General features: G+C 42.8%; 2 protein-coding genes and 1 non-coding gene across 5 annotated transcripts; 2 read left to right on the plus strand and 1 right to left on the minus strand.

The window, feature by feature from the left end:
* Positions 1 to 20,903: 20,903 nt before the first annotated feature.
* On the plus strand, positions 20,904 to 30,046 carry A4GNT (alpha-1,4-N-acetylglucosaminyltransferase). Its single transcript, XM_020869298.2, has 2 exons — positions 20,904 to 21,335; positions 24,703 to 30,046. Exons 1-2 carry the CDS (start codon positions 20,925 to 20,927, stop codon positions 25,315 to 25,317), a joined length of 1,026 nt encoding a protein of 341 aa, XP_020724957.2. The 5' UTR covers positions 20,904 to 20,924; the 3' UTR covers positions 25,318 to 30,046.
* Positions 30,047 to 34,026: 3,980 nt separating this feature from the next.
* DZIP1L (DAZ interacting zinc finger protein 1 like) lies at positions 34,027 to 94,239 on the plus strand. Of its 3 annotated transcripts, XM_070466695.1 has the most exons (17): positions 34,027 to 34,181; positions 37,655 to 37,730; positions 55,492 to 56,073; positions 58,110 to 58,194; positions 61,574 to 61,695; positions 62,343 to 62,504; positions 66,699 to 66,827; positions 75,074 to 75,136; positions 76,496 to 76,636; positions 79,050 to 79,080; positions 80,444 to 80,497; positions 83,192 to 83,325; positions 85,249 to 85,441; positions 88,360 to 88,576; positions 88,986 to 89,173; positions 90,236 to 90,375; positions 91,927 to 94,239. In XM_070466695.1, exons 3-17 carry the CDS (start codon positions 55,573 to 55,575, stop codon positions 92,086 to 92,088), a joined length of 2,322 nt encoding a protein of 773 aa, XP_070322796.1. In that variant the 5' UTR covers positions 34,027 to 34,181; positions 37,655 to 37,730; positions 55,492 to 55,572; the 3' UTR covers positions 92,089 to 94,239. The 3 variants fall into 3 exon arrangements, with proteins under 3 accessions (XP_070322796.1, XP_070322797.1, XP_070322798.1); XM_070466696.1 differs by lacking the exon at positions 76,496 to 76,636; XM_070466697.1 differs by lacking the exons at positions 88,986 to 89,173; positions 91,927 to 94,239 and having other exon boundaries at positions 90,236 to 90,354.
* TRNAG-CCC (transfer RNA glycine (anticodon CCC)) lies at positions 52,361 to 52,433 on the minus strand. The gene has a single exon. It is a non-coding gene; the product is annotated as a tRNA-Gly (tRNA).
* Positions 94,240 to 137,371: the final 43,132 nt, after the last annotated feature.

The raw sequence follows: 137,371 nt of genomic DNA on the forward strand, positions 1-137,371 counted from the left end.
GCTTGCTCTTTTTTCTCCTTTTTTGCCCCCTCCTCTTTTCTCTTTCATTTCCTCCAAGAATATGTTCCATCCAGTCACAACTTTTTTGCCTGTTTCTTAACTCTTTATTTCCATCAATTTATTCTAAGGACAGGTTTCACCATCATTCTTCCAGCTGTTTTGTGCTGCCAGTGCAGCTTCTCCAAAGGCTTGTGGGGAAATCAGAAAAGGGAGTACTTCTTCAATGCCTACCACAGATTAAAAAAAAAAAGCCAGTAGAATTTAACAAGTACAGTTATGGGAACAGAAGAATCAGACCGGTGGAACAGAAAGGAAAACTCAAAGACAGGTGTGCACATATATATATGGGGACATACATATGGTGACTTGCTGCATGACAGCGCTATCACCACCCAATGGAGAAAGCACATCTATACTGTAGATGATGTTAGAGAAACTAGTTCATTACATGGAGAAAAAAGAACAATCAATCTTTATATCCTACCATGTATAAATGTATGTTCCAAGTGGATGAATAAACTTAATGTGAACTATGACATAAAGAAAAAAAAATTTTTAATGTGGGAAAACATCTTTGTCACTTAGGAGTGTGGAAGGTTTTCTTTAATAGGATTCCCCAAAAGCAAATCATTCAACAAACTATAACTGCTGTATTTATTGTGTCAAGATGAGAATATCTGTTAAGTAGAGGACATCAAAGACAAATTAATCCAGATGACATTTTGGGAAAAGAGTATTACAGTGTTTAAAACAACACAAAGCTAATATCTAGATTCTACAAGGGATTTGTAGATTTATAAGAAGAAGGCAGAGCAAAAACAAATGACAGACAAACCAGCAAAGCATATGGAAAAGCAATTTATAGAAGAGGAAAACAAATAGCTAACATATGTGAAGAGGTACTCAAACTGACTAGTTATCAGAGAAGTGCAATTTACAGCAATGGTGAGATACCTCACAGAATGCTGGTGCACTGATGACAATCTAACAATTGCTTTCCAGCCTAGAACTGGCATGATGGGCATGTGAATGGCACACTAGTAGAATGGATATGGTAACAAAGATAGAGGCCATATATCATCCAATAGTATAGACTCCCACTTACCAAGATTGATCCAACTTGTCAGCAATAGAGATCACCACCGAGTCCTTAGTTTGGCATTATTTCTTGAGACCAGCTGGCTACTTGGTGCCCAGTTGGTTGACTATACCAGGCTCCTTCCATTGGAAGCACTAATGCTTCATTGTCATAGGAATGAATAGTCCAGGTATGAGTTTGCCTTTCCTGTAGGCTTCAGCTACTACACTATTTGGAGTTATGTACTGTGTGATCCACAGACATGGGATCTCATATAGCATAGCATTTGAACAGGGGACTCACTCTGCAATTATGGAGGTGCAGGAGTGGCTCCAGTATCATGGGATCTACTGGTTGTATCATATTTTGCACCATCCAGGGATGATTTTCTGAAAAGAAATTCTTAAAGGTGCAGCTGAAGTTCTAGCTTGGAGAAAACACTATGAGAGAATTGAATACTATCCTTCAGTACACAGCATATTCATGTCAATTCAGAGACTTGTGTATGATGCTCTGTTCCTAATAGGAAGAGTAGATGGATCTGGGAATCAAGGGCTGTAAATAGGAGTGGGCCCACTGATCACCACTCCAAATGACCTTATTAGAGGATATTGTGCTTCTGGTCCTGTAAATCTGGACTCTTCAGTGTTATAGGTTCTGGTCCCCAATAAAGCAGATTCTTGCCAGGTGATACAGCTAGTGTCTCATTGAATTAAAATTGCTGCAAGGGCACATTGGACTTCTCGTATCCAGGGACCAGCAAGTAAAGGGAACAGTTACACTGGTGAAGGTAATTGACTCTAATCAGAAGGAGGAGGTCAGGCTACTTTTACATAACGGTACCGGGGAGGAATATGTACTGAACTCAGGAGATTCAGTTTCGGGCTTCCTGGAATTCCCTGACCCCATGATAAATTAACAGGCATGTGCAGCATCCCTGACCTGAGGAAGAGTATGACTATGAAAGGTTCAGGGACTTCAGGGAAATAAGTTGCACAACCAGCTAAATTATGATGAGGTGATCTCTGAGGGCGAAGGCAATGGACATTAGAGGAGGGAGAGGATGAGTTGCAGTCCTGAGATCAACTTCAACTACAGTGACAGGGCCCGTAGTTCACTGCTCTAACCTGCTTCTTGTTAGTTTCCCCTCAGTAAGAGAGGTCCGTGAGAACCATTGAAACACTGCTCCCCAAAACTATCTGGAAAAGTAAAGGTGTGCATCTCAAGGGGTGCACCGTGGCAGTCGTGAGACTGTGCCTCATGGCTTTCCAACTGGAGGGAGCATAAGTGACCAACAGCCCCAGCTACTGCACTATGTGAAATACATCATTGCGTTGTGCTGAGGCCACTCTTTCCACAGGCTTTTCCCAGAAGTCACTGAATGTGGCAAGAATACTGAGGTAGACTCATTCCCGGGAGACACAAGACTCGTCTAGTGGCTGACTTTGGTTTGAAGACTCTGATGACTTTGCTGAGCCTTCCTTAAACAAGGACAGCCTTGGGCAAGACAGCCTAGGACACTTCCACTCCAGCTTCTCTCAGACTTGCCCTGTGATTTGACAGCTCTCCCAGCTGTACACATCTTGCTTCCTATTCTCATGCTGGCATTTCTCCTAATAAAATCCTTGCACAGTTAACCTCATCTCATCTCAGTCTCATCTCATCTGGTGGCCTGCTTCTGAATCAACTTGGGATTTGCCCCTGCTCCCAATAGGGTGGTGATGGTCCCTGAGCAGAGGAGAAGCACTGCCTCACACCTGCTTCTGGCCCTACTCTCTCCATCTCCTGCCCTACCTCTTACCAAGGTGAGAGCTGCCAGCGCACCCTGAGGAGAGATGTGACTCTTGTTCACATCAAATCTCCTGTTCACATCAAGGACAGGGAAGCCTGGCGTGCATGGGGTCACAAAGAGTTGGGCACAACATAGCAACTGAACAACAACACACAGATTGTATAGGGATGCCTCCAAAGAATACCCCTTCAAGAATACCCCTGCAATTGGTGACTGTTTCACCTAAATTCATAGAGACAGAGAAAGTTAAGCAAAATGAAAAGACAGAGGAACTGGTCTCAATTGAATGAACAAGAGAAAACCCCTGGAAAAATAATGAAACAGAAATAAACAATTTATAAGATAAAGAAACCAAAGCACTAGTAATAAGAAATCCAACTGAATTATGGAAAAGAACAGATGGAAACAGTGAGAATTTTAATAAGGAACCAGAAAACATAAAAAGGAATGAATTAGGACTGAAGAATACAATAGCTGAAGTGAAAAGCACACTAGAAGGAATGAATAGCTGACTAAGTGATATCGAAGAACACACAAATGATTTGGAAACCTTCCAAATCTGGTTGGAAATCATCCAACCAGAATAGCAAAAAAACAAAACAAAAAAACACAAAAAACCCCAAACAAATAAAAATAACTGTTTAAGAGGTCTCTAGAATAATATCAACTATACCAACACTTGCATTGTAGAGGTCCTAGAAGGAAAAGAGAGAGAGAGAAGAGGGTCAAAAATGTGTTTGAGGAAATTATGGCTGTAAACTTCTCAAATTCAAAGAAGGAAACAGCTATCCAGGTATCATAGGAAGCACAGAGGGTCCCAAACAAGATGAATCCAAACAGAACCATACCAATAAAGTCATAATTAAAATGGCAAAAGTTAGACAGAAATCTAAAGGCAGCAGGAAAAAAACAGAGTCATATAAAAGGGGATCCCCAGAAGGCTATCAACTGATTTCTATGCAGAAACTTCACAAGTAGAAGGAAGTGGCATGATATATTCAAAGTGCTGAAAGGGAAAAACCTGCAACCTATGATACCCTACCCAGGAAGATTATCATGAGAATGGAAGGAGAGACAATTTCTCAGACAAGCCCAAAGGAAAACAGTTCATCAGTACTAAATCTACCCTAACATAAATGTTAAATGGTCTTCTCTAAGTGGAAAAGAAGTAAGAAGTAGTAGGAAAGGGGAAAATCCCAGTAGAAAAGGGTAATACATAGTTAGGATTGAGGCTCAACCACTTAAAAGAGCCAGTGTGAAGATCAAAAGACAAAAAATTGTTAAAGTAGCTATAACTACAATAAGCAGTTAAGGGATAAACACAAAGATGTAAAACATGACATCAAAAACACAAAATGGGAAGGGGAGTAAAAAAGGTAGATCTTATAGAATGTGTTTGACCTTAAATGACTATAGTTAAAGCAAACAGATATAGTTATAGGCCAACATATATGGACCCTATGGTAATTACAAATTAAAAAGGTATAATAGATACAGAGCAACTTAAAGGAGAGAAACACAAGTATACTACTAAAGAAAATCATCAAACCACAAGGGAAGAAACAAACAAATGAAAAAGACATGAAGCATAGAACTACAAAAACAATCAGAAAACAAGTAATAAAATGGTAATAAGTATATACTTACCAATAATTATTTAAATGTCAATGGACTCAATGCTCCAATCAAAAGATAGAGAATGGCTAATTGGATAAGAAAGTAAGAATCTTCTATATACTGCCGTCAAAAGACACATTTCAGAGCTAAAGACACACACAGACGAAAATGAGGGGCTGGAAAAAGATATTTCATGCAAACAGAAATGACAAGAAGACAGGGGTAGGAATACTCACATCAGATAAAGTAGATTTTAAAACAAAAGCTATAGCAAAAGATAAAGGAGGGCATTATATAATGATAAAGGGGTCAATATAAGAAGAGGCTATTACACTCATTGACATATATGTACTTAATAGAGGAGCACCTTAATATGTAAAGCAAATACTAACAGACATAAAGGTAGAAATTAATAATAACACAATAACTGTAGGGGACTCTGATAGCCCACTTACATCAATGGACAGATCATCTAGAAAGAAAATCAATAGGGACTTCCCTGGAGTTCCAGTGGTTAACACTCTGTGCTTCCAATGCCAGGGGCATGAGTTTGATTCCTGGTTGGGGATCTCACATGCCATGCAGGATGGCCAAAAAATTTAAAAAAAAAAAAAAAAGAAAAACAAAAAGAAAATCAATAAAGCAACAGCCTTAAATGACACAACAGACCAGTTGGGCTTAATAGAAAAGATGAGTTAAGCTAATAGCTGATTTTTTGAAAAGATAAACAAAATTGATAAACTTTTAGTCAGACTTATCAAGAAGAAGAGAGAGGACCAAAATAAATAAAATAAGATATGAAAGAACAAAAATAACAACCATTTCCACAGAGAGACAAAAAAATCATAAGAGAATTCTATGAACAGTTATATGGCAACACATTGGACAACCTAGAAGAAATGGATAATTTCTAGAAAAATACAACCTGCCAAAAAGAAGTACAATTTGAACAGACTGACCATTAGTAGTGAAACTCAGTTTGTAGTAAAAAAGAACTCACAGCAAACCAAAGTCCAGAACTGGATGTCTTCACAGGTAAATTCTACCAAACATAAAGAGAATAGCTAATATCTATTCTCCCCAAGCTATTCCTAAAAAATAGAAGAGACAGAACACACTGAAATTCATTCTGTAAGGCCACCATAACCCTGTACCAAAGATACGACAAAAATAGAGAAAATTAGAGGCCAATATTCTTGATGAATATAGATGCAAAAATCCTCAAAAAATATTAGCAAATCAAGTCCAACAATACATAAAAAGAGGATCAATTTCAGGGATGGCTCAACATTTGCAAATCAATCAATGTGATAACCACATTAGCAAAGGAAGGATAAAAATCACATGATTATCTCAGTAGATGCAGGAAAAGCTTTTGACAAAACTCAACATCATTCTGTGATAAGAACTCTCATCTCAGTTGGCAAAGAGGGAACATATCTCAACATAATAAAGGCCACTTATGACAAATCCACAGCTAATATCATACTCAATGATGAAAAACTGAAAGCCTTTCTTTTGAAATCTAGAATGAAGCAAGAATTCCTGTTCTTGCCATTTCTATTTAATGTAGTACTGGAAGCCATGGACACAGGAATCAGGTAAGAAAAAGAAATAAAAGGCATCCAAATTGGAAGAGAAGTAAAACTTTCACTTTGCAGATGACATGATACTGTATATAGAAAGTATCCAACAAAAAGCTATCAGAACTAATAAGTGATTTTAGTAAAGCTTCAGGATATTAGATTAACATACAAAAATCTGTTGATTTTTCTATACACTAATAATGAACTATCAGAAAAAGAAAGCGAAAAACCAATCTTGTTTAAAATCAGATTCAGTTCAGTTCAGTTCAATCACTCAGTTGTGTTCAACTCTTTGCGACCCCCACGGACTGCAGCACACCAGGCCTCCCTGTCCATCACCAACTCCCGGAGCTTACTCAAACTCATGTCCATTGAGTCAGTGATGCCATCCAACCATTTTATCCTCTGTCTTCCCCTTCTCCTCCAGCCCTCAATCTTTCCCAGCATCAGGGTCTTTTCAAATGAGTCAGCTCTGTGTATCAGGTGGCCAAAGTACTGGAGTTTCAGCTTCAACATCAGTCCTTCCAATGAATATTCAGGACTGATTTCCTTTAGGATGGACTGGTTGGATCTCCTTGTAGTCCAAGGGACTCTCCAGAACACAGTTCAAAAGCATCAATTCATTGGCACTCAGCTTTCTTTAGAGTCCAACTCTCACATCCATATGTGACTGCTGGAAAAACCATAGCTTTGACTAGATGGACCTCTGTAGGCAAAGTAATGTCTATGCTGTCTAGGTTGGTTACAACTTTTCTTTCTAGGAACTAGAGTCTTTTAATTTCATGGCTGCAGTCACCATCTGCAGTGATTTTGGAGGCCCCCCCCCAAAAATAAAGTCTGCCCCTGTTTCCACTGTTTCTCCATCTATCTGCCACGAATTGATGGGACTGGATGCCATGATCTTTAAAAAAAATATCTAGGAATAAACTTAACCAAGGAGGTGAAAGATCTATACTCTGAAAACTGTAAAACAGTGATGAAGGAAATCAAAGATAATAGGATGAAATAGAAAGGTATCTTGTGCTCCTGGAATGGAAGAATTAATATTGTGAAAATGTCCATACTACCCAAAGCAATCTACAGATTTAAGATGATCTCTATCAAAAGAAGAAAATTTTCATAGAACTAGAACAAATAATCCTAAAATTTATATGAAACCACAAAAGACCCTGAATTGCTTTTGAGAAAAAAGGACAAACCTGGTGGTATCATACTCCCTGATTTCAGACTATACTACAAAGCTACATTAATCAAAACATCATTGTACTGGCACAAAAACAGATTAAATGGAATAGAATAGAGAGCTCAGAAATCAACCTACACATCCATGTTCAATTAATCTACAATAACAGAGGCGAGAATATACAAAGGAGAAAGGACTGTCTCCTCAATAAGTCATGCTGGGAAAACTGGACAGCTACACATGAAAGAATGTGATTAGAACATTTCTTCACACCACATACAAAAACAAACTCAAACTGCATTAAAAATCTAAATGTAAAACCTGAAACCACAAAACTCCTGGAAGAAAACATAGGCAGAACACTCTTTGACATAAATTGTAGCAATATTATTCTGGATCTGTCTCCAAAGGCAAAAGAAATAAAAGCAAAAATAAATAAATGGGACCAATCAAACTTAAAAGCTTTTGTATAACAAAGAAAACCACCAAGAAAAAAAAAGACAACATACTAAATGGGGGAAAATATTTGAAAATATTTTAATCAATAAGGGGTTAACATCCAAAATATATGAACAGTTCATACAACTCAACACCAGAAAGCAAATACCATACAAATGGTGCTTATAAAATGGCCAGAATACCTGAATAGGCAGTTTTCCAAAGAGGATATACAGATTTTTAACAGGCAAATATGCTAAATATCATTAATAATTTTAAAGCAATGCATATCAAAACCGCATCTATCACTTCATGCCTTTCAGAATGTCTAACATCAGAAAGTCTACAAATAACAAATGTTGGCAAGGATGTGAAAAAAAAAAGCAATCCAAGCACACTGCTGGTGGGACTGTAAATTGGTATAGCCATTGTGGAAAATAGTATGGCAGTTCCTCATAAATAAAAATAGAGCTATCATGCAATCCAGCAAGTTTACTCCTGGGTATATACATCTAAAAAAACCTAAAACACAAATTCAAAGAGCTACAAGCATCTCAATGCCCATAGCAGCATTATTTACAATAGCTAAGATATAGAAGTAATACATATCCATCAATAGATGAATAGATAAAGAAGATGTGATGTATCTATATGTGTATATATATATAATACATATATATACATTATATTATATATTATAAATAATATACATTATATATAATGTATAATATATATAGTATTATTGCATTGTGTACATATAGTATTATTACATTGTGTACATATACATATACACAATGTAATATTACTCATCCATTAGAAAGAAGGAAATTCTGCCACATTTGCAGTAATGTGAATGGAACTAGAGAATATTATGCTTAGTGTAATGTCAGAGAAAGAAAAATGCTGTAAGATATTGTTTATATGTGGAATCTGAAAAATAAAGCAAATGAATGTATATAACAAAACAGACTCACAAATACAGAGAACAAAGTAGTGGTCACCAGCGAGATGGTGGAAGGGAGGAGGGGCAAGATATGGGTAGGGTACTAAAGAGATACAGGATTTCCAGGTGGCGATAGTGGTAAAGAATCTGCCTGCTAAGGCAGGAGACATGTGGGTTCAATCTCTAAGTTGGGAAGATCCCCTGGAGGAGGGCATGGCAACCCACCACGGTATTCTTGTCTGGAGAAGACCATGGAATAGGGTTGCAAAGAGTTGGACAAGACTGAAGCAATTTAGCATGCATGCACATTAAAAGGTGGAAATTACTATGTATAAAATTGATAAGCAACAAGGATATATTATACAGCAGAGGGAAATATATCTATTATTTGTAATAACTTTAAATGGAGTATAATCTATAAAAATGTTGTACACCTGAAACTAAAGTAATATTGTAAATCAACTATGCTGCAATTTTTTTTTCATTTATTTTTATTAGTTGGAAGCTAATTAATTTACAATATTGTAGTGGTTTTTGCCATACATTGACATGAATTAGCCATGGATTTACACGTGTTCCCCATCCTGATTCCCCCTCCTGCCTCCCTCCCCATCCCATCCCTCTGGGTCTTCCCAGTGCACCAGCCCTGAGCACTTGTCTCATGCAGCCAACCTGGGCTGGTGGTCTGTTTCACCATTGATAGTATACTTGTTTCAATGCTATTCTCTCAGAACATCCCACCCTTGCCTTCTCCCACAGAGTCCCAAAGTCTGTTCTGTATATCTGTGTCTCTTTTTCTGTTTTGCATATTGGGTTATCATTACCATCTTTTAAAATTCCATATATATGCGTTAGTATACTGTATTGGTCTTTATCTTTCTGGCTTACTTCACTCTGTATAATGGGCTCCAGTTTCATTCATCTCATTAGAACTGATTCAAATGAATTCTTTTTAATGGCTGACTAATATTCCATTATGTATATGTACCATAGCTTCCTTATCCATTCATCTGCTTGTGGGCATCTAGATAGCTTCCATGTCCTGGCTATTATAAACAGTGCTGTGATGAACATTGGGGTACACTTGTCTCTTTTAGATCTAGTTTCCTCGGTGTGTATGCCCAGGAGTGGGATTGCTGGGTCATATGGCAGTTCTATTTCCAGTTTTTTAAGAAATCTCCACACTCTTCTCCATAGCGGCTGTACTAGTTTGCATTCCCACCAACAGTGTAAGAGGGTTCCCTTTTCTCCACACCCTCTCCAGCATTTATTGCTTGTAGACTTTTGGATAGCAGCCATCCTGACTGGCATATAATGGTACCTTGTTGTGGTTTTGATTTGCATTTCTCTGATAATGAGTGATGTTGAGCATCTTTTCATGTGTTTTTTTGCCATCTGAATGTCTTCCTTGGAGAAATGCCTGTTTAGTTCTTTGGCCCATTTTTTGATTGGGTCCTTTATTTTTCTGGAATTGAGCTGCAGGAGCTGCTTGTATATTTTTGAGATTAATTCTTTGTCAGTTGCTTCATTTGCTACTATTTTCTCCCATTCTGAGGGCTGTCTTTTCACCTTGCTTATCGTTTCCTTTGTTGTGCAAAAGCTTTTAAGTTTCATTAGGTCCCATTTGTTTATTTTTGCTTTTATTTCCAATATTCTGGAAGGTGGGCCATAGAGGATCCTGCTGTGATTTATGTCGGAGAGTGTTTTGCCTATGTTCTCCTCTAGGAGTTTGATAGTTTCTGGTCTTACATTTAGATCTTTAATCCATTTTGAGTTTATTTTTGTGTATGGTGTTAGAAAGTGTTCTAGTTTCATTCTTTTACAGGTGGTTGACCAGTTTTCCCAGCACCACTTGTTAAAGAGGTTGTCTTTTTTCCATTGTATATCCTTGCCTCCTTTGTTGAAGATAAGGTGACCATAGGTTCGTGGATTTATCTCTGGGCTTTCTATTCTGTTCCATTGATCTATATTTCTGTCTTTGTGCAAGTACCATACTGTCTTGATGACTGTGGCTTTGTAGTATAGTCTGAAGTCAGGCAGGTTGATTCCTCCAGTTCCATTCTTCTTTCTCAAGATTGCTTTGGCTATTCGAGGTTTTTTATATTTCCATACAAACTGTGAAATTATTTGTTCTAGTTCTGTGAAGAATACCGTTGGTAGCTTGATAGGGATTGCACTGAATCTATAGATTGCTTTGGGTAGTATAGCCATTTTGACAATATTGATTCTTCCAATCCATGAACACGGTATATTTCTCCATCTGTTTGTGTCCATTTTGATTTCTTTCATCAATGATTTATAGTTTTCTATGTATAAGTCTTTTGTTTCTTTAGGTAGATATACTCCTAAGTATTTTATTCTTTTTGTTGCAATGGTGAATGGTATTGTTTCCTTAATTTCTCTTTCTGTTTTCTCATTGTTAGCGTATAGGAATGCAAGGGATTTCTGTGTGTTAATTTTATATCCTGCAACATTACTGTATTCATTGATTAGCTGTAGTAATTTTCTGGCAGAGTCTTTAGGGTTTCCTATGTAGAGGATCATGTCGTCTGCAAACAGTGAGGGTTTTACTTCTTTTCCAATCTGGATACCTTTTATTTCTTTTTCTGCTCTGATTGCTGTGGCCAACACTTCCAAAGTCTGTTGAATAGTAGTGGTGAGAGTGGGCACACATGTCTTGTTCCTAACTTTAAGGGAGATGCTTTCAATTTTTCACCATTGAGGATAATGTTTGCTGAGGGTTTGTCATATATAGCTTTTTTATGTTGAGGTATGTTCCTTCTATTCCTGCTTTCTGGAGAGTTTTTATCATAAATGGATGTTGAATTTTGTCAAAGGCTTTTTTTTGCATCTATTGAGATAATCATATGGTTTTTATCTTTCAATTTGTTAATGTGGTGTATTACATTGATTGACTTGTGGATATTAAAGAATCCTTGCATTCCTGGGATAAAGCCCACTTGGTCATGATGTATGATCTTTTTAATATGTTGTTGAATTCTGTTTGCTAGAATTTTGTTAAGGATTTTTGCATCTATGTTCATCAGTGATATTGGTCTGTAGTTTTCTTTTTTTGTGGCATCCTTGTCTGGTTTTGGAATTAGGGTGATGGTGGCCTCATAGAATGAGTTTGGAAGTTTGCCGCCTTCTGCAATTTTCTGGAAGAGTTTGAGTAAGATAGGTGTTAGCTCTTCTTTAAATTTTTGGTAGAATTCAGCTGTGAAGCCATCTGGTCCTGGGCTTTTGTTTGCTGGAAGTTTTCTGATTACAGTTTTGATTTCCGTGCTTGTGATGGGTCTGTTAAGATCTTTCTGGTTAAGATCTTCTTTCTTTCTGGTTCAGTTTTGGAAAGTTATACTTTTCTAGGAATTTGTCCATTTCTTCCAAGTTGTCCATTTTATTGGCATAGAGCTGCTGGTAGTAGTCTCTTATGATCCTTTGTATTTCATAGTTGTCTGTTGTGATCTCTCCATTTTCATTTCTAATTTTGTTGATTTGGTTCTTCTCCCTTTGTTTCTTGATGAGTCTGGCTAACAGCTTGTCAATTTTATTTACCTTTTCAAAAAACCAACTTTTAGCTTTGTTGATTTTTGCTATGGTCTCTTTTGTTTCTTTTGCATTTATTTCTGCCCTAATTTTTAAGATTTCTTTCCTTCTACTAACCCTGGGGTTCTTCATTTCTTCCTTCTCTAGTTGCTTTAGGTGTAGAGTTAGGTTATTTATTTGACTGAAACAATTTAGCATGCATGCACATTAAAAGGTGGAAATTACTATGTATAAAATTGATAAGCAACAAGGATATATGATACAGCAGAGGGAAATATATCTATTATTTGTAATAACTTTAAATGGAGTGTAATCTATAAAAATGTTGTACACCTGAAACTAAAGTAATATTGTAGATCAATTATACTTCAATTTAAAAAAGAATATTAAAAAAAAGAATGAGTCCCTGATTTCTGACTTGGATGGTGGGTGCCTGGTGACTGTCAGGCACGAGATGAGGGAGACCAGGGATTTCCATTTAAAAAGAGAAGTTGTAAAAAGGGCAGATTGTGGGGTGTGTGGAAAGACAAAAGGAAGGGAAGGCAGAGAAAGAGAAGTTGTAAACAGGGGGCAGACTGTGGGGTGTGTGGAAGGACAAAAGGAACGGAAGGCAGAGAAGTCTCAGGTGGTACAGGTTTCTGTTGCAGGTAAATTTGCCCTTTCCACACTGGAGGCTTGGTGTCAGCCCTCCAAACCTTAAGAGTAGCTCCAACTGCAAAAACATATTCTCAGAAAAATATATGGATGGAGATCAGAGAGCAGTAGCTTACTGTGAGGTTTCTGTCTTAGTCAGCTTGAGTTGCTATACAAAATACTGCCAACTGGTGATTTCTTCAACAGAAACTTTCTGCTCACAGTTCTGGAGGCTGGGAAGTCCAAGATCAAGGTACAGAATGGATTCCTGGTGAGGACCCTCTTTGAAGTTTGTAGACTGCTGCCTTCTTGCTGTATCCTCACATGCCTTTCCTTGTGTGTGCTTGTAGAGAGAGGGAACTCTCTGTCTTCCTCTCCTTATAATGATCCCACCTTTATGATCTCATCTAAACCTGATGACTTCTGAAAGGTCCTACCTCCAAATATCATCACATTGGGCTTAGGGCTTCAACATATGAATTTTGGTGGTGGGGGAGTTTATCCTTCACAAATATTCAGTCCATAAGAGTTTCTTTCAGTGAGAATGGTAAGAGTTCACTCTCAAGGCCACAGTCTTTATAAAGTGACACAGTCCCTGTGTCATGTGGACTCTTTGTATATATGGCTCCAAGATGTCCCCAATTCCTTACAGGAAGAAGAAATTAAGCATTGACTTATAGAGCTTAATGGGGTTTCCCTGGTGGCTCAGTGATAATGAATCCACCTGCCAATGCAGGAGACACAGTTTCGATCCTTGGGTGGGGAAGATCCCCTGGAGAAGGAAATGGCAACCCTTTCTAGTATTCTTGCCTGGGAAAGCCCATGGACAGAGGAGCCTAGTGGGCTACAGTCCAAGGGGTTGCAAAAGAGTCAGACATGACTTAGGGACTAAGCAACAACAAATAGAACTTAACAGCAAAGCCCCTTTGAACCACCTACCAGGATCAGGCTGGTTCCACTGACTTTTGTGGGCTTCTTGCAGATCCTGCTCTCTAGCCTGGAAGAGTGGCGTCTGTGGCACAGCTGATTTATGGAGGGCAATTATTTCCCCTTGTATCCCTGCCCTTATTCCCCACCCTTTCTTTTATCTGCAAGTAAATTTTAAAAGGGGGGAAATTACATGTGTGAATAGAGTAATTTCCAGGATAAGCCCAGGAGCATATTCTTGGTAGCTATATAAGGTTTTGTCAACAGGAGCATGTTTGACTAGTATGGCTGTGTGGAGGAAAAAAAAAACATTATCTCCAGAAACACGAGGTTAGAAGCATTTTTCTTGGAAATGCAGAATAGTTTAAATTATTGCCATGGGAAAAGGAGATTTTACTCTGGCACAAACTCACTGATTTTTAGTAACAAAATTTTTTTTCAAGATTTGATGTTGATAATGTCACTCCTCAGTGTGTGCCAAGGGTTAGGCTGTGGATTCTTTCTCAGTCTGCAGCAGCGATCTGCTCTCCAGTCATGGAAAACCAACACACCAGCCTCTGTTTCAGCTTCAAAACAGTGGTGAAAGGAATTGGCAAGGTTGATAAGATATCACTCTGTGTATTGGTTTTACCTTGCTAATAGCAAAATGCTCTAACAAGTTTATCAGTCCCAGTGGTCTGACACATATGTTAAAAACAGGAACTGGGGTTCCAACGGCTCCAAAGAAAACAGGACACGTATTGTTGGCTTGAATATTTCCTTCTTGCAGTAAATCGGAGTTCAAAGAAACTACAGAATTGAGAGGTAGGCTTTCCATGTGTAATTGCACTCGACAAACATTTATTGTTTAAAAATTCCTTTAATGTTTCCTTCTTGACACAGTGGATCTTTTACAACAGAGGTAGTTCAGATCCAAACACCAAACTATTTCCAATTGAGGTTATCAGAGGTTATCTGTAGGGCCAACAAGTGAGGGAAAGCTAGGCTCTTCTTTGATTTTATTCCCTGTACTCCCTTGTCTTTGCACTAGCTTCAAGCATCCAAAGAACAGTCTTATAAGACAGAAAGAACATGGATTCAGAGTTTCTACGCATCCTGTTAACTTATTGCAGGCAAATTCTTTACCGTCTGAGCTATCTTGGAAGCTCCGAGAATACTGGAGTGGGTAGCCATTCCCTTCTCCAGGGTGTCTTCCCAACCCGGGGTTTGAACCCAGATTTCCTGCATTGTTGGCAGATTCTGTACCCTCTGAGCCACCAGGGAAGCCCCATTTGAGGCTACACCAATCCACATTTCCTAAGGTCTAAACACTTGGCAACAATTACCCAGGTTCCATAATCCACTGGATTGACCAAATCTGGCTTACACTGCAGTGTAGGAAGTAAGAACTTTCTTACAGGAGGCCAAAACTCTAGGAAAGGAGACAAAATAGACCTGGATGCATATGTGATTGTCACCAGTACATTCAGACCCAACCATTGCGTAAAGATAAAGAACTCTGGGACCATCTCTACTCAGATATCTGTATTGAGGCTCCCAAGGATTGTTTGGCTGGTTGGAGAAGACCTGAGATTGGAGGGTGAAGATATCTGCAGGAATTTTAAACAGAATTAATGTCAGAGAGGGTCAAAGAGTAGGAACATTCCTTACGTGATGGGTAGAAGAAGCTGTGGATAAGTGGAATCCAGGGTAAAGGTACCGATGGAAGCCGTGGCTTCAGCATCTAGGGTCTCCTGAAGCCCATCCTTGAGCCTCTAAGGGTCTGTGGAGTTCAGGATAGGAGCTGCTGCTGTGGCAGCTACCTGCACAGACAGAAAGTTAGTGTGGTACAGGGCAGAGAAGGCAGACATGGGAGCAGACAGAAGGGAAGGCAGTTCTGCTCTGAACATGAGAGGGAAGGCTGGAAGAATCTGGGGATGTTCCTGGTAGAGCAGCTCAGATGACAGGAGACCTCCTTGGAAAGACTCTACAAGGACATCAGGCTGTGATCCTAAAAAGACCCCAGGCACCAGAGGCTGACTGCTGGCCTCTGCACCCATTTCAACAATTCTCACACAGGGCTGAGAATTTCCTTCTTAACTGTTCACTGGAAAGTACGAAGATTTCGTTCATCTGAAAACAGTAACAACTTAATGTTTATCATCAGGGAATCCATGCCATCTACAGTACTAGTGTTCTCTTTTTCTCCTCTTAGCCTTGGTGGAAAAGGGGAATCACTTCTTTGGCTTTTAGAGCCTTCTGTCTTCACAATGAGCCTGAGATCAGCACTGTACAGAGGAGCAGAGGCTCTGGGCAGCTTGGGGATTTGCCCTGGCCCCCTTGACCTGTAGTGGGTAGAGGCATGATTCCAAGCTCAGTGCTCTTTCCATTATACCCTTTACTTGGTCCCTGGTCAGACAGGTCCTGTGTTTTGTGCTTAAGGTTTCCCTGCATCAGGGCAGGAATACAGATGCAGATGTAGAGAATGGACTTGTGGATACAGGTTGGAGAAGGAGAGGGTGGGATGAATTGAGAGAGTAGCTTTGGCATATACACACTCAGTTCAGTTCAGTTCAGTCGCTCAGTTGTGTCTTACTCTTTATGACCCCATGAACCGCAGCACGCCAGGCCTCCCTGTCCATCACCAACTGCTGGAGTCCACCCAAACCCATGTCCATTGAGTTGGTGATGCCATTCAACCATCTCATCCTCTGTTGTCCCCTTCTCCTCCCACCCTTAATCTTTCCCAGCATTAAGGTCTTTTCAAATGAGTCAACTCTTCGCATCAGGTGGCCAAAGTATTGGAGTTTCAGCTTCAACATCAGTCCTTCCAATGAATATTCAGGACTTATCTCCTTTAGGATGGACTGGCTGGATCTCCTTGCAGTCCAAGGGACTCTCAAGAGTCTTCTCCAACAGCACACTTCAAAAGCATCAATTCTTCAGCACTCAGCTTTCTTTATAGTCCAACTCTCACAGCCATACATGACTACTGTATGGATAGCCTTGACTAGACGGAGCTTTGTTGACAAAGTGATGTCTCTGCTTTTTAATATGCTGTCTCGGTTGGTCAAAACTTTCCTTCCAAGGAGTAAGTGTCTTTTAATTTCATGGCTGCACTGCCATGAGTAAAATAGCTAGCTAGTGGGAAGCTGTTGTATAGCACAAGGGGACTCAGCTCAACGCTCTGTGATGACCTAGAGTTGGGGAAGGAGGCTCAAGAGGAAGGGGATATATGTATACTTGTAGCTGATTCATGTTGCTGTAGAGCAGAAACCAATACAACATTGTAAAACTATTATCCTCCAATTAAAAATTTTAAAAATATATCAAATGTGAGCCTAATAGATGGGGAGAAATACTAGACTTGTAAAGGTGTAATGAATTGATGTTTACACTTTTCCAATATTAAATAAAATTCCTTGAGTGAGAAAAAAAGATTTAACTGCATTACTCATTCTCACTTTCATCCCTGTGACTGTGACAAAGATCACCAACTACTTTCCTGCTCTCTACCTCGACCACTTGTGTGATGGTGTTGGCTATCTTGCAAACAGCTAGAAGGCTCCAGGATCCATGATCCTCCTGAAATGTGGGCACTAGGAATGCACCACTCCCACTAATGGAGTCCTTTCTTTACCCCAGAGTGAGGACCAGGAGCTCTGCCTCCTCCACCCCTCCATGAGGAAGGAACAACCCATCTATACAGGGCTTGGGGACTTTGGAAAGATTCCAAGGACCCTGACCCTGGAACTGACAAGGTCCAAAGAAAAAATTCAGTTTCAAAAAGAAGAGGTGTGTGCGGAGACCCAAAGAGCTGCTCCTGGGGAGCCTCGGACACATAGTGGGTTGAATAAAAGTTCATTCAGGTTTTTCTGTATGATGTTATGGAAAAACCCAAATGAACTTTTCAGCCAACCAAACAGAAAACAAGATGCCATTGATGAGTGGGACAGCTTTCCTTCCCTTGTCAGGATCCAAAGTCTGTTCAGGAGGGAGACTCTCCGTCCATACTGGAGCATCCAGTGGATACCTCTTCACGGCCGAGAGAAAGTTCTGGATGAAGATAGAGCAGAGGATGGCTCAAAAGAGGATTACTACACACACCTGTTAGGCTTCCCAGGTGGTGCTAGTGGTAAAGAACCCACCTGCCAATGTAGGTAGACATAAGAGATGTGGGTTCAATCCCTGAGTTGGGAAGATCCCCTGGAGGAGGGCATTGCAACCCACTCCAGAATTCCTACCTGGAGAATCCCCATGGACAGAGGAGCCTGGTGGGCTATAGTCCATAGGGTCACAAAAAGTCAGATGTGACTGAACTTAGCACGCATGAAATTACACCTGTCAGGAGTGATGGGGAGCAGACCACAGGAGAGTCACACTGTCTGGGGAAATGTGGGGATTACCATATCAGTGGAGGGTGGTGACAATGACCTCATGAAACTGAGAGGAAGCCCAGGACCTCTGCGCACAGGGACCCTTCTCTTTGTGACCCCATGGACTGCAGCCTGCCAGGCTTCTCTGTCCATGGGAATTCTCCAGGCAAAAATACTGGAGTGGGTTGCCATGCCCTACTCCAGGGGCTCCTCCCAATCCAGGGATCAAACCCATGTCTCCTGCATTGCAGGCAGATTCTTTACCATCTGAGCCACCAGGGAAGCCCCTCCTGAAGCCACCATGACTGAAATCAGGGAATCAATTCTAGTTCCAGATCACCAGGCCTTGGACTACTGGGGTTTGCACATGTGAGCTCAGTCACTCAATCATGACTCTTTGCAACCCCATGGACTGTAGCCCACCAGGCTCCTCTGTCCTTGGGATTCTTCAGGCAAGAATACTGGAGTGGGTTATCATTTCCTCCTCCGGGGGATTTTCCTGACTCAGGGATCACACCCTCATTTCTTGCATCTCCTGCATTGGCAGGCAAATTCTTAACCACTGAGCCTTGTGGGGAGCCCTTGAGGTTTGTACACTACTTACCTATTTGTGGAGGTGGATTTTCTTTTCCTTCAACAAAACCTTTTGTTTGCAAAGCTTGGACAAACAGGGTTGTGTGTTGAAGAAATTTCCCATGTCTCTGCCCATGATTTTGACTGAGGCCAAACTACTTGGGTGCACACTTTGTCGGCTCCAAGATTATACTATGGATTCAGTTTTCCCCAGGTGAAATTGTTGCCTTATAACACCCTGTCAGGCCCACCAACAGGTAGGATTAGTGTGTGGGTCACATGAAAAATTGTGTGAACCCCTTAATCTGCAAGTCTCTGTGTTTGAGGCAACTTAGTAAATAAAGGGAGGAGCTTCCTGGGAAGTTCTGGTGTTTAGCATTAATCTTCTGCCAATGATTTACTTCCCTTGGCACTGTTGAATTGAAGATTATCAGGTCATTTATCAGAAAGTGCAGCAGGAAAAAATTTGTCATTGCTGCTAAGACCACAGGTATTGGTCAACTACAAGTTTCTGGCTAGAAGGTAAGCTCTGATTCATTGGATTTGTATTTTCTGAAAGAGTTACATGTAAAGTAAAAAACTGACCACTAATGAATGAGATGTCTGCTCTCCTGGTGTTGGCTGGAGTTAGAGCTTATGTTGAAGGAGAGGGAGGTGCTGCAGGTATCTGCTCAGAGCCCAGGTTTTGGGGACAGGTAGACCCAAGTCAAAATCATGGCTCTGCTAACTGTGTAGTCTTGGCAAGTGATTTAACCTTCAGTTTGCCTCTTCTTAATTCTATTAGTTTTTCGGTAAGTTGTCTTGGATTTTCTCTGTAGACAATCATATTTTCTACAACTAGTGATACTTTTGTCTCTTCCTTTCTAATATTCATAATGGAAATTCTTTTCTCTTGTTTCATTTCATTGGTTAGACTTAGCAGAATGATGGGGACAGTAACAGTGATAATGGACATCCATACTACATTCCTGGTCTTAACGGGCAGGTTTCAATGCTTCATATTGAAGCATTCATGATCATTGCTATATGTTCTGGTAGACACTCAGCTTAAGAAAGTTTCCTTGTGCTTTTAAAAAATCATGAATGGATGTCAAATTTTATGTTGTCAGCATCTATTGAGCTAAAATGATCATACAGTTTTTCTTTTTTAATCTGTCAAAATAATGCATTTCATTAATAGTTTTCCTACTAATTAATGATTTTGCTATTGCAAATCATCCTTAAATTCCTCAGGTAAAACCTAATCAATGCATCTTTTGAACATTGCAGGATTTGATTGGATCATATTTTATTCAGAATTTTAAAAATCAACGCTTATAATTACTAAAGAAATGCAAGTAAAAACCACAAAGACATATCACCTCACACCTGTCAGAATGGCTAGTATCAAAAAGTCTGTAAATAACAAATGTTGGTGAGGAGGTACAGAATAGAGAATTCTCATACAGGGTCCGTTGGAATGTAAATTGGTACAGCCTCTATGGAAAACAGTATGCAGATTCCTCAAAAAACTCAAAATAGAATTACCGTATGATCTAACAATTCCATTTCTTGGTATATATCCAAAGAAAACAAAACCATGAATTTGAAAAGACACATGTACCCCAATGTACATAGCAGTACTATTTACAACAGGCAAAATATGGAAGCAACCCAAGTGCCCATCAATAGATGAATGGATAAAGATAATGGGATTATTACTCAGCCATAAAAATAATGAAATTCTGCCATTTGCAGCAATGTGGATGGACCTAGAGAATATTATGCTTAGTGAAACAAATCAGACAAAGACAAATACTGTATGATATCACTAACATGGGGAATGTAAAAAGTAATATAAATGAATGCACATGCAACATGAAAACGGACCCAAAGAGAGAAAACAAACTAGTGGTGACCAAAGAGTAGAGGGAAACTATCGGGGGCAAACAGGGGGAGGGAATTAACAAATATAAACTACACTAGATATAAAATTGATAAGCAACAAGGATATATTGTCTAGCAAGGGAATTATAGCCATTACTTTGTAATAACTTTTATTGGACTATAATCTTTCAAAATACTGAATCACTAAGCTGTACACCTGAAAGTAATCTGATATTATAAATCAACCTTACTTCAATTAAAAAACCAAGCTTGAAAGTGATATTCATATATTATCTTCTTGTGTACTATATCTTATCATGTGTTATGAATATAACTTTTAATGGATAGTGTTGATTTTAGGGAACAGGCCAGGAGAGAGGGGTGGACATGCTGACGAAGCTCCAGTTCTCCTTGTCGGTCACCCTGCTGTTTGCCTGTGGCTTCCTCTACCAGTTCACCCTGAAACCCAGCTGCCTCATCTGCTACCTACCTTCCTACAAGTCCCAGAAGGGGCTGGAAGCCCTCCTAGGCCGTGGGCGCAGCATCGTGTTCCTAGAGACCTCGGAGAGAATGGAGCCAACCCCACTGGTCTCCTGTGCTGTGGAGTCAGCTGCAAAGGTTTACCCCGAGCAGCCTGTGCTGTTACTTATGAAAGGGCTCAATAATTCCATGCAGCTCCCCCCGAACTCCACTTCCCCAGCCCTTTCCCTCCTCTCAGCAATTGACAATGTTTTCCTCTTCCCTTTGGATATGAAAAGCCTGTTTGAAGACACACCGTTGTTTTCGTGGTACACTCAAGTAAGTGTTTAGAGAACCTCAGAATCCCAGTGTTGGGAAGGACCATAGAAATTGGATCCGACCTACTCATTTTATAGATGGATACATTGATGATAGATGGGTGGGGAAGATCCCCTGGAGAAGGGAATGGCAACCAACTCCAGAACTCTTGCTTGGAAAATTTCATGGATGGAGGGGACTCATAGGCTACAGTCCATGGGGTCGCAAAGAGTTGGACACGACTAAGAAACTTCCCTTTTGCTTTTCACTTACACTGAGGATCGGGGCTCAGAGATAGGCTGAGATAGGGTATCAAAGATAGGCTAGAACCCAGATCTTTTGACTCTTGCCTGGTCTTCTTTTTATGGTGTTGAGTCCCAATTCACGGAAACAAGAGAGACTTGATTTAAGCTTACCTCTACCCTGCTGCCTTTTGCTTTCAATTTATTTCTTAGGATTTCTTGAGACTACTCTTAATTGAATGAATTTCTGTATCTTTTCTAGGTGTATAGACCACTCATTTTTCACTGACAGTTTTAAACCCATCTATGTTAAACTTTTTATGCACCCAAGGGGGGGAACTTAGGCAATATTGAACTTGAAAATGATTTAAATAGATAATTCATGAAAGATCAGGTGGGTGCAGCTATATAGGATTGTGTAATATTGAGAGATGATCAAGAAACTCCTGGGGCTCTTTGGAATTTTGTAATTTTGTGCCAAATCTCCCTCTACCTTTCCCTTTAAAGGACATTTATGGTGGCATTTAGGGCCCATGGTAATCCAGGATAATCTCCTCGGCTCAAGGTCCTTAAATTTGTCACATTGGCAAAGACCCTTTTCCTAAAGGAGGTAATTGTAGTTTTTAGGAATTAGGACCATTGAGTGGCTGTGATCCAATCTACTACAGTATTTGTATGAAAAAAGAGAAAGCTTCTGTCCCACACCCTCTCTCAGTCACCTAGGGATTGGGTGGGGTGTCCTGGATGGGGGATACGCTTGCACCTTGGGGGAGCTGGGCTGTGGCATTTTCTGCCCCAGTTAGCCACCATAGGTTAGCTGGCAGCCAGCTGTGAGGATGACTGAGTGTGTCGTCACCTGCTGATGATCACTGGATTCGCTGCACTGATTTGAGCAACTGTAGCCCTTGAAGATGCCCAGGGGTGAGTACTGTGAGCTTGGGGAAGGAATGAGCAACCAGAATCCGATTCCCCTTTCTGGTGCTCACCTCTAGGGAAGGTTTTATTTTACATTGACGTCAGTCCAGTGTCCACATCAAGGCAGGCTTCCTCCTCCTGGTTCTGTGTGGCTTCTGATATCTGGGTCTGTTCATTAATAATCACCAATTTACTAACAATCAACTTCAGTTATTTTTACTGAAAATAAGTGGGCCTCCAGAGTTAGACTGCCTGGATTAAAATCTAACCTCTGCCTCTCTTGCCTTGGACAAAGGATTGAACTTCTTCTTCCTTCCTTTTAATTTTTCCCTTGAAAAACAGGAGTAATCATAGTATATGGGTACAATGATTTTTAAAAGATTTATGATTACTTTTTTATATTTGGCTGAGATGGGTCTTGGTTGCTGTGCTTGGGCTTTCTCTAGCTGCAGCGAGCAGGGGGCTGCTCTCTAGTTGTGGTGTGCCAGCACGTGGCTCTTGCTGTAGCGCACGGGCTCCAGGGTGCTTGGGCTCAGTAGCTACATGGGCACAGGCTTAGTTGCTCCTCAACATGTGGGATCTTCCCAGACCAGGGATCAAACCCATGTCCCCTGCATTGCCAGGCAGATTCCTAACCAGTGGACCACCAGGGAAACCAGGTACTATGATTTTTGAGGACTTGTGTAGATTATAAATTAGGACACTTATTGATAAATTTTAGCTATTATTATTCATGAGGTTTTTGGTAATTGTATACAATATAGTGCTATTAATAGTTCAAGTGAGGATTTCGGCAGTCTTAGCTGACTTTCTTTTGTTTGGTTTTAGAGCAGATTTTTAAAAAAAAATGTTTATTTTGTCAAAAGCCAAGGGTCACGGTTTAATCTTTTAACCAACATGTTTAAATTCAGAAAAAATCTATTTTTTTCTGTATTCAAAATTTTAGCATTCCACTTGGGAACATGGATATTTATAATGGTTTATTTTTATTCATTTCAAAGTCATTTTCTGTTCTGCTCACATTTTAGCATTTTCAGTTGGCCTTGACTCCTCGGTCTCCTGCTCCATATCCAATTCATCAGCAAATCCTGACCAGCTTTATCTTTCCTATGTGCTCAGAATCTGACTAGTTCTGTCATCTCCTTTATTGTCACTCTGGTCTAAACCATCATCATCTCCTGCCTGGATTATTTAAACAGCTTCCAAATTTGCCTCTTTGCTCCTGCCCCCATCTATTTTCCATACCATAGCCAGGGTGACCCTTTTTAGACTAATTCAGATCATATCTCCTTTCTACCAAATCTTCCAAATCATTTTGGTCTCTATCCCAGCATAGCATTGCCCTCATTCCTGCCCTGCCCCTTCTCTGACCTTGTTTTCTATCCCTCTCCCTTCACGACTCTACACTGCTGTTTTCCTGTTCCTACACACCATGAGTGTGTTCCTGCCCCAGGGCCCTTGCACTTGCTGTTTGCTCTACCTAGAACCCTCCTCTCAGAGATACCCACATAGTTCATCCACCCGCTTTATCCAAGGTTCTGCTCGAACTCAAGATAGTGCTCCATCCTGCCCCCTTCATAACCCCCTTGCCGACTTTTTCTTTCCGAGTTCTTATGAAAACCCAACATATGGTACATTTATTTGTTTATTGTCTATCTTCTGCCAGTAAAGATTTTTGTCTGTTTGTTCACTTTTGTATCCTTAGCAGCTTAGAGTTGCATGAATGGTAAGTAGGCCTTGGATGAATGTTTTAAATGAATTAATCAGTGGACAAAGGCATGGATGCATTTTAAGATTCTTTTACCAACTTTTCAAAGAGCATAGATATTAATATATCCTATAGTTTCAGAGTTCATTTTTTCCTTTATCAGTTCTCAGCATTTTTAGGATGTATAAAAAATTCTTTCTTCACAGTTTCATATTTGTGGTTAATTTCCATCCTGCTGAAAGTGACTCATGAAATCCCTCCTGGGTTTCATCTTTCTACTGCTTTTATAAAAAAACAATTTCATGAAATCTTTAGAAGCTACTAAAAATCTTCCTATTGATACGGACTGCTGTAAACTTTTCACTTAAAGGCAAATTTTTGGGTTGGAGGTAATTTTGATAAATTTGCAACAATGGGCTTTCGGCAAATAGATTTTTGGGAGGTTGACTTGCTTCCTCCTCAACTACCTGTGCCGGGCCTCCCCTTCCCCTTTCTGGGGGCTGATTTGTACCTGCTTCTGCAGATCAACAGCAGTACCGAGAGATTCTGGCTCCATATCAGCTCAGATGCGTCCCGCTTGGCCTTCATCTGGAAGTACGGCGGTGTCTACATGGACACAGATGTCATCTCCATCAGACCCATTCCTGAGGACAACTTTCTGGCTGCACAGAAATCTCAGTTCTCCAGTAATGGGGTGTTTGGATTTCTCCCTCACCACCCCTTCCTGTGGGAGTGCATGGAAAACTTTGTGGAAAATTACAATCCAAATATTTGGGGCCACCAGGGTCCCGAATTGATGACGAGGCTTTTGAGAGTATGGTGCAAACTCAGAGACTTCCAGGAGGTGAGTGACCTCAAGTGTTTAAACTTCTCCTTCCTACACCCCCAAAGATTTTACCCCATCTCTTTTCGAGCCTGGCGGCGCTATTATGAAGTCTGGGATACAGAACCGAGCTTCAACAATTCCTATGCCCTCCATCTGTGGAACCACATGAACCGGGAAGGGAAGGCTGTGGTCAGAGGAAGCAATACACTGGTGGAAAATCTCTACCGTAAGCACTGTCCCAAGACTTACAGGGACCTGCTTCAAGGTCCAGAGGGGTCAGTGACTAAGGAGCAGGGTCGAGGTAACAAATAAGCCAATGCTGAGTTGTTGGTGTGACACTGCGGGTTTAGCCACTTCCTGGAGTGCTAGGCTTTCACCTGATCTCCACTTCCCCGGAGTGTAGGGGCTCACCCATATATCAGTTACAGACACAATTTTCCATGTCGTTTCATCAAAAAACCATTAGAACTAATAAATGAACTCAGTAAGGTGACAAAATCAATACACAAAAATTAGCTACATTTCTAACCACTAATAATGAACCATCAGAAAGAAAAAGAAAACAATTCTATTAACATTTGCATCAAAAAGAACAAAACACCTAGGAATAAATTTAACCAAGGATGTGAAAGCCCTGCATATTGAAAGCTTTAGGACACTGATGAAGAAACTGAAGAAGATACAAGGAAACAGAAAGATATCATATGCTCACGAAGGATGAGGACTTCCCTGGTGGCTCAGATGGTAAAGTGTCTGCCTACAACGCGGGAGACCCAGGTTCAATCCCTGGGTTGGGAAGACCTCCTGGAGAAGGAAATGGCAACCCACTCCAGTATACTTGCCTGGAAAATCCCATGGACAGAGGAGCCGGGTAGACTATACTCTCCATGGGGTCACAAGGAGTTGGACACGACTGAGTGACTTCACTTTTCACTTTCATGAAGGATGAATATTGTTAAAATGTCCATTCTACCCAAAGCAATGTGCACACTAAAAGCAATTTATACCAAAATTCCAGTGGCATTTTTCTCAGAAATACAGCAAAGAATCCTGATATTTATGTTGAACAACAAAGGACCAGGAATAGCCAAAGCAATCCTCAGAGAAGAGAACCGGTTGGAGGTATCTTGCTCCCTGACTTCAAACTGTATTTTGAAGCTACAGTAACCAGAATAATTGTTGAGCTCAAAAACAGACCCACAGGTCAGAGGACCAGAAGAGAGAGCCCAGAAATAAACCTACATGGATGTGGTCAGTTTATTTATAGCCAAAGGGTCAAGAACATACAGCCGGGCAAGTGCAATCCCCTCAATAAACAATGCAAGGAAAACTGGACACCACACCAAAGAATGACACTGGACACAGTATACATTGCACATACCATGGGCTAAAAACCTACACTTTTCCACATCAAGACTTTCCTTTCCTGGGTCCTCTGAAGATGGACTCCCCCAACCCCCACCAACCCTCAACTCCTGACAGTCAGTTGCACACAAGAAGTTTCTCCCCACCTTCCCTCATTTCACTTTTCCCTCACCTTTTTCTCCCCATGGGACCTCCTAGGGCATGTCCTGAGAAAACTGTTCCTATCTGCATGGACACAGCATCATATTGTCCTCAAGTTGAAACCTCAGCAGGTCGTAAGAAGACTGAGCACTCACAGCACTGACCTGTGGTATGCGGAAGCTGAACCCGTACTGGTGCTGAAGGAGGCTGAGCTCCTGCAACAGAGAAGATGAACTCTCACGTGCCCCTGCTCACTGCTCCCTGCGGGCAGTGGCGGAATTGCAGGCTCCGCTTGTCAGTTGGGATGGGTGGACTGTGTCTACAATAAAAATCCCAAAGAGCATTGGTATATAAAATATAGAAGTTTCTCTTTCATGTAAAAGTAGTCTGAAGGTAGGCAGATGAGGGTGGGTATGGTCACTGCAGTCATCAGGGACCCTGGCTTCTTGTATCTTTCTGCTTACCATCTTAGTGTCCACAGGCCATGGTTCATACTGCAGCTTGGTCTCTAGTCCATCATTTCTGCATTTCAGGCAGCAGGATGAAGGAAAGAGGAAAGGTGCACTTTCCTTATTTTATAAACTCTTCCTGCAACTTACCACATAACACTTAACCTTACATCTCAGTGATCAGTATGTAGCTGCAAGAGATGCTGGAACATTTAAGGAGGAAGAGAAAACAGGTGTTATGATAGGCGGCCGACAGTTTTACTACATGTTAAATTTACTTCTGTAAGATTAATTATGGAGTCTGAGAGAGCATTAAATTTACTTCTGTAAAATTAGTTACAGAATCTGATAGAGCAGGGGTTCTTAACCTCTGGGCTGTGGACAGGTGTCTCCTGTCAAATCATTGGTGGAATTAGATTGAAGTGCACTTGAATCTTCTGAAAGCATCCCCCTCCCCCCAATCCCTGGTTTGTGGAAGAATTGTCTTCCATGAAATCTGTCCCTGGTGACATATAGGTTGAGGACAGCTGTGTTAGAGAATTGGCTGGGGAAAAAAGAGGCTTGATTTCTAGCCTTTAATTTGATACTCATTAAAGCATTCAGTCAGTAATATTAATTCTGTCTCTCTGTGTGCCAAGCACTGATTTAGATGCTGAAGATTCAGCTGGATCAAGCAGACAAGGTCCTAAGTCAGCTTGGACTTCAATAACAAAGTACTGTAGACTGAGTGGCTAAACCACAAAAATGTATTTGTTACAGTTCTGGAGGCTGGGAAGCCCAAGATCAGAGTGCCAGTGTGGCTGAGCTCTAGAAAAGATCCTCTTCCAAGTGACAGATTGCATATTTCTTGTTAAATCCTCACATGGTGGAAAGAGACTAGGGAGATCTTTGGGGTCCCTTTTATAAGGGAACTAATCCCATCCATGAGTGTTCTGCCCCTCATGACCCAATTACCTCCCAAAGGTCCCACTTCCTAATATGATCACTTTGGGGTAGTAGGATTTCAACATATGAATTTTGAGGGGGATCACATTCAGTCCATTGGAGGTCCCCAGTACTTATATCTAATGACTGGCCATATCCTCCCTGGGATAGTCTCCCCTGCTCCTTAGGGTGTCTGCTATTCCCTTTTCTACCCCAGTTGTCTTAAAAAAGCAAATCACACACTCAAACTTTAAAAACAGCTGCCCCTTCTACAGTCACATAAAAATTTGCTTCCTCTTCCTAGGAGGTATGAGAATTAATATTTCTTCCACAATTAGTCATCAATCAAGATTTTCTAGAATTTTTTTTTGATAGTTTGCTTTTAAGGAGAGCATAAATTTATGTTTTTCTCCAGATATAAAGTGATGATACTTTTCAAACTACATCCACCCATCCCCTTTCATTCTGATTTCTTCCGCTTTGAGAATCACTGCTCTGTCTTACTAAAAAATAATAGCAGGTCATGTCTCCTGCCATAGCTTTGTTTATTCTCAGCTAATTGCTCTGGATTCTTAGGTCCAGTCTGACACTACAGTGAGACTTTGAGACCTGCTGCTACTTACCGTGGCAGCCCTCTGACCTGTGTCCCCAGAGTCCCTGCTGGGTTTCAGCTCACTGGCATGTCTCCTAGCACTAGCCCTTTGAGGGTGGAGCAGGGTCATACACTGGACCTAATTTCCGCATCTGGAGAATGCATGACAAATGCATGACTAATGTTCCTAATCACTAGGGTTTTGAAAAGTTTGATTAGAAATATTGTCAATATTTCAAAAATATATGAACTGTTTTATATGGTGGGACCAAATAGGTCAAGCTGAATGTCACATTTCTTTATACTGGGCTGTGATTGTATGAATTCACTATAGCAATATTGATAATTTGACGGTTACAGAGAGTTTTACCTGGCAGCAAGATGTTTTTGATTGATAAGATGTCAGGTAGAAATTAATAATGTATGACTTAATAAATGCAGTTTGTTTAGTAGAAAAGAATATTTCAAAACTTGGTAGCGATGGGAAAAATGCGTAGACTGAAAGATATGTGATGAAAAAATAAGTATTAGAGATGTAACGTACAACATGGTGATTACAGCTAACACTGCTGTGTGAAACATGGGAAGTTGTTAAGAGAGTAAATGCTAGGAGTTTGCATCACAAGGAAACATATTTTTTCCTTTTTTCTTTTTATTGTATCTATATGAGAAGATGGATGTTAGTTGAAACTATTATGGTTGTCATTTCACAATATATGTAAATCATGCCGTATACCTGAAACTTTATAGAGTGATAAATAACAATTATTTCTCAATAAAGCTGGAAAGAAAACATGGTGGTGAGAAGGGTACTGGGCAAAGTAAAAAGAGTAATGAGCCATCAGAAATGTGGATTCCAGATGACCCTGGATTCCTTCTGGCCTTTGGTGAATATATGCCACACGTTTACATCATGATATATTTTGAAGTTAGGTCATGTTAGTGTTTCCCCCATGTTAATTTTTCTTTTTTTCAAATCTGACACTCAGAATTTCAAATGATAAGATTGCATAGAGTAAAAGATGAAAGTCCCTCTTGTACCACAGTCAAGTTTGGTATGTCTCTCACTTTTCTCTGAATATATATCCATGCTATCTGTAAATAGTTTTGGCCATAGTCTTCCAAGTATTCCCCACTATCAGCTTATCTGCCCTAACTCTTCTCTCCGAGACCTCCATGATGCAGCAACTAACGTGTGAAGATTTGCTCACAGATGGCTAATGACTGTGTGAGCATAATGGTTAAAATGCATAATTAAAAAACATAAATGGATTCATATAATACATAGTATTATGTCAGTTGTTTTTTAATTTAACAATGCATATGTCTTGGACACCTTTTTTCATTAACATGAGATATATTCTTCATAAGGGCTGCAGCGTGTTTTGTTGTAGGATATATCATAATCTATTTACTTAAAACCCAATTGGTGGACATTTAAGATGATTCTAGTTTTAATTCTACAAGTGGTACTGTAGTTCTGATTACCACATTTTGAAGACTTTTAAAATTTGATATGTGCTGTCAAATTGTTTTCAAAAAGACTGTTTGAAATTGCTCATTTTCCCATCCTTCACCAGTGCCAAACTTCTACTTAATTTAGCCAATATGATTGTTTAAAAATGTATCTAATTATATTACTTTTGGTGAAGTTGAGTGTTTCATATGTTAATTGGTATATTTTCTTATTCTATGACTTGCCTAATCTTTTGTTCACTTTTCTATGGGATTGCTCTTCTATTTCTTATTGATTTTTATCTGGTCTTTGTAGATCATGGACACAAACATTTTATTATTTTGTTGCATTTTTTTTTCAATCTGTCTCAGCCTGCCCCACCTAGTGTTTGCTTCTAGACTCAGAGAGTGGGTCCTGGTTAAACTGATCCTGCATCTAATTCTGCAACAGAGGAGAGTTTTCCTGAGAATAGAGGTCTTTCTCTAAGCGCACAGACTTCTTCAAAGTGATATTTTGCAGGGAATGGGTTAGAGAGTAGGAAAGAGGTTCCCCCTCAGTTCCAGCCAATTCTTGATATGTGAGTATAGGCTTTTTGGTGCTAGAACCCCAGATTTTTCAAGAAGAAACTAGCAAACCAGGTTTTTATGTAAAATGTCCTTCTAACTATATGCCTATCTATATACATTAATACAGTGAGAACCCAACAGTACACCTTTGACCTCAAATCACGGCTGGGACCATCAGTGGTCAGCAGCCCAGCCCTGGGAGACCTGTCCCATACACGGGAAACCCTTTGCGAAATTGGGATCTGGAACCCGAGCTGGCTTACAAAGTGTGATGCCAGCAGTTGACAGCAGAGGGCACTCCAACTGTGGACTCCCTGGAGTCTAAAGTGGGCTTCCCTGGTGGCTCAGTGGTCAAGAATCCACCTGCCAATGCAAGAGATACGGGTTTGATCCCTGCGTGGGTTTGATCCCCTGTAGAAGTAAATGGCAACCCACTCCAGTATTCTTGCTTGGGAAATACCATGGACAGAGAAGCCTGGTGGGTTACAGTGCCTGGGGTTGCAAAAGAGTCAGATACAACTTAACATCTAAACAATAACAACAGAGTCTAAAGTAGACCTTCAATCAGCAGACATGTCCTACTGACACATTTCCTGACACATCCCCAGGTGTAGGAAGGAGATCAGTTGTGGCGGTGTCTATGCCTCTCAGGAAGCGGGTATCTGACACTGGCCTGAGAAAGTGCTGGGAGGCTACAGGGCAAAATGCAAACCATGGATATCGAGACCCTACCCTCTGTCCTCCCATTCTATAGTTATGGCCCAGCCACTCAGGGTGACAGGAGTGTCCCCTGGAGTAGCCGTCTAGGGCAGTCTCCTTCGGCCTGTTCCTGTGTCTTGCACTGCATACCTGTTGTCACTCGTGCCACCACGTCTTGTGTGTGCTGTGGCATGGGGACAGCAGAGGTGACAGCTTCCTGGCGCTACGTGATCTAGTGGGTCTTAGAACACAGCCTGCCTCCTAGCAGGCACTCGGAAACTCTTGGTGATACTGAATGTCAAACTGTGGCCCAGTAAAGGGAGAGTGTGTGGGTTCCATGCATGGAAGGTCTTGGTCAGTTGAAGATGGAGTCTTTAGCTTTTGGCATTACTGAGAAGGTGGATCTGGGTGCATGTTAAGTTCCTTTTCCCACAACAGCCCTGCAATAGATAGCACCCATTTCTACAGGGGGAAATTGAGGTTGTTGCAAATCACACACACATGCGTGCAAACACACACACGTGCGCGTGCACAGAGCTACTTCTTGTATACTTCAGAGAATTGAGTTGAGAAGCCTCGCAGCCCTCACACTTGACCGAACTTGGGAAGACATGCTAACGACTGCCAGGCCCTTGGCTGAGACATTTTAACTAAGTTGGTTCTCATAATGACCTGCTAGGTAAAGTTTGGGCTTCCCAGGTGATGGTAATGGTAAAGAACCCGCCTGCCAATTCAGGAGACATAAGAGATGCAAGTTTGATCCCTGGGTGGGAATGATCCCCTGAAGGAGGAAATGGCTACCCACTCCAGCATTCTTGCCTGGAGAATCCCATGGGCAGAGGAATCTGGCAGGCTACAGTCTATATGATCGGAAAGAGTTGGACACGACTGAAGCAACTTAGCATGCTTCAGTTTATTTTCCCCATTTTACAGAGAGGGTAAGTGACTTCCCAGGGTTATACAGCCCGGGAAGGTGGAATGTAAATGCGTCTTTGACTCCACAGTCCAGATTATTCTTTGCCCTCCTGCAGGAAGTCCTGGAGGGAAAACGTGCCCTGGCCAGGAAAGCATGGGAACAAGACTCCCCATGAGAGCTGGTGCCTCACAGATACTCCTACTCGGGCCTGGTCCCTGTCTACCGTTTTGTGGTTTTTTCTTTTAATACATTTAAAAGATTATGGTAAAATGCACATACCATAAATGTGCACTTACACATTTATAATTTTAGCCATTTTCATGTATACCATTTAATGGCCTTAAGTACATTCATGTTGTGCAACCAAGCTCCACCTCTCTAATTTTATCATCATCCCAGACTGAAGCTCTGTATCCATTAGACAATAATTTCCATTCCCTCCTTCCCCTAGCCCTGGCAATCACCATACTACTTTCTGTTTCTATGAATTTGACTATTCTAGTTACATTATACAAGTGGAATCATATCATCTATGTCCTTTTGTGCCTGACATTTCATTTAGCATAAAGTTTTCATGATTCACTCATGTGATAGCATGTATCAGAATTTCATTCCTTTTTAAGAACTTATATATATGTGTGTGTTCATATATGTATGTATATATAACATTTTGTTTTCCATTCGTTAATGGAGACTCCGGTTATTTCCACCTTTTGTCTATTGTGAATAATGTTTTTATGAACATGGGTGTACAAATATCTTTTTGAGTCTCTGCTTTTAATTCTTTAGTGTATATCCACAGAAGAGAATTGCTGAATCATATGGTAATTCCGTGTTTAATTTTTTGAGGAGTCACCATTTTCTTTTCCACAATGGCTACACCATTTTACACTCTCACAGCAATGTACAGGGTTCCAATTTCTCCACATTATTGCCAACACTTTTTCCCATGCAATTTTGTCTTGAATATCCCATCACACAGCTTGGTAGCTGGGGTGGGAAGAAGGCTTAAAGGAAAAAAACCATAAAACTCCCAGAAATCCGAGTCTCAGTAAAACAACAAATGGCTATAGGAAGGGTTCAAAGACTGTGTTACCCAAAAAGAGCTTTTTATGGTCCTGGATTTCCCAACTGGATCTTCAGGACTGACCAAATGGTTGGGGGTTGGGGGGAAAGTGGTGTCCATCTGAACAGACCTGGGATTTACTCAAAGGACTAGCATGGGTTCTGATCAGAAACCAAGTGCATGCGTGCGTGCTAAGTCGCTTCAGTCGTGTCCGACTCTTCTCGACTCAGTGGACTGCAGCCCCCGTCCCAGGCTCCTCCGTCCATGGGATTCTCCAGGCAAGAATACTGGAGTGGCTTGCCATTTCCTTCTCCATCAGAAAACAAGGTCCCTTTAGTTTAGTAATGGTGGCTCCCAGCATTCAGCAGGTCAGGCGACTGTACCGGGTGGGGTGTAGGGGGCTGTGTGTGTGTGTGTGTGTGTGTGTGTAGACGGGAGGGCAGGCGACTGTACCGGGTGGGGTGTAGGGGGCTGTGTGTGTGTGTGTGTGTGTGTAGACGGGAGGGCGTCCCCGCCTCTCAGCAAGGCCTGGGAGCCACTCACTAGGATCCTGGATTTTCCTGAAGGATTAAACGTGGCATTCCCTCCTTCCCGCTTCCGTAACGGACCTAAAAATAGCTTGTCCCGGAGGGACTGGGGAGAGGCTCCGCCCCTCCTTGGGGTCTGGTGGGGTGGCTCTCGCGGGAGCAGGAGGCAGCGGAGACCCCGGCCTCCAGCTGCCGGTGCCCGGAGGGTTTCTGTGCCCCGGGTCCCGCAGGTTGGCAGCAGGTGGCCGGGCGGCCCTGCCCCGAGCGTCCAGAGCCCGAGCTGCCGCGCGGGGTGGGGGTGGGGGAGGGGGAGCCGGGGAGCGGAGGAAGCATCCCAGGCCGGCGCGGCGGCGAGGATTCCGGGAACAGCCTCGGTCCAGGGCGGTGGAGCGAGTCGGGAGGCGGGGCCGGGGCGGAGGAGCGGAGCCGCTCTCTCGCGACCTCTGCCCACTGCCTGGGTTCCGGGGACCCCCAGGTGAGCCGGGCCGCGTGGGAAAACTGTGCCAGGAATCTGGCCAGAGCGGGAGCGGCGTGCAGTCCGAGTGACGCGAGCCTCGGTCGTAGTAGCCTCAACAGTAGCGCCTCCGACGCCCAGCGGGGTCCGGCGGGGAGCTCCGCCTCGGGACGCGCCGCCCCTTGCGTCCGGCGGCCTCCCCATCCCCGGTGCCTGGCCCACTCCGGACCGAGGTACTCGGGGGCGGGGGAGGAATGACTGAACCCGCAGGACTGGACTTCCCTGGGAGGACGGCCTCAGATTTTCACTTTTTGGAAAAAGTAAAATGATTGGGGGTGGGGGTAGGGTTGCTGCTTTGCGTTCTGTAGGTAAAGGGGCATCTTCTAGTAATGAGGTGATGCAAAAACAAACGGATTAGCATCTCTGGTTCCTCCGCCTTGCTTCCCAAGGCTGGAGTGAAGCAGGAGGAAGCAACCAAGTTTTTTGTTTGGGGTGGCTGCAGGCAAAAGCCCAGGGGAACTCGCTTAGTACCGGACAAGTGTCCAGGAGGCCCGTCAGAGGAGGGGTCCGGGGTGCCTGGGCAGGGGTTATCCAGGTCTGGTCCTTAAGGCCCTGCCCCTGCACCATCTCTTGGAACGTAGTTTCTAACAGGGCTTTAAAGAGAGGCCTGATGAATGGGAGGTGCTCTGACTGGCCTCCCACAGAGGCAGGCTGGGTGGGTGGTCTTTCTCTCCTTTGTCTCAGCTTCTCACACCTCCTCCTGGAGCTGAGGACTGGCTAGTGAGGACAACCCCACCTAGAGAAGGCCGGTTCTGCAGTCAAGTGGCTGATAAGAGGTATTCTGTCCGTCTCTGTCAGCACCAATGCTCTGGAGACGTTTCCCTCACGTGGAAATCTTTTTGGATACCATCCAACTTGATAAGATGGTCACATGAAGCTATATGCTTTAGGTAGAAACAGAAACCTGAATTCATTTATGCAGCATAACTGGGTTCTACCAGGGAACTAAAGTTTGGTCCAACTTGTTGGTTGCTCAACTGAAACTGACCGAAAGAGGGAAGGAAATAACTTGATGGGCTGTTCTGAACCTCCTTGTGGGCCCCATGCAGGGAGGGCCTTTCCTGATCAGCAGGCTAACCACTTTCAATGCCATCTGTCATTGGACCTCCTACCTCTAGGGAGGATTTGAAGGGGATATGGTGTCCCAGGATCTGAAGTTGGAAAAACTCTACTGAGAAGCAATGACTTCTCCACGGAGAAGAAGAATATCAGTATGTTCTAAGAAAGAAGAAAAAAGTTGCTCAGTTGTGTCCAACTCTTTTCGACCACATGGACTGTAAGCCTGCCAGCTCCTCTGTTCATGGAATTCTCCAGGCAAGAATACTGGAGTGGGTTGCCATGCCCTTCTTCAGGGGATCTTCCTGACTGAGGGATCGAATCTGGGTCTCCTGCATTGGAGGCAGATTCTTTACCATCTGAGCCACCAGGGAAGCCCAGTATGTTCTAAACTGCTGTTCTTTTAGATGTGAAAAGTTGTGTTGGTTTTTGACGGTTTTGCACCTGGAAAGATAAATCATATCAGTATATGAAGTGAAGTGAAGTCGCTCAGTCGTGTCTGACTCTTTGCGACCTCGTGGACTGTTGCCCACCAGGCTCCTCCATCCATGAGATTCTCCAGGCAAGAATACTGGAGTGGGTTGCCATTTCCTTCTCTAGGAGATCTTCCCGACGAAGGGATTGAACCCAGGTCTCCCGCATTACAGGCAGACGCTTTAACCTCTGAGCCACCAGGGAAGCCCTTATCAGTATATAGTATATAGTCATATCTAAAATACTTTGAGGAGATGTCAATCGAATCCTTATCTCCTTTTAAAAAAAATCCTTTATTTTATATTTTACTTTATTTATTTATTTCTATTTTTTGACCGAGCTGCACAGCATGCGGGATCTTAGTTCCCTGATGAGGGATTGAACACATGCTTTACTGCAGTGGAAGTGCAGTGTCTTAACCACTGGATCTCCATGAAGTCCCATCCCATTTTTATTTTAAAGAAAAGTCTTTTGTGGCAAACTTAAAATAGGCTTTAACCAAAACAAGGAATTGTCTCTTAAAAATTGGAGATGTTCTATAAAGGGAGAGCTGTGTGCCTGGTGGAGTGGATCTCTCTCTTGCTACGTTATGGGCAAGAAAGACTGAAAAGGGGAGGGAAGTCTCCTTTTTTTTTTTTTTTTAGAAAAAAAGCAGAAACAGAGAGCAAGGCAGAACAAGGTCTGTAATGGTAGTGCTCCCAAAGTGCTCCTGGGTCACTCTTGTCTCCATTGGGGACTCTAGTGCTCCCTTGCTTACCATGTATGCACAGCCTGTTTGCAAACTTTTCCAGGGTTTCCTTGGCAGCCAGAACAATTAGTGCTAATGACACACCTGAGTTCCCCCGGGGCCTGCACTGCCAAGTTAGCTGGTAGTCAGGGCAGGCTTGTAAATGATTGCCTGGCAGTTGCCTTGGAAGCTTGGCTCCTCCAAATTCTCCTCTTGGCTTGACAGCATTCTTTAAAAAAAAAAAAAATTGTCGAGAGGTTGTTTCTTATTTATTTTTATTTTTGTCTGCACTGGGTCTTCAATGCTGCTCATGGCCTTTGTCTAGTTGCAGAGCCCTGGCTCTAGGGTACATTGCAGTGTGTGGGCTTAGTTGCCATGAGGCAACTAAATTGCTGGTCCAGGGATCAAACCCAAGTCTTCTGCACTGGCAAGCAGATTCTTAATTACTGGACTTTCCTGGTAGCTCAGATGGTAAAGAATCTGCAATGCAGGAGACCCCGGTTTGATCCCTGGGTCGGGAAGATCCCCTGGAAAAGAAATAGGCTACCCACTCCAGTATTCCTGCTGGGAGAATTTCATGGACAGAGGAGCCTGGAGGGCCACAGTCCCATGGGGTCACAGAGTCGGACATGACTGGGTGACTTTCACTTTTGCCTCTTAATCACTGGACCACCAGGGAAGTGCTGGCAGCATCCTTGAAAAAGCAGAACAGACAGCAAGGTGGCAGTGGTGGTGGTGTACACTAGTTGTTAATTTATGTTAAAAAAACAAATCATTTTATTTTGAAAAAAATCAACTGTTTGTTTTTGTGGAAACCATCTTTGACAGTTGATAGGTGGCAGGTTTTAGAAGTATTTTAAAGTTTCCAGGAGTTGTTTCACTGAGAGGTGGCTCCCTTGTGAGGTAGTGAGCACCCCATCATTGGGAGTGTGCAAAGCTAGGTGGTAGACGGGCTTGCCGTCTCAGCTGTGAGGTTACTCCAGGTAGAAACTGTCTCTTCAATAATGAATGATTTGGAATGCTAGCATAAATATCATTCTTTTGGATCCCACTTGTTCATGACAGTAGTCTAGTATTGGGAAGTTCCTAGGACCCCATTGAAATATCTAGAGATGGTTAATAGTTCCCGAATTCCTAATGATGGGGAGTCATTTTTGCTTTGCATTTCTGTTCCCAGGTGTGGGAAAGCAGTCTGCTGATAATTCAGTTTGGAGAAAACACGTGTTCCTGCCTCTGGGGTGTGTGGTCTCCAGGTAACCAGAAGCATTCTCACTTGGCTTTGTCTTCTGCCCATCTGCACCAGGATGCAAGCTGAGGAGCTGAGTTGTGTTTGGCTAAATTCTGTAAGGAGACAGGGAAACTTTAGGGTCTCCAGCACTGATTTGTTATGTGCTGTAAACTCTTTCAGTCTTTGCAGTTTGATCAAGAAATCTCAGGTATTATAATTTACAAAATGGGAAAGGATCTTTTGTATTATCATCATCACCATTGGGAGGTAGTTTGGCAAAATTCAGAAGCTTTGGACTCAGAACTTGATTTTGATCTTGGCTTCCTAACTTGGTAACTGAAGGACTGGGGGCAGGTCCCTTAGCCTCTCTGACCCTCAGTTTCTACATCTATCAGATGAGGCAAATCATAGCCACATACAAGGCTGTATGATGGTTAGAAATAGAACTATAAAATGCTGGCACAGTGCCTCGCACATGGATAGTTAATAAGTAATAGCTGCTGTCATCTTAATCAACTTCAGATTTCCACAGTTCTGCTCACCTTTTAAAGTATATAAATAAATTTTTGCTGCACTAGGCCTTCGTTGCTATGCGCGGGCTTCTCATTGTGGTTGCTTCTTTTGCTGCGGAGAGTACATGGGCTTCAGTGGTTGCACCTCTTGAGGTCTAGAGCTCGGGCTCATTAGATGTGGTGCATGGGCTTAGTTGCCCTGCGGCATGTGGAATCTTCCTGGACCAGACATCAAACCTGTGTCCCTTGCATTAGCAGGCAGATTCTTAACTACTTGACCACCAAGGAATTCTGCTCACCTTTTTATATCAGAGCCCTGGGACTTCTGAGAACTGGACTCTTAGGGTTCCAGTGCCAAACAGGGATGATACTTTTGTGATTCAGTAAAAACTCATGAGGGGCTTCCTAGGTGGTGCAGTGATAAAGAATCCGCCTGTCAATGCAGGATAGGTGAGTTCAATCCCTGGGTTGCAAAGCTCCCTTGGAGTAAGAAATGGCAACCCTTTCCAGTATTCTTGCCTGGAAGATTCCGTGGACAGAGGAGCATGCCGGACTACAGTCCATGGGGTTGCGAAGAGTCGGATACGACTGAGCATGCCACACAATGCAAAAGCTCATGAACACAGACCCCCTAATTCAGTATTTTCTATAACTGGGATTGGGGCTGCCACCTTGGGTATTTACAGAGTGTGCTCAGAGTGTAAACATGAGGGTTTAAGGGCTGCTTAGGAGGCCAACTAGAACACAGCTGTTACCTTTTGACAGTCAATGTGCACCCTGGGGTGTCTCACTGATGAGCCTGTGCCCACCCATAAGGGTTCCTGCATGCTAAGCTTTCATTAGCAGCCTGGGGGATTAAGCTTAGGACACAGATGGTCAACAAATCGAGCATTTTACTGTCCGAATGGTGTTTCTCTCCAAGGAGTCCAAATTAACTTACCCTAACTCAATTCTTGGGCTTCCCTGGTGCCTCAGTCAGTCAAGATTCCGTTTGCAATGCTGGAGACCTGGGTTCAGTCCCTGGGTTGGGAAGGTCCCCTGGATGAGGGCATGGCAACCCACTCCAGTATTCTTGCCTGGAGAAAACCCATTGACAGAGGAGCTTGGTGGGCTACAGTTCATGTGGTTGCGAAGAGCAACTAAGTACAATTCCATTCTTACTCTTTGTCCTAATTCTTTTTTTCTTTTTTTGACAGGAAAGTAGGATTTATTGGTGGGCATGAGTAAGGAGGGGATAGTGCCAAGGCACTCATGAGTGTGGGGTCTGCTGTTTGTCCAGAGGGCTATGATTAGGGATATATTTGATCTCTGGGATGAGCCATGTTTTCAAATTCACCTGCATTGAACTTGAACTCAGCCTTGCAGAGGGCCTCAATCATGTGCTCCTTGTTCAATCACATATTTATATGTATATGTATACAGAAGTTCAGAGAAGGCAATGGCAATCCACTCCAGTACTCTTGCCTGGAAAATCCTATGGGCAGAGGAGCCTGGTAGGCTGGGGTCGTGAAGAGTTGGACACGACTGAAGTGACTTAACAGCAGCAGCAGCATACAAAAGTTTTTCTGCTGCACTTGATAAAGGCTTGAGAACGAACATAAAAAAAAAAAAAAGAAGAGATGGAGAAATTGGAGAGCATAAACTTACTGACATGGGAGCATTGAATATGAAATAGAAAAAGTGAAATAAACTAGATAAAAGTAAAAGATCATCACACAGTGCAGTTGTTGTTAAACATGACTGCTCATTAGAAACAGATCTGGAGCTCGGAGAAAATAAACAGTACCTGAGCATTAGCATTTTTCAAAAAATTTCAAGATATTTCTGATATGCATCTGGATTTTAATAAATGATTACAGGCTTTTCTATTAGATCCTAGTTTTGGTGATATAGAGTTCTATAATTTTTCTGTTGATCAATAATGATACAATGGTATTAAGTGAGTAATAATTGCATAATCACAAGAGTTAGAGATGTTTGTCAGTTTTCACAATCAATAGCCAGACAAAAATTAAAAGACAATTATAATTGCAAGCCATAAGGGGAACACGATTAACTTAACAATATAAAATAATTACATACAATTATTTGGGGGGGTCAAGCAGAGTGATGTGGTAATTGGAAGTGCATACTTGTACATGTTTTTATCCACCCAGTCATTCTGTGTCTTTTGGCTGGTGCATTTAATCCATTTACATTTTGTGTGTGTGTGTGTGTGTGTGTGTGTGTAGCAGAGTTTTATTAAAGTAAGAAAAGGGACAGAGAAAGTTTCTGACATAGACATCAGAAAGGGGTTGGAGAATGCCCCCCTCACTAGTGTTAGCAAGGGAGTTATATACTTTTTAATTAATTATTACAATAAATCAAAAGAATGTCTTAAGGTTGTAAAGATCTTATTAGACCCACACCCTTAATTTACATTTTAAGATAACAGGATTAGCCAGAAGGTTTTCAGGAAGGAGAAGCTGTCCTCAAGCAGAATATATTGTTGTTATATAATCCTTATTCAAGTTGCTTAGTCATGTCCAATTCTTTGCGACCCCATGGACTGTAGCCCACCAGGCTCCTCTGTCCATGGGATTCTCCAGGAGAGAATACTGGAGTGGGTTGCCAGTTCCTGCTTCAGGGGATCTTCCCGACCCAGGGATCAAACCCAGGTCTCCGGCATTGCTCCGGCAGATGCTTTAACCTCTGAGCCACCAGGGAAGCCCAAATATTGAAGTGAAGTAGCTCAGTCATGTCTGACTCTTTGTGACCCCATGGACTATACAGTCCATGGAATTCTCCAGGCCAGAATACTGGAGTGGGTAGACTTTCCCTTCTCCAGGGGATCTTTCCACCCCAGGGATTGAACCCAGGTCTCCCACATTGCAGACAGATTCTTTACAAGCTGAACCACAAGGGAAGCCCATATAATCCTTAGTAGGAGTTTAAACTGAGTTGTTTGTTGTGTAATCATCAGTTCCAGGCTTAAAGAAAAAAAAAAAAAAAACGTTTTATGTGACTAAGACTAAGGAATGTAGAGGAAAAAAAGAACATTTGTTCTTTCCTCCTCCTTAAGAATTCCCTAATTCCTAATTCCTCCTTGAGAGCCCCAGACCCCTAATTCCTCCTTGAGAGCCCCAGACCCCTCTCTTCTCAGGGGCCCCCAGTAATCCATTTACGTTTACGGTGATTATTGATATGTATGATCCTACTACCATTTTCTAAATTGTTTTGGGTTTATTTTCTGTAGGTCTTTCCCTTCTCTTGTGTTTCCTGCCTAAAGAAATTCCTTTAGCATTTATTGTAAAGCCGGTTTGATGGTGTTGAATTTTCTTAACTTTTGCTTGTCTGGAAAGCTTTTGATTTCTCCTTCAAATGTGAAGGAAAGTCTTGTCGGGTAGGGTATTCTTGGTTGTGGGTTCTTCCCTTTCATCACTTAAAATATATTGTGCCATTCCCTTCTGACTTGTAGAGTTTCTGTTGAGAAATCAGCTGATAGCCTGTTTGGGAGTTCCCTTGTATGTTATTTGTTGTTTTTCCCTTGTTTCTTTTAATATTTTATCTCTGCCTTTAATTTTTGTCAGTTTGATTACTATGTGTCTGGGTGTGTTCCTTCTTGGGTTTATGCTTCCTGGTACTCTGTGCTTCCTGGACTTGGTTAACTATTTCCTTTCCCATGTTCTGGAAGTTTTCAGTTATTATCTCTTCAAATATTTTTCTCAGGTCCTTTCTCTCTCTCTTCTCCTTTTGGGACTCCTATGATGCAATTGTTGGTGGTTTTAATGTTGTGGAGGTTTCTTAGGTTATCTTCATTTCTTTTCATTCTTTTTTCTATATTCTCTTCTGTGGCAGTGATTTCCACTATTCTGTCCTCCAGTCCATTTATCCTTTCTTCTGCCTCAGATATTCTTCTATTGATTCCTTCTAGTGTATTATTCATCTCTGTTTGTTTGTTCTTTAGTTCTTCTAGGTCTTTGGTAAACATTTCTTGCATCTTCTTAATCTTTGCCACCATTCTTTTCCTGAGATCCTGGTTTATCTTCACTATCATTATTTTTTTTCTGGAAGGTTGCCTGTCTCCACTCATTTAACTGTTTTTCAGGGATTTTATCTTATCCCTTCATCTGGGACATAACCTTCTGCTTTTTCATCATGATTAACTTTCTATAATGTGGTTTTTGTTTTAGCTGCTGCTTCTTGCTTCTGCTGTCTGCCCTCTGATGGATGAGGCTAAGGAGGCTTGTTTAAGTTTTTTGATGGGAGGGACTGGTGGTGGGGAAACCTGGGTCTTGCTCTGATAGGCAGGGCCTTGCTCAGTAAAGCTTTAATCTAATTATCTGCTGATGGGTGGGGTTGTTTCCCTTCCTGGTAGTTGTTTGGCCTGAGATGACCCAGCCCTAGGGTCTAAGGGCTCTATGGTAAGGTTAATGGTGACCTCCAAGGGGAAATTAGGGAAAACCTACTAGACCATTCAAGTATGAGCTAAATTGAATCCCTTATGATTTTACAGTGGAAGTGGCTAGTAAACTTAAGGGATTAGATCTGATAGAGTGCCTGAAGAACTATGAACAGAGGTTTGTGACATTGTACAGGAAGCAGTGATCAAGGCCATCCCCAAGAAAAAGAAATGCATAAAGGTAAAATGGTTGTCTGAGGAGGCCTTACAAATAGCTGAGAAAAAAAAGAGAAGTGAAAGGTAAAGGAGAAAAGGAAAGATATACCCATTTGAATGCAGAGTTCTGAAGAATAGCAAGGAGAGATAAGAAAGCCTTCCTCAGTGATCAATGCAAAGAAATAGAGGAAAACAATAGAATGGGAAAGATTAGAGATCTCTTTAAGAAATTTAGAGATACCAAGGGAATATTTCATGGAAAGATGGGCACAGTAAAGGACAGAAATGGTATGGACCTAATAGAAACAGAAGATATTAAGAAGAGTTGGCAAGAATACCCTGTGACAAGAAGAACTATGCAAAAAAGATCTTCATGACTCAGATAACCATAGTGGTATGATCACTCACCTTGAGCCAGACATCCTGGAAGGCAAAGTCAAGTGGGCCTTATGAGGCATCACTAGTGGAGGTGATGGAATTCCAGTTGAGCTATTTCAAATCCTTCAAGATGATGCTGTGAAAGTGCTGCATTCAATATGCCAGCAAATTTGGAAAACTCACAAATTTTCCAAAAATTTGGAAGTGGCCACAGGACTGGAAAAGGTCAATTTTCATTCCAGTCTCAAAGAAAGGCAATGCCAAAGAATGTTCAGACTACTGTCCAGTTGCAATCATCTTACGTCATAGCAAAGTAATGCTCAAAATTCTTCAACAGTACCTGAACTGTGAACTTCCAGAAGTTCAAGCTGCATTTAGAAAAGCCAGAGGAACCAGAGATCAAATTGCCAACATCCGTTGGATCATTGAAAAAGCAAGAGAGTTCCAGAAAAACATTTACTTTGTTATTGACTATGCCAAAGCCTTTGATTGTGTGGGTAACCACAAACTGTGGAAAATTCTTAGAGAGATGGGAATACAAGACCACCTGACCTGCCTCCTGAGAATTCGGTATTCAGGTTGAAAAGCAACAGTTAGAACTGAACATAGAACACTGGTTCCAAATAGGGAAAGGAGTACGTCAAGGCTGTATATTGTTACCCTGCTTATTTAACTTATATGCAGAGTACATCATGTGAAATGGTGGGCTGGGTGTAGCACAAGCTGGAATCAAGATTGCTGGGAGAAATATCAATAGCCTGAGATATGCATATGACACCACTCTTACGGCAGAAAGTGAAGAAGAACTAAAGAGCCTCTTGATGAAAGTGAAAGAGGAGAGTGACAAAGTTGGTTTAAAACTCAACATTCAAAAAACTAAGATCATGGCATCTGGTCCCATGCCATTTCATGGCAAATAGATGGGGAAACAATGGAAACAGTTTGAGAGACTATTTTTTGGGGCCCCTAAATCCCTGCAGATGGTGACTACAGCCTTGAGATTAAAAGACGCTTGCTCCTTGGAAGAAAAGGTATGACCTACCTAGATAGCATATTGAAAAAGCAGAGACATTACTTTGCCAACAAAGGTCTGTCTAGTCAAACCTATGGTTTTTCCAGTAGTCATATATGGATGTGAGAGTTCGACTATAAAGAAAGCTGAGTGCCGAAGAATTGATGCTTTTGAACTATGGTGTTGGAGAAGACTCTTGAGAGTCCCTTAGAGTCCAAGGAGATCCAACCAGTCCATCATAAAGGAAATGAGTCCTGAGTATTCATTGGAAGGACTAATGTTGAAGCTGAAGTTCCAATACTTTGGCCACCTGATGCAAAGAACTGACTCAGTTGAAAAGACCCTGATGCTGGGAAAGATTGAAGGTGGAAGGAGAAGGGGACAACAGAAGATGAGGTGGTTGGATGACATCACCGACTTGATGGACATTAGTTTGAGTAAGCTCCAGGAGCTGTTGATGGACAGGGAAGCCTGGTGACATCACAAAGAGTCAGACATGACTGAGTGACTGAACTGACTGACCAAGAGGACTTAGGCCAAGGGGGACCTTCCAGTGCCCCATCCTTGTGGTGAGCCCCTGCCGACCCATGCCTCTGCAGGAGGCCCTCCAACACTAGCAGGTAGTTTTGGTTCTGTCTCCTGTGGGATCACTGCTCCTCTCCTCTGGGTTTTGGTGCACGCAAAATTTCGTTTATGCCTTCCAAGACTAGAGTGTTTCCCTCAGTCCTCTGGAAGGTCTAGAATCAAATCTCTCTGGCCCTCAAGGCCAGATTCCCTGGAGATTCCCAGTCCTTTGTCAGATCCCCAGGCTGGGAAACCTGCTGTGGGGTTCAGAACCTTCATAATAGTGTGAGAACTTCTTTGATATTACTCTTGTCCAGCCTGTAGGTCACCCATCCAGCAGGTGTGAGAGCTGATGTTGTTGTGATTGTGACCCACCTACCATCTCACTGAAATGGGAATCTGAGCTCTCGTTTGTGGAGCATGAACTTCACAAACATGCAAACACAGTAGCAAGTGAATAGGGTTTATTAAAGAGAAGGGAAGTATAAAGCTCTCAGCATAGGCACTGAGAGGGGGTAAAGAGTCTCCCAAAGAGTGGGTATTACAGCAGTTTTATATCCTTACCAGTATTAATTTGTACATTTTTTGTTGGCGCCTGTCCTTAAAATACATCATTTTTAACCAATCAGTTTAAAGGTCACAATGTTTAATTTAACATCTTTATGACTTTTCTTGATCACCACTCTTTTTCATGCCCCCTGGCCATTTTAAAATAGACCAGATGTATTGCCCACATCATCAAAAAGGCAAGAGAGTTCCAGAAAAACATATACTTCTGCTTTATTGCCTTTGACTGTGTGGATCACAACAAACTGTGGAAAATTCTTAAAGAAATGGAAATACCAGACTACCTGACCTGCCTCTTGAGAAATCTGTATGCAGGTCAGGAAGCAACAGTTAGAATGGGACACGGAACAATAAACTGGTTCCAAATAGGCAAAGATGTAGGTCAAGGCTGTATATTGTCGCCCTGCTTATTTAACTTATATGTAGAGTACATCATGAGAAATGGTGGGCTGGGTGTAGCACAAGCTGGAATCAAGATTGCTGGGAGAAATGTCAATAACCTCAGATATGCATATGATACCACTCTTATGGCAGAAAGCAAAGAACTAAAGAGCCTCTTGATAAAAGTGAAAGAGGAGAGTGAAAAATGAAACTAGAACACTTTCTAACACCATACACAAAAATAAACTCAAAATGGATTAAAGATCTAAATGTAAGACCAGAAACTATAAAACTCCTAGAGGAGAACATAGGCAAAACACTCTCTGACATAAATCACAGCAAGATCCTCTATGACCCACTTCCCAGAATATTGGAAATAAAAGCAAAAATAAACAAATGGGACCTAATTAAACGTAAAAGTTTTTGCACAACAAAGGAAACGATAAGCAAAGTGAAAAGACAGCTTTCAGAATGGGAGAAAATAGTAGCAAATGAAGCAACTGACAAAGGATTAATCTCAAAAATATACAAGCAGCTCCCGCAGCTCAATTCCAGAAAAATAAATGACCCAATCAAAAAATGGGCCAAAGAACTCAACAGACATTTCTCCAAAGAAGACATACAGATGGCTAGCAGACACAGGAAAAGATGCTCAACATCACTCATTATTAGAGAAATGCAAATCAAAACCACAATGAGGTACCATTTCACACCAGTCAGAATGGTTGCTATCCAAAAGTCTACAAGCAATAAATGCTGGAGAGGGTGTGGAGAAAAGTGAACCCTCTTACACTGTTGGTGGGAATGCAAACTAGTACAGCCACTATGGAGAACAGTGTGGAGATTCCTTAAAAAACTGGAAATAAAACTGCCATATGACCCAGTAATCCCACTCCTGAACATACACACCAAGGAAACCAGAATTGAAAGAGACACGTGCACCCCAATGTTCATCGCAGCACTGTTTATAATAGCCAGGACATGGAAGCAACCCAGATGCCCATCAGCAGACGAGTGGATAAGAAAGCTGTGGTACATATACACAGTGGAATATTACTCAGCCATTAAAAAGAATACATTTGAATCAGTTCTAATGAGGTGGATGAAACTGGAGCCTATTATACAGAGTGAAGTAAGCCAGAAAGAAAAACACCAATACAGTATACTAACGCATATATATGGAATTTAGAAAGATGGTAGCGATTACCCTATATGCAAGACAGAAAAAGAGACACAGATGTATAGAACAGTCTTTTGGACTCTGTGGGAAAAGACGAGGGTGGGATAATCTGAGAGAATAGCATTGAAACATATATATTATCAAGTGTGAAACAGATCGCCAGTCCATGTTCGATGTATAAGACAAGTGCTCAGGGTTGGTGCACTGGGATGACCCAGAGGGATGGGATGGGGAGAGAGGTGGGAGGGGGATCAGGATGGGGAAACACATGTAAATCCATGGATGATTCATATCAATGTATGGCAAAAACCACTACAATATTGTAAAGTAATTAGCCTCCAACTAAAATAAATAAATTTTAAAAAACCAACAAAACTCAACATTCAAAACATGAAGATCCTGTCCCATCACTTCATGGCAAATAGATGGGGAAACAGAGGAAACAATGACAGACTGTTTTCTTGGGCTCCAAAATCACTGCAGATGCTGACTGCAGCCATGAAATTAAAAGACTCTTGCTCCTTGGAAGAAAAGTTATGACCAACCTAGACAGCACATTTGCCAACAAAGGTCCGTCTACTCAAGGCTATGGTTTTTCCAGTGGTCATGTATGGATGTGAGAGTTCGACTATAAAGAAAGCTGAGTGCTGAAGAATTGATGCTTTTGAACTGTGGTGTTGGAGAAGACTCTTGAGAGTCCCTTGGACTCCAAGGAGATCCAACCAGTCAATTGTAAAGGAAATCAGTCCTGAATATTCATTGGAAGGACTGATGCTGAAGGTGAAGTTCCAATACTTTGGACACCTGATGCAAAGAACTGACTCATTTGAAAAGACCCTGATGCTGGGAAAGATTGAAGGTGGGAGGAGAAGGGGACGGCAGAGGATAAGATGGTTGGATGGCATCACCGACTCAATGGACGTGAGTTTGAGTAAACTCTGGGAATTGGTGATGGACAGGGAGGCCTGGTGTGCTGCAGTTCATAAGGTCGCTAAGAGTTGGAAAGGACTGAGAGACTGAAACTGAACTGAATGGTTTTAAGATTAATGATCACGGGTTGTTTTTTCCTCAGGCAAATGGAAGTTAATTACTGCGCTTCCCTGGATCCCACTGCTGATAATTTATCTGACCAAGGACACATTCCAGGAAGTTAGGACAACAGGTATAGCTTCAGGCTAATGGAGACGGATCTTTATTGAAAACAGAACCATGGTCTCAGAGTCCTTCACTGACTGCCTAGCAATTCTATCTCATTCCTGTGTCTTCTTCTTTGTCTTTGGACGTGATGTATCTTATTTTGGTGGGTTCCATTGTCCTCCTGTTACCGAAAGGTATGAGTTGGGAACCTGGCTGCTTGCCATTCAGAAGTCAGTAAATGAGCCAGGTTGGTGGAAAGGAAAGTTTGGTTTATTTCAGATGTTGGCAACTGGGGTGGGTGGGTGGCAGACATCTGTACAAAGGCTAACTACCATCCCCCCGACTCCCCCTGCCCCACCTCCCCGCCCGACACAAGCAGAGGGTGACAGCTTTTATGGACAAAGTGTGTGTCTGGGAAACTTGCAGAAGCAGTACAGTCACTTCTAACAGTCATCTTCAAAATGGTCATCAGTTTTCTGACTAGCATCATCTTGATTGTTTTAGGTATAGTTAATCTTCAGTTCCTGGGTGCACTTGTTCCCATTTCTTTGCGTCAGTTCTCTGAATTGTGGCAGCTCATGTGCTGGGTAGCCTGGTCATCATGTAGTTAGCTTCCTGGTATTTTGGTATATCTTTAAGACAGCTCACAGGATATGGCTCAGAATATTATCTATTTTCCTTGAGAAAGAACTGAAGGTCCTTGACTACGCTTGATGACTACATTATTATTATTTAGTTTCCTTAGACTGTTTTCCTTTGTTTCAGCATCCTCACTTCTCTGATTAAACTTATTTTTTGACTAAAGTTTTCCACAGGCAAAAGGCAGGCAGAGGACATGGTGCAGGGTGAGTCAAGGACCATATGGTCCTGCTCTGCTTTACTCCTGTTGATAATTGTTCAACAACTAGTTGCAATTTTGGTGCTCTTGGAGGAGGAGATGAGCACACATCCTTCTCCTCCACCATCTTGAACTGGAAGTCTCCAGTTATTCTTTATAAAGCACTTAAAAACAGTGCTTATCGATAAATAACCCAGAGATATGAAAGTTTGGCAGCAAGTAAATGGTAGATGGGAAATGCAGTTAGAAAGGTAGTTGGAGAACAGTTTGTAGAAGTGTTTGAATATCTTCATTTTTATTGAAGTATATTTGACTTACAGTATTATATTGGTTTTAGGGGTACAATATAGTGATTCAATATTTTTATACTTTATAGAATGATTACCACTATAAGTCTAGTTACCATCTGTCACCATACAAAGTTATTATAATTTTATTGACTGTATTCTCAATGCTCTACATGACATCTTAGTGCTTATTTATTTTGTAACTGAAAGTTTGTACCTCTTAATCTCCCTCACCTGTTGTACTCATTCCTCCTCCCCACTCCCCCTGGCAATCACCAGTTTTTTCTCTGTATCTATAAGTCTGTTTCTGTTTTGTTATGTTTGTTTACTTGTTTTGTTTTTTAGATTCAAAAGTGAGATCATACGGTATTTGTCTTTCTGTGTCTGACTTATTTCACTTAGCATAATACCCTCTATGCCCATCAGTATTGTAAATGGCAAGATTTCATTCTTTTTTATGGCTGAGTAATACATACATACATACATACACACACACACAAACACACACATGTATATTTATCTCTTTTATCCATTCATCTGTTGATGGACACTTAGATTGCTTCCATATCTTGACTGTTGTAAATAATGCTCTAGTGAACACAGGAGTGCAGCTATCTTTTTGAATTAGTGCTTTTGTTTTCCTTAGAAAAATACCCAGAAGTGGAATTTTGGGATTGTATGGTAGTTCTATTTTTAATTTTTTGAGGACCCTCCTCCATACTGTTTTCCGTAGAGTTGTACTAGTTTACAATCCCACCAATAGTGCATGAGGGCTCACTTTTCTCTACTTCTTAACACTTGTTATTTCTTGTCTTTTTGATGATAGTCATTCTGATGGGTGTGAGGTGATATCTTACTCTAGTTTTAGTTTGCATTTCCCTGATGATGAGTGATTCTGAGCATCTTTTCATGTCATGCCACTCCCTTCTGGCCTGAAAAGATTTATTGAAAAGTCAGCTCATAGTTTTATGTGAGTTCCCTGTATCTAACTAGCTGCTTACCTCTTGCTGCTTTTAAGAGTCTCTTGTTATCTTGAATGTTTTTCATTTTTAAATATAACGTGTCTTGGTGTGGAACTCTTTGGAGTCGTCTTGTTTAGGACACTCTGTGCTTCCTGGACTTGGATGTCTGCTTTCTTTCCCAGGCTAGGGAAGGTTTAAACTTTTATTTCTTCAAATAAATTCTCTCCCCCTTTCTCTCTCTTCTTCTGGGATCTTTATAATGTGAATGTTAGTATATTTGATCTTGTCCCAGAGATCTGTTAAACTTCTCTCACTTAAAAATTTTTTAAAAATTTTTATTGTGTTTTGGTTGTGCTGGGTCTTTGTTGCTGCCTGGCCTTTTCTCTAGTTTCGGTGAGTAGGCACTACTCTCGAGTTGTGGTGCATGGGCTTCTCATTGTAGTGGCTTCACTTATTGCTGAGCACTGGCTCTCAGGGCGGGCAGACTTCAGTAGTTGTGTTTTCTGGTCTCTAGAGCACAGGCTCAATATTTGTGGCACATGGGCTTAGCCGTTCCTTGGCATGTGGGATCTTCCCAGACCAGGGGTTGGACCCACATCTCTTATATTGGCAGGCAGATTCTTTACCACTGAGCCACCAGGGAAGCCCTGCCCTCACTTTTAAAAATTCATTCTTCTTTTCACCTTGGGTGATTTCCACTACTCTGTCTTCCAGTTCACTAATCCATTCATCTGGATTATCTAACCTACTGGTGATTCCTTCTAGTGTAGCAGTCCCCAACCTTTACGGCACCAGGAACTGGTTTCATGGAATAAAGTTTTCCATTGACTGGGTCAGGGGAATGGTTCAGGCAGTAATGTGAGTGATGGGCAATAGTAGATGAAGTTTCATTAGATCGCCTGCCGCTCACCTCCTGCTGTGCAGTTCAGTTCCTAATGAACTGTGGATCAGTACTGGTCCACAGTCTGGGGAGTTGGGGACCCCTGTTCTAGAATACATTTTATTTCAGTTGTTGTATTCTCCAGATCTGTTTGGCTTTCCTTTATATTTTATAACTCTTTGTTAAATTTCTCAAAGTATTCATGTATTCTTCTGAGTTTGTGGAGCATCTTTATGATCATGACTTTGAATTCTTCACTGGGTAGATTGCATATCTCCACTTCATTCTTTTGGGGTTTGATCTTGTTCCTTCATTTGAAACTCATTTCTCTGTCTTCCTCATTTTGTCTAATTCTCTGTTTATTTCTTGTATTAGGTAGGTCAGGTTTTGTTTCCAGATCTTGGAGAAGTGGCATTACGTAGGACATGTCCATGGAGCCTTGCACCGAACTCCACCCTGGTCACCAGAGCTATATGCTCTAGGGTGCCAGCTATGTGGGCTGAGTGGGCCTTTCTGTGTGGCTGGGCTGGCTGCTATGAGTGTGCTGGTAGGTGTGGGTGGCCTGCCTCACGTGGTAGATGCCCGCCTCCTGGTGATCAGGGGTGAGTCCTGTGACAGCTGGCTGTGGGGCTTAGGGCTTGTGGCAGTTCTCCCTTATGCAAGTATGCAAGCCCTACTGGCCTTCAGAGTCAGGTGTTCTGGGAACTCTTCTTCATGGTACATGATCCCTGGGCTGGGAGCCCTGAGATGGGGCTCAGACCCCTTCTTCCTTGGGGAGAACCTCTGCAATTGTCATTATCCTCTTGTTTTTGGTTCACTTACCCAGTGCCCCCAGTCTCTTTACCTAGCTTATCGTTTCTTCTTTATATCTTTAGTTGTGGAAAATCTTTTCTGCTAGTGTTCAGGTCATTCCTGTCGATAGTTACTGCTGTAAATAGTTGTAATTTTGGTGTGTCTGTGGGAGGAGGTGAGCTGGGGGTCTTCCTACTTTACCGTATTGCCCATACCTACTTGAATATCTTCTTAATGAATTTGGAATTAGCCCACAAGGAACACAGAACATTCCTTCCTGGAAGCCTGAAGCTCAGTGGTGGCTGCCCCTTGTAACAGGGCATGAACTCCCCATTTTGCCACAGTCCCTAGCGCTCCCTATGCCAACACTCCCTGCAGTGGTTCTCAGTCAGTCAGTCTGAAGATCTGCATTTCTAATGAGTTTCCAGTTGATGCTGATGCTGCCAGCCAGCAACCACACTTGAGAACCAGAGCCCAGTTGTATCTTTAAAAATATTTATTTGGCTACACCGGGTCTTAGTGGTAGCACATAGGATCTTTGATCTTTGCTGCAGCATGCGGAATCTACTTCCCTAGCCAGGGTTTGAACCTGGGCCCCCTGCATTGGGAGTACGGAGTCTTAGCCCCTGGACCACCAGGGAAGTCCCTGCCCAGTTACATCTTGGACACTAGGTTAGGGAATTAGTTGCCACTTATCATGGCTCAGATAGTAAAGCATCTGCCTACAATGTGGGAGACCCGGGTTTGATCCCTGGGTCAGGAAGATCCTCTGGAGAAGGAAATGGCAATCCACTCTAGTACTCTTGCCTGGAAAATCCCATGGACAGAGGAGCATGGTAGACTACAGTTCATGGGGTCGCAATGAGTTGGACACGACTGAGTGACTTCACTTCATCATCAAACTTACGGTTTTTCTTATGCCTGGCATGTTTCCTACGTTTAACATTACTTTCCTGGTCCTGATGAAAGTTAGATTTTCTATTTCTAGTGTATCAATTTTTTTTTTTTTAAGTTGCTCAGTCATGTTTGACTCTCTGCGACCCCATGAACTTTAGTCCATGGAATTCTCCAGGCCAGAATACTGGAGTGGGTAGCCTTTCCCTTCTCCAGGGATCTTCCCAACCCAGGGATCGAACTCAGGTCTCCCGCATTGCAGGTGGATTCTTTACCAGCTGAGCCACAAGGGAAGCCCAAGAATACTAGGGCGGGTAGCCTATCCCTTCTCCAGTGGATCTTCCTGACCCAGGAATCAAATCGGGGTCTCCTGCATTGCAGGCGGATTCTTTACCAACTGAGCTATTAGGGAAGCCAGTATAATCAATATTGGAAGGTAACTCTAAAGATATCAAGAGACAGGTCTGTGAAAAACAGATTTGGGAGAGGCTGAGGCTTATGGTAGCTGAAGCTAAGGGAAGCATCCCCAGGGAGCGTGTGCCAGGAGTGACGGGTGGGGGGTGAACAGCAGGCTGTCAACGGGGGCACTGCACACCCTGCCTTAAAGGAAGGGCAAGAGGATAGTAACTGTTCAAGGGAGAGGCATTCAAAGAGGTGGGAGGCAAGCCGAGAGAGTGGCTGATGGAACATTCTTGGCCTTATTATTAGAGAGGGGCTATGGGCAGACATCTGAGGCCAAAGCTTAAATAGTTAAACAGCAAGTTCTCAGGTGAGCTCCTGGTCTGTGGGAGGACAGGAAGCAGGAGTCCTGTTACCCTCACCCATAGCATGCCTGGTAACCTGCTGTTGCTCCAAGGCACGGCTTGTTGTGGCAATTGTCTCTGACGCTCTGATGACAAGGTTGCAGCCAGCAGCTGAGCATGGTGAGTGTCATGTCACCTGCCTTCTTTTTTTTTAAAAAATAATGTGCCTTGTTAAGAGAAATGTGCTAATCTCATGGCCATGGTTAGTATGCTTGTGGCTGGATGGTTTTTTCCCTGGAGTTTGTGTTGAGGAGGAGTATCTGAGAAAGGGAAGCATGGGAGCTGAAATGGAAAAGGTGGGTCAGTGGCATCCAGTGGCAGCTTCCAGACCAGGCTAAGGGTTTGCACTGCGTACTGTGGCAGCCAGGAGCTGTGCTAAGCTAATGGGTGGCGGATGGGGGACAGCTGTGTGGTTAATGCATCTCGGTGGCCCCAGTACCTGGCACCAGGCCTGGCCAAGGTAGGCATGCTCTAAACGGGGGGAGGTTGAGTGAATGAATGGATGAATTTAATGGATAAGGAGTGATGATCTGATCAAAGCAAAATTGATGTAGGGTGGTTCAAAATCCACAAGCTTTGGAACCTGTGTGTGTGTGTGTGTTCAGTCATGTCTTATTCTTTGCAACGCCATGAACTGTAGTCTACCAGGTTCCTTTGTCCATGGAATTTTCCAGGGAAGAATACTGGAGTGGGTTGCCATTTCTTTCTCCAGGAGATCTTCTCTACCAGGGATCAAACCCATGTCTCCTGCATTGCAGGTGGATTCTTTACCACTAAACTATCTGGGAAGCTCCAATATATATGTGTGTGTGTATATATATATATACATATGTGAGATACACATATGTGAGATACACATATCTCCTTTATTTTTGCAAATTATTATTAAATTTCATGTTAATATATTATTTAAACAGAAATGCATATATATGTGTATATAATTATATATTATCAATATATTATTATAATTATTGTATTATAATTATTAATATATTATATATTATTCTCTATCAGTACATAAAAAGCTGCCTTCTTCTTATCAATAGCTGCATAGTATTTCATTGTATAGAGATACCTTACTTTGTACTTTCTTGTAATTTTCTTGTACTTTACAATTACAAATAATACTGCAATGACAGTTTTTGCACAAGCACCTTTGCATGTCTGTATGAGTTTATCTGTGGAATAAATTATAATTCTTAGTAGTGGAATGTTCATTTTAAATTCCAGTTGCTATTGTCAAGTTACAAAGAGAACAATTTCTTTGTCTAACAAGAAAGTGGCAAGTAGAATCTGAGTCTTTTAACAACAAACTGGAGCTGTTTTCTAAACTGTAAGGATTGGAAATTCAGAGACCATCATGGACAGAACAAGATCTCTGTGCAGAGACCCAATTGCTGTCTTGAGCGCCACCCTGTGGCAGAGCTGGACATCATTTCACTCACATCCCACTAAAGAAAACATGGTCATATGGGTCCGGCTTACAGCGGGGGAAACTGTAGCCCGTCTTGTCCATTAAATTTTGCAGTTACCGAAGGAGAACCATTTAATGTCCACTGTTAAGTGGCTCTGCCTCCCAAGGCAGATTTACTGGACTTAATCCTGAGATCAGTATAGGGTTACAGAAAGACTTCCTGATACATTTGACAGCTCTCTCCTGACCCAGCCCTCTGGCAGGCACTCTTTCTGTGCACTTGGACATGGTGGGGAGTACACTGAGGACCTACTGTGTGTCAGGCACTGGGCTGGGTGTTTCTCCTGCCTCATTCCTAACCACAGGCCTGCAGAGGAGGCACCATGATTCCCAGTACACATGGAGGCTTAATAATACAAAGGATCTTGTTCAAGGCTGAGGATCTGAACCCGCACTTGTGTGTTATAAAGCCCACACCCTTGCTTTGGCCATGTCAGCGCACACCGTGCATCCTAAGGCTCCTGTGGTCCAGTATGGTACGTGCAGCCACATGCAGCAGGCCTAACTTCGACTCTTCTCATTTTCCAGGCCCTCTCTCAGCTCCTGTGCCTGTTGCCGTGGCCTTGGTGGCACCCTTCCCCGGTGGCCAGCCCAGGGCTTCCCCCACCCATGCAGTCTCCCACCAGCACAGCCCAGGGCCTCAGCGGCCCCCTCTTTGGGGCCTACACTCTCCCCACCTTCAAGTTCCAGCCTCGCCGTGAGAGTGTGGACTGGAGGCGCATCAGTGCCCTGGATGTGGACCGCGTGGCACGGGAGCTGGACGTGGCCGCCCTGCAGGAGAACATCGCCGGTGTCACTTTCTGCAACCTGGACCGGGAGGTGTGCGGCCGCTGCGGGCAGCCCGTGGACCCAGTGCTGCTCAAGGTGCTGCGGTTGGCGCAGCTCAGCATCGAGTACCTGCTGCACTGCCAGGACTGCCTGAGCACCAGCGTGGCCCAGCTGGAGGCGCGGCTGCAGGCCAGCCTGGGCCAGCAGGAGCGCGGTCAGCAGGAGCTGGGCCGCCAGGCCGATGAGCTCAAGGGCGTGCGGGAGGAGAGCCGGCGGCGGCGCAAGATGATCAGCGCTCTGCAGCAGCTGCTCCTGCAGACGGGCGCCCACAGCTACCACACCGTGAGCACCGCTGCGGGCGGGGACCCTGGGAGGGCTGTGCGCCCAGCCAGTGGCCACCTCGGTGGCACTGCCGCCTGGGCCCCGAGGCAGCTGTGGCCATTCTCACTGGGGCTGGGAGCAGATTTGAGATGCCGTTCATCACCAGAGAGCCCCCTGGTGTCTGGTTAGGTCTACAATGCGTGTGTAGTTGTGTGGCAGGTGTGTATGAGTTCAGAGTATAGGTGTCTTATGTGTTATGTCTCATGTGTGCATGTGTGAACATATGCAGGGTGTGTGTGAGTTTTACAGATGGTGGGTAAACATACCTAAGGTGTGGATATGATTGCTTGGAGGGTTTTGTCTGTGAATGGTGTGTGCATGTGTGTATGTAGAGTGTGTGGCATATAACGTGCTTATGTAAAATTGCATGTAAAGATATACTTTTGTCACATGTGTGGATGTAGGAAGGGTGTGTATGTGTGTAGAGGCCTAAGTGTGTATGTGTGAAGGCTTTGTGTGTGTGTAGAGGTGTGATGTGATAAACGTGTATAAGAGATGTGTGAGGGTATGTGTGAAATCAGTGTGTGAGGGTATGTGTGAAATCAGCATGTGGCAAGGAACTGGTGAAGACAAGACTGTCTGGAAAAGTGACTCCATTAGTCAACCAAGTAACAGTTCATCACCCAAAGTGGCATTTGAGCATTTGCGTCTCTTTCCATGAAAAGTGTAGATTGGGATCAGTTGCCCTTTAATGAATTGTTGGTGGCTAGACCCTCTGGCAGGCTCTGAGGATGAAGGCACCAATGATGCTGGTTCGGATTTTTCAGCAATTCACAGTGTAAGGGAGATTGGACAAAAGGAATCACTAAGATATGATATTAGTGACTAGAATGGTAATTGATGCAATTAATGTAATGCTAATTATGATAAAAAGGGTCAGACATTTTCCAGTAGTAAATTACAAAACAGCAGTTTAACTTGGCTTAGGCCAATAAGGAATTTATTGGTTAATTTAACTGAAAAATCCAGGATTATGGTGGACTCAGATAATGGCACCAGGGTCTAGTGTCTCTCTCTGCAGCTCTTGGCAATTCTTTGTCAGTGTGGATTCCGTTCTCAGAAAGAATCTGTCTGTGTGGTAGCAAGTTGGGCCACTGCAATGCCAGTATTTCGTTTTCTCAGATTCAGAGCTGGCATGGCAGAGAGCTGTGTTTAGTGCCTGGTTTGTGAATGTGCTGCTTGGGGTGGGAAAGGGGAAGCAGGGAAGGGGAGGAGGAGGGGAAAATTGTGAGAAATATCAAATATATAAAAAGTAGAGAGAATAATATAACGAACCTTCATCTGCATACTACCCAGCCCAATAGTTTTCAACTCATGGCCAATGTTGTTGCATTGGTTCCCCTACACACTTTCCCCTACCCCTGGATTATTTTGAAGTGTATCAGTCATATGAGTTTATCTGTAAGTATTTCACTTTGTATCTCTGAAAGGCAAGGACTCCCACTTTTAAACATAAGCATAATACCATTATCATGCCGTGAAAAACCAACAAAAATTCCTTAGTATCATCAAATGCCTAGTTGTTGTTCATAGCTCCCTACAGCACTGGTAGTGTTTTAAAGCTCAGAAAATAAATATTTTGAAGGGGCTGTATAAAAAATATATATGTGTATATAATGGCTCAGTGGTAAAGAATCCACAAGCAGTGCAGGAGATGCAGGTTCGACCCCTGGGTTGGGAAGATTTCCTGGAGAAGGAAGTGGCAGCCCACTACAGTATTCTTGTCTGGAAAATCCCATGGACAGAGGAACCTGGGGGGCGACAGCTCATAGGGTCCCTAAAGAGTTGGACATGACTTAGCAACTAAACAACAGCAATATATATATATATATATATATATATGTAATTCGCATCACTACCTTACTTTGTAAATCAAACTCTTCATTTGTGAAGCAGCCCAGGGTTCCCAAGGAATGGGAGTGTTGATAGAGGGAGAATCATCCCAGGATGACTCAGGTGAGCTGATCCTGCACTTCCCACTGCTTCCCTCTGTGTAGTGCCACCTGTGTGACAAGACCTTCATGAATGCCACCTTTCTCCGGGGCCACATCCAGCGCAGGCATGCAGGCATGGTGGAAGGCGGTGAGTGGAAGGGCCTGGGCTTCTCTAGAAGGCTGGGAGGTAAGGGCTCTTCAAAGTCACTCAGTCTGTCCCATTCACAGTCAAGGACACTGAGACTCAGAGAGGAAACACTGACCATGGTCACATGATATAAGAGGCAGAACAAAGACTGGAAGCCACCTGTCTGGCTCCCAGCCCAGTTCAGCAGGTGGAGGACGTGTACAAAGCCCAGAACCACATCATCCAGTTGAGGAGCTGGTGATCCCACCACATGGAGGTATCCCACAGGGGGTTAGGAACGTTTCTGGCCACATGTTTAGAGAAAAAGGGCTGGGGGTCAGACAGGTAGGTTCCAGTCTTCACTCTGTCCCCTTCTGTTATGTGGCCATGGTTAGGGTGGTTTCCTTCCCTGAATCTCAGCGTCCTTGGCTGTGACTCAGGCAGTTAGACACAGTGACTTGGATGGGCCCTTACCTCCCAGCCTTCTGAGAACTGGTGCTGACTATGAGTAAGCCTAACTGGGCCTAAGGAGCAGTCAGACCAGTTCTTTGACTTTTTAATGTATATGAATTCATTATGATTTAATCACTGTAGTTTTACTGTTTCAAATTCTAGAACAAGTAGCAAGGCTATATGTTTTCCCCTTTAAGGGATTTTTTGAGGTTCAAGAAGAATTAGCTGTTAAAGCAAATATATTATAAAATGTAATATAAATTAAATACAAAATCTCATTGAATAAAACATTTTTCCCTTTATTTTAATTTCCTTTTGAAAGAACAGAGTTTTAAAATAGCACTATTCACCTAGTTACTATGCATTTATTATATATCTGATTCTTCTTGGTTCTACATTGGAGGCAACTAAAGAAAACAGATTTTTTATTTATTAAATACTTTTTTCTGAAAAAAATATATGTTTTTGAAGAGATAGTTGTACACTCATTTTCATGGAGCATTATTCACAGTAACTAAAGGTGTAGAAGCAACCCAAATGTCCACTGACAGATGAATGAATAAGCAAAATGTGATATGTGTATATATATATATATATGGGGGGGGGGGAGAGAAAGAGAGAGAGAGAGATACAATTAAATATTTTTCAACCTTAAAAAGAAAGGTCATTCTGCAATTTGCTACAATGGGTTATTTTGCTAAGTGAACTGTCAGTTAAAAGAGGACAGATACCATGTGATTTCACTTATATGAGGTACAAAGAATAGCAAAATGCATAGAAACAGAAAGTAGAATGGAGGTTGCTAGGGGCTGGAGGAAGAGGGGATGGGAAGTTAGTGTTTAGTGAGGACAGAGATTCTGTTTTACAAGATGAAGAATGTCTTGAAGATGGGTAGTGGTGACGGTTGAACAACATTATGAATGTATTTAATCCTACCGAACTGTACATTTAAAAATGTACAGGCTAAGATGGTAAGTTTTATGTTAGGTATATTTACCGTAGTAAAAAATTGGAAAATACATGCCTTTGATATAGAAAATTTAAATGCAGAAAGGTAGAAAAGAGAAAATAAAAACCATGGATGATATCATCTGCAGCTAATATGTTGGTGTGTCCATGGTCATTATTTTTTGTGTATGAATATTATCATATAGGATGCAGTTTTGATACTGCTTATTTTCAATTAAGAATATATCACATTTTCCAAAGTCATTAAATCATCTTTGAAAACATGGTTTTTAATGGCTGAATAGTATTTCATCATGTGCTGATTATAATTTATTTCACAACTGAATTATTTCTTAATTTATTTGGATAACTAAAACATTCCCCAGTTATAAATCACATGGTGGTAACATTCTTGTGCATAAATCCTTGTGCATGTTCCTTATTACTTCCTTAATGTACAGTGCTGGGAAAATATGGAGAGGAAAAATATCTTCTTAAGTAAATCCCGTGGACAGAGGAGCCTGGCAGGCTACAGTCCTTGGGGTCACAAAAGAGTTGGACGTGACTTAACAACTAAAACAACAACAATGAAGACAACTTTGGCTGTATTAGTGTTCATTAATTTATTATCAGGTAGCTGACTTCTCAAATACTGCAGTTCTCCCATTCCAGACTCACCTCAAATCACTTTATTTTTATTTTATTACTTTATGTTTTTGGCAGTGCTGCATAGCATGCTGAATCTTAGTTCCCTGACCAGGGTTCGAACCTGTGCCCCTGGCAGTAGAATCTTAACCCTGAATCTTAACCACTGGATTTCCAGGGAAGTCCCTCAAATCACTTTATTAATCCAAATTAATTTCCACTGCATCTAAAAGTTGCTTGTTTCTAAAAAGCCCCATTTGATTAAAGCCATATATCTTTTCAAAAAAAAAGCTTGAAGTTTTAATAAAAGTACCATCTAATAATCCCTAAATGTACTTTGAAAAGTAACAGATGTTCAAGTACAATTGGTGTCTTTTTCATTAACCTTTAACTCTTAGTTTATCAGTAGGTGGTTTAGTTAGAATATTCTTCTATAATTCAAGTTTTCTTCATAGTGCACAGTGCCTTTTTTTCTTTGAAATTTATTTATTTATTTATTTATTTTTATTTAAAATTTAAAACTACATATTTGAACTGTACTACATTACTGAAAAGAATGAACTTAAAACTACAATTCTTATCATTACTTTAAATTCCCCTCTTTGTATTAATAATCAGTGTGTTCATACTATTTGGTATCCTGATTCTGTTACTCTACAAGTTTTGCATTCATATTTCCCATTTGTAAGTACTGTCAAAATAGTTATTTTAGGGACTTCCTTGGTGGTCCAGTGGTTAAGACTCCAAGCTCCCAATACAAGGGGCCCAGATTTGATTCCTGGTCCGGGAACTAGATCCCATATACTGCAACCAAAGATCTGGTACAGCCAAATAAATAAACAAAAATAAATACATATTTACAAAATAGTTATTTTAAATGACAACTAGAGTTTACATGTATCGAGCTGTCTGCCAGGTGCTACACTAGGCACTTTGCATTATCACATTTCATCCTCACAATGACCCTCTGGGTTCAGTTCAGTTGCTCATTCATGTCCGACTCTTTGCAACCACATGGACTGTAGCCTGTCAGGCTTCCCTGTCCATCACCAATTCCCAGAGCTTGCTCAAACTTATATCCATCAAGTTGGTGATGCCATCCAACCATCTTATCCTCTGTCGTCCCCTTCTCCTGCCGTCTCCTCATGCCCCTCTGGGTTAGGTGCTGTTATTGCTTCCATTTTCCACTTTGGAGAAACAGAGGGTCAGGGAGGTTATATCATTTGCCCAGAGGCAGTGTACAATGTAAGTGGCAAAGCTGGTCTCAGACTGAGGTGTGACTGCACACAAGGAACTGTACGCACCACTGACTCTGACTCATGCTGGTCACCCTCGCTTTGTGTGGATCCCACAGGAAAGCAGAGGAAGCAGGAGCAGCCAGTGGAGGAGGTGTTAGAAGAGCTACGGGCCAAACTGAAGTGGACCCAAGGGGAGCTGGAAGCCCAGAGGGAGGCGGAGAGGCAGCGGCAGCTCCAGGTGGGCGTGGAGGAGAAATGGCAGGGGATTCAGTCATGAACTGGCCAGGAGACCCGCAATGTGCTCAGATCCCACAGAGTCGACATTCTGGCTGTTTCCCAGAGCTGAGACTCAGGGCTAGGATGTGTCTTCCTGGATGTGCCAAGTGGTTTTATGTAGTCTGGGAAGGAAAATTCAGTTATTTGACCAGAACTGTGTGGCCAAAAGAGAGCTACAGCTTCCTGTGTTTGCACCCTCTGAGGGCATTTGAACCTGAATTTTAACTTCTTACAGTATACTGTTAGCTTTTGGAGGACAAAGACTGGGTAAACTCCAGAAGGCAGCTCAGAGGAGGTATTCAGTAAATATTTGTAGAATGAAAATACATACACTTGCGTCACGCCTTCCGTCATGTCTTCCGTCATTTATTCATTCATCACTCCTTGCCAGACATCATGAAAAATATAAAGAGAGAAGAGATGGGCTCCCCATCCTTTACAGTTCAGATAAGACTAATTCCACTCCCAGTCCAAACACTGGGGGCCGGGGGATAAATGTTCTTTGGGTCTCCATAGTGACTTGCACGGAAAAGGGGCCCTGTCAGTTTCTTGGTAAATATTTGTCATAGCGTGGAATTAAGATTCTCTTGTTCTTGTTTTTCTTTGTAGGAAGCAGAGATCATTCGCCAGAGGGAAACAGAAGCTAAGAAAGAATTTGATGAATGGAAAGAAAAAGAGCGGGCCAAGCTATATGGGGAAATAGACAAGCTCAAAAAATTATTTTGGGATGAATTTAAAAGTGTTGCCAACCAGAACTCTACCTTAGAGGAGGTACCCAACCTAAAAGACTTCTCAGAGTTCTTTAGCTGAAAACATGCTTATTTGTTCACAAAATTTATTTCTTTGTACTAGTTCTATGAGTTCAGACACAAGAGGGCAGTGGCAGATATTGAACCCCTGCTCCAGAACATATTGGCTGTGTGATCTTGGGTGCGTTACTTAACCTTCTTTTGCCTCAGTTTCCTTTCTGTAAGATAGGTTTCTGAAAGGGTTAAATTAGCACACCAACAATACCTAACATTTCTGGCATATATTATAGTAAGAGCTCCAGAGATGTTATGCTTATTTTTGCAAAGGGCTTCACTGGACAAGAAATGAGGCAAAATGTAAATGGATGCATTTTTCTTCTAACAAGTATTTGCTGAGCACTCCTTACAAGCAGGCACTCTACTGGGGCCTGTGGAATCACATAGTAACTAATATTTACTGAAACATTTCCAGCCCCTGTACAGAGTTCTTTATATATACTAGCTTTTAATTCTCATAACAACCAAACAACTAATATTCTAAAGGTAGGCATGTTGTTAGTTTGTTAATTTCTTTAAAAAAATTATTTATTTAATATATATTTAATATAAATATTTATTTATTAAGATTTATCAGATCTTAGTTGCAGCACCGAGAGATCTTTTGTTGTGGTGCAGATTCTCTAGTTGCAGCAAGCAGGCTTAGTTTCTCTGCAATCTATAGGATCTTAGTTCCCCAACCAGGGATCGAATCTGTGTACCCTGCATTGCAAGATAGATTCTTAACCACTGAACTACCAGGGAAGTCCCTAAGTTCACTTTTAAAAATTTATTTATTTTTGGCTGTGTTGAGTATTCATTGCTGCGTGTGGGCTTTCTCTAGTTGCGGCGAGCAGGGGCTACTCTTAGTTGCCATGTGCAGGCTTCTCATCGTGGAGGTTTCTCTTGTGGAGCACGTGCTCTGGGGCATGAGAGCTTCAGTAGCTTGGGCACACAGGTTCAGTAGTTGTGATGCAGGGGCTTAGTTGCTCCTCGACATGTGGAATCTTCCTGGACCAGGGACTGAACTCATGTCCCCTGCATTGGCAGTGGATTCTTATCTACCGTACCACCAGGGAAATCCTCCCTAATTTATTTTTTAAAGGAATTCCCTGGTGGTCCAGTGGTTAAGGCTTCTATTGTACAGGGTGCATGTTTGATCCCTGATTGGGTATCTTACATGCCGCACAGTGAGTCCAAAAGGTAAAAAATAAAATAAAATGCTTTTTTTTTTTTAAAAAAAAGCTATTATCATTCCTTTTCAAGCAAAGACATTGAGGCCACATAACATGCCCAAGGTCACATGGCTGTTTTAAGATATAGAGCTGGGATTTAAACCCAGCTCCTTAAAAGCCCCTGCTCCTCTCCTGGATATATTATCAAATTTATTAACGAAAAACTTATTAAAATTATCCCTGGACTGTATCTTCCCATATAAACGTGTGTAACTAAAACTGTATCAGGGAAATGTTTTGAAAAGTATTTTCAGAGTGTTGTTGTGTTTTAGTCACTCAGTCATGTCTGACTCTGGGATCCCATGGACTGTAGCCTGCCAGGCTCCTCTGTCATGGAATTTCCCAGGCAAGAATACTGGAGTGGGTTGCCATTTCCTTCTCCAAGGGATCTTCCTGACCCGGAGATCAAACACTTCTCCTGAGTCTCCTGCATAGCAGGCAGATTCTTTACCACTGAGTCACTGGGGGTGCTATACAGGGAAAAGGTTTGAGCAGAAGTATTTTCAGAATGTATTCAGCTGTTCTTGGTTCTCTGAACAGCAAGGAATATCTTTTCTTATTTTTGAAAATGAATTATCTAATAGTGTTTCTCACGATCATTCTACATTTTGCCTAAAGAAACACCTAGGCAGTTTTTCCATAAGGGGATTGTTGTAGGATATGGAGGGAGCCTTGAGTGATCCATCATCTCAATCTGAGATGGAAAACCAAGGATGGAGGGTGGTGGGGTTGAAATGAGAGGTAGGGGTGTGTGTGTGTGTAGGGACTTGAGCTCTCCCATCCTAAATGTTCCCCTGGTGTGGACAGGGGTGGTTTATGGAAGACAAGATGCTGCTCCACCATGTGGTCATGGTCCTGACCCCAGCTCCACACTCATCATCTCTGAGCTCATATGAACCTCTGACTCCCATGCTTCCCCTGACATTGCTTACTGACTAGACGTGTTCTGTAAATAGGTACTGATTTAAATTTGGAGTTGTTGTTCATAAACCACGTCCTCAAAAATCAAAGGTTACATCCGTTAGGAAATTCTGAGTTGTGGTAAATAAGGACATAATTCTTACTACCATCCATGGTTTCCTTTTAACCAGGATTGCATTGTCTTAAACTGGAACATCCATTTTTTTGTCTTCCCCCATAGGATGACTTCTGCTGAATTTTTATGTTTGTGTGTCTCCCCTCATCTCCTCTCACCTGACATTTTATTGTTTTAATTTTATTAAAGTATAGGAACCAAACTGGATACAAAATTCTCAGTGTACTTGGATAATTATTTTGTTGGCTCACTTTTAAAAAATTCTGGGAGTGGGGGAAACAGGTAAGATTCCATTTAGAATGATTGTGTAAAACACTGTAAGGCTACTTTCAAAGCACAAGAGAATATGTTAGGAGGGCCAGTGAGAGTTCAGTGCATTTTGAAAAGATTTGTTCTCATAACTTTGTCCCTGATACAGAAGTCAGAGAGCTTGCTTTGGCTAAATCATCTCACTAAAGAGAGAACTTTAGATTAGACGTAGGGTACGTCCAGCTGCCAAAGGAGGCCCCAGTTGAAGGGAAAGCACCATGATGGTTTGTGACACCAAGAAAGCCGCTCTCTGGTGTGTTATAAGCAGCAGTGTGAAGACAGAAGTGACACATTGGAGGCTGAAAGTTGTGCATACATCTGATAAAGCATTTGACGCTACAAAAATATTCAAGGGGTTTAGAAATGGTTTTCTCAGGTGGCGCCAGTGGTAAAGAAGCCACCTGCTGATGCAGGAGACACAGGAGACATAGCTTTGATCCCCAATTGGAGAACATCCCCTGGAGAAGGAAATGGCAAACCACTCCAGTATTCTTGCCTGAGAAATCCCATGAACAGAGGAGCCTGGTGGGCTACAGTCCCAAAAGAGCCTCAAAAGAATCAGACATGACTGAGAATGCGCTACTATATTTTGTATGAGAAATGGTTAACATTGGACCCAATATTGCTTTAGCAGAAGAGTTAAAGATAATAAGAATGTGAAGTTAAACTCGGGCTTAACAGTTCTCTAAAGCTATAATGGGTATATGAGTTTTATATAGTAATAGAGATGTAGGTAATTGCTTTTGTCACTATAGTAGTGATATATGTAAAAATATAACTATGGGGAAGAGGTGGAAAGGTATCTTCTCTTTGATCCACTTTTCCTTACCTTTTTCTTCATGTTAGCTCAGGAACTGTTAGCTCAGGAAGCACTCACTAGGCACTGGTGACATGACTCCAAGCTGTGAAAAGCCAGGCCTTCTTGGTGACAGCCAAGATTTTTTTCTTTGTTGGAAGAGGAGCAGGATTTCTCAGGGAGTGGTCTGGAATGCCAGAGATCCTCCTCAAGGCTCTGAGTCTGATTCTCTTTATTCTACTCGAGACTGAGGAAGAAATGGGAAAGCTGTCAGACAAGTTTTGGGCTTGAAGTTCAGCAGAATTTCAGTGCAGTGGAAATGACACTCTTGAATTGTGTTCTTCCATGGGATTTTCTTCTCTTGTGCAAGAGCTGAGCTTTCAGGAGAACTGTAGTGAAGGGGAGTGTGGACTTGTGGGAACATTTGCAGGCAGGCAGATACCCAGTAAGTTCAGTTCAGTTCAGTTCAGTCACTCATTCGTGTCTGACTCTGCGACCCCATGAACTGCAGCACGCCAGGCCTCCCTGTCCATCACCAACTCCTGGAGTCCACCCAAACCCATGTCCATTGAGTTGGTGATGCCATCCAACCATCTCATCCTCTGTCGTCCCCTTCTCCTGCCCCAATCCCTCCTAGCATCAGGGTCTTTTCCAATGAGTCAGCTCTTTGCATCAGGTGGCCAAAGTAAGTTCAAATTGGGGCTTTGTAGTTGGGGTAAGTATGCCCTTCTGATACTGTTCAGGGTATAAAAGACAATGTCACAATTAGATCATCTGAATGAAACTATACTTTGGCCTTTTCAGAAGCTGCAGGCACTGCAGTCCCACAATGTGATGAAGTCCAACCTGGGGTCCCTGCGGGATGAGGAGCCCGAGGAGCGACTCAGGCAGGCTCAGGAGCTCTGGGCTCTGAAGGAGAAGATGGAAATTCAGGTGAGCCAAGGTCCCATGCTTTCTTCCTGAACCAGGCAAGAAATGTGCTGTCTCCCAGCAGAGTTTCTTCTTTTCACTCTGGTTTTAAGGAGGTTGCTGTTTTTCAGTCCCTTAGTCGTGTCTGACTCTTTGTGACCCCATGGACTGCAGCATGCCAGGCTTCCCTGTCCTTCATCTCATGGAGTTTGCTCAAACTCATGTCCATTGAGTTGGTGATGTCATCCAACCATCTCATCCTTTGTTGCTCCCTTATCCTCCTTTCCCAGCATGAGGGTCTTTTCCAGTGAGTCAGCTCTTCGCATCAGGTGGCCAGAGTATTGGAGCTTCTACTTCAGCATCAGTCCTTCCGATGAGTATTCAGGATTGATTTCTTTTAAGATTGACTGGTTTGATCTCCTTGCAGTCCAAGGGACTCTCAAGAGTCTTCTCCAACACCACAGTTCAAAAGCATCAGTTCTTCAGTGCTTAGCCTTCTTTATGGTCCAGCTCTCACATCCCTACACTGACTATTAGAAAAACCATAACTTTGACTATTTGGACCTTTGTTGGCAAAGTGATTTGGGGAGACTGAAAGACATCACAGTTCTATCATTTCAGACCTTGTGCCAATTAATGAAAGCATAGAGTAGGGTTCTTAGGGTTCTCAGGTGTGGCTGGTGACATTCAAGTGTGAGTGTCAGATTTGCCAGGGAGTTTTTTGAAAATACATTCAGCTGTGTATCTTACTGGACACCCTTGCCCTCACTTTGAGTCCAGCCCAGTTGAAAACTATTCTTGAAAGTGTGACAGTCTCCTGGCTTTGAAGATATTTGCATGGATCTAATAGTATGATCGGAGAAGGCAATGGCAACCCACTCCAGTATTCTTGCCTGGAAAATCCCATGGATGAAGGAACCTGGTGGGCTGCAGTCCATGGGATCGCTGAGTTGGACACGACTAAGCGACTTCACTTTCACTTTTCACTTTCATGCATTGGAGAAGGAAATGGCAACCCTCTCCAGTGTTCTTGCCTGGAGAATCCCAGGGATGGGGGAGCCTGGCGGGCTGCCATCTATGGGGTTGCACAGAGTCGGACATGACTGAAGCGACTTAGCATACATAGCAATGGTGTGATGGTAAATATTTAACAACCAGTTGACTGGAACTAAAAAAGCTTTGATTTGCAGCATTTGTCATTTTCTGTGGTAAAATATTCCCACTATGGTTGATTTGACTCTGCCAACGTGAGGTCACTGGAGATGGAACTGGGAAGACTTAGGCATAGTCTGCTGTCACTGGCTGGGAGGAGGTGGCCTGGCTTCCACTGGCTGAAACTTAAATCAGTCCAGTTATATATGGTCCATCTCACTGATAATTCCATAGCAAGGAAGGGCAATTGACACTGTTGTTAAATCACATTGTCCTGCTTCTTCTCTCCAAGACCATTAAGAAAGAGCTTAATGTTTAACTAACAGCAGTAAAGTGTTTCCACTGCTTGATGTTTCACAAATTTCAAATTTAAAAAGCCATTCTTTTTCTGTGAACTTTATTCACATGCTATTTTTCTGTTGATTCCCTTACCAATTTGTGTGTTTGTATAATGTATGGAAATTAACCCAGCTCTTTGTTACTCTTGTGGCTATTTTCCCCAGTTCCTGTTGTCCTTAAACTTTATCTTGGTTTTGACCATGCAAAATTAATAATGTTTATGTGGCCAAAATTATCAAATTATCAATCTTTTTTGTTTATAGCCATTTTGAGATTTAAAAAGAAAATATTCCTGGGAATTCCCTGGTGGTCCAGTGGTTAAGACTCCATACTTCCACTGTCAGGGGCCCAGGTTTGATCCCTGGTTGGGGAACTAAGATCCTATGAGCCATGCAGTGGGGCCAAAAAAAAAAAAAAAAAAAAATGCTCTCTTTTCTTTTTTTTAGTTTGCTCATCCATTCACTCTTCACATATGTCACCTCATTGAGGTACGATTGACATGGAAAAAGCTGTGCATATTTAATATCTATAACTCGTTGAGTTTGGGGGTAAATGTAGCCATATTTTGCTACTGTGAATAATGCTGCAGTGAACAGGGGAGTGTGGGTATCTCTTTGAGATCCTGATTTCAATTCCTTTGAATCAGTATTGAGAAGTGGGATCACTGGATTATTTGGTAGTTCTATTTTTAATTTTTTTAATAAGAGAAAACCAAACAAGTTTATTAACAGGTATACCTCATGGATACATGGGGAGATTCACTGGGGAAAATGAGTAACTATTGGTTTTTAACTTGTTTGAGGAGCCTCCATACTGTTTTTCTATAATGACTATGACAACTTACATTTTCACCAACACTGTAAAACATTTCCCTTTCTCCATATCTTTGCCATTTGTTATCTTTTGTTACTTTTAAAAATATTTATCTGTTGACACTTTGAAGGTCTTCTTTGGAGAAATGTGTAGTTAGGCTCTTTGTCCACTTTTAAATTGGGTTATTTGTTTTTTCGCTATTAAGTTGTATGAGTTCTTTATGTTTTAGAGATGAACTCCTTATGAGTTACATGGTTTGCAGATATTTTCTCCCATTTTTTAAGTCATCTTTTCATCTGTTGATGGTTTCCTTTACTATGTAGAAACTTTAGTTTGATAAAGTCCTATTTGTTTATTTTTGTTTCTGTTGCCTGTGCCTTTGGCATCACATCCAAAAAATATCATTGATAAGATCAATGTACCTCTTCTATTCTAGGAGTTTTAGAGTTTCAGATCTTACATTTAAGTCTTTAATCCATTTTGAGTTGATTTTTGTGTATGGTATAAGGTATTGGTCCAATTTCATTCTTTTGCATGTTGATATCCATTTTTTCTAATACTGTTTACTGAGGAGACAATCCTCTCTCTATTTTGTATCTTGGGTGCCATTGTCAAAGATTTGTTGACCATACATATGTGGGTTTAATTTTGGGTTTTGTCTCTGTTCCATTGGTCTATGTGTCTATTTTTATACTACTACCACACTGATAAATACTATAGCTTTGTAATATAATTTGAAGTTAGGAAGTGATGCCTCTAGTTTTGTCTTGCTCAAGATTGCTTTGGCTATGTGGTTTCACATGAATTTTAGGATTGAATGGGTATCTTAAGATTGTATGGATATGTTAACAATATTCTTCCAATCCATGAGCATGAAATATCTCCATTTATTTGTCTTCTACAATTTATTTCATTGATGTTTTAGAATTTTCAGTGTACTTATAGATCTTTCACCATCTTGGGTAAACTTTTTCCTAAGTATTTAATTAATTTTGATGCTACTGTAAATGGGACAGTTATCTTAATTCCTTTTTTGGATAGTTTGTCTTTAGTGTAGAGAAATGCAGCTGCCTTTTGCAAGCTGATTTTACTGAATTTGTTTATCCTAACAGTTTTGGTGGTTTTTTTTGGTGCAGTCATTAGGAATTTCTATTTATAAGGTCATCTCATCTGCAAACAGATAATTTTACTCCTTCCTTTCCAATGTGGATGCCTTTTATCTCTTTTTTCTTTTTTCTTGTCTCAGTGCTCTGGCTAGGACTTCCATACTATGTTAATAAGAATGGTGAGAGTGAGCATCTTGTCTTGTTCCTGATATTGGAGGAAAAATGTTCAGCTTTTCACTATTGAGTATGATGTTACTTCTGGGCTTGTATATGGCCTTTATTATGTTGAGGTACATTTCTTCTATACCCACTTTGATGGCAGTTTTTATCATGAAAGGATGTTGACTTTGTCAAATGCTTCCTCTATATCTATTGAAATGATCACGTAATTTTATCCTTCATTTTGTTTACGTACTGTATCACATACATCGATTAGTGTATGTTGAACCATTTTTATATCCTGGGATGAATCCTACTTGTTCATGTTGTATGGTTTTTTTTACTGTGCTGTTAGATTTGGTTTGCTTGTATTTTATAGAGTATTTTTGTATCTATGTTCATTAAGGATATTGGCCTGTAATAATTTTTATAGTGTTCTTGTCTGGCATTTGACAAGAGTAGTAATGACCTCATAAAATGTGTTTGAAAGTGTTTCTTCATCTTCAATTTTGGGGAAGAATTTGAGAAGAATTTGCATTAGTTCTTTAAATGTTTGGTAGAATTCACCAGTGAAGCCATCAGTTTCAGCATTTTCTTTGTTGGGAGATTTTTGATTGTTGATTCAATCTCTTAGCTCATTGGTCTGTTCAGATTTTCTGGTTTTTTTTTTTTTTTTTATGATTTAGCCTTGGTTGATTGTGTGTTTCTAGCAACTTGTCTATTTTTCTAGACTGTCCAACTTATTAGTAATTGTTTATAGAAGTTTCTTGTAATCCTGTGCATTTCTATAGTATCAGTAGTATCTTTCATTTCTGGTTTTATGTTTGAGATTTTTCTTTTTTTCTTAATCTAGCTAAGGATTTGTTAATTTTGTTTATATTTTCAAAAACCTAACTCTTACTTTTGTTGACCTTTTTTATTGTTTTTCTATTCTCAATTTCATTTACATCTGATATAATCTTTATTATTTTCTGCCAGCTTTAGGTTAGTTTGTGCTTCTTTTTCTTGAGGTATAATGTTAGAATGTTTATATGAGATCTTTCTTTTTTATTAATGGAAAATTTCATGACTATAAACTTCTCTGTTAGAACTGCTTTTCCTGCATCCTAGAAATTTTGGTATGTTGTGTTTCCATTTTTGTTTGTCACAAGTTATTTTTTGGTTTCTCTTTTGATTTCTTCTTTGTTTAAGAATGTCTTGTTTAATATCTACACATTTGTGTAGATCACACAAGAAACAATTTTCTTGTTTCTCTCCTATTATACATTTCTAGTTTCATAACTTTGTGGTTGGAAAAGATTAACTTGATATGATTTCAAGTTTAAATTGGCAAAATTTTGTTTTATGATCTATCTTAGGGAATAGCTTTGGGCATTTGAGGAGAATGTGTATTCTGCCACTTGGATAGAATATTCTGTGTATGTCTGTTCAGTCCGCTTGTTCTATAGTGTTGTTCAAGTCCATTGTTTACTTATGGATTTTGTCTGGATGATATATCCATTGTTGAAAGTGGAGTATTGAAATCCTCTACTGTTACTATATTACTGTCTGTGTCTGCCTTCATTTCTGTTAATATTTGCTTTATATATTTAGATGCTCATATGTTGTGTGACTACATAGCCATCCCTCAGTATCCATCCATAGGAGACTGGTTCCAGGAACCTCTATAGATGCCAAAATTCTCAGATACTCAAGTCCCTTATATTTTGCATATAACTCACACACATCATTTTTAAATTCTTTACATAATTTATAAATTACTTATAATACCTAATTACAATGTAAATTCTATGTAACTTATTGTGACTATAACGTAAATGCTTTGTATGTGTTTGTTAGCATGAAGCAAATTCAAGTTTGCTTTTGGAACTTTCCAGAATTTTTTTCCAAATATTTTCAATCCACAGTTAATTGAATCCCTGGATGTGGAATACACAGATGTGGAATCCACTGATACGGAGGACTGACAGTATATTTACAATTTTATATCCTCCTGATTAACTGACTCCTTTAGCATTATGTAATGACCTTCTTTGTCTCTTTTAACAATTTTTGACTGAAAGGCCATTTTGTCTGCTATAAATACAGCTGCTGTTCTCTTTTGTTTACCATTTGCAGAAATGTCTTCTCTCATCTCTTCGGTTTCAGCCTATATGTGTCCTTAAAGCTGTCTTTTGTAGGCAGCATATAGTTGGATCTTGCTTTTAAAATCCACTCAGCCACTTTAAATCTTTTGGTTGGAGAGTTTAGTCCATTTAAATTTAAAGTAATTGCCAATAAAAAAGGATTGCTATTGGCCATTTTGTTGTTTTCAGATTGTCCTGTAGTTACTTTGTCCCTTTCTTTCTCTCTTGCTGTCTTTCTTTGTGAGTTGATGATTTTTGTGTGTGTGTGTGTGTGTGTGTGTGTGTGTGTGTATACTTTGATTCCTTTCTCTTTCTCTTTTGTTTATCTGCTACAGTTTTTTCTTTATAATTAGTACTTGTTGTTGTCGTTCAGTCACTAAGTCGTGTCCAACTCTTTGCGACCCCATGAACTGCAGTATGCCAGGCTTCCCTGTCCTTCACTATCTCCCTGAATTTGCTCAAACTCATGTCCGTTGAGTCAGTGATGCCACCCAATCATCTCATCCTCTATAGCCCCCTTCTCCTCTTGCCCTCAGTCTTTCTTGGCATCAGGGTATTTTTCAGTGAGTCAGCTCTTCACATTAGGTGGCCAAAGTATTGGAGCTTTAGCATCAGCATCAGTCCTTCCAATGAATATTCAGAGTTGAGTTCCTTTAGGATTGACTGGTTTGATCTTATTGCTGTCCAAGGGACTCTCAAGAGTCTTCTCCAGTACCACAGTTTGAAAGCATCAGTTCTTTGGTGCTCAGCCTTCTTCAAGGTCCAGCTCTCACATCCATACGTGACTACTGAAAAAAATCGTAGCTTTGACTATATGGACCTTTGTCGGCAAAGTGATGTCTCTGCTTTTTAATATACTATCTAGGTTTATCAGAGCTATTCTTCCAAGGAGCAAGCGTCTTTTAATTTTGTGGCTACAGTCACCATTCATAGTGATTTTGGAGCCCAATAAAATGAAATCTGTCACTATTTCCACTTTTCCCTATCTATTTGCCATGAAGTGATGGAACCGGATGCCATTTTTGAATGTTGAGTTTTAAGCCAGCCTTTTCACTCTTCTCTTTCACCTTCGTCAAGAGGCTGTTTAGTTCCTCTTTTGTTTTCTACCATTGAAGTGGTATCATCTGCATATCTGAAGTTATTGATATTTCTCCCAGCAATCTTGATTCCAGCTTGTGATTCATCTAACCTGGCATTTCACATGATGTACTCTGTATATAAGTTAAATAAGCAGGGTGACAATATACAGCCTTGATGTACTCCTTTCCCAATTTTGAACCAGTCTGTTGTTCCATGTCTGGTTCTAACTGTTGCTTCTTGGCCTGCATACAGGTTTCTCAGGAAGCAGGTAAAGTGGTGTGGTATTCCCATCTCATTAAGAATATTCCGCAGCTTCTTGTGATCCACATACTCAAAGGCTTTTAGCACAGTCAATCAAGCAGAAGTAGATTTTTTTGGAATTCCCTTGCTTTTTCTATGATCCAGCGTATATTGGCAATTTGATCTCTGGTTCCTCTGCCTTTTCTGAATCCAGCTTATACATCTGGAATTTCTCAGTTCATGTACTGCTGAAGCCTAGCTTGAAGGATTTTGAGCATAATCTTGCTGGCATATGAAATAAGTGCAATTGTATTGTAATTTGAACATTCTTTGGCATTACCTTTCTTTGGGATTGAAATGAAAACTAACCTTTTTCTAGTCATAAAATATCTTATAATTACAGCACTCTATTTTAAGCTGGAAACAACTTAACTTTGATTGCATACAAATAGTCTACACTTTTACTTCTCTTCCTCCACACCTTCTGGTGTCCACAAGCTAGCCAGTAGGATCTGAAGCTGGCGTTGAGATCTGTGTGCCAGTGCTGAAAACTGATTCATCTATGTCGATTCCTTCAGTTCTGGTGGAGTGAGACAAAAGCGGGCCTCCTGGGCAGCATCCTTCAAGCCCTGGGCAGTCGGGTGCTCACTTGCACTCACTTTCCTTGTGGGAGAGATTGTGGGCTGAGGGGGTCTCTCTTAGCACTTAGTTGTGCTGTCTTGGGTGAAGGGTAACACAGGTAAGGTGAAACTATTCTTCTCCTCTTCAGTGTATCCACTCTTGGATTTTTTGCTTCATCAAGGTGCTAGGACCTCTAGCTGGATTCCCGAGCTCTCATAAAAGTATTCTAATCTGTGGGTATTTTGAGAACTGGAACCTACTAGTCCATCATCTTGTTGACATCTCTTACATTTTTTAAGATGAAATCTTTGACCACTTAGAATTTGTTTTCATTTAAGATGTGAAATAAGGATACAAGTTCATATTGTTTTGCAATCCAGGTTCAAGTAGTTAACTACTTGTTTGAACACCATCCAGGTTCAAGTAGTTAACTACTTGTTTGAACACCATTTGTCAATAATCCATCTTTCCCCCCAGAGTAGATTCCATTTCCCACTGCCCATCTTTGGGCTTTCTAGTCTTTTCACTGCTCTTTTTGCCTACTCTGTGAGTCAGTACATTTTAATTCTTTAAGCTTTGTACTATATTTTAATATCTAGAGGGGCCCATTCAAAAGGCATTTAATCTGTTTCAGAAAACAGAATGGAGGAGGAAAATGAAGACACTGCAGGAAGAGCATGCAGCTCAGAAGAGAGAGGTAGGTCTCACCGGACTGTCTTGGGGAGCCTGGTTTCCCATGACTTCCTCTCATCCTTTAGCTCCCCATCCTTTGCCCCCTGCCTTGAACTGGTTGGCAGATATTTTGTTGCTGACATGGTTCCTCGTTGCTGAGCCCTGTCAATACACAGAGGGGCAGCTGCCTAGACGGCTGCTTCCCTGGCTGGAAGCAGGTGCCTCTAGGCCTTCTCTTCTGAATCCGGCACATCCTTTCTCCTTTCTTCATTGACCCCTTAAGGCTCTCTAAGTAGGGCTGTTCTTTAAAACTCAGAGAATTGCCTGGTCATTCAGTGTTTGGGCCCTCCTTTGAAACCCCACCCAGGAGAGATCCAGGTGGTTGTGGACCTCAGCGATAGTTCAGGGGCAGCTCAAATGGAAGGGTTCAGACACTGAGACCAGTGGGGAGAGACCAGTGGTCCTCAGGACAGAGAAACCAGCTTTTATAAAAATGTCCCCGAGGATAAGGCAAGTGGAGGATGAAGCCAGTTAAGAAGAGCCCTAGGTTCTGCTTCAGAAAGCTCAGAAGGTAAAAGTGCTTAGATCTGAGTCTGGTGCATGATGGATGGCCCCCCATTCAAATGGTTCCCATCTGATAAGTTTATCTTTAAAAAAAAATCTTTATGTATTTATTCTTTGGTTGTTCCATGCAGCTTGTGGGATCTTAGTTCCCGACCAGGGATCAAACGCTTGGCCCCTGCATTGGGAGTGGAGCGTCTCAACCATTGGACCACCAAGGAAGTCCCTGATAAGTTTATCTTATTTGAAAAATTCAAAAATGGGAAATGCATTCAAGTTTATTCCAAAAAGTAGAAGAGCTATATTAAGATACATGGAGTAAAGTCTCACTTCTGCCCCATTTCCACCTACCCATCCCCAACACCCACCCCACAGGTGACCACTTTTAGTGCATTCTTGTATTCTTCTAGAGGTTCTTTATGCAGAAATAAGTGGTGTCATTTTCTCTCTGCTCTTAGATCAGAGGTAGCTTGTAACCACATTTCCTTCATCTTTTGTCTTCACCTAAAAGTGCCCATTTGATGATTTTTGAATGACCTCAGCTTACCTGAGTGTCTTGTGGGTGACACACCTGACAGAGAGCCTCCGCCCTGACCTTAGGGGCCTGCACTCAATTCTCACTTCTCCTCGGGTACCACTTAAAACGTCCTCGAATAGGAAGGGAGTGAGTCTTGCTGGAAAGCTACTTTCCCGGGTCTGGAAACCCTCCACCTACTTCAGGTGGAACTCCAGCCAGCGTTTGCCCACAGGAGCAGGCCCTGCAGGCTCTGAGCCCCAGAGGTCACTGCAGACAGGTGACTGACCAGCCACCCTGTGCTGCCAGCTGCAGGAGCAGAACGAGAGGCTCCAGGCTACCCTGTCTCAGGATCAGAGGAAAGCAGCCGCCCAGGCCCAGCGCCAGATCAGTGCCCTCCGCGCCCAGCTCCAGGAACAAGCCAGGCTCATCGCCTCCCAGGAGGAGATGGTAGGTGTGTCCCCCCTCCCAGCCGGGACCTGGAGCCATAGACCCCGTCCCTGTGAGGATCTCCTTAGAGTCTCTTGGACTTGTTGGCTCCAGTCTCATTAGTTAGGGGCTCTGAGAAGAGGGAAGAGCCCTCAGACTTGAGGGGCAGAAAGTGATGAAGATGTGGAAGACGTGACTGCTGTCCTTAGGGGTTGTGTTGGTGGGTTCCCAGTACCAGCAGAGACCGTGTGAATGCCAGCGCCTGGTTGATACTTTGCTTATTCCTCCATGTAAACCTCACTGCTGCCTTTCAAGGTAGACATTACCTTCTCCCCAGTGTACTTTGACAGAGGATGAGACAGGCTGGAGAAGTTAAGCACCTCAGTTGAGTCTACACAGTGCATGTTATAAATGACAGGGGTGAGAGTCAACCCTAGCCCAGGTAGGTGGAATACGAAACCTGTGCTCCTTTCACTGTGTTCTCAGACACCATTTATTAACTAATTTCCTTTTTCATAAGTTAACAGCCTCTGAGAAGGTTGTTAGGTAAGCTAGTATGACGAGAAGGCATCACTTACTAAGCACCCTTCTTCTAAAACTCGCCCCTCTGACTCTTCATCTAATGCGGATCATTCTCTGCTCAGCCCAGATGTAGCTCCCCTTTCTGAGCCCCAGGTCGGTGGAGACATATATCTGTCCCCAGCTGGGCCCTCCTCTGGCCTCAGGTCCTTGCCATGAACCACCCTCCCCATAGCTTTCCTGGGCAGAACACCCACTGTCACTATCTAATCCACTGTTCCTATACCTCTTGCTATTTGTGCCTTTCTGTGCTTCCAGCTGTCAACATATCTAACCCACTTCCTTGCTGCTTTTCTTTTTACTACTTCCCCTGACACATTTAGCTCTTCAAAGCTGTGGCTGCCTGGAGGTTTCCTCCTTTCGTTACCAGAATTCTAATTTATAGTTGTTTCAGTTAGGAACCCACTGGCTAAATATAACAGAATAGGTTAACGGGTGTTTATTTTTATTGTAACACCAAAAGAGGTCACGATTTAGCAGCAACATTATGCCATTGGAATTCTAGACTGTTATTATTAATTATTTTTAATTGCCGTCTTTAGCATATTCCCTGGTGGCTCAGATGGTGAAGAATCTGCCTGCTATTTGAGAGACCCCAGTTTGATCTCTGGGTTAGGAAGATCCCCTAGAGAAGAGAATGGCAACCCACCCCAGTATACTTGCCTGGAGAATCCCATGGAAAGAGAAGCCTCATGGGCTATAGTCCATGGGGTTGCAAAGTGTCAGTGACTGACTGACTAACACTTTCATTTTCACTTGAGCCTACTGACTGACTCTGATAGTTGCAAAATGGCTGCCATAGCCCCAACCATCACAACCATATTCAATGGAAAAAGTTGATGAGAGGCTCTTCTCCAGGCTTCTACTTATATTTTACTAGTCAAAACTGTGGAAACTATAGTTGTGAGGAAGGTTAGAAAAGAAATAATTAGCTTTATACTTTCTAGGATAGAGGTAAGCAAAGGAGGAATAGAAATGGACATTGGATGAGTCATTCATCAGTAAGTAGTGAAAAACAACTCAAGCCTAAGCAGAAGAGGAGATTTGTCATAAGGTTAGATAAGGTCTCTTAGAAAACTCAAGGCATGGGAACAGCTAAGTCTAGGAATAAACTGAATCCAAAGACATGAAATGTGGTCAAGTCATTGCTCTGTGATATGTCTCTGTAACTGTTTTGATTTTTCCTGTGAAGGTCAGCTTCTATTCCATGTCTGCCCCATGTGGCAAAACAAAGAAAATAAAAACTCAACCCAGTTAGCTGCCCAGAGCTCTTGAGTCCACATGTTACCAATCCAGAATTCTCTGCCCAAACCTGGACAGTCAGCTATGGCTGTGGTGTGGGGGTCACGTCGTCACAAGGGGCTGTCCTGCCTGCGACTATGTAAACCGAGGAAGAAGAGGCACTTCCTGGCGAAGAGGGGTTGAGCAGAGAGTCAGTGACTGTTTACATCCTGCCCCCTCCCCCAGGGGGCACTCAGCTCAGAGGCCCACATCTCAGGAGTGCAGCCTCCCTGGTCCTGGCTGAGGTTACTTTTGTGTTTGTGCCCCTCTGCTGCGTGGGGTTCCTGTGCTTCAGGCCACAGTCCCTCTCTATAGAGGGGCCTTCTTGACTCCCCACCATGGGGAAATGGAGCATGGTGCCAACCTGACTGCCACTGTTCAGTCTTGGTGCCCTGCCCTCACATCTGCATGGCAGGAGGTGTGTTGTGGGGCTGCGGCAGAGTATTCTGAGCTCCAGCTCCCAGTGGATGGTGTGGAAACACTGGCCGTCCCTTCTTCACAGAGCTAGGCAGCCCCACCGCTCACAGCAGAGCCCCCTGCTGGGTGTAACCTGCTTTGTTCCATGTCTTTGCAGATGCAGGCCATGTCTCTCCGGAAGGTGGAGGGTAAGTCTGTTGTCTCGGCCTCTCCTGTCTCCTGTCTCTCCTGCCTCTGATCCCCTCCCCTATCTCTGTCATGCTATACCAGTCAATGTATAGGATGAGGATGGTGGCAGCTGCTCGGGGACCTGTGGCGTCAGGCTCTCTGGCTGGACAAGGGAGGGTGAGAAGATGCTTGTTTCCAGGACAGACAGGGCTCTAGCCCAGTTCATGCTGAAGGCACTCTGTGCAGGTAGCAGGGTTTCTTGCCTGGCCTGCTCTTCTCTGTAGGATGAGGGAGACATGAAGTGGGGTGAGGGATGGGGTGGGGTGAGGGAATCCTGGGCGGGAGGTGATGGATGGAGTGGCAGGGCTTGTGAATTCACCACAACTGTGATTCAGTTCCATCCAGCTTTACCTTGTTTCCATCCTGCAGCAAGTTGACCCCAAATCTCTGTGAATATGCCTGTCTAGAGAGTCTGCCCTCCTCGTCTTGTGTGCGTGCTTCTTAGTGTGTGTGTCTGACAGATGCAGGTGCTGATGTCTAAAGGGCGACAGTAACCTATAGGGGACCAGCCTGCTTGGAGGACCTTGCTACCCCTTGTGAAACCTTCTGACTCCACCCCACCTCCGCTGCCCTATGTCTGTAGCTTCCCTTCTGCCTTTTCTGGCAAACCCACACATCTTCCCCATTCTCTGCCTTGAGGTTAGATGTTTCTTTTGCAGTCTTGCAACCAGTTCGGAGAGGCACCGTTCTATGGCTGTGATCTGAGTGCTGGGGCTGGGGCATGTGTGTCTGTGCGTGCTCAGTTGCTCAGTCACGTCCGACTCTTTGTGACTCCACCAGGCTCCTCTGTTCATGGAATTCTTTAGGCAAGAATACTGGGATGGGTAGGCCATTTCCTACTCTAGGAGATCTTCCCACCCAGAGATCGAACATGCATCTCTTGCATCTCCTGCATTGGCAAGCCAATTTTTTTTTTTTTTACCACTGAGCCACCTGGGAAGCCCAGGGCTGGGGTGGACCATTAATGAGAGCTGTGTGTCATAGACTTCAGATCCATTGTCTCAGCACTTTGTCCCCACACTTTAGTGAGGGATGGGGGGTATGACTGTCCTCACTTTCTAGAAGAGGCACCTGAGGCTTAGAGAAGTTCAAGGACTTGTGTCATGGGCAGCTAGTGAGGGACAGAGCTGGAATGTGGATTCTGATCTTTCTGCCTCCAAGGTGATGGTTGTGATCACTACTTCATCCTGCCTCTGTCTGCTAGAGGACTGACTCGAGTCCTTGCTCTTTGTGGCCTGCACTCACGTGCTGTCCTGTGCTCTTCTCTGAGGTGGGGGTGGGGCCCAAGGCCCTGGCGACACTAACTACTCCTGCTCTTCTCAGGGATCCGTGAGGGCCCGAAGACTGTGGACACAGATGCGGACTCTTCCGAGGAAGGTGAGGCTCCAGTTTCTTCCCTGGCGGCTGCCCTCTTCATTGTTGAGTTTGTCCCTATGTAACTGGATCTGGCTGCCTGAATCTGGGTGCAGGGAACTAGGGATATGAAGTAAAATATTTCTTAAGCACCCTGTGCTTGTCAGGCACATTACATGAAGGCACACATGTGCAACCTCCTGGTTCTCCCTGGCTCAGAGAAGATCAGTGAGTTGCCCAGAGTGACAGGGCAGCAGGTGGTGCAAACACAAGCACGTACATGTATGCATTCTTTTCCTTTTTCCTAAATGGGAGCACAGTGTACATATTGTTCTATGGTTGTTTCATAACAACTTATTTGGGGGGTCATTTCTTATCCCTTTATATAGAACTGCTCCATTATTTTTTCAGGACTTCACAGTACTCTATCGGATGGGTGAACCAAAATTTAACAACTTATTTGGGGGGTCATTTCTTATCCCTTTATATAGAACTGCTCCATTATTTTTTCAGGACTTCACAGTACTCTATCGGATGGGTGAACCAAAATTTAGTCAGTCCTCTGCTACCATCCCACCCCAGTGTACTTAACCTTGGAATATAGTAGTAAAAATAAGTTACAGGTAACCCTGAGTAACACAAGGTCCACAGTGAGGATGAACTAAATCCTCCAGTGGGGGCACAGTGTTCTAGGAGGTGGACACTGAGTGAGGGAGACGCCTCCCCACCTCCTCCACACCCCATCACGTTGCAGGGAGGACCCAGACCTTGGTCAGACTCTGCTGTTCCTCTTTACTTGGCTTTTCCACTTCTAGTGTCAGACCAGCAGGAGCAGCATCCCCTGGTAACTTGGCTAGAAATGCAGATTTTCAAATTCTCAGTCCCAGGCTGCACAGACTGAATCAGAACTTCTGGGGCAGGGCCTAGCTATTTCTGTCTGCACCTGCCCTCCTGGGCACTCCGGTGCTTGCTCAAGTTTGAGGACCTCTGTGGGTCCCACAGCTCTCTGAGATGGTCGCACACTAAGAATCTCCCGGGCTGCTTGCAGCTCTCTGGAGGAGCACAGCAGCCGCCTGCTGCCTCGATCACCACACGCAGGGCAGGGCTTCGGGCATCTGTCGTACACAAAGCTCCAACGGTGATTTCAGTATACAGCCAAGTTGGGGATCATGCCTTGTGCAGACTCAGCAGATAATTCAACCCTGGGGGCGAGGGAGGACTTGTTAAAACACAGATTGCTGGGCTCTACCTCCTGAAGTCTCGATTCAGTCAGGTTGAAGTGGTGGAGTAGGAAATGGCAACTTCCCTGGAGAATTCCATGGACAGAAGAGCCTGGTGGGCTACAGTCCATGGTCACAAAGAGTCAGACACGACTGAGCAACTAACACACAGGTTGGAGTGGGGATCTGAGAATCTGTGTTTTTAATAAGTGACAGGTGGCTCCCATACCGTGGCTCACACTTTGAGAACTGCTGCTCTAGACCAATTGGTCTTCAGGCATGGCTGTTAGAACTGGGAAGTTTCACAAATAGATCTTAAGGCCTGGGGCTGACCCTCTTAAGATTCTGATATACTTAGCTTGGGATGGAGCCCAGGTGTTTCAAATATGCAACCAAAGGATAAAATTACTACTTGACTTTGAGCTCCTTGAGGGTTTTCTTCTGCGTCCCCAGTGCTGGCCTGTTCACACTCATATTACTTGTCAGTAGGCTGGTCCACCTCTAACCATAGTGGCCCCTGGCATTAGACATGAAGAGCACTTCTGGGAGGTCTTCCCTGACTCACCCTGGACAGCCCCTTTATAGCAGTAATCACATTTTATTTTAATTGCCTATTTTGTTACCCTCTGGGTCAGTAGGTCTTCCCCAGTGGCTAAGTGGTAAAGAATCAGCCTGCAATGCAGGAGTTGCAGGAGATGCAGGTTTGATCCCTGGGTCGGGATGATCCCCTGGAGGAGGACATGGCCACCCACTCCAATATTCTTGTCTGGAGAGTCCCATGGACAGAGGAGCCTGGTGGGCTACAGTCCATGGGGTTGCAAAGAGTTGGTCGTGACTAAAGCTACTTAGCACGCATGCACACTGGGTCAGTATTTCTTAAGGAGTGGTCTGTGGCTCACCTCCATCAGAATCATCTGAGCAAGTTAAAGTGCAGGGCCCTTCCCCAGATCTGTGGAATCAGACTCTGGAAGGTGGGGCCAGAGAATCTGTACTTTAAACCCATGCAATTCTACTGTATTTAGTTGGAGGGAGAACACATAATTTAGACAGTAGACTCGAGGGGAGCAGGCAGCTGTCTGTCCTATGTATATGTGTATACATATATCATGAATGTGAATCAAATCATTATGCTGTACATCTTAAATGTATACAATGCTGTATGTCAGTTATACTCAATAAATTTGGGTGAGGAGAGAGAGGAGGAAGAGTGGAGCCCAGGGAACAAGCTGCTGTTGGGAATCAAAACCCCGAAAGCTCTGAGTCAGCCTGGGACAGGACTGAGCCAGATCTTGAAGGTACAGGGGATGAGGGTCCCAAAGATGGGTTGAGGGTCTACTGCCGTGATTCTCAGAGGAACAACCTGGGGATGGACACTCAGGTGGGGTCTGTGGCCCTGGGTCATAGGCTGGAGACCATGATTCCTGGCTGGTGCCCTGGGGCTCTGGGAGCGGAGGTTCTGGGCACCCCGGCTGACCTTTGTGGTTGTCTTGTGCTGCAGAGCTGGAGGACTCCCACAGTGGACAGCAGAAGGTGCTGGAAGCCCTGAGGCGAAACCCAACCTTGCTGAAGCAGTTCAGACCAGTCCTGGAGGACACCCTGGAGGAGAAGCTGGAAAGCATGGGGATAAAGAGAGTGAGTTCCGGTACCACCGTGGCAGGGCCACACCTACCGTTTGGACACAGGGCGTTCTGAAACCAACAAAGGGTCAATTGTTCTTTATCGTGTAATCTTATTCATCTCATTCGTTCCAGTGGGGCACCCTTGGTGTCCGGGAACATAAGCCTACACAGATGGCACTGTGATCTCTCCTGTTTGCTCCAGTGGCTTCCTGAGACGTCACCCCATGCCCTGGCCTCCCCGTGCTCTCCACTTATTGGCTACTTTCTCTGTGTCTCTCTTTCTTTTTCTTTGTTGTCATTCACATATTCAGCAAATATTTATTGAGCACCTTTATGCAAACTAACTGTTGTACTAGGTTCCGAGAAAACTGGAGAAGGAAATGGCAACCCACTCCAGTATTCTTGCCTGGAGAATTCCGTGCACAGAGGAGCCTGGCAGGCTACAGTTTATGGGGTCACAAAGAGTTGGACACAACTGAAGTGACTTAGCACACACGCATGCTGAGAATACAGTGATGAATTAGAACTGAAACTTTTTTTCATGGAGTTTATAGATGGTAGGGAACTCAGATACTAAACAATGGTTGTCCAGAAATTTAATAATTTAACATTGTGAAATGCTCTGCAAGTGAAGTATTGGATGCTATAAGAATGAATAATAAGGGGATGTGCCTTAGTTTGAAGGTCCAGGTCTGATGGTGGACATTAAGTGAACAAGGAATTCCCTGGTGGCTCAGATGGTAAAGAATCCACCTGCAATGCAGGAGACCTGGGTTTGACCACTGGGTTAGGGAGATCCCCTGAAGAAGGGAATGGCAACCCACTCCAGTATTCTTGCCTGGAGAATTCCATGGACAGAGAAGCCGCCTGGTGGGCTACAGTCCATGGGGTTGCCAAAAAACTCAACTGAGTGACTAATACTTTCACTTTTCATATTGATATTATTTTGACAAATTACAGTTAGATAGTCTTGGTGGAACTATTAAACAAGATGTCCCATCTTCTCCTGGACAAAGGGACCATACGTGCTCCAAACTACTATGTCTCCATTTTCTGACAAGGGGAATTTAATTGGCTCAATCTGGCCTTTGGAGGGTGAAGTGTCCATTATCAGTGGTACCCGTGGCCATGCCCACGCAGAGGTGGCTGTGGGTGGAGCAGGCTCTGAAAGCCCTATCTGGTACAAATTAATATTTGAACACCATTGTTTTCTCATGCTCCTGTTCAACCAGAGTATACATATTATAATTAAAGGCATCAGTGAAATCCATGATTAAAAACACCCACCTTATTACTAAGGCAGCTGGCATATCACATCATTGAGGATACTGTGTGTATAGAGTAAAGTAAGAAAAAAACCCAAACACGTAGGTTTACTTTAGCAAAGATGCTCCCTAATCATTGACTTTTTTCAACTGCTGCTCAATCTAACTTTGGCCTTATGTTCAGACTTGATTAAAAAATTTCTTCTAATCTTAAATTATTCCTCAAGGGTGGATGTCAAAAGCCCAAGAAACATCCAATAAATGTTGGAAGGGTGCCTGGCTTCGATTTTTTGCAGCTGATGTTTTCAGCCATTGTCAGCCACGGAGGACAATGTTTCCGGCCAAATGATAATGCAGGTACAGAAAGGAGCAAACCCCGCTCTCCCACAAGGATAGTGGAGAGGCATGGCCCATCTCAGCCTGTGTGCTTGATGTTGATAGAACTGTGCGTAGCCCCTCTGCACCATCCTTCTACTCGTGCTTTGCTGGGGCTCCCAAGCCCTAGCCCACCTCCGTTTCAGCAACCTGCTCGCCCTGCCCGGATGCTCAGCTCATCCTCTCCCAGAGGCACCAGCACGGATCCCAGCGACTCCCAGGCCAGCAGCAGGTGTGAGAGGCCGAAGGAAGGAGCAGAGGAGCCCATCTCCAAAGGGAACCTCTGTGTCTTCCAGGATGCCAAGGGAATCCCCACTCAGACCCTCAGACACCTGGAGTCCATCCTGCGAACCCAGCGGGAGCAGAAGGCCAGGAGGTTTTCCGAGTTTCTGAGCCTGAGGGAGAAGCTCATTAAGGAAGCCACCAGCAGAGTGAAGGACAGACAGAGGGACGGGGCCCCGGTGTCCCAGCCAGAGGGTGAGGTGCCAGGTGAGCCGGCAAGAGGGCCTGCTTAGGACTGGGAGCTGGGAGGGTCCAGGCTTGTTTGCATTTGCGGAGGAGGGATATAATCTCTGTCTTCATCGGGGCATTGCTCATTGCTCAGAAGGGCCAGACAATAGGGCTCTTGCAGATGGCTGAGTCCAAAAGACCTCTGTTGGAAAAACAGGGTCTAGGGGTGGGGTGGTCACCTGGGTCCCTCAGGGAAGCAGAGAACCAGGACCGCTGTCCCTGCTCAGACACAGGGCCTCCTCAGCAGCTCAGTTCTGCACTGTTTTGCTTGCTTGAACCACAGGCTGAACTTGGCTCCAACAGAGTGTTGTCAGCTCAGGGGCTGCAGATGAAAGCAAGGATCAATCAAATGGAATATTCTGCCCTAGAGCTGTGGGAGGGCGCGAGAGGCTGGGCCAGTTCAGTAGGCGGACACATCCTCAGAGCTCAGACTCCTTCCCTGGGTGAGCCAGCTGCTTTGTCCCTGGGGGTTGTGGCAAGGAAAGGCCTGTGTGTGGTTCCTGTGGAAGACTGAAGTATGTGGGTGAGGGCCCTCTGGTCTCTGTCCTCAAGGAACTTAGGAAGCAAGGGAATTGTGTCTTTGCAATAGGAGCCCCCGTCTTCTAGAGGGGTCCCAGATCCTCATGCAGGATGATGCCCTAGCTCCTTGCAGTCATGGGTGTATGTGGTCAGAGGAGGGTCACTTTTGTTATCTCCTCATGTCCAGGCAGACCCAACTGAGCTCTTTGTGCAAAGGAAGTTTCCAGATGTGGTATACACATCTCTGGGAGGTATGTGGGATAATTTTAGCTATCTATATTTTAGTTATTTGATACATGAATCAATAATTTTAAGATTTAATCTTTATTTTTCTTCATGTACATTTGAAAAATATTACTAACATAGCAACCCTGAAAGCTCGTGGAAATGATTACTTGAGTAAGTATGAAGTGGGAATTTTATGTTTAATAGTGGTATCATTTTCTATAAAAATGTTACATAGAAAACAGGACAGTTAGTATGAGAATACAGTAAAAATTGTATCAGTGGTCTGGGTAACTCTGTTCTATTTGGTTTAAACACCTGACCTTAAAATCTAAGGAAAGGATAGTTTTCAGTCTTGCACAGAAATCTCAATCGAAGGAGATTTGTCACAAAGCCTTCTGCCTCAAATGTTCCTTCATTCCTAATTTGTTTAATTTAGTGCAGTATTTACTGAGATTGGGCTTCCCTGGTAGCTCAGCTGGTACAGAATCTGCCTGCAATGCAGGAGACCCAGGTTCGATTCCTGAGTCGGGAAGTTCCCCTAAAGAAATGTTAGGCTACCCACTCCAGTATTCTTGCCTGGAGAATTCCATGGACAGGGGAGCCTGGTGGGCTGTAGTCCAAGGGGTCACAAAGAGTCAGACACGACTGAGAGACTTTCACTTTTCACTTTACTGACGTTGATCTGGGCCAGGGCCTGCCCCTCAGCTGGAAACCAGCCAGAACTAGGTGATGTGATGGGGTCCAGCATAGGCCAGGGCAGCTCAGAGGAGAGGGGACAGGCCCCAGGGGTGGGGATGGGGGTGGATGGAAGCCCCTCTGAGTCCCGGTTTCCAAGAGAAGAGAAAGGCTTCTTGCTCTTGTGGTGCCACCCCCTCCCCCAGCGCTTGTGCCTGTGGTCCCAGAGCCTGGGGTAGGAGCATCCCTGCCCCCCACTGTCTGTCTCCCCTTCCCTGGCCTTGGGTCCTGCCTTCTCAGGGCCTGTTACTGACCTGTGGGATGAGCTCTGTTATCTCGGCATTTCTTAGACCACTTTCTGGCTCTGCACCCACGTGCTCTCTTTCTAGTCCCCAGGAGTGTTATACAAATACGCACCTCCCGTCTCTGCTCAGACCATGCCTCTTTTGTCTGGGGGCAAAGCTGGGGGATGTAGCCCAGGCAGTGGCAAAAGCCCGAGATTTGGGGTGACTGACCCCCTAGGTTTGCATCTGCCATGGACTTCCATGGAATCGTGGGTCTTGAGCAAGTTCCTGAAGCTCTGGAAGCCTGTCAGGCTAAATGGATGTTGGATGTAAAGTGCTTAGCTTGGTCTGTGCACTGTAACTGTAGCTATTATTATTTTCCCTCAGCAAGTTTACTTTAGCCAGTTACCTTTAGTTTGCTCTTTCCTAGAAGGCTCACTTCTGTGTAAATGCATCCTCCGAGAGTAGTGCATTTCAAACACCTTTAACTTTGAAATACAGTAAGAAATGCATTTTATGCTGTGGCTCAGTCCATACTTTTGAGTTTCATGAAACAGTACTACTTTGCCTCTCTGTGATGTACTTTCTCTGCTCTGCTCTTTGTATAAAAAAATTGTCGGTCCTGCAGCACCCGCCCGCCCCCACGCTCTGCCCTCCTGATAATTCGGAAGAGGGAGGGGCTGTGTCTGACTTCCTGCCTTAACTCCAGCCACAGGCCCCTTCTGGGAGGTGTGTGGATCTTGACGGCCCAGGTGGTCCTACAGTGCCCTCTGGTGGCCTCAGGGCCTTCCTGCAAGGCTGCCTGAGCTCCAGCAGCAGCCTCGGGTTGGGTAGACAGGGTAGGCGGCCTTGGCAAGGCCAGCTTCTAGGATTGTGTCGGGGGTGAGCTGCAGACACGCTGGGCCCCTCCTTAGACCTGCTGCCTCCCATAGGTCTCCTGGAATGATGACATGACCCCGGAACACCAGTCGCTCTCCTGGTCTTTGATGAAACCGGGAGTCCCAGCCCCAGGCCTGGCTGGCAGTGGGATACTTGGGGTGGGGGAAATAATTAAATCTGCTGTGGTTATAGCAGTACACTGCACAGAGTGACTTGTCCTTTTCCAGTGTGTTGGAGCCTCTCTCTGCCTCCTCTCAGGCTTGAGGGTCCAGATGGATGTGCCCTGAAATGCATTCTTATCTGTGTTTCTAGTCAAAAGTCAGCAGAGTCCACTGGTCACCAAAGAGGCCCAACCGAAGGCCAGGACCGTGCCTGTGGCACAGCCATCCAAGCCGGCAGAGCCCCCCGTGACAAGTCTCCAGAGCCGCAGCAGCCACAGCCTGGGCCTGGCCCCGGGACCCACCCCTACTCCTCGCTCCAGAGCGTCGGGACCCCCTGGCACCCCTCCGTCCCCAGGGCCTGGGCTGAGGTGAGCTGGGCTCTGCATTCTCATAGAGTCCATGGTGTGGCTCCCACCCTGTCCTGGGCCCCCCACCAGCTTCCGCAGACAGGTGAGGGGCAGAAAGAAGTGAGCAAGAGGGGCCTCAGGTGGGGTCCAACCCATGAAGAGACAGGAATCCCTTGCTCCTGGCCAGGGCAAACCTCCCGTCCTCTTACTGACCCATCCCCAAGCCCCAGTTGCCACCCTGTAGGGGCTGGGTCTTCATCTTCTAACAGAGGGTGGCTTCCCCTCTCCAGATGACTCCTGGCTGGTGTCTGGGCCCAGGAGTGCCAGGGGCAGAACTGGCTTGGGCCATCCATCTTGCAAGTGGTGAAGTGTGGCTGTGACCATCTTCCTTCTGGCTCACGCACTCCTCATTTCCTCTCCTTCTTGACAGTACACCCCCATTCAGTTCTGAAGAGGACTCGGAGGGAGATGCTAGGCCTCATGCGTCTCTCCAGCCCCCGAGAGTTCCTTCGAGGGTGGGGCCCCGGCCGCAGGATGACTGGGACTGGTCTGACACCGAGACCTCGGAGGGGAGTGCCCAGTCCCCTGGCAAGGGCTCAGGTGGGCTGGCCTCCTCAGGTGAGGAAGGTTTTCTTATAGAGCTATTAACAAGGCTTGTAGCTGCTGGCTTCAGTTGCATTTTCTAGCCAAAGTTTAAAGAATATAGAGCTTGGGTTTTGTCTTTCCAAAGGCAGTAAGTGGACGAGCTGGGGGGTAAGCCAGTTCTGTGCCATCTGCCAAGTCTACAGTGTTATGAATTTTGCAGAACTTCATCTTGTCCATGGCATGGTCCCAGCCTGCCAGCCCATCGAATCCCCCAGAACCAGATCTCTGGAGAAGAACTGATGACCTGCCAGGTGGATGATAGGGCGTAAACATCTAGGAACTGGGAGTGTGGAGTCCTTGAACACACTTTGGGCTCTGTCACTTGCTCCCTGTGTGCTGGTGTGGAGGGTTTTGGTTCCTTTGTTGTAAAGGGAGGTATCTGGATAAGATGAGTGATGAAGGGCAAGGAACATAGTATGAACATAGTAGACCCTTAACTAACTGGTTTTTTATCAATCAGTGAGCCAAGGGTCATCATCTCTCTGGACCTCTGCTCAGGCCCCCAGACATTTGAATCCTGAAAGGCCATGGCTGGCTCCCTGCTTCCTGGCCAGTCCTGAGGTCTGAACATCCACCTTGCTTTCTCACACTGATAATGCAGTCTTTGCTTAGCCCCCTTCCTGCGTGGAGTTCATAGAAAGTGGATCTGGCTCCACAGTCCTCCTGTGCGAATTTATATTGATGATATTTCTTCATTTCTCTGTGAAGATGTTGGAGGAAAAACTGCGTATTAATCTTGCAGTTCATGTACCAACTGAGCAGCAGTTCCTCCTGCTAAGAGGAAAGGGCAGCTTGCTAAGCTTCTGTGCCCAGCCATGCTCTTCAGGACATAGTACATTTCTGGATGTTCCAAGCCTCTTCTCCCCGCACACGCTGGCCTGGGCCTCTCTCTCCTTGCCTGTCTTCTACTGCCTTTGTCCTTCCTTGTTCCCTTCCGACTCTTCTCCACGCTCCCTTTATCCACACTGGAGCTGAGACGTGACCCATGGGGATGATGCATTCATACTCTGGTCTTCTCCCCTGGTTGCCTTCCAGGAACGCTGGTGCAATCGATGGTCAGAAACCTTGAGAAGCAGCTGGAGGCTCCAGCCAAGAAGCCTGCTGGAGGGGTCAGTCTGTTCTCAGTGCCCAGTGCCAGGCCACAGAGAGCTGCTGTGCCAGGAGGAAAGCCCCAGGTAGGCTGTAGGACCTAGAGGCTCCCCTGCAGTCTCTTACAGAGCCAGCTCCGAGCTTGGGGCCCTGGGCTGGGCCTGAGGGCGCGCCGTGTGCGACACGACCGTTGACCTCATGCCCCTCGTCTCCTCTGCCCCTGCAGGAGCGGCGGGATGCCCACTCTCCAGTGCTTGTTGTTTGTGTCCCGTGTTAACATCAAAAAGCCTTGTGTTCATTGCGTGAACAACTGCTCGGTGGGTTGTTTCTCCCAGCCACGCCCCCACTTCTGGCTCTATGGGGCCTGGACCTGGCTCTGTGCCTGGCTTCCAGCAGTAGCTGCTCTGTTTGGGCTCCAGCTCATCCCACAGCCAAGCTCTCCCCTTTCTTCACTCCCCGAGGTCCCCAGCACAGGACTGTGTGCAGAGCAGACTGCTCCATAATACACAGTGGGGACGCTAGGCACCTTTGTTCCAAATGTCCAAGGCCATTCCTCATCACTAAGAATGTCTTAATGGCCTTGCCTCTCTCCGGCTCCAGCTGCCATCAGATTTATCGCTCAGATGCTCAGCCTCCCAGACCATTCCCGTTAGGATGTCCTTGCCACCTCCCTTCTCCCCCTAACAGAACCACTTCTGTATTCCTGTTGTGTTTTCTTAGGCAGAAACATTTCAAGCTCTTGTAACTTTACACTCCTTTCTCAATCAGAAAGATGCATCCTAGGATGACCTATGTTATTGCTGTAAAATTCAGAAATAATGGGCAATCATTTTTCGGTTTTTCCTAGCATACACCTCCCCTGGCAACCCTAGCACCCACCTTGTGCTATGTAATATGTTCAGTTTATTATGTAGCTCATGTTTGTTTGTGAGTAATGAGTCTTAAGTGATTCAAAATGTCTTCAAAAAGAATTCATCCTCAGTTGTAAGAGAGCACTGACTGCCCTATGCAGGTTGAAGCACTGTCCAGAGCCTGCTTGCCACCTGGAGGTTTCTGATTGGGTGTCCTTACATGCCAAGGCAAATGGTCTGGGCACTGAGAGCTCTGGTGGGGGTGGGGGTGACCGTGATTCTGGTTCGGGGACAGCCTGAGAGTTTGGCCCACTCTGGGCTCCCCTGTTGGCCCTAGCTCAGACCTTTTCCAGGCTGAAGGATTCCTGCATTTGGAGTTCCCCTCACGCACCTTTGGTCAGAGTGTTTCTCAGCCCTGGACCAGCGGTCTGTGGCAGGTGGGTGGGTGCATTAGCCCCTGGTGTGTCAGCTCAGGAGTTTGGAGAAGTTAAGTCCCTGGACTTTGTCACTGTGGGCAGTTCAAAAATCTGGACAAAGTTTAAATTTCGACAAGAGCAACCTGATCTTCTACAGGCCTTGGGGCTGGCCTCATGCATGGCCAGTGGAATTTCAGGGGTGTTTGCAATGGCTGTGACCCCAGGTCTCTGAAGCAGGTTCTCGAAAGGCATGGAAATGAGAAGATGGGAGGAGTAGCGCCCCCTCCTGCTTTCTTCCAAATCTGCATTTTGTTCCCATGTCCATCCTTCCTGGTCAGATGCATTTTCTTCTCCCCTGTTCTCCCTGCAGCTTTCTGAGGATGAGAGTGACTTGGAGATCTCTTCCTTGGAAGATCTCCCGCAGGACCTAAACCAGAGAGAGAAACCGAAGCCCTTGTCTCGCTCAAGGCTCCCGGAGAAGTTTGGCGCCAGCTCTTGGAGCCCCAGTCAACCCAGGGTCCCTGGCTGGTGAGCCCACTTCTGATTCTGGCAGCCAGAGGACCAGCCTTGTCACCCAGCTGGGTGGGGCTGGCTCAGAACCCCCCAGCGATGGGGCTGCTGGGCATCTTGTCTTCCCCAGGAGCCAAGAGGTCTTCTCCTTGGACAGAAGCAGAGTAGAAGACAGATATTATTTCTCCTATCCCCCGTGAGAGCCCTGGCAGGGTCCCTTGGGTCCCAAGGCTAAGAAAGGGTTGTAACAGGACCTTGAAAGAGCATCCTTTTTCTACCTCCATGTTCACACCAGACTGAAAGGAGACACTTGGTCTCTACTCTGCAGTGTCTTGTAAACCTTGGCAATACTGTAGAGCTGGGTCTTTTATGGGGTCCTTTGGGGGACTTACGCCTGAGTCAGTCATTCAGTAATTGACCCAAAGTCATTTACTGAGAGTGTCTGGCCTCTTACTGCTGAGCTGGGGTATAGGCAGAGATGGGGGTGGAAATGAAACGTACGGGGTCATAATAGAGATTGGGACGTTATGGGAGCACAGACAGAGTCTCTCAGTGCAGCTGGGTGTGAATGTGGAGAGCTTCCCAGAGCTGATGTCCTCAGGACCTGCTCATGGGTGAGAGGGAAGGAGGGCCACCTGGCTGGGGCGGCATATCTCCAAGGGACCACAAATTCAGTTTTGATAATATTTCTAAAATTAGGTTATATACATATCTATAGTATTTTTTTAATGTGAAGAGCATTAATTTATGTAAACCCTTAAATACAGCATGTTTATCACTCTCTTGTATTTCTTCCTTGTTTTTGGAGCTTCAGCAGGGACTGGGTCGGGGCCGGAGCCATCTGTACCCCAGCTGTCAATTTAGGACTTTGGGGTGACGTTGCCAAGATGGTGGTAACGGTGCGATGGGTTTGTTGGGGAGTCACTCCTGTGAAAAGTGAAGGCAGAAGAAGCTGGATCAGGGCAAGTGCTCAAGGGCAGTGTGGGTCTGACCCCCATGAGAGGAGGCGAGCAGGCAGCAGGAGTGGGCGAGGGGAGGCCAGACGCTGTGCAGCTGTCACCCCCACCAAGCTGGTGGGAGCTCCAGAGCAGGCCCAGCCCACCAGGGAGTCCCCACTGGGCCAGAGCCCACCCTGCTTGGCCATGGGCTGCGGTGCCCAGGAGAGTGAGAACTAGTAGAGTAGCCATGGTTTTCCATAAAGGGAAGCCCAGCCGTGCACCTCCAGGCCTCATGAGTAGAGGGAACAGACCCTTCAACCCTTACCAGCTCAGCTCATGGCCAATCTGGCTTCATCTGTTTTTCCCCACTACCTCGAGTCTCTCTCCAGCTCTCCATCCGGGCTTCTTTTGACCTCTGGGTGGTAAGCCCTGAGGTTCTAGCAGGAAGAACTAGGGGAAGTGAGGAGGAAAGGCATTGCATAAAGGGGCCTGGGGGTGGGGAGGCTTGGGGGTATCATGGTACCAAGCTGTTCAGTGAGGCTAGGACACAGTTTATGAAGGGCCTTATGTGGGACCCGGGGTCAGCCCACCTTAGATGCTAGGGCATAAATTCCCTTTGTGGATCTTATACCTTTGAACAGCTGAGAATATGTATGGATTACCCCAGTGGCTCAGTGAGGAGGGGAAGGGGCAGTGAGTTGGGAGTGGTAGTGAGGTTCATCCCTCTCTCAGAAGTCTTCCAACAAAGTCATGCTTTCCTATTCACAGGCTTTGGGCGAGGGAGGTAAAAAAAGAAAAAAGATGCTTGTGGGGTCTCTTGCCACCTCCTGGTTTCCTGTAGCTCTGAGTGCACTACCGATGCCAGCTCTTCACATCACAGTGCACCCTGGGACCTCTGCTGCTTGTCCTCGGGTTGATTCTGATGTGGGAGGCTGCACGGGCTACGTGTAGGTACAGCCTGGAAATGGCAGAGAGCTGACTCTACCAGGGCAGCCTGCACTCGAGGTGGAGTGGGAGTTGGTGAATAATTGCTCCAGCTTCCTGCCCTTTGGTTTGACAATTTGGAGGTTTATTCCACAGTTTTTCAAAGTCCCCAGGGTAGGTAAATCCCCGTTGCCTTGAACGTTACAACTTGTTAATACATCCTTTATTGGCCTTTCTCCTTCTGGTTTCACTTTTCTCACTCACATTTGCTTCTTGGGAGTACCTCTGAAATAAATTCACTTGTACCCAAATCTTTGCCTCAGGCTATGCTTTCAGGGTGACCCAAGTGAAAAAGATGTGAAAGCCCATGTGTTTTCACACACGCTGGTGATAATCACCCATGAAGAATGACTCTATTCCTGAATGTTCATAATTAAATCCTATGTTTCTTAATCTCTTTTTCTACTTTGGAGACTAATGTATTTGTTTTTCATTTGCCAAGCTCTGAAGAATTGATGCTTTTGAACTGTGGTGCTGGAGAAGACTCCTGAGAGTCCCTTGGACTGCAAGGAGATCAAACCAGTCAATCCTAAAGGAAATCAACCCTGAATATTCATTGGAAGGACTGATGTTGAAACTGAAGCTCCAATACTTTCGTCACCCGATGCAAAGAGCTGACTGATTGGAAAAGGCCCTGATGCTGGGAAAATTGAGGGCAGGAGGAGAAGGGGGCTATAGAAGATGAGATGGTTGGATGGCATTACCCACTCAATGGATATGAGTTTGAGCAACCTCAGGGAGATAGTGAAGGATAGGGAAGCCTGGTGTAGTTCTGTCCTTAGGGTCACAAAGAGTTGGACATGACTTAGCAACTGAGCAAATGCTGTTTATCCCTTCCCACTTTAAAATACATTGAAAAATTTGAGGGCAAATTTATAAGAACTTTGGAACATGTGTATTAATTAGGGTTCTCAGGCTTCCTCTGTGGCTCAGCTGGTAAAGAATCTGCCTGTTATGCGGCAGACCTAGGTTCGATCCCTGGTTTGGGAAGATCCCCTGGAGAAGGGAAAGGCTACCCACTTCAGTATTCTGGCCTGGAGAATTCCATGGATGACTGAGCAACTTTCACTTTTCCAGAGAAACAGAAGCAGTGGCATATAGATATAGATACAGATGTAGATTTAAATACATAGAAGAGGAAATTTATTATAGGAAGTGGCTCATACAGTAGGGAGGCCAGGAAGTCCCCTGATCTGCTCTATGCAGGGTTGGGAACCAGGAGAGAACCCAACCCCTGATGTTGGTCCTGGAGTGCGAAGGGCCGAGAACCAGGAGCTGGAATGCCCAAGGGCAGGAGAAGGTGGACATCCCACTCAAGAAGAGAGAGCTGAGTCATCCTTCCTTCTTTTTCCTTCCTTTCCATTCCATTTGGACCCTGGTGGATGGAATGATGCCCAGCCAGGCTGGTGAGAGTGGGTTTTCTTTATTCTGTCTACTGATTCAAATGCTAATCTCTTTCAGAGGCACCCTGAGAGACATGCCCAGAAATAAAGTTTTCCCAGCTATCTGAGCATTCCTTTGCCCAGTCAAGTCGACACATAAAATAAACCACCACAATATATTAAATTTATTATGTAATGTATTAAATTATTTTAAAATTATCCAAACAGTAAGATGATGTAGAAAAATTAGAAAACACAGATGAGCCAAAAGAAAAATAAATTTGAATAGCCCCCAACTCCAGAGTCAACTACTAGATATACATGCACTGATTAAAAAAATACATATGTCTCCTTCCTACAGTTCAACTATATTTATTCTTCTCTAACTTGATTTTCCTTCTTGAAAATAGATAATAAATTTCCTTACATCAGTACATATGTATCAACTTAATTATATTTAATGACCACATAGTATCACATGGTAAAGATTACAGAAATTTATTTAACCAGGCTTTTCTACTTTGGGCCTTTGATAAATCATGAAATGATAAACAAATGTGTATATACATCTTTGTGTGCTTAATTAAGATTTCCTTAGGATAAGTACTTAGAAGTGAGGTTGCTGAACCAACATGGTAATGAAAGCCAGCACTGTATGCCAGGCACTGGTCCAAGCTTCTTATGAATATTCACTGAACTTCACAGCAACTCTTTGAGGTGGTGACGCTCTTACAGTCATTTTGGGACCAGGGGCTGAGACACAGAGCAGTTAAGAAACCTGCCTTGAATCCCGTCTCCAGTAAGTGGTATGACTGGGATCCAATGGGGCTGGCAAGCCCTGGAGCTCTGGTTTCTCACCATGTATTTTGGGGAATTTTTGTTACATAAACACACTCCAGAAAACCTGAGCCACTTCAGTCTAATGTTTGAGATGCTCCTTTTAGCATTTCCTTGCCACCAGGGGGTATCATTCATCTTTAAATGCTTGGACAACATGATATGTAAAAAATGAAACCTCATCTTTGAAAAAATTTACACTTTTTAGTTTTCTCCTAAGGCAGGATTTTTTTTTTCATTTTCTTATTGATTATTTCTATTTCATTTTTCATAAATTGCCTGATTGTATTCTTGGTGCTTTTTGGGTCAGTTGATTCAATTTTCCTTGTTGCTTTTTTCTTTATCTGTTTATTATGGAAAATTTCCAGCATATATAAAAATACAGAGACTGTATAATGGCCTTGATGTTCTCATCACTCAGCTTTAATAATTATCAGTATGTGATGACTCTTATTTCCTGCAAACCTCTTAGCAACCTCCCCCAAATAGTCATATTATTAAATCTACAAATACTTCATATGTATCTTCCATATGTACTTTCTTTTCAAAATAACCACTATACCACCACCACTAAAACAAAAATCAGTAATATCTTCTAAACATTGTCTAATATCTACTGTGCTCACTGTGTCCTCTCTTTTCCTATATATTTAAGTCTCTTTTAATCCATAGATTCCTTCTCTATTTTCCCCTTCCTTCCTTCCTTCCCTCCCACATTTCCTTCCTCACAATCTTTATTATTATTTTGTTTTTGTTGCTAGAGAAATTTGGTTATTTGCCTAGAAGAATTCCCCCATCTGGATTCTGCTGACTACATTGCTATGATGGTGTTTAATGCATTCCTCTTTCCCCTGAACTATCTGTAAATTTCTAATTAGATCTAGAAATTGATCAGGTCTCCCTGGTAGCTCAGACGGTAAAGAATCTGCAGGCAGTTCAGGAGACCTGGGTTGATCCCTACATCAGGAAGACCCCCTGGAGAAGGAAATGGCAAACCATTCCAGTATTCTTGCCTGGAGAATTCCATGGACAGAGGAGCCTGGTACGCTGCAGTCCATGAGGTTGCAAAGAGTCGAGCATGACTGAGTGACTAACAAGGACTGAATACATGATCAGTTTCAACTTTTATGATTTTTTGATTCTTTTTTGACAAGAACTTCTTATGGAGCACTATGCATCTCTGGTAGGAGGCACATAATGCCCGGTTCTCTCTTTGTATGGTGTTGGTTTTGGCATTAATGATATATTGAAGATCATTGCCTAAATCTATTGATTAGGGATTTCCAAAATTCCTTTGGCATTTACTAGCTGGAAAATGTCTACAAGGGGGAATTCCCCAAATAGAACTGCCTGGTTGTCTTAAGATATAGTTTATATAGGTAAGGCACCTAAGAGATTGATTCTTTCCTCTTTCAAAATAATGAGATGGTTTCCTAGCCTTCTCCATGGGTACCATACAAACTCCTACATTGAAATATATTTGATTTGCTGAAATTGATTGTACTTGTTATCCTTATTGTTGCTGAACTTGTCCCGTCTTTGGCCAGTGGGTGCCTCTTCAAGTTGGTTCCTGGGTCCTTTTGAATAAGCTTAGTAATCTGATAGCTTCCTTGCTATCTGTTATGAGAGATGATCCAGGTTCATAGCATACATTTCCTGCCTCAGATTTGAAATGAGTAATTTTTTGGGGGAATCCTGATTTCTTTTAGAGGAAAATGGTATTTACAGACACAATCTGGGTGCAGTGGGTACTGATTACTATTGGTCTTGTCATTACTTCTAAGCCTTTTCAGTGGACAGAGACAGGAAATAAACAAGCAAGAAAAGATAAGTTCATATTGATATTTCCCATTTAAATTTATGACTACAGGATTTTTGCTTTATTTCATTGATCTAATATCTATTTGTATCTTTTTTCTTCCACTCTAAAGAGTCTTGGCTCCAAACAGCACAATCTCAGTCTCAGAATAGCAACACCAACTTTATTGTCCACAATATAATAATTGGAAACAGTTTAACATTTATTGCTGTTACATTTTAGAGTTTTGGGGTCCTTAGGGTTTATCCCACTAGGGATGTGCAGTTAAATTACTATGTTTTAAAATCACATCCAATAGTTTCTCTCTGTGGTTATGCTACTGAATGGCTATATAATTTGATTTGCTTCTTCATTGTACTTTTGATTTTTAGAGATTGTATCTTAATTAATTTGCTTCATATAGCTTATTTATATATGTATTGCTAATATATAAAAATAGTAAAATTACATATATTATTATATTAAAAATCTATACATATTGAAAATATTAATCTATTGTCATATTGCTACTATTTGTCTTTTTGTTTATAGGTTCCTTCTCATAGAGAGATTTTTAAAATTCTTTTGTATCTAACTGATATTTTCCTTTATATCCAACTGATGTATGCCTTTGGTGTCAGAATTAGAAAGGCTTTTTTTCATTCCAGCATTCATACAGTTTCAAATATATTTTTCTTTTACTTCTATTACAAAATTTAAAATTTGACTGTTAATATATCTGGACTTTGTGTGTGGAGGATTGATGGCTACAAGCTATGAGTTAGGGATGTTACCTATTTTTTTTCCCCAAAAAATTAGCCAGGGGTTTCACCAACATTCTTTGACAATTTATTCTTTCTTCACTTTTAAAAATATCCCCTTTATCAAATGTAAATTATTGTATGTGCTTACATCTGTTTTTGGACTTTTTATTTATTCCATTAATCTGACAGTTTTGGCACTAGAATTGTACTGTTCTTAATAAAATTTATCATCTTGCAGGACACAAAATTACTACTGGCTAATTTTCAAAGTTGAAATTATATCAGATTCTTATAAATGAACAAATAAACATGGATGGCTCAACATGCAGCTTTATGAATCCTAATTACAACTCATTTGAAATCTTAGCAAAGCTCGATCTTGAACCTTAATTGGGTATCTTTTGAATACTTCTAAATAGAGTATTCTGTTTCTCACAATTCTTCCTGGATCTCACATTTCTTCCTGGATCTCACATTTCTTCCTAGATTTCCATCAGGCTGATTCTTTGTAGAGGGGAACATAGTCCCTGTTAGTGTGGGGCGGCAATGTGCTGTAGGCTCAATCAACAAAATGTGATTCAAGGTTAACAGCTTTTATTTTGCCGATAATAGAAAGTATGCAACAGTTAACACGCTAGCACCATTATTTTATAGAAGATTTTTAATACCAGATGAATGAGATGGGATTAATCTTGGAATAGAAAACTGAACTTCCCAAGAATAGGCCCCTTACAATGACATGCATCCCTCACTTTCACTCATTCAATTTGAGATGTGGTGAACAAATAAAGACTTGGTTATGGACCAGCTCTGGTCCCCAGCCTGGCACTCGGGAAGCACAGTTTGTATCTGTGGACCATCCATTCCCTGATTGCATGATTCAACATTAAAACGAAAATGTAATAAGTTATATCTTCTGACGTAACTTCAATAATGAACTTAACTTATGCATATAGGGGGCTTCCCTGGTTACTCAGATGGTGAAGAATCTGTCTGCAATGTGGGAGATCTGAGTTCGATCCTTGGGTCAGGAAGATATCCTGGAGTCCCACTCCAGTATTCTTGCCTGGGAAATCCCATGGACAGAGGAGCTTAGTGGGCTACAGTCCATAGGGTCACAAAGAGTTGGACAAAGACTGAGCGACTAACATGCATGTAGGGATACCAATGACTGGAAGTTTGTAATAGGTTGATGGCTACAACCTGAAGAAGACTTTTTTTATCATCTAAAAATCTGAACCTACAATTTAGGAAATAGAAGATGCTTTGATATCATGGCTGGAATCTGATAGTGATGGAAACCTGAGATACACATTAAGACCATTTTCAGTTTTGGAAAATCTAAAGTGAAATGACATGTTATAAGTTGATTTATACACTGTTATCAATTCTCAGTTTATAGGGAATTGAAGTAAAGCAGACTCTAAAGGCAACAAAACTTCAGGTGTGATCCTGCACTTTTCTCTCTAACCTGATGTGTGTCCCCTGCCAGCTTGTGAGGGGAGCTACTGAGATCCTTCAAATCCTCTCTGTGAGGAAAGGATGTGGAAAGAATCATTCTGACCCATACGGCCTACTCTATGTCTGTTCTTATGCCTGTGGCTGTTACAAACATTTACACAGCTGACTCCCTGCTGGAGGTAATGGTGCAGGTTCAGTATTAGAATAATAGAAGATAGAGCTGCCGGACACTAACAGGAGGATGTGTCGCTGATCCTTGTACCACCTGTTTCCGCAGAGATTAGACACTCGCCATCTGATAAGCTGACAGGGCCAATTCCAAGTCAGTTATTGTGCCAGGAGAGTCTTCATATGCATGTCATGAGGACATACCTAATGACAAGACAAGAGAGAAGAACCATCCTAAGCAAGGAAAGAAACATATTCCCAAAGGATAGAGAGGACTCAGAATAAAGGTCAGAGGGGAGTCAGTGGGAGGACCTGGACCAGGATGAGGTAATAAACTGAACTGTTGTGGCCACTGCAATAACTGGGCAGTGTCAGGCCTTTGTATGAATGAAGATGTGCTCCATACTTAACAGAGCCCATCGGTGGCATGGATCAGATGGATGGTCTAAAGGAGTAGAGACCTGCCCTCTACTCAGTCTATGATTTTTTTTTTTAACATTAGCAGCAATCTAAACTAACCTGAGGGAGAGCTCTATTTATTTATCTTTTAAATTAATTTTTTTCTTGTAATTTGGCCCTGCCGTGTGACATGTGGGGTCTTAGTTCCCCAACCAGGGGTTGAACCCATGCCCTGTGCAGTGAATGTGCAGTCTTAACCAGTGGAAAACGAGGGAAGTCCTGATTCCATGATTTTGATTGTAATCAGAGATCTTATAGAGGAGATCTATGAGAATTTGGGACCGATAGCTAATCATGAAGGGTCCATCGAGCCCCAAGATTCGATTTTGTTTTCTTTGCCATGGTTCAGTACAACAGTCATATAGAGAAAGTGCTTTGAGTTCCTGACCAGAAGTGGTATGTAGGCTTAGCAGCTGCTACTGCTTGTTTTATTTTCTGCAAGATCAGCCCACGGGTGCCTACCGTGGCACTGTGGGCCACAGATTGGATGGCTCATGAGGACTGCTCAAGGGCATGTGGACCCCTCTGCAAGAGATAACAAGGGCTCTTCCATCCTGCACCACCACTTGGATCAGGTGGGCAGGACTTGGCAGATTGTCTTATTTAGCCGGGCAACTGCTGTATCAATAAAAAAGCAAAAAGCAAAAATATTTGAAGATAAGTGTACAGCAGGGACATGTCGTGCTTTCCTTCTTACCCTTGTGTTGCCAAAGCCCAGCAGACAGCCTTGCGTGGAAAACACAATCAATAGATACTGATGGGTTTTCACAACCTGTGTTCTCAAGGAGACTCACTCTCAGGAGGTTTCCCCAACCTGGAAGTATCCAACACCAGGGGACAACCCTGCACAGAAGTCCTTATGACCTCACTGCTTCCTCAGTTGCCTTCCTGTTTCTCTCATTTTGTTTATAGATACATCTAATTGATTTGCCTATACCTGCCGCATCCAGGCCTCATTCCATCAATCTGTTAGATTAACCCAGTCATAACTGAATCTCAGTCTTGGCTGACATGCCTTTGAGCTGCCGATGAATTGTCCCCTACTTTTCAGGTTTTCCAGCACATATGCATACCACCATCACCAGCACCTCCTCCACCATCACCACCATCTTCACCATCACCACCGTCTTCACCATCACCAGCATCTTTCCTACCACCACCACCATCTCCATCATCATCACCACCCCCTCTGCCTCTGCCTCCTCACCACCACCACCATCACCTCCACAGCCATCACCACTGTACAATAATTCTGGGGACTGTCACTCATTTGTAAACATAGCTTCTACCGTAGACTGAGTGGAAAGAGCCTGAAGCAGGGAACTAGGCAGCCCTGATTCAAATCCTGAAAGCCACAGACCTGTTTTGTGACCTTAGGAAAGTCATGTAACATTTGTTTTCTCACCTGTGAAGTGAGAAGTTTGGCAGTGACGATCTTCTAGGCTTACAGTATTCTATAATCCCATGAATGCCTTAGGCTTTGGAAATTCACTTTTACCTTTAAAAAGGTTAGTCAATTTACTAATTATAACCTGAAAATCCTTTTGATATTTAAAAGATCCTCTTGCTTTCTCTTTGTTCTTTGAAAATTTAGAGCTGCCTCATTTCATAATGCCTAAAGCTTATATTTATAATCAACATCTATTTCATGGTTCTGAGCCGTTTTTCACATAATTGTCTTTTTTTTTTTTTTTTGCTTGGAATTAGTTCTTTTGTGGTTAATGTATAACAGAAACAAAATGACTTTTTAAAAGGCCCTGTGGGAACTCTGGGGTTCATAGCTGTGTCACTAGGGGCCCACACATCACGGAGAGAGAACTGGGTCTCAGAAAGGAGAGCAGCCCATTCTGGGAAGAGAGAAGGGAGTAGCTGAGACCAGAGGCAGGTGGTGTCTCTAAGATGTGTAGTAGACGGTGGTTTAACGGCGGCCTGGAAGAAGCTAGTAAATGGTAGTCTGGAGTCCAGGGGAAGGGATGAATATGTCCAGTGAGACCAGCAGGGGGCAGCAGAGTTGAGCAAAAGCTCCCATTCGGCTCAGTTCAGTCGCTCAGTCATGTCGGACTCTGCGACCCGGTGTGGACTGCAGTACGCCAGGCTTTCCTGTCCATCACCAACTCCTGAAGCTTACTTCAACTCATGTCCATCAAGTCGGTGATGCCATCCAACCATCTCATCCTCTGTCGTTCCCTTCTCCTCCTGTCTTCAATCTTTCCCAGCATCAAGGTTTTTTCCAATGAGTCAGTTTTTCGCATCAGGTGGCCAAAGTATTGGAGTTTCAGCTTCAGCATCAGTCCTTCCAATGAATATTCAGGACTGATTTCCTTTAGGATGGACTGGCTGGATCTCCTTGCAGTCCAAGGGATTCTCAAGAGTCTTCTCCAACACCACAGTTCAAAAGCATCAATTCTTCAGTGCTCAGCTTTCCTTATGGTCCAACTCTCACATCCATACGTGACTACTGGAAAAACCATAGCTTTGACTAGACGGACCTTTGTCAACAAAATAACGTCTCTGTTTTATAATATGCTGTTTAGGTTGGTCGTAGCTTTTCTTCCAAGGAGCAAGAGTTTCTGGTTCAGGTCCAGGAACCATTCTTCATGTCTTCATGGCTGCAATCACCATCTGCAGTGATTTTGGAGACCCCCAAAATAAAGCCTGTCACTGTTTCCAATATTTCCCCATCTATTTGCCATGAAGTGATGGGATCGGATGCCATGATCTTAGTTTTCTGAATATTGAGTTTTAAGTCAGCTTTGTCACTCTCCTCTTTCACTTTCATCAAGAGGCTCTTTAGTTCTTCTTTGCTTTTGCCATAAGGGTGGTGTCATCTGCATATATGAGGTTATTGATATTTCTCCTGACAATCTTGATTCCAGCTTGTGCTTCACCCAGCCTGGCATTTTGCATGATGTACTCTGCATATAAATTAAATAAGCAGGGTGACAATATACAGCCTTGACGTACCCCTTTCTCGATTTGGAAACTGTCTGTTGTTCCATGTCCAGTTCTAACTGTTGCTTCTTGACCTGCACACAGATTTCTCAGGAGGCAGGTCAGGAGTTTGCTCAAACTCAAGTCCATTGAGTCAATGATGCCATCGAACCATCTCATCCTGTGTTGTCCCCTTCTCTTCCTGCCTTCAATCTTTGCCAGGGTCAGGGTCTTTTCTAACGAGTTGGCTGTTCGAATCAGATGGTCAAATTATTGGAGCTTCAGCTCTGGGAAGGTGAGAGCCAATGGTGGGTCAGGTGGAATTTCTATGTTTATTCGGGGTACTCCAGTCCCTCCAGGAAGGAATAAGACCTTACCTGGTACCCACAGATGGGTAGATTTAGGTACATTTGGATTTCACATGTAAATTCTGAGATATGAAACATTTAGGGAGGATACTGTGGCAAAGCATAGGAATTTCTATTAGTCAAGGGCACAGGGTTTGGAGCATCCATGTCTAGTGTGTGGCTGTGTGTGAATGATCACATGGATTCCTACTCATCAGCTGCTGCAGGTGAGGTGGCAAATACACTTAGGTTTAATGCTCCCTGATTGTGTCTATATTTCTCATTCTAGATGTGGATTCAGGCATTCCCAATACATTCTTTAGTCATATAGGTGGTTGCCAGTTTCCCTGTAGAAGGGGTTTAAGGGTGATGATCTGGTTAGGTGACCAAGGCATTAGAGTCAGTGAAAATAGAAAATAAAAAGATTTCCCTCTCATTCTTAAATTATAGAATACTTAGGTGTAGAATTTGTTGTTGTTCAGTCACTCAGTCATGTCTGACTCTTCACCACCCCATGGACTGCATGCAGCACGCTAGGCTTCCCTGTCCTCCACTATCTCCCAGAGTTTGCTCAAACTCCTGTCCATTGAGTCAATGATGCCATCCAACCATCTCATCCTCTGTTGTCTGCTTCTCCTCCTGCCCTCAGTCTTCCCCAGCATCATGGTCTTTTCTAATGAGTCGGCTCTTCCCATCAGATGGTCAAAGTATTGGAGTTTCAGCTTCAACATCAGTCCTTCCAACGAATATTCAGAGTTGGTTTCCTTTAGGATTGACTGGTTTGATCTCCTTGTAGTCACTCTCAAGAATCTTCTCCAGAACTATTATGATTGTTTTCCATCATTACATTAAAGATGTGATTCTACTGTGTTCTAGAAAATCTATTATCACTCTAAATGCCATTGCTTTGTAGTCAATCTGTCTTTTTTTCTTGATTTAAGTTTAGGATCGTCTCTTTAATGCTGCAACTCTACAATTTAATTATGGTGTTTATAAATTTGGATTCATTTTGGAAAGTCTTTATTGAATTTATTACAATATTGCTTCTATTTGTATTTTGGTTTTTTGGCCATGAGTCATGTGAGATCTGAACTCCTTGACCAGGGACTGAACCTGCACCCCCTGCATTTGAAGGTGAAGTCTTAATCACTGGACTGCCAGGGAAGTCCCTGGGTTCATTTGTTTTTTTCTATCTTTATTAAGACACAGTATGATTTTAAATGGGAGGCTATATATCTTTAAAAAACCTTAAAATTTGAAGTATTCTAAATATAAAGATATAAATTGGACTTTATAGAAGCTGATCTAGGATTTTTTTTCCTGCATATGGTTAGCTAGTTCCTTCCACAAACAAATAATAGCAGCTGACAGTGATGGAGAATTTATTGTACAATAAGTGCCTTGATGAGAAGTACTATTATTCCCCCATTTTACAGAATGGAGCACTGAGGCCCAGGTAGGGTCAAGGTGACATGGCTATACATAGTAGAGTAAGGGTTTAAACGTGGGGCGATATGCTTTAGCAACTACTATTCTTGCTATACTTCCTCTTGATATTAGCCTCAAGTTTTTAAACTTAGTATGTTTATTTTTCTTTTAAAAATGTTTTTTTATTACATTTGGGGAAGCTCTTAGTGGGCTAATAAAGATTACTTAAAGGGTACAAAAGTCTCCACTCATAACTAGCTTTTCCTGTTCTCACATTTGAATGTACTTTTCCAAGCATATTTCTGCCCAGCTCTTTCCTCCTCTGTCTTAGAAAGATGTATTCCTGCCAGGGAACCTCTAGCATGTGCAAGACTCTGAGCAAATATTTTTCGTAAAGCTGTCTATGAAACTAAGACAAAGAATTGCAATAATTTAAAATTTAAATTAATTAATTGTGAAGAATTTAAAATCCATGGACAGGGGCTCATGTGTCACAGTAATTTGTTGTTGGAACACAGAAAAATGGGTGAAGAGGTACTTATCGATTTGTTCATTGTCCAGTTGGTACATGTGAAGACTCTGTGGTGGCCTGGCATCCTCTCATCCTGTTCAGGTCCAGGAAACCATTCTTTATGCTCTTTATTGTCAAATGCACCATTCTTGGCTAGTTTCATATCCCCCATTATGAGGAAAAGATAGCAATACTGTTAGTGTTCCATTACTGTGGCTTTTTGTATTGAAGCAGCATAGATCTTCTAGTCCCTGGAATTCTCTGATACCTGCAATTTAACGCTTGTAACATGACATCACTGCTTACAATACTACATATGCATCAGTTTAGTTGCTCAGTTGTGTTCGACTCTTTGCGACCCCATGCACTGCAGCATGCCAGGTTTCCCTGTCCATCACCAACTCCCAGAGCTTGCTCAAACTCGTGTCCATTGAGTTGGTGATGCCATCTCATTCTCTGTCATCCCCTTCTCCTCCTGCCTTCAATCTTTGCCAGCATCAGGGTCTATCAGGTGGCCAAAGTATTGGAGTTTCAGCTTCAGCATCAGTCCTTCCAATGGATATTCAGGACTGATTTCCTTTAGGATTGACTGGTTTGATTTCCTTGCAGTCCAAGGGACTCTCAAGAGTCTTCTCCAACACCACAGTTCAAAAGCATCAATTCTTCAGTGCTCAGCTTTCTTTATGGTCCAACTCTCACATCCATACATGACTACTGGAAAAACCATAGCATTGGCTAGATGGACATTTGTCAGTAAAGTAATGTCTCTGCTTTTTAATATTCTGTCTAGGTTGGTCATAGCATTTATTCCAAGGAGCAGGCATCTTTTAATTTCATGGCTGCAGTCACCATCTGCAGTGATTTCAGTTCAGTTCAGTTGTTCATTTGTGTCTGACTCTTTGCAACCCCATGGACTGCAGCACACTAGGCCTCCCTGTCCATTACCAACTCCCAGAGTTTACCCAAACTCATGTCTATTGAGTCGGTGATGCCATTCAACCATCTCATCCTCTGTCATCCCCTTCTCCTGCCCTCAATCTTTCCCAGCATCAGGGTCTTTTCAAATGAGTCAGCTCTTCACATCAGGTGGCCAAAGTATTAGAGTTTCAACTTCAACATCAGTCCTTCCAGTGAACACTCAGGACTGATCTCCTTTAGGATGGACTGGTTGGATGTCCTTGCAGTCCAAGGGACTCTCAAGAGTCTTCTCCACACCACAGTTCAAAAGCAACAATTCTTTGGCACTTAACTTTCTTTATAGTCCAATTCTCACATCCATACATGATCTCTGCTTCCTCTGCCTTTTCTGCAGTGATTTTGGAGCCCCCCAAAATAAAGTCTGTCACTGTTTCCATTGCTTCTCCATCTATTTGCCATGAAGTGATAGGGCTGGATGCTATGATCTTAGTTTTTTGAATGTTGAGTTTTAAGCCAGCTTTGTCACTCTCCTCTTTCACTTTCATCAAGAGGCTCTTTAGTTCTTCTCACTTTCTGCCATAAGGGTGATATCATCTGTGTATCTGAGGTTATTGATATTTCTCCTGACAATCTTGATGCCAGGTTGTTTTTCCCTCAGCCCACCATTTTGCATGATGTACTCTGCATATAAATTAAATAAGCAGGGTGACAATATACAGCCTTAACTATAATTATCTTCATTACCTCCACCATAGTTTGGTCTCAGGTCAAATAACCAGAAGGGAACATAGCCTGGCCCATCAACAGAAAATTGGATTAAAGATTTACTGAGCATGGCTCTGCCCATCAGAACAAGACCCAGTCTCCCCCACAGTCAGTCTCCCCCATTAGGAAGCTTCCGTAAACCTCTTATCCTTATCAGAGGGTGGACAGAATGAAAACAACAATCACAGAAAACTAATCAAACTGATCACATGGACTACAGCCTTGTCTAACTCAATGAAACTATGAGCCATGCCGTGTAGGGCCACTCAAGATGGATCATGGTGGAGAGTTCTGAGAAAACATGGTCTGCTGGAGAAGGGAATGGCAAAAATGGCAAACCACTTCAGTATTCTTGCCTTGAGAATCCCATAGACAGTATGAAAAGGCAAAAAGATAGGACTCTGAAAGATGAACTCCCTAGGTCAGTAGGTGCTCAATATGCTACTAGTGAAGAGTGGAGAAAAAACTCCAGAAAGACTGAAGAGATGGAGCCAAAGAGAAAACAATGCCCAGTGTGGATGTGACTGGTGATAGAAGTAAAGGCCAATGCTGTAAAGAACAATATTGCATAGGAATTAGAATATTAGGTTCATGAATCAAGGTAAATTGGAAGTGGTCAAACAGGAGATGGCAAGAGTGAACATCAACATTTTAGAAATCAGTGAAGTAAAATGGACTGGAATGAGTGAATTTAATTCAGATGACTGTATATCTACTACGTTGGGCAAGAATACCTTAGAAGACATGGAGTAGCCCTCATAGTCAATATCTGTATCAGGCTATCTGTGAATCCTGGCTTTCAGTGATTCTCTCAAATATTGCCATGCTTCGTGGTGGAGGAGCACAAAAATCTTACCCAGAGCATATAGGAAAATGACAGCGATAGCTTTCTGGTCTTATTGCCTTTACCATTTGGAATTTTTTTCACCTAAAGGTAGACCACATCTTCTCTTGAAATTTTTAGGCTTGGATCACTTCCTTCCTAGGATGTGATCTCTTTCAATGTTGATAGACAATGTTGTCTGCAGGGAGGATGGGTGAGGGACCTGAGGGGAGAGTGAGAAGTGAAAGGTATGAGCATTGTGAGAGGCATGTCCATCTGTCTTCTACAGCTGAAGACTGAGCAAGAGATGTCAATTAAAGCACCCGCTGATGTTGCAGAGTGGTGATCTGAAGACGTTTTAGAGGCTGTGGGTGAGACCACCCCCAGAGGACTGCTGGATGCGTGGCATAGAGCCTGTGAGGGCTTGGGAGACCTCCCTAGGCTCCAGTGGTGGGTACACATAGGATTAGTCACACCTGCTGCTGCCTGATGTTGTAGATCTGAGGTGGAACTGGGCAGAGAACATGGGGGAGGGGGAGGGGGTGCCCCTGAACTTGTTCTGTGGAAAATGTGTCACCCCCAGATCAGTATGTTAGCACCATTTTAAGGGCCCGATCTTGCATGTCATCACAGAGAAATACTGTACTAAGTAGGAAGGGTGAGCTGCTGGCCCAGCTGCTGGTCTAGGGACATGTAGACACACACAGAGCCCTCGGGGCATCCTCACGTCAGGGTAGGGAGTCAGCACTGAGAAGGGGAGAGGTGATGGAGTTCTCTGAGTCCTGGGCCTGGGCCTGGGCCTGGGCCTGAGGCCCCTGGTCAGATGGCGCTGCTGGCCCCAGCAGATTCCAGGCCCTGAGGGGGACTTAGAAACTGTCCACGAAGACACCTGAAGACACAGGGCCCCTTGCCTGCCCAGGGCTAAGCCATGTACTGATGCTGCTGGTCTCCTCGTGACAGTGACCACCTCCAAACTTGTGATTGCAGAGTCAGCCCCTGGCCTCTGCATACTGGCACAGGAAGGAAGTCAGGCTGAGTTCCAGTTTGGTGGGTGAGTATGGACCCAGATCCTCTAAGTCTTCTGTTTGGAATCATCACTTCTTTTATTTTTTTTTCCATTTATTTTTATTAGTTGGAGGCTAATTACTTTACAACATTGCAGTGGTTTTTGTCATACATTGAAATGAATTAGCCATGGATTTACATGTATTCCCCATCCCGGTCCCCCCTCCCACCTCCCTCTCCACCCCATCCCTCTGGGTCTTCCCAGTGCACCAGGCCCGAGCACTTGTCTCATGCATCCAACCTGGGCTGGTGATCTGTTTCACCCTAGATATACATGTTTCGATGCTGTTCTCTTGAAACATCCCACCCTCGCCTTCTCCCACAGAGTCCACAAGTCTGTTCTATACATCTGAGTCTCTTTTTCTTTTTTTGCATATAGGGTTATTGTTACCATCTTTCTAAATTCCATATATATGTGTTAGTATACTGTAATGGTCTTTATCTTTCTGGCTTACTTCGCTCTGTATAATGGGCTCCAGTTTCATCCATCTCATTAGAACTGATTCAAATGAATTCTTTTTAATGGCTGAGTAATATTCCATGGTGTATATGTACCACAGCTTCCTCATCCATTCGTCTGCTGATGGGCATCTAGGTTGCTTCCATGACCTGGCTATTATAAACAGTGCTGTGATGAACATTGGGGTACACATATCTCTTTCAATTCTGGTTTCCTTGGTGTGTATGTTCAGGAGTGGGATTACTGGGTCATATGGCAGTTTTATTTCCAGTTTTTTAAGGAATCTCCACACTGTTCTCCATAGTGGCTGTACTAGTTTGCATTCCCACCAACAGTGTAAGAGGGTTCCCTTTTCTCCACACCCTCTCCAGCATTTATTGCTTGTAGACTTTTGGATAGCAGCCATCCTGACTGGCGTGTAATGGTACCTCATTGTGGTTTTGATTTGCATTTCTCTGATAATGAGTGATGTTGAGCATCTTTTCATGTGTTTGTTAGCCATCTGAATGTCTTCCTTGGAGAAATGTCTGTTTAGTTCTTTGGCCCATTTTTTGATTGGGTCATTTATTTTTCTGGAATTGAGCTGCAGGAGTTGCTTGTATATTTTTGAGATTAATCCTTTGTCTGTTGCTTCGTTTGCTATTATTTTCTCCTAATCTGAGGGCTGTCTTTTCACTTTGCTTATAGTTTCCTTTGTTGTGCAAAAGCTTTTAAGTTTCATTAGGTCCCATTTGTTTATTTTTGCTTTTGTTCCTGAAATTCTGGGATGTGGGTCATAGAGGATCCTGCTGTGATTTATGTCGGAGAGTGTTTTGCCTATGTTCTCCTCTAGGAGTTTGATAGTTTCTGGTCTTACATTTAGATCTTTAACCCATTTTGAGTTTATTTTTGTGTATGGTGTTAGAAAGTGTTCTAGTTTCATTCTTTTACAGGTGGTTGACCAGTTTTCCCAGCACCACTTGTTAAAGAGGTTGTCTTTTTTCCATTGTATATCCTTGCCTCCTTTGTCGAAGATAAGGTGACCATAGGTTTCGTGGATTTATCTCTGGGCTTTCTATTCTGTTCCATTGATCTATATTTCTGTCTTTGTGCCAGTACCATACTGTCTTGATGACTGTGGCTTTGTAGTATAGTCTGAAGTCAGACAGGTTGATTCCTCCAGTTCCATTCTTCTTTCTCAAGGTTACTTTGGCTATTCGAGGTTTTTTTGTATTTCCATACAAATTGTGAAATTTATTTGTTCTAGTTCTGTGAAAAATACCGTTGGTAGTTTGACAGGGATTGCATTGAATCTATAGATTGCTTTGGGTAGTATAGCCATTTTGACAATATTGATTCTTCCAGTCCATGAACACGGTATATTTCTCCATCTGTTTGTGTCCTCTTTGATTTCTTTCATCAGTGTTTTATAGTTTTCTATGTATAGGTCTTTTGTTTCTTTAGGTAGATATACTCCTAAGTATTTTATTCTTTTTGTTGCAATGGTGAATGGTATCATTTCCTTAATTTCTCTTTCTGTTTTCTCATTGTTAGTGTATAGGAATGCAAGAGATTTCTGTGTGTTAATTTTATATCCCTGCAACTTTACTGTATTCGTTGATTAGCTCTAGTAATTTTCTGGTAGAGTCTTTAGGGTTTTCTATGTAGAGGATCATGTCATCTGCAAACAGAGAGAGTTTCACTTCTTCTTTTCCTATCTGGATTCCTTTTACTTCTTTTTCTGCCCTGATTGCTGTGGCCAACACTTCCAAAACTATGTTGAATAGTAGTGGTGAGAGTGGGCACCCTTGTCTTGTTCCTGACTTTAGGGGAAATGCTTTCAATTTTTCACCATTGAGGGTGATGCTTGCTATCACTTCTTTTATTATTTGATCTATTAGAGTGCATACTGTTGTGAAAAGAAGCATTTATTTTGTTCCTGATGTACAGGCTGAACCTGCAATGAGGAAAGGATGGTCCTCTCATCTGCAGAAGTCAGTCCTAATCTTGGCCTCACAGGGCTCCATTCCTGGATGGAGGAACTTTTCTTTCTTTCTTTACCTGAATTCTCCACCTTCTGAATGTCACCTGATGCTTATTATGCTCTTATTACAATAAAATTAACCTTACAGGTAAGAAGTGCCCATCATGCACCGATGCCATGACACTTCTGATCTAAGCTAAATAAGGACAGAAATCCCTCCTCCCCTTTGAAAAATGGAGCTGGGATGAAAATCAGGAAATAAGATCTCCAAACTCCTCCATCCCCAGTGAAGATTCTGCCCCTTCATTTGCATGTCCCTCATGACCAGCTTGCCAAAGAAACCCAGGGGGGCAGCTCCTCACCTATCTGCCTGCTGTTCCTCTGGGAGTGTATCCTTGCTTAAATAAACTCTCACTTTACTTTCTGAACCTCTCTGCTTTGTCTCTGAATCCTTTTTTGACAGAGAAATAAACTTGCATTCACTGGGAACAGAATCACACATTAGGACTGTCAACCAAAAAAATGCAAACCTAAAAGTTGCAGGTGATGTTTTATTCAGGGACCATACTGAGGACTAAAGCCTGGGAAGGAGGCCTCTCAGCTCTGACAAATTGTTTCAAAGAGGTAAGAGAGGAGCCTGGATATATAGAAATTTTTGCTAAAAAAAAATCAAATGTAGTTGAATATTGAAAGATTACGGCTAACCACAAAAGACAGACATCTCAAGTTAATAATAGTGCTTTTCTGTATATGTGAAAAGGCAAGAATTTGGATTCATCGAAATTATTCCTTAGATTTGTATCCTAATTATCTAGGACCAGTATCCCATTTTTTTCATCCAGAATCCCTTTCATAGAGCATCATTGGAGGAGGCTACAGTGGCTGATGGCTTGATGATGGACAGCATTTGTTGTTTACTGGAATAGCAGACAACATTTTTTTGGTAAGCACTGGGATAGCATCCTGAGATTCTGGGATGCTAACACCTAAAATCACATCCTGGTAAGCCTGGCTGTCTTCTTATGCTTCTTAAGCCCATGGGCAAGTGGTTCTGCCACAAGGTTCTCCAAACAGCCAGGAAACCAAGGTACATCTTCCTGGGCTATCAATTTTATTCAAATATCTGAGGGGATAAAGGTTGAACATTTAAACTAGCTTTAACCCTTAAAACATTACAAGTATAGATACATTGTGGAGCAGAATGCAACGTGCAATGAGTCCCTACCTAGAGCTGTAATTGAGTCTGGGCTCTCCAGGCCTCCCAGGGACAAGTTTCCCAATGCTGAGTTTCTCTATTTTTAAAAACATATTTTAAAAATTGTTTTTTGAGATATAATTGTTGAAAAAAATTTGCACAACGTGAGTGTTGCAAGTTAAGCTTTATTTGAGGGCAAAATAAGGACTGCATCCTGGGAGACGGTGTTTCAGATAGCACTGAGAAACTGCTCTGAGGAAGTGAGGGGAGAAGCTAGGATATATAGGAGTTTTTGCAATAAAAGGCAGGTAGTTGGGAACATCATAAAATTACTGTTAATTAAAGAAAACCAGATATCCCAAGTTAAGGAATTTAGCACTTTTCTATGTATGAGAACATTCAAGATTCTGGGCTCACTGAAATTGCTCCTTTGATCTGTACCTCAGCTATCTGGGGTCAGTATCCTGTACTGTCTCATCCTGAGTTTCCTCAGGGCTCACCTTAGGGAGTGGCTGTAGTCTGATGACTGCTAGATGGCAGATATTCTTTCTTTCCTGAGTTCCCTCAGGACTCAGCAGCTCACCATCTGTGGTGGCTGCAATCTCTGACGACTGTGCCATTCTTGTTTGCCGATATGGCAGGAAATATCCCACTTCTGAAATTTGTATAACATAATTGTCACCACTTTAAAGTCTGCAACTCAGTAGATTTTAGTATATTCACAATGTTGTGCAACCACCTCACTACTACCCTCTTTTTGAGGAATTCTTTCATGAAAATGTTGGGGTGCTGCCTGCCAGCCACTCTGCCTCCAGAGGAGAATTCACAGTGTCAGTGATAGGAGGTAGGTAAAAATTCTTATTTGTTGGGATGGGTTTTGGTGTCATGGGGATGCATTTTCAGTTCCCATCAAGTCCTTCCACTTAGGCAATCATCTCTATTTGAGAGGCAGCCTGTTCCTTGAGTATTCATGATGTGCTGTGGATGGATTATCCCTAGAAGAAAGAAAGATGAAACCTTTCTGCCATATAAATGACTAAATCACAAAGGACTAAACAGCTTAGAAACTGTGAAGACTCCTGAGAATAGTAGGGGCTGGACTTGCTTTTAATCAGGTTTCAATGCAGAGACAGGTGTCCTGTCAGTTCCCTTATTCAGGGACACATTTGTTGTGACGTTAACAAACAAAATCATCATTCCCTGGAGACCCATGAAAGCCTGATCCAATGTGAGTCTGTTTTTCTGTAGAGATATGCGGTATGATTCCAGGCAGTTTGGGGTTTCCCAGGTGGCTCAGTGGTAAAGGATCTGCCTGCCGATGCTAGAGACACAAGAGATGTGGGTTCAATCTTGCTCCAGTATTCTTGCCTGGAGAATCCCATGGACAGAGAAGCCTGGTGGGTTACAGTTCACAGGGTCGCAAAGATTCTGACATGATTGAGCACACACACACTCCAGGCAGTTTAAATTATAGCCTTCCTCTCACGGCCCATGGCTATTCCGGGGGGCCAGACCATTCACAAGCAGGCTCTAACAATGGTGGGTCCTCTTGGCATTCCTGCTCAATATCCACCCTGAATAAGGATGTGGGAGTGGGAAATGAGTCTCTGAACTTACCTCTTATTTGGGCTTTTCTCTTCTTACAGACTTTCTGGGGATTCTTGAGACAAACACATGCTTTCTCAAAGCCATATAGCAAAATCCCGTTATCTTGGATTCTAGAATTTATACCCATAAACTTGAGAACTTGGTGTGTGGGAACATGGCTCCTGTCTCTTTGAGAAATGGTTATTTGCATAGCTATGAAAGTGTTTTCTATATCTATATTTATAAGAAATGGCAATTTGCATAGCTCTGAAAGACACTGTGTCCCCCCGCCTCTGTGTCTGAGGCCGGGGGCTGGGGAATGTAGCGGGGACATGCTGCCCAACAGAGGGAAGAGGGAAAGAGAGCTCATGCTGAGGCCCTGACCTGTGGGCCCCCGTGGCCAGCCCCTCTTTGGGAGCTCCCTTGTGCTAGCAAGCAGTCTTCTGGATGTGCCCCTGGGGCTTCCCTGGTGGCTCACAAGGTAAGGAATCCACTTGCAATGTGGGAAACCTGGGTTCGATCACTGGATTGGAAGATCCCCTGGAAGACGCCATGGCAACCCACTCCAGTATTCTTGCCTGGAGAATCTCCATGAACAGAGGAGCCTGGAGGGTTACAGTCCATGGGGTCACAAAGAGTTGGACATGACTGAGAGACAAAGCACATGAAAGTGTTAGTGCTCACTTGTGTCCAACTCTTTGCATAGCTATGAATAACAACAATTATTCTTTGTAGTCTAGTTCCATGTGCTAGTTGTTTTTATATATAATATTTTTAATCCTCACAACAACCTTGCAAGGTAGGTGTTAGCTCAAGTTGACTGGGCTGCTGAGGCTGAGAGAGGTTAGTAACTGGCTTGATTTTGTACAACTCACTAGCAAATAGTCTGGCTCCAAATTTCCCAGGACTCCTCCTCGACCTTTCCTTTGAGCCTCACTTCTCGTTTTGTCCATTGTCTTGGTGCATTGAAACACTATGGACTTTGAGTCTGTTGACTGAAGAGAAAGTCCACACCCTAAAAACTGAGAATTATGTTTTACTTGATACATTTACTGAAGACTTAAGCCCTGGAGACAGCTCTGAGGGACTGATCTGAAGGGGTAAGACAGGAGTCATAACATACAGAAGTTCAAACAAAAATACCCAGATAGATGGAACATCAAAAAGTTACTGCTAATTACAGAAAACCAGACTTCTCAGGTTAATGAATTTAGTGCTTTTCTATGCATGGGAAGATGTAAGAGTCTGGGCTCCTTTAAACCATTCCTTTGATACACACCTCAGTTATCTAGGGCCAGTGTCCTATTTGTCTCCATCCTGAATCTCCTGGGTGCACAGCCAGGGACTGAGTTGGTTGACGGCTTGATGGCTCCAACATCCTTTTTTTAATGATGTGACAGGCAACATTTTTTGTCCACAAGTCAGACAGACATGATTCTAATACCAATTCCACTAATCACTAGAAGAATGACTGGACAAATCATGTAATCTCTCTGAATCTCAATTTCCTCAGCTCTAATTGTGACAATGAAGCTTTGGGATGTTGCTATGGGGATGAAATGAGCTGAAGCACTTCCAATTCCCTGGCATGGTACTGGGACATTACATATCACAGCAGACTCTCAAGTGATATTTTCTTTTCCTTCTTTATTCATCTCTGTATCTGCCATGGCACCTGGTACAAAGTAGGTACTCAAGAAATATTTGAGGAAGGTAAATCCATGGCCTTATTTCATAGGGACGCTGTGAAGTTGGACCCTCTCCAAAAGCTCCCTGAAAGAACAAAAGCAGTTTTGAAGCACGTCAAAGCTACTCATGGTTAAAATCTTTAGAATGAAGCAGGAAGACAAGAAAAATCCTAAAATAACAATAAAACTAAAATTCTGAAGTAAAATTCACTAGGTGGAGTGCTGTTGATCTTCAAGAAAGAGCAAGTTGAGGAGTGTCAAGTCGAGGATTGGCGAGGCACAATAAGTGTGATGAGAATGGCTCTTGCGCTTGAAGGATTGTTCAACAATGCCTGAATTGGTTGGAGACAGTGAACTTTTGTAAGTGTATCCTTGTTTAAGAGCATAAAGAATAAAATATAAGATTTTTGAATACGTGATGTGTTGGAGGGAATGCATCCTCCCTGTGATGCAGGTGGTGGTTGGCTCAAAAGGTATTTGGGAGGGCAGGCGTGTGGCATGGGTGCTGCCTGTCCCCAGCCAGTTCCTGACAGACACTGCTTACTGACCATGCGAGTCTCTCATGCCTGAGTCCTTCTCAGCAGGGGCATGCTGTACTAAGTCGCTTCAGTTGTATCTGATTCTTTGATCCCCTATGGACCATAGCCTGCCAGCCTCCTCTGTCAATGGGATTCTCCAGCCAAGAATAGTGGAGTAGGGTTGCCATGATCTCCTCCAGGGCGTGTTACATCTCCTGCTTTGGCAGGCAGGTTCTTTACCACTAGCGCCACTTGGGAAGCCCTGGTTCTCAGCACACTCAGTCGGAATCTGTCTGACAAATCATTGTTGTCCCTGGCTCCAAACAGGGAGATGTTTGTGCCCATTTAATACCCAAGATTCAAAGACCTCTCTTCCCTCCAAGGAGGCTTCAGTCTAGTCTTCTGACATGGCTAGGTCATAGCACCAAACTACTAGAACCTCTCAGGATGGCATTAAGATTAGTTCCATGGGGATATGTTCCAAAACCCCCAGTGGATGCCTGAAACCTCGGATAGTTCTTAACCCTATATATACTGTATTTTTTCTATACATACATGCCTAAGGTAAAGTTTAATTTGTGAATTAGATGCAGTGAAATACTTGTTGTTAAATGGTAACTAGTAACAACATAAAGTAATTATAAGATACTAATAAAAGTACATTTATCATGCTCTGTGGCTATAAATTCTGCATTTTGAGGTATGATAGCCAACCAGCACAAACTTCTTTTTCCTCCTCCACAATTTCACAGGCAGAAAAGTCATTCTAATCGTAAGTCTTAGTGTATATTTTTTCTTTTCTATGTGAAGAACTTCCACCTTTTCACTTAAAGGAAACACTTTATGGCTTCTTTTTGGCACATCTGAATTTCATCAGTACTCTTGTGCATTGGAGTCATTATTAAGTAAAATAAAGGTTACTTGAATACAAGCACTTTTATACCAGGACAGTTGATCTGATAACCAGGATGGCTACTAAGTGACTAATGGGAGGAAAACACTGGACAAAGGGATGATTTACTTCCTGGAGAGGACAGAGTGGGACAGAGTGGAATGGCATGAGATTTCATCATGCTGCTCAGAATGGTACATAATTTAAAATTTATGTATTGTTTGCTTCTGAAATTTTCCTTTTAGTATTTTTGGACCATCGTTGATGGAGGATAACTGAAACCACAGATAAGGGGAGGACTACTATTGTCATTAGTATATTTTGTTTGTTTTTGTAATGCACTTGCACTAGAATGCAAACACAAGTCTATGTGTGCACACTAGACTCGATGACAATCAAAATGACAACCTTCACACTGCATCCAGAATCATCCCTACTCATGCTTCAAGCAAATCTGTTCCTTGTCACTTTTCTTCTCTTGGGATGTCCTAAGACATTCTTTATTCCTCATGTTCCTAAAGTCTACCAAACCCACTTGGCACAGTGGATATTTCTGTGGGAACTGTACCCACTCAAGGCCTCTGAGAAAGCCTGGCCTGGGTGTCCATGTTTCTTTGGATTAAAATGCATTGGCTTTGAAGTGAAGTGAAAGTCACTCAGTCAAGTCCAACTCTCTGTGACCACATGGACCATATAGTCCATGGAGTTCTCCAGGTCAGAATACTGGAATCGGTAGCCATTCCCTTCTCCAGAGGATCTTCCCAAACCAGGCAAACCCAGGTCTTCTGCATTGCAGGCGGATTTTGATTTTTTTACACCAGCTGAGCCACCAATGAAGCCCATAAATACTGGAGTAGGTAGCCTATCCCTTCTCCAGCAGATCTTCCTGACCCAGGAATCAAACTGGGCTCTCCTGCATTGCAGGCAGATTCTTTACCAGCAGAGCTACCAAGGAGTAGTAGTAAATCCATACTGAAATTTGGTCATGTAATAAAAAAGCTAACTATCATATATCACAAAGAGTTTAGAGATGGAATGTCTGCAAATGAGCAAAAATTTAGTGTTCTGACTCCACTTTTCCTAGGCTTCTCTTCTGCTTTCCTTCATCTTCAGGCTGGTAGCAACCTAGCTTCAGTGTTTTCAGTCAGCATTTTTAATCTTGATTATGCTTAGAGGAGGGGCTTCCCTGATAGCTCAGTTGGTAAAGGATCCACCTGCAATGCAGAAGACCCTGGTTCCATTCCTGGGTTGGGAAGATCCGCTGGAGAAGAGATAGGCTACCCACTCCAGTATTCTTGGGCTTCTGTTGTGGCTCAGCTGGTAAAGAATCTGCCTGCAATGTGGGAGACCTGGGTTCCATCCCTGGGTTGGGAAGATCCCCTGGAGAAGGGAAAGGCTACCCACTCCATTATTCTGGCCTGGAGAATTCCATGGACTATACAGTCCATGGGGTTGCAAAGAGTTGGACATGGCTGAGTGACTTTCACACTTTGTATGCTTAGAGGAGGAAAGGTGTGTGTGTGTATCTTGGGGCATGGTTCTGTAGATTTTGCTGTGTTCTCATTAGGAGGGAAGAAATCTTTTTTAGAATCCTCCCATAGACTTTCTTTTAGGAATCACTAGTCGGAACCAGATCATATGCTCTTTTCTCTAAACCAATTACTGGGAAGGGGAATGAACCACTATGCTTGACTTATGTCAATCAAAATATATCCCTTGAGCAGTGGATACACTTATTTAGCAAGAAAAAGTGATGATAATAGATTGGATGTTGAATAGCTCCTGCAGGGACAGAACTAATTGGATCACAGGTGAACCCTTCACCAAGGGTGATGAAACTTTCTGTTGATTAGTGATTAAAAAATCAATCATATTCTCATGAGAATAATTTAAACTAAGAAACATAGGTTCTTCTTAGAGTGTAATAGATACTTTAAAAGCTCATGCAGAGTTGGATCTGGGTGGCGCAACCATTTTTAGCTGAGGAGTAAGCAGCTGGAAGAGAGGCCCCAAACTTTACAGTGGGTTTTCTGCACCTGTATACTAAAAGACTTGATCAGGATATTCATGTATGTTTTGCATCCGAGGTTGAGCACAATGTAGATTTAGCTGGTCCCTCTGCCTACCTAGGATGTGTTATCTTTGTGCTTCTCAAACTAATGAAGTAATTTTGGTGTGTAAAAAGCACTAAAGCTAAGATGATGCTTGATCTTTAAGGGCCCACTTGTTCTTGAGTGTCTGAGTATAATCCTCAGTAGTATTTTCTTGGGAATATTAGGAATATTTCTAGGGACTGTTAGGTGGGAAAATACCCACCTAATAAGGTCAACAAGATCTTTAGTTCCTCAGACATGACCCTTTTCCACTGGGGGAATTCTGGGTGTCTCATACAGTCACATTCTGCTTTCTGAGCACAATGACAGCTGGAATGGCTAGTATCTTCTATGCTGGTCCCTGGAAAGCCTTCATCTTGTCCTTACTTTGAAATGATAGCCTAGCTGGGTGTAAAATTCTAGCTTGAAAATTATTTTTCCTCTGAACTTTGAAGATATGATTACCAAGTCTTCTGGTATTTGTTGGTATTGATGTCAGTCTTATGGATTTATAATAATTATTTTTTACTTAGTTTAAGATGGTTTTCTTATTCCTGATATTCTGAATTTTCATGACTGTGTCCCTAAGTATAGCTTAATTCATTTCCTTTATTCACTCTTCTGAGATACCATGCTATGTCTGGTCCACTATTTAATTTGACCGTGATTCTTAGATCAACAACTAAGTCTTAAATTTCCAGCATTTTTATTTGGTTCATTTTAAAATGCCACCTGCTCCCCCCCCCCCCCAGTTCTTCTTTTGGGAGGATACATTTAAAGTGTCCTTCTTTTACAGCCTCTTATATTTTTCTATTAGTCATAGACCCTGATTCTGATTCCTCTTGGTTGTCAAATCTAGAGATTTTCTCATCATGATTTATTTCCTTAGATGCCTTATAACTTTTGATAGTAAGCCTAACTTTAGTGAAAGATGTTTTTGTGAGGGAAATTTGTGTATGGTGGGATGTGGATGCATCCATATGGAGTACCTGCTCTGTGACTCTATAGTTTTAGTTATTTCAGGCTGTTTTCTTCTTTCTCTCTTTCCACCTTCCTTTCTTCCTCTCTCTCTTTTACTTTTTTCATTTCCAACACTTGTGGGTGCCCCACTCCAGTTTGGCTAAAGAGAAGAAAAAATTTTTGGTCAATTTTATATAGCATTTCTGTGTAATTGAACTGGTGGTGGTTGGGGGTGAGCATCCTGTGTCAGCTCAGCTTGCCACCTTGACTGAGAGGCAAGGGTTGCAACTCCAGCTGACACAGGCATCAGTTTGCTTTGCTACTTCTGTCTGAGCTGGGAGGAGGCTCTCATCCAAGAGGAATGCCACCCACCCAGTTCCAGACTCCTCTGCCTAAACCCTGGCATAAGCTCCCAAGGGCTGAGACAAGGGGCTAGTGAGCAATGCCAGCCCGTGTCTGACTTCAAAATGTTCTATGCCAGATATGCCGAACCACTGGTCCTGGACTCACTGGGGCACTTAACCTCTCTCCTGCCTCAGAGTGACTTTTTCTCTTTATGTATAGCCCCTTCCTTTGTAAACTGGGAGACGGACTTTGTCTTCTCTTGTTGCTAAAGCCTTAACCTCGTGTGTCAGCATCTAAGTGTTAGCCTCATAGATGTCTATCATCTTTCCCCCAGATCCTCCGGCAAAAAGGTTTCCCTCATGGTGGATGTTCTGTTATGTAACAATTTCTGAATGGGTATATAGGCTCTACCCAACTCCACTTCTTCTGCCCTCTCCTCTCCCATCCTGATCCCTTCATTTCCTCTAAGGTTCTATTTTCTTCTCTCCACACACAAAAAAAATGTGATTAATTTTTTTCCCTTCAAAGTTGTCTGAAATTTTACTTCCCTAAAGGACTTGTTGTGGGATTGGCACACTTGCTGCAGCAAAAAGGTAAAAAGAAGGGGTTTAATATGTTCCTTTCCCACTCCTTCCTGGGATGCACACGAGTAGGGACAGGGCTGAGGCCCAGGGGGCTCCAGGTCCCAACCCTAGGCTGGGGAGAAGGGGAGGGAGGAAGAGCCTGCTGCAAATGTGCATTGGATACTGTTAGCGAGGTACATCAGAGAGGAGATAAAGCTAAAGGTTATGTGGGAGGGGTCCGACCTGGGAAAGTCCCATGGAGTCCTTCTTCATCATAATACCAAAACTGCTGGCCCATGGACCATACTTTGAGTATCAAGGCTTTTCAATTTAGAGGTATAGCCAGGTGCTGACCTCAAGGGAAGGGAGACAAGGGGCTGGGCAAGGATGAGATGTGGGAGTTTTGCCATAGTTCCTGACCTTGGCCACAAGGGGGCAGTACCAATGGAGGCCTAGAGAAATGAGGTGTCATGTCTTGGCAATGAAATTGTACTTTTACATACTTCATGAATCTGTCTTTGCCTGGGTTATTTCAAAGGGAGAAAAGTCCACACAGAGAACCAGAAAAATCTACATGACTACTATGTGCTGTGAAATTTTATTTTATTTTTTGCTCGTGTTTTCACACTCTTGGGCCAGCCTTAAGAAACAGTAAAATTACATCAGTTAAGAATACATCCGACAGAAAATTCAAGGACAGTGGGGTTTATTGGTTTTACATAATGGAAAGTCTGAACCTCTGGGTAGTGGGATGTTAGTTCAGACCTCCTTTTTCTATATGCCTCCAGAACTTTGTTCTCAACTCTGGCTGAATGACCTAGGGAATTTAAGAAAATCATGATGCCTAGAGCACAGCCTAGGCCAATTAAATCAGAATTTCCAGGGTCAGGACCCAGGCATCAGTGTTTATAAGATCCCCCCACATAAATCTAATGGTTGAGATCTTCTGTTCTTGGCCTTGCTGGTGCAAAGCTTTCTCCAACATTTTGCATCATATTCTTAATAACTCTCAGCTGCTGGCATTGGTTCAGCACCGATAGCATTATAGCCAGCATTTATGTGGGTCTCTTGGCCTTTTCAGCTTGGTTACCAGATGCTTCTGCAGCCCCAGTCACTCCATTCTAGACAAGAAGGAGGAGGGAGGGGGAAAGGCAGGTCTCAGACTTCCACTCACGTCTCACTTGTTAGAATTGTAACGTGCCTTCTGCTAGGTCAGAGGTGGCTGGAAAAGTGACCATTTGGGTTTTCCAGCCTCTTTAGTATAAGCAAATAAGAGTAATGAGGGTTGGGAGTAGCTATGAGGTAAGAGACAATACTGAGTCTTTTAGAGTTGATTATTATCCAGTGGTCATGTATAGATGTGAGAGTTGGACTGTGAAGAAAGCTGAGTGCCAAAGAATGATGCTTTTGGACTGTGGTGTTGGAGAAGACTCTTGAGAGTCCCTTGGACTGCAAGGAGATCCAACCAGTCCATCCTAAAGGAGATCAGTCCTGGGTGTTCATTGGAAGAAGTGATGCTGAAGCTGAAACTCCAATACTTTGGCCACCTCATGCGAAGAATTGACTCACTGGAAAAGACCCTGATGCTGGGAGGGATTGGGGGCACAAGGAGAAGGGGTTGACAGAGACAGAGGATGAGATGGTTGGATGGCATCACCAACTCGATGGACATGAGTTTGAGTGAACTCCGGGAGTTGGTGATGGACAGGGAGGCCTGCTGTGCTGCATTTCATGGGGTCGCAAAGAGTCGGACACAACTGAGCGACTAAACTGAACTGACCTGATTATTGAGAAAATAAAAATTACCTGCCTATTATAGAAATTGTAGAAGAACAGAGTAGAAGAAAATAAACTTACCATTAGTCTCAGCACTTCAGGACAAGAACTGTCAATAGGTGATGCATTTCCTTCCAGATTCTTGTTGGTTTCCCTTTGATTCAGATAATATTGTATTTATAGTGATGAATTTTACCTTTTCTTATAACATGAAAGGATGAGCATTTCTCTATATGTTATGGTGATTTCTTAAACATCATTTTATTGTCTGCATCATACTTCACTATGCTACCACATCATAGTTTAACCTCTTCCTTGCTGTTAAGAATAAGGTTCCCCCACCCCACTTTTCTAGTCTTACAGAATTAAAAACAACTCTGTCCTGAACTTGTTTGTGCCCAAATCCTTTCCCTGCCTTTGTTCCTATCTATATACCTATCTTCTATCTATCATCAATAATCTATTTTGGTGGGAGAGGAAGAGGTTAAAAAGAAAAGTTTGGTTTCTGCTTCAAACAACTTTCCCAAAGAGTGGTGATTCATTTACATTATGAACACTCTTTTCCTGGCTTTCATGACAGTTTGAATGTCACTTAATGTGTGTGATGCTTTCTGAAGTCCAGTGTACTCGTTTGGACCTATGTGCAGCGTTCCTTGTGCTCTTGGTCTCATGTGAAAGATATTGACATTTTGGCTTTGAGAACAAATTAAAAAATCATAAGTACAACTTGTGTTTGATTTGGGTCTGAGCAGATTACAAAGCAACTATTTAGCAACAATGGTCTCAAATATTTAAATACTCTGTGAAACTGTAATTAATTAAAGAACTGTTGATTCAAAGAACTGTGCAACCAAGGCAATGAGGAGAGAGTTTTAAGTCTGGATGTCAAGTTCAGATCAAAATATTAATAATATCATGCTCACATCTGCAGTATCTGTAATAGAATAGAGGGAAAGGATAATAAGAATTACATGGATAATGTAAATAAAAGTGCTTCTAAACCAGGAAATTTTTCCCATTAAATTTGCCACTTATTCTAGTTCAACAAAATGCCTGTAAGGAAAATAACTATTTAAAGCATTGTTACATTGTTGCTATTCAGAACTTCTTGAGAGGGAAAGAATAAACACCTATCAACTCTCCTGCTTTAAACTTAAGTATTTGTCTTAAAACATATTATTTTGTAACTTGAACATCTACTTAATGCCTTGAGAAGTCCAAGAAGAAAGTAAAATCATATTGAAAGCCAGCAATGGCATCAATCATCTAGACAGATGTTCGGTGGTAGATTTTGGTATCTAAAGCCCTTTTCCCTCACGTTGCACAGATGTTCTTTTTATAGACACAGCCCTGGCAGTAATGAGAACCTGGGTTGGTGCATAGAACTTTTGCAAATTCTGCAAGTGGAGAACTTATTCTCTCCATATGGACTGAATTTTGCTTGTTTAGAAGGTAAAGTTTTATTTTTGTTCAGCTTTCTCCCACCACTTTCAGTGGTATTTCTTGCACATGGAAATACATATATTGTCTGATACTAGTATCGGAAGTACTACCAAGTACCTTCAGTTGATGGTTTCCTTAGCTGCAGACCAAATTTTTTAAAGTAAGAATGATACCCTTTTGGGGCTCCGCAGGTAGCACTAGTGGTAAAGAATCTGCCTGCAATGTAGGAGAAACAAGAGACCTAGGTTCAATCCTGGGTGGGGAAGATCTCCTGGAGAAGGAAATGATAACCTACTTCAGTGTTTTTGCCTGAAAATTTCCATGGACAGGGGAACCTGACAGACTACAGTCCATGGGGGTCACAAAAAATTGGATATGACTGAGGAACAGCCTCCACGTGCATGATTCTCTTTGGGCAGGTTCCCAGGAAGCAACCACTGGGTCACAGAGAATGAGCCAGGTTGGGACTTGGGGTATGTTGCCAAAGTGGCCGTGCGGATCATTCTGGCACCAATCTCCAGTGCAGTCTTCCCTGGCTTCTCTCTGCCCCACTGGCTGTGCCTCTTTGCAGATGAATAGAGCTGGTCTGACTGCACAAGGGTTACTGGTGGGAGGGTTCTGGGAGCTCTCAGGAGAAGACACAGTCACATGCACCCTCCATTGACTTTCAAAGTATCTCTACCCACATTCTGACCCCTCAGCCCCACCCCTCAAAATGTTTGCTGGACACTTTTCTTTCTCTAACCCTCTCTTAGTTATGACTTAACTCCTGAGACTTGGGCAAACACTCCTAGGATCATAAGGGATTGGCTGGCTGGGTGGCTTCTGTCTCGTTATGGTATTTTATCCACCCTTCAGCCAGACTCCATCCTCCTTACCAGAACCATTGCCATGGAAACTGTCATCCTTTGGGCAATGAGTATGGGTGGCAAAGTCCTACATGATTAATATGTTTGATATTTTACCTTTCAAAAAATTCTCTGGGTAAATTCAAGTTGGCTTGTTGAACAAAATAAATATGCTTTTTATTGTCAACAAAGGTTAAGGGCGGTGGCTTTGATAAAAGGGAAAGGCTGGACTGGTTACAAAACAGACCAGAGTGAGCAGGTCACATCCAACTCCACTCGAGACAAGAAAGGAATGGAAAAACTCTTGATTGGTGGAGACTGACTGAGATCTCAGATTGCTAGAGAGCTCTAATCTGAAATTAGCACTGAGATGAAATGAACCTCAGCCCAAACCCAATCCCAGTGAACTTTGGGTGGCTTTTGGCTGCCACCACTTGAGGGATCAGTGATTTCACCTGCAGACAGAGGACCATGGGCTGTCCTTGACCCTCTGGGTGGCATCACACCTCAGACTTCCTTAGCCTGGAAACACTTAAAAAGTATACCTGCATCACACAGCACACTGAGAGTTTTGCAGAGGCTGAATGTGTTAGCTCAAAGGAATCAGCTAACCTGATGTCTTCCTCCATCCCTACCATCTGCTTGGCCACCATTTACAATAGATTTGGCCTTTTTGGATACTTTTTAAAATTTGAGAATTAAAGGTTGAAATTTTACTGTATGTTGTTTTAAGTATTATATTTCTTGGCTTAATAGGCAAATACTTTTTCCTTTAAAGTAGATTTATTCCTCCTTTCCTCCTGTCTGTCTCTTTCTTCCTCCCTCCTCCTCTCCTTCCCCTCTCCCTTCCTTCCCTCTTCTGTGTGTGCGTTTACAAATGTATTTTTCCCTTAGTGGGATTCACTCTGGCATAGTGGAAAGAGAGTGAGGTATGAAGCCAGACAAACCTTCATTGAAGTTCATGTTTTCCTATTAACGATGTAACTTTGGCATAGGATGACCAGATGTCCTAATTTGCTGAGGGCTAATGATTTTCCTAGAAAGCAGGACATTCAGTGCTAAACCCAGGACAGCACTGAACAAATCAGGACAGTTGATCACCTCACTTAGACAAGACACTTAACCTCTCAGAGCCTTGGTTTATTCATTTGTGAAATGTTGTTGTTCAGTTGCTCAGTCATGTCTGACTCTTTGCAACCCCATGGACTGCAGCACACAAGGTTTCCCTGTCCTTCACCATCTCCCAGAGCTTGCTCAAAGCTCATGTCCATTGAGTCAGTGATGCCATCCAACCATCTCATCCTCTGTCATCCCCTTCTTCTCCTGTCTTCAATATTTCCCAGCATCAGGGTCTTTGCTAATGAGTTGGCTGTTCACATCAGGTGGCCAAAGTGTTGGAGTTTCAGCTTCAGCATCAGTCCTTCCAAAGAATATTCAGGGTTGATCTCCTTTAGGATTGACTGGTTGGATCTCCTTGCAGTCCAAGGGACTCTCAAGAGTTTTCTCCAATACCACAGCTCAAAAGCATAATTTCTTCAGTGCTCAGCCTTCTTTAAGGTCCAACTCTCACCTCCATTCTTAGCTACTGGAAAAACCATAGCTTTGACTAGATGGATCTTGTGTCAGCGAAATAATGTCTCTGCTTTGTAATGTGCTGTTTAGGTTGGTCATAGCTTTTCTTCCAAGGAGCAAGCATCTTTTGGCTGCAGTCACCATCTGTAGTGATTTTGGAGCCCCCCAAAACAAAGTCTGTCACTGCTTCCATTGTTTCCCCATTTATTTGACATGAAGTGATGGGACTGGACGCCATGATCTTCATTTTTTGAATATTGAGCTGTAACTCAGCCTTTTCACTCTCTTCTTTTACCTTCATCAAGAGGCTCTTTAGTTCCTCTTGCTTTCTGCCATAAATGTGGTGTCATCTGCATATCTGAGGTTATTGATATTTCTCCTGACAATCTTGATTCCAGCTTGTGCTTCACCCAGCCTGGCATTTCCTATGATGTACTCTGCATATAAGTTAAATAAGCAGGGTGACAATATACAGCCTTGACATACTCCTTTCCCGATTTGGAACCAGTCCATTGTTCCATGTCCAGTTCTAACTGTTGCTTCTTGACCTGCATACAGGTTTCTCAGGAGGCAGATAAGGTGGTCTGGTATTCCCATCTCCTGAAGAATTTCCCACAGTTCATTGTGATCTACACAGTCAAAGGCTTTAGCATAGTCAATGAAGCCGAAGTAGATGTTTTTCTGGAATTCTCTTGCTTTTTCTATGATCCAGTAGATGCTGGTAATTTGATCTCTTGTTTCCTCTGCCTTTTCTAAATCCATCCTTAACATCTGGGAGTTCTCAGTTCACATACTGTTGAAGTCTAGCTGGGAGAATTTTGAGCATTAATTTAATAGCGTGTGAAATGAATGCAATTGTGTGGTAGTTTGAACATTCCTTGGCATTGTCTTTCTTTGGGATTGGAATGAAAACTGACCTTTTCCAGTCCTGTGGCCACTGCTGAGTTTTCCAAATCTGCTGGCATATTGAGTGCAGCACTTTAACAGCATCATCTTTCAGGATTTGAAACCGCTCAGCTGGAGTTTCCTCACCTCCACTAGCTTTGTTCATACTAATGCTTCTTATGGCCCGCTTGACTTTGCACTCCAAGATGTTTGGCTTTAGGTGAGTGATCACACCATCACAGTTATCTGGGTCATTAAGATCTTTTTTTGTATAGTTCTTCTGTGTGTTCTTTACACCTCTTCTTAATATCTTCTGCTTCTGTTAGGTTCATACCGTTTCTGTCATTTATTGTGCCCATCTTTGCATGAAATGTTCTCTTGGTATCTCTAATTTTCTTGAAGAGATCTCTAGCCTTTCTGATTCTATTATTTTCCTCTATTTCTTTGCAGTGTTCACTTAGGGAGGCTTTCTCATCTCTCTTTGCTGTTCTTTCGAACTCTGCATTCAGATGGGTATATGTTTCCTTTTCTCCTTTGCCTTTCATTTTTCTTCTTTCCTCAGCTACTTGTAAGGCCTCCTCAGACAACCATTTTGCCTTTCTTTTTCTTGCGGATGGTTTTGATCACTCCTGTACAATGTTATGGACCTCCATCCATAGTTCTGCAGGTGGTCTTTCTATCAGAATCTCATGAGTCTACTTGTCACGTCTACTGTATAATTGTAAGGGATTTGATTTAGGTCATACTTGAATGGTCTAGTAGTTCTCCCTTCTTTCTTCAATTTAAGTCTGAATTTTGCAGTAAGGAGTTCATGATCTGAGCAACAGTCAGCTCCTGGTCTTGTTTTTCCTGACTGTATAAAGCTTCTCCATCTTCAGCTGCAATGAATATAATAAATCTGATTTTGGTAACCACCATCTGGTGATGTCCATGTGTATTATCAAGTGTCTTGTGTTGTTGGAAAAGGGTGTTTGCTATGACCAGTGCATTCTCTTGGCACAACTCTGTTAGCCTTTGCCCTACTTCATTTTGTACTCCAAGATCAAACTTGCCTGTCACGCCAGGTATCTCTTGACTTCCCACTTTTGCATTCCAGCCCCCTATGATGAAAAGGACATCTTTTCTTTTTGGTGTTAGTACTAGAAGGTCTTATAGGTCTCCAAAGAACCATTCAGCTTCAGCTTCTTTGGCTTTAGTGTTTGGGGCACAGACTTGGATTACTATGATATTGAATGGTTTGCCTTGGAAATGAACAGAAATCGTTCTGCCATTTTTGAGACTGCACCCAAGTACTGCATTTTGGACTCTTGTTGACAATGAGGGGTACTCCATTTCTTCTAAGGCATTCTTGCCCATAATAGTAGATATAATGGTCATCTGAATTAAATTCGCCCATTCCCATCCGTCTTAGTTCACTGATTCCTAAAGTGTTGATGTTCACTCTTGCCATCTCCTGTTTGACCACTTCCAACTTACCTTGGTTCATGGACCTAACATTCCAGGTTCCTATGAAATATTGTTCTTTACAGCATTGGACTTTACTTTCACCACCAAACACATCCACAACTAGGCGTTGTTTCCACTTTGGCTCAGCCTCTTCATTCTGGAGCTATTTCTCCACTCTTCTCCAGTAGCATATTAGGCACCTACTGACCTGGGGAGTTTGTCTTTCAGAATCTTATCTTTTTGCCTTTTCATACTGTTCATGGGGTTCTCGAGGCATGAATGATGAAGTGGTTTGCAATTGTCTTCTCTAGTGGACCATGTTTTGTCAGAACTCTCCACCATGACCCATCCATCTCATGTGGCCCTACACGACATGCTCGTAGTTTCATTGAGTTAGACAAGGCTGTGATACACGTGATCAGTTTGGTTAGAAAGTGAAAGTCGCTCAGTTATGTCCGACTTTTTGTGACCCCTTGGACTATACAGTCCATGGAATTCTCCAGGCCAGAATACTGGAGTGAGTAGCCATTCCCTTCTCCTGGGGATCTTCCCAACCCAGAGATCAAACCCAGGTCTCCTACATTGCAGGCAGATTCTTTACCATCTGTGTCACCAGGGAAGCTCTATGTTAGTTGGTTAATTTCCTGTAACTGTGGTTTTCATACTGTCTGCCCTATGATGGATGAGGATGAGAGGCTTGTGGAAGCAACCTGATGGGAGGGACTGGCTGTGGGGAAAATTGTGTTTTGCTCTGGTGAGCAAGGCCATGCTCAGTTCAGTTCATTTCAGTTCAGTCGCTCAGTCGTGTCCCACTCTCTGCGACCCCATGAATTGCAGTACTCCAGGCCTCCTCGTCCATCACCAACTCCTGGAGATTACTCAGACTCACGTCCATCAAGTCGGTGATGCCATCCAGCCATCTCATCCTCTGTGGTCCCCTTCTCCTCCTGCCCCCAATCCTTCCCAGCATCAGGGTCTTTTCCAGTGAGTCAATTCTTTGCATGAGGTGGCCAAAGTATTGGAGTTTCAGCTTCAGCATCAGTCCCTCCAATGAACACCCAGGACTGATCTCCTTTAGGATGGACTGGTTGGATCTCCTTGCAGTCCAAGGGACTCTCAAGAGTCTTCTCCAACACCACAGTTCAAAAGCTCAGTAAATCTTTAATCCAATTTTCTGCTGATGGGTGGGGCTGTGTTCCCTCCCTATAGTTTGGCCTGAAGCCAAACTATGGTGGGGTAATGGTGGTAATGGTGACCTCCTTCAAAAGGACTTATGCCAGCATGCTGCAGCTCCCAGAACTGTTGCAGTCAATGCCCCTGACCCTGCAGCAGGCCACTGTTGGCCCACGCCTCTGCCAGAGATTCCTGGACATTCACAGGCAAGTCTGGCTTAGTATCTTGTGGGATCACCGCTCTGTTCTTCTGGGTCCTGGTGTGTGCAAGGTTTTGTTTGTGCCCTCCAAGAGTCTGTCCCATGAAGTTCTGCAATCAAATCACTCTGGCCTTGTAAAATTCCCTGGGTTTTCTCATTCCCTTTGCCAGATCCCCAGGTTGGGAAATCTGCTGTCAGCCCTAGAACTTTTGAAACAGTGGAAGAACTTCTTTGATACAATTGTATTCCAGTTTGTGGGTCCTCTGCTCAGAGGCTCAGTGGAGCTAATGGCAACCTCCTCCAAAAGGACCTATGCCACACACCACACCTCCCAGGTCTGCTACAGCCAGAGCCCCCATCCCCAAGGCAGGTCACTGCTGACCCATGCCTCCGCAGGAGACACTCAAACACTTAAAGGCAGGTCTGGCTCAGTCTCTTGTGGAGGTCACTGCTCCATTCCCTGGGTCCTGGTGTACATGAGGTTTTGTTTGCACCCTCTGAGCATCTCTAAGGGGTCTGAGATTTGATTTTATATACGATTGCACCCCTCCTACTGTCTTGTTGGGGCTTGTCTTTTGCCCTTGGATGCAGAGTATCTTTTTTTGGTGGGATCCAACATTCTCCTGCTGATGGTTGTTCAGCAACTAGTTGTTGTTTTGGTGTTCTCACCAAAGAAGATGAGTACATGTCCTTCTACTCTGCCGTGACCTAGTGGGATAGTAATATCTATCGCATGAATTATTTTAAGGATTGGGGCTACTGTACAAAAAAAAAGTCCTGAAGCTGTATCTGAAATCTACTAGATCTCAATAGATGATATTGATAGAAATATTAATATTAGTAATTTTCTGTAATTTTTTAAGCCTCAAAGTGATCTTTCATCATTATTCATTTCTGCCATCAAAGCTTTTCTCTTAACTTCTACCGTCTGTTGGGAAAAGGGTAGTTTATTTTGGTTTCTTCATTTAAAAATATATTTTAAAATATATTTATATTTATTTATTTGGCTGCCCTGGGTCTTGGTTGTGACATGTGGGATCTAGTTCCCTGAACAGGGATGGAACCTGGGGCCCCTCCACTGGGAACCAGGAGTCTTAGCTACTTGACTACCAGGGAAGTCCTTGTTTTTTTCATTTTTATGTAAGTCCTAGGTTTCTGAAACTTTACTTTCCCCAATTAAAAAGAAAACTACTAAATTTTGCCTGATTCCTAACATCTCTGAGTGGAGTCTAATGGTGACACATCAACTGAGATTCAGATTATCTTTTAGAAACCGTGAGAACCCAAGATGAAACACCCCAAGACACATCTTAATCAAATTAACAAAGATCAAACACAAAGAACAAATATTAAAAGCAGCAAGGGAGAAACAACAAATAACACATGAAGAGATTCCCATAAGGATAACAGCTGATCTATCAATAGAAACCCTTCAGGCCAGAAGGGAATGGCAGGACATACTTAAAGTAATGAAAGAGAATAACCTACAACCCAGATTACTGTACCCAGCAAGGATCTCATTCAGATATGAAGGAGAATTCAAAAGCTTTACAGACAAACAAAAGCTGAGAGAATTCAACACCACCAAACCAGCTCTTCAACAAATGCTAAAGGATCTTCTCTAGACAGGAAATACAGAAAGGTATAAATATGAACCCGAAACAACAAAGTAAATGGCAACGGGACCATACCTATCAATATTTACCTTAAATGTAAATGGGTTGAATGCCCCAACCAAAAGACAAAGGCTGGCTGAATGGATAGAAAAACAAGACCCCTATATATGCTGTCTACAAGAGACCCACCTCAAAACAAGGGACACATACAGACTGAAAGTGAAGGGCTGGAAAAAAATATTTCACGCAAATGGAGACCAAAAGAAAGCAGGAGTTGCATATACTCATATAAGATAAAATAGACTTTAAAATAAAGGCTGTGGAAAGAGACAAAGAAGGATACTACATAAAGATCAAAGGATCAATCCAAGAAGAAGATAGAACAATTATAAATATATATGCACCCAACATAGGAGCACTGCAATATGTAAGGCAAATGCTAACGAGCATGAAAGGGGAAATTAACAATAACACAATAATAGTGGGAGACTTTAATACCCCACTCATACCTATGGATAGATCAACTAAACAGAAAATTAACAAGGAAACACAAACTTTAAAGGACACAATGGACCAGCTAGACCTAATTGATATCTATAGGACATTTCACCCCAAAACAATCAATTTCACCTTTTTCTCAAGTGCACACAGAACCTTCTCCAGAATAGATCACATCCTGGGCCATAAATCTAGCCTTGGTAAATTAAAAAAAATTGAAATCATTCCAGTCATCTTTTCTGACCACAATGCAATAAGACTAGATCTCAATTACATGAGAAAAACTATAAAAAATTCAAACATATGGAGGCTAAATAACACGCTTCTGAATAACCAACAAATCATAGAAGAAATCAAAAAAGAAATCAAAATATGCATAGAAATGAATGAAAATGAAAACACAACAACCCAAAACCTACGGGACACTGTAAAAGCAGTGCTAGGGGGAAGATTCACAGCATTACAGACTTACCTCAAGAAACAAACAAACAAAAAATCAAATAAATAACCTAGCTCTACACCTAAAGAAACCCTGAAAAACTCACTGAGGCCCCTGAAGTCTTCCTCTTCACATACAAGACACACAGCTTAATCCAATCTCCTTTTTTCTCAGATTCAGGTTTGACGTGTTCCAGGTGTTGAAGGCTTGGGAGCTGAGAGTCTGCTCAGGATATTTCCCTACACAGGGGAGTGGAGGTCTAGATCACCTGCTGATCATCCGCCCCACAGCAAGTTTGTCCTTGCTCTTTTGGGTTGGTCCTTCTCCCAGAAAAAGGAGTTGGGAACTGGGGAGGCCAATGGAGTGGAATGTGTGGTCTTGGGGAGAAAGTAAGAGATTAAATACAGGTGTGGACTTTTGTCCCTGGCTCCCCTAACTCTCTTCTGGCTCTCATCCTCTATGGGGTGTGGACCTCTGTCTCCCATCTTCAAGGACAAGTAAAGGTGATGAAATGGAGCAATGAATGCCACAGGATCTCCAGAGGGGAAGAAAAACAAACAATTCAATAGAGGGTCAGTTTCTGGGCTCATGAGCTTTTCATTTTATTAGTTCAGAATAAACACAGAGCTCTGTTCAGCCAGGACTTATCATCTTCCTCCCACCAAGTTGCCTGAGATGGTCAGGTCTCCAGGTAACAGGCTGCACCTGCCCTTGTGGACATCCAGCTTAGATGTTATTTTAAAATTGTAGTTAAAAAGGCACATATCATAAAATTTACCATATTAACTCTTTTGAAGTGTATATTTAAGTGTATTCATATTGCTGTACCATGTCTGGATCTCATTTTCAAGTTTTTGTTTCTCCATAAATTTTTAGTTTTGTTTTTTTCCTTTGGATATGAAATGCAGATATTCTCATTGAAGAAAATTTGGAAAATCTTGAGAAGTATAAAGGAAAAGAATCATTACATCACTATAAGAGCAACTACTTTAAAATATTTTAGAATATATTTCTTTCCACAGCATTTTCAATGCACTACTTAAAAGAATTAATATTTAAAATCTTACTAATTTAATGGTTGTGTATTAATTTATGATTAATAAATAAATGATTATTTATTTAAGTCTTCTAGTTGGATTTTAAGTTGATCCAGTTTCACTCTTCCAAACAATTGATGTATATCTTTGGGTATAAATATTTATGATTATTTCCTTAGGGAATATGAAAAAGGAACTGCTGGATTAAAGGACAAATATTTTTAGCCTTTTTCAGATTAGGTATTCCATTATCTTTACATTTCCCCCCAAAATCTAAGTTAAAAGATAAGACAAAATATGATATTGTCTATAGAAGGGACTTGCATGTTCTTCATCTCCAAGCAGATTCCAACTCCTCCTTCTCCAGGAAGAAATCTCTGATTTCTCTTCGCAGTCCTATAGGAGAGGTGGCTATGTTTTCATCTTATTTGATCATTAGGTAGTAGTTGCCTTTACTATTGAATATTGTGGTGGTATACATATTGAAAACCATCACTGTTAGATCCTTTTTCTGTATCTAAATTAAATACTTTAGCTCAAGAATAGAACTGGAATACTTTTGAAGAATTTTAGTGACATTTTGTCTCCACGATATAGTATCTTGCATTTAACGCTAAACCAAAAGGAAACTCTGTTTATCCTCAACTCCTAATATGTCTTACTCATTTCATATTAATTTGGGGTATTCTGAAGAAAATACTCCCTTTCCTTCTTCAGCGTGGATTGGGAGGGATGATAAATCAGCCTGGTTTCAGCTGGACAAATGAAATAGTTTAAAGGAGGTTCTGAGGTGTCTGCAAATGCCTGAGAAGTGAAAAATCAAGAAAACTGTGGACTCTTCTCAGCACCCAGAGATATAGCTGAATGTTTGAGTCTGTGTGAGTATTTATGATTGAATGTTTGCAACTATGTGTTCTCTGAGTATCTCATCACAGGATGAAGGTTGGTGGGAAGAGATCAGGGGTATTGGAAGATTAAAGTATGTACAGCCCTAAATGTAGTATTGATAATCTCAATGACTCAATAAAGAAACAAAATAATGAAAACATGTTGGGGAATATTTGTGATGGATCCTTTCAAGGTCACACGACAGGTTGGCCATGGAGTCAGGACCAGGAGTTCAGGTTTCCTCAAAGACTGGATTCCAAGGCCAGTGCTGTCTCCAGTGAAATGCTCCAACTCTGAGATGCCAGGCATTTTGGCAAAAGGTGTGGTTGTTGCAGTGGGTGACCCTATATAATGTCTGTGGAGGCAGGATGAGGCTATTATCTAAGAAAAAGGAAAAAGAATTGGACATCCTATGGAAACATTGATTAACTGCCTTTCTTTTCTACCTCAATATGAATGACAGCAAAACACTAGCCTACTCCTCAGGATTTCCCAGGGATTTTTATGGGTAACAGTGATGAGGCATATTTTGAGCATGTACATTGTGACTTGCACACTTTGTTTTTGCACAGAGTCTTCAAAATGTCCCTAATCTTAGTTTTCTACTATCCAGTTTGGAAATCCAACTTGTTTAAAAACTGAATGTGAAGGTTTCTTTTTTTTTGTCTTGTCATTTTTAGGTTATAATTATCAGTTTCCCATGAGAATAAAACCAATCCCCCAGACTTTCCCTCTGTACTGTAAATGCTATGCTGTTTGGTAAATGGTCAGAGAGGTTCAGAGGTTGTGCCTCTAAGGCTTTTCTTGGGAGTTCAGGTTCAACCAAGGGGGCTAAACAATGAGGCAAAGCAGTAAGTGTCTAGTGCTAAGGACTCTGGGTTCCTAGAACACAGTCTTTGCGCATGTGGGCTCAGTCGCTTCAGTCACGTCTGACTCTTTGCGACCCTGTGAACTGTAGTCCACCAGGCTCCCACAATCCCTCCATGGGATGCTCCAGGCACGAATACTGGAATGGGTTGCCATTTCCTCCTCCAGGGGATCTTCCCAATCCAGGGGGTCAAACCCATGTCTCTTGCATCTCCTGCATTGCAGGTGGATCCTGAGGCAAGTGATGAATCTGATGAACCTCTATGTTTTGACTGGGGGACCCAGGCTTATTTAAGCTAAATACCATTGCTCTGGTTATAGGAAGAAGTTTAGGGATGGATGCATGACTCAAATAGTCCAATGAGTTTTATCAGGACTTTTTTCTCCTACAGATATCAGGAAAGTTTGGCAAGTTTCCCTAGCTGAAAGATGGCCTATGCCTGGAAATAAAAGCCATCCCTGCTATCCTATGGGGGCAGGTTGCCTGAGAAGGACACCAACTGATGGGAAAGCAGATGTGAGATGTGGGCAGAAAAAGGCAGAGTTTGATCCTATCCCTTGATCCAGCCTGAAACCTACCCTGGCCTCATATCCTAGCTACACAAGCCAAGGCCCTGTTTGTCTTAAAGTTGTTCAAGTCAGATGTTTTCACTTAAATAGACCCTTTACCTACATTATTCCATTAGCCTTATTATTATTTCTATTCTACAGATAAGGAAACTGAGACTCTGAAAAGTTAAGTGCTTTGCTCAAGATAACACAGCTGGAAAGTGAT

Source organism: Odocoileus virginianus, chromosome 4 (assembly GCF_023699985.2).
Source record: "Odocoileus virginianus isolate 20LAN1187 ecotype Illinois chromosome 4, Ovbor_1.2, whole genome shotgun sequence".
Lineage (NCBI taxonomy): Eukaryota > Metazoa > Chordata > Mammalia > Artiodactyla > Cervidae > Odocoileus > Odocoileus virginianus.

Bases quoted from the DNA above. Each gene is read 5' to 3' on its own strand.
- A4GNT (XM_020869298.2), top strand. From the start codon at position 20,925: ATGCTGACGAAGCTCCAGTTCTCCTTGTCGGTCACCCTGCTGTTTGCC. The intron at 21,336-24,702 runs GTAAGTGTTTAG...CTGCTTCTGCAG, and splicing joins TGTTTTCGTGGTACACTCAA to ATCAACAGCAGTACCGAGAG.
- DZIP1L (XM_070466695.1), top strand. From the start codon at position 55,573: ATGCAGTCTCCCACCAGCACAGCCCAGGGCCTCAGCGGCCCCCTCTTT. The intron at 61,696-62,342 runs GTGGGCGTGGAG...TTTTCTTTGTAG, and splicing joins AGAGGCAGCGGCAGCTCCAG to GAAGCAGAGATCATTCGCCA. The intron at 83,326-85,248 runs GTGAGTTCCGGT...TGTGTCTTCCAG, and splicing joins AAAGCATGGGGATAAAGAGA to GATGCCAAGGGAATCCCCAC.